Consider the following 100,975-nt stretch of genomic DNA (forward strand, 5'->3'; position numbering starts at 1 on the left):
TGGTGACTCATTTCTCACATGACACCAAGCGTGCAGAATCAGTTTGTTTTCAGGAGCAGAGAAACCTATGCAAACATGACACGGAGCTGCCTTATGTCTCTGAGAGCCTCTCCCATCGGGCAGCTGAAATCCCGGCTCCTGAGGCAGGCGTCGGGCCCACGCGTGGACTTTCACAGGGGCTCCTGGAATCGGACGCAGATCTGGGCACTGTTTGTGAATGTGCATTTTCTAGGAAAAAGAGTCTATGCGAGAGAAGACAGCTGGGTGCTGGATTGGTAGCTGGGCTTGGTGACCGTAGGAGTTGACCTGGTATTCAGAGTCAGGCTATCCTGTTGTCTGTGTCTGATGTCACAGAACACAAACATCACACAAAATGGATCAACATGGGAAAAAAGAAAAAAAAAAAAAAAAAGCCTAAACTTTGCCATAATCACGTTAGAGCAGAAAATAGGAACAGTATCCAAACCACAAAAATAAGCAAACACCTCCCCCTTTCCTGGCTAATGTGAGTGACTGCTACTTCTTTTCCTTCCACTTAGATAAGAAATCTGAGTGCTCCCATTTTTCAGATGTGAAGACAGAGGCTTGTGGAAGTAAAGCAGATTACTCCTGCTTCCTGACAGCGTCCAATCCGGAGCAAAGCCTTCCTTCCTTAAACCCTCCCTAAAATAATTCACCACAAGCCCAAATCCTGTAATAAGTCCTATCTAACATCCTTTTCTGAGAAGCTCTATGGTTCCCGTGCTGTGTGTTCTCTTTCATTGCAGAGTCAATGACCTCTGCCTCGTTCGATTGGTTGACGCAACATCTCTTGTCTGTTTTACAACAGTGGCCTCCTGCTGCACGCCTCTGCTCAAAACCTCGCAACGGCTCCCCTTTCCCTCTGAGTAAAGCGGAAAGCAAATACCCTGTCCGTGACAGGCCTGATCTGGTCTCTATGCAGTCTCTGGCCTCATCGCCACCCACCTCCCCTATGCCTCGCTCTCCTTCTATTACACCAGCCTCTTTGCTCTTCCTGTAAGACACCAGGCCTGCTCCTGCTTTGGGCCTGGGTACTCAGTGCTCCCTCTGCCCGGAACACTCTTCCCCTAGGTGGCCACCTGGCTCCCTCTCTCGTCACCTCCAAGCCTCTGCTCACATCTCACTTTGAAGCCCACTCTGACCAGACCACTCTATTGATAATGGACACCCCTCCTCAGCTACTCCTCAGCTCCCTTACTCTGTTCTCCTTTTCTTTTCCTCATAGTTCTTATCCCCTTCAGACAGGGCCAGGTGCCCAGGTATTGTCTTTACTGTTCATGATGTGTCTCTCCGTCCGGGATCGAAGTTCCATCAGGGTGGGGATCTGGGTACCAAGCGCCTAGAGTTGGGCTTAGACTACAATTACCAATCAGGGCATGTTTGTTGGATGTTGCTGAATAAATTAGCATCATCGGGGCTGGAAGGTAAGACTGGACATGACTTTGGCTCAGGATTCCTCACTGAGGAAAATGGAGTGAGGCTGCCTGTCTCAAGCTTGGCACACTGTCAATTCCACATATTTTCTTTCTTTTTTTTTTTTTTAATTTTTTTTTCAACGTTTATTTATTTTTGGGACAGAGAGAGACAGAGCATGAGTGGGGGAGGGGCAGAGAGAGAGGGAGACACAGAATCGGAAACAGGCTCCAGGCTCTGAGCCATCGGCCCAGAGCCCGACGCGGGGCTCGAACTCACGGACCGCGAGATCGTGACCTGGCTGAAGTTGGACACTTAACCGACTGCGCCACCCAGGCGCCCCTCCACATATTTTCTTAAGACAGAGTTTCCTAAACATCAATCTTGTGCATGCCAACCTCATGATTTTCCCAAGAACAACCTATACTTTTGTTTACTTAAAACTTTTCCTTAAATAGACTTATTTTTTGACAGATACATTTATTTTTGAAAAAAATTGTATATCGTGGTTTTGAGGTGCTAGTTGTATTTTTTCTAATATATGTTAACACAAACATATAGCTGAATCACTATATCACCTACCCAAAACTAATATAACCCTGTATGCTAACTAACTGGAAATAAAGTAAAAACTTAAAAAAAACAACAACATCTAGCCATTAAAACGAATAGCGTTCGTTTGTAGCATCTAAATCTTCTTACTGCCTCCAGGGGAAACCTGCCTTATGCTTTTCCCTTCAACCAGAAAGATCCTTCTGCCTCCCTCTCCCTACCCAAATCCCGCCCCGTCTTTAGGAGGTCCACGGAAAGCCTTCTAGCTCACACACTCACTCACTTCTCTGAGCTCCCTTCCTACTTTCAGAAAGAAATACATGCCTTGCTTACATGCCATGTGGTTTTGTTTTCTGTTTCCCAACATAAGATTATGAGATACCTTCTTAGAGCTGTAGAAAGGCGTTTGAATGTTCCACTCCCTTGTTTACAGACCACCAAAGAGATGAGAAGGTTTGTCCCAAGTCCCTGCAGGGGCAAAGCCAAGACTAGAATTTGGGCTTTCTGATGCCCCATACTCAGCAGGAATCCGCAGACACTTAATGAGTCCCTGTGACACGTCCAGCATTGTGCCAGGCACCAGAGACAGGGGTGAACAGAACAGATCCAGACTTGCCCACACAGAGCTGACGGTGGAGCTAGGAAGCTGCACGCTGAATAAACAATATACCTGCTTGGAGACATAGTTGCAAGTGCCTTGGAAGAGCTGCTCAGGGTGGAGCAGGGACCCCAGCCTGTTTGGGGGGGGGTTGTGAAAGCCTCACTAAAGAAGTATGCTGGTGGATTTCTAAAGGGTGCGGGGCTAACTCAGAAAGTTTTGATTTGATGTTTGAAAGCTCTGAGGTATCGTGGGTTAATTAGGCCACTGTGGCCCAACCTATTTGCCACAGTGCTTGGGGAAGAGAGAGACCCGTGCCTCCCAGCACTGCAGCCGTCGGCTCCATACATCCTGCATTCAGCAGGAGGGGGACAGGAGACGCTTCAGGTCAGCTCCGGAGGGGGGCCTCATCCCTTGCTGGCAGAGAGTCGGGGCATGGTTGTTTTTGCCAAGGGAGTGCCCACAATGTGAGCCTTGACATTAACGAAAATAAATTCTCAGCTCCTGGAAGTGGAAAATCTTAGTATTACTTACAAGGCACACTGCAAGCCTCGTGTAGTTCTGCCTAACTGGTAAAATGCAGATTTTACAAAAAGGGAATGTGTTACAGTCACTGTTACTGTTACAGCCAGAGTTTATCTTCCTGTTTCCTGGTGAGATTTCAATGGAGTTCGTTAAACTATACCTAAGAAACTCCAACTGCATCCTACCTTGGTCTTAGAAAATTAAACCTGACAAGCAATGTGATGGTCATGATGTGGAAGAGGGATGTGTCTGGACAGAGGGAAAGCCTTGGGGCTTGGTCTCCACTGCTGCCCCTTACCAGGCTGGGAAAATCGCTTCACTTTTCTGAGCTTCCATTTCCTCCTCCATAAATTGGGGATAATAATAATCCCTGTACCTTGTGAGATTATTGAGACATTAAATGGGAATCTATTGGGAAAATTCTTTCCTAAGATCTAAAGGTCACTTAGGGGCACCTGGGTGGCTCAGTCGGTTAAGCGGGCCACTTTGGCTCAGGTCATGATCTCTCAGATCGTGGGTTCGAGCCCCATGTCGGGCTCTGTGCTGACAGCTCGGAATCTGGAGCCTGCTTCGGATTCTGTGTCTCCCTCCGTCTCTACCCCTCCCCTGCTTGTGCTCTCTCTCTTTCTCTCTCAAAAAATAGACATTAAAAAAGAAAAAAAAGAAATGAACATCCTGTTATAGACCCTCTTTTAGAAAACCTCAAACACGGCTCCAAGACCTGGTTAGGGCCCAGCAGGAAGGTCTCCTGATCACCACTTGGCTTCTCCTCACCAGGTGCTGCACTGCGGGCTGCCTCCCAGGGTGATTATTGCTGAGGGAGACCCTGGGGGAAACGGACAGGTGCTGGGAGGGAGCGGAGGGAGTCGTGGGACCCCCATGGGGGGAAGGGGAGCCACAGGGGCAAATGCTCCCACCTTCTCAGTTTGCTGAGGACTCTGAGGCTGGGCCTTCTCAGGTCTCTGCCTCTCAACTTGCCCATCTGTGTGGGTCCAGCTGGCCTCACATAAAATAATAGGCCTCTTCGCTTTTTCCCACATTTTGAAAGCAAAGTCAGGTTTTAATGACCAGCTCTCTGCCCCTCGGTATTTTCTTTCAAGCAAAGGCCATGTTATTGTAAGATACTCCATTTCAATGGGGGCTATTCTTTGGTCCCCGGCAGACATTCCTGAGCGGTAGGTTTTAGGAGGCGGTCCAATTTTTATTGCTTCTGGTGTCCGATAACCTTGGAACGGGTGTCTGTCTCCATGCCCCCTAAGGCCGTGTTATTTCAGAAAGTTACAGCTCTTAAAATCATCCTCTACTAAAAGCAAAGTGCCACTAATTCTAAGTAAAGTGAGCTTTCCAAATAAGACCAGCTGTGAATGTTAAGAAGAAGAAGAAGAAACAAAAGAAAAGGAAGACACTTCCACAACAGGAGTCCACAGCGAAAACCCTACATGGTTGAACTTCCTCAGGGGTTTTCGCAGCCATTTAGAAAAATGTCTTCAGCAAACTCATCTAAATTAGCCAAGAACGCCTGGCATGATGGGCACATTGCGTTTGTAGGCCAATATTCAATCCAGGTGGACGAATCCAAAGGGTAGAGGTACCTGCCGAGAAAAAAGGAAAATGAATAGCGAAGAGCCCAATTCAAAGGCACTCAGGCTGCTCACCCCATGTGTCAGCCGGACTCTGCTGGGCCGGCCTCCCCCTGGGAAGGGCCACAAACCCTCAAATCTCGTGAAGCTGCTTGGGGCCCCACGATTAAAGGCGGCAATGGCATCTGTTTCAAGATCTATTTTTTTTAAGAAGAGACCATAAGATGCATATTTAAACATCTCCCTCTTTACAAACAGAACAGTCTAAGAACTTACTGAGGGGGCAGATGTGGCAGAGAGGGGGTCGGAGGGGCGCCTTCAGAAACACCTACACACCCAGGTGCTCAGTCGGTTTATCCATCAGTGAGTTCCCAGCTACCCTGATGGTTATAAGTAGTTCTTTGTTTCCAATTCTCATTGTTTCATTGCTTCTTGGCCTTTTGGCTAAGGTCAAGTGTAAATTCACATTATTTTATTTATGCTCCTAATGGTTTGTTGGTTAACAGCAGGACACATGAGAAACATATAGTGTATTTAAGAATAAATTACACCTAGTTTTGAAGGAAAGATCAGAGGGATTCCAAAATGACTTACTTGAAACTGAAATTGTATTTTATCTGGAGGGCTTCTTTACCCATAATCAAATATTGTCTTCCTTTTTCCAGATCAGCGTTAGCACATGTTGCCTTTTTAATGAAGGTGACGTCAGAGTCTTTCTGGGCAACAGCTTCTCCTGAGAGGCACAAACATGTAAGGTTATCACATTCATGTTATAATGTCATGATTATAAACTCTCACAATTCTAGTACCTCGTGGCTATTTACTCAAGAGTATATGTTTATCTCGAGTGGCAATTGGAAAGTGACAATGTCTATATGGTTAAGACTCTGGAATCTGGAATCAGGCTCTCTGGGACAAACCTCAGCTCTGCTACTTGCTGGCTGTGTGGACCCGGACAAATGAGGCTCAGATCCCTCATCTGAAAGATGGGAGTGACGATAAAACCCACCTTGGGAAACTGATGTGAGATTAAATGGGTTAACATATATATGAAAAGTGATTAGAACACAACAAGTGCTATATAAGTGCTTGTTATTGTAACTCCTGTAGAAACAGGAATTAAAAGAACGTCTCGGGGCGCCTGGGTGGCGCAGTCGGTTAAGCGTCCGACTTCAGCCAGGTCACGATCTCGCGGTCCGTGAGTTCGAGCCCCGCGTCGGGCCCTGGGCTGATGGCTCAGAGCCTGGAGCCTGCTTCAGATTCTGTGTCTCCCTCTCTCTCTGCCCCTCCCCCGTTCATGCTCTGTCTCTCTCTGTCCCAAAAATAAATAAACGTTAAAAAAAAAAAATTGAAAAAAAAAAAGAACGTCTCTATAGTTAAACAATATTAATCCCCAAAATACCAAAAAAGTATTTGGTAGCTGGCAATGGACAACTTTGTAGAAAAATGTAAGACGTGTGAAGGACTTGGAAAATTTTAAGGAGGATAACTTGGGATTCCCAAAGAACTCAGAGACTGGCAAGAAGCTATCTCTCCTACCTGGAATGCATTCCTCCCCATGTTGTCCTGTTAAATTTCTACCCATCCTCAAACACATCATCAATTCTCAAGGTTTCCAGTAAACACTCCCAGAGGCTCTTTCTCATAAATATCTCTCTATCTCTCCCTTACTCCCATTATACTTGAGCTTCTATCACAGTATTTCACCCCACATGTATCTTCAGCGAGCCTGGAAGCTTCTTGAAGCAGGGACTGGGCCCGATTCATTGCTATAGATTCAGGACTGATGATGAGTTATTAAACTCTGACAGAGTTATCCTGTACATAATAGTACATACATCATAATACATAATGTACATAATAGTAACTACATCAATAGCAAACTTTAATTAGTGTTCTTTAACTAGTGTGCACACATCAGCTCTCCTGATGACCATTAAAACATACATGACTTCCCCTGGCAGCAATATCTAAACAATATTCCCAGCACTGTTTACCAACTCAGCCCCTGTCACGGCCTTATCATTATTTTTAAAAGCCTCTGGTTATGGAAAATTTCAAGCATATTCAGAAAGAGGGAATAATTAACCTTGGCTCAACAATCACTGATCTTTTTTTTTTTTCCATTTATATCTTCATTCCAAGCACCCTGTGTTTTAGGGGAAACACCAACTTGTCATTATCCTTGAACTGTATAATTGCTCTCTGTTTTAAATAGTTTAGGTTTTAGTTTGGCTTATTGTTAGTGTGCAGCAATTCTTGGGTAAGTAGTAAATGTGTGATGTTTTGATATTTATAGAAATTTAAAATTTATATATATTAAAAAATAAACACCCAGAAAGAAGAGATAATAAATTATGCAAAATTTTCTTAACATTTCCTTTTAAGTGTCATAAATGTGAATCTTCTGAATGGACAGGAGAACAGAAAAGAAATGATATTAAAAAGAACTACAGCTTGGGGGGCACCTGGGTGGCTCAGTTAGTTAAGTGCCCGACTTTGGCTCAGGTTATGGTCTCATCAGGCTCTGTGCTGACAGCTTAGAGCCTAGAGCTGCTTCGGATTCTGTGTCTCCCTCTCTCTCTCATTGCTCTCTGCCTTTCAAAAATAAACATTAGGGGCACCTGGGTGGCTCAGTTGGTAAAGTGTCTGACTTCGGCTCAGGTCATGGTCTTGTGGTCCGTGAGTTTGAGCCCTGCATTGGGCTCTGCTCTGTGCTGACAGCTCAGAGCCTGGAGCCTACTTTGGATTCTGTGTCTCCCTCTTTCTCTGCCTCTCCCCGCTTATGCTCTGTCTCTGTCTCTGTCTCTCTCAAAAATAAATGTAAAAAACAAAAAAAAATTTTTAAATAAATAAGAATAAATAAACATTAAAAAAGTTTAAAAGAACTATAGCTTGGGAATCATCTGATACTGCACAAAATTGAGAACAGTCTGGAATGTCTTTTGATTCTGTGCAAGAATCGGTGCAAAATAAAACAAATAACTTGCATTTCTGGAATGAAAAGCACTTGATTATTTCAGTAAAAATAGGAATGGCTTATTATTGCTTATAATGTGAAAGCTGGATGCAATTGGTGCTCAAAAGTTGGGCTGTGAAACGATCAAAGTGCTAAACACCTGTTTTGTCAGAATGACGATCATGGTTCAAATAAACAAACTTTGTGATCATCAATGAGAAAAAAACAGAATAACATGCTAAATCAATTTCATACAGTGAAACATTTGAAACAATAAAAACCAGAAAAGCATTTTATCAGAGTACTGATCCACCAAATAAATATTTGGAAAGTATTATTAGAATCCAACTCTAGTCTATGGCTAACAATGATCAAGCATTTTCAGACTCAAAACTCTTGATAGAATATCAAAAGAGAAAGAAAATCAATATAAACATATTGCAATTTAGATTTATGGTCCTACTTATTGTAAAATTTATATCTACTGAAATGAGAGCACAGCTTTTTGGAAAATCTAAATAAGGTGATAAAATTAAATTCCAATATTTTTTTATTAAACTCTTTTTTAAAATGTTACTTGTTTATTAATTAATTAATTAATTAATTTAGAGAGCACATGAGAGTGGGGGAGGGGCAGAGAGAGAGGGAGACTCCCAAGCAGACTTTGCACTGTCAGCACAGAGCCCGATGTGGGGCTTGATCCCATGAAACATGAGATCATGACCTGAGCTGAAATCAAGAGTCAGACGCTTAACTGACTGAGCCACCCAGGCGCCCCTTAAATTTCAATAATTATTGAGAAAATTAAGTACTTAACATCAAAAGTGTTTAAAATAATGTAAAAAAAAACCTGTCGACTTCGAAGACTGCTTAATGGGTTTTATTGATATCAAGGTGGTACTGGAAGGAATAACTGAACAACTGTTTGAGAGAATGGAGTCATGAGGAATATTCATGTGAACTCCTTACTGGTGCAGATGCAATGCCAAAGAGGAGTCTGGGCTTCAGCAAAAATTTGGAAGTTCCCAGCTGTTCAATTTGGCTTTGACTGAATTATGTATCAAGTAGATATCAAGTGTCTCTGGACAATATAAAGATACGAGCCAAGCAAAAGATCACTTTAAATATTGTCTCAATAAATTTAGTGTTTACTACCACATATCTAATACACACTAGACAGAAGTAAGTAATAAGAAAGCTTTAAAAATTGTAATAATGAAAACAATTGCAATAATCAAAATTGGAAAAATATTCGGATTTTGATGGGCAGCTGGTAGTGCTAGAAACATGAGGGCAGTTTGGAAATTATAAGTTTGATAGATTCACTTTGATACATAATCATGTACACAATTGTGTTATAGGAGCAAATATTTAGAAAGTGGATAGATATACTTTTTGGTGATTTGCTTATGATAGTCTAGCAATTTTGTCAATACCATCTTTAGCTGTTCAAGAAAAGATATTTCAGTTTTGATAAGCTCACAGATTACAGAATGATAAAACCATATAAAAATAAGTAAAGGAAACTACAAAAGTGGAACAAGAGCTGTTATAAAATCAAGAATGATCATAAATTTGATATAAAACAAAATAAAGTCAACTTAAGGGAAAAGCTAATTTATGAAAATATTTTTGTTTTAGTGACAAGAGTTAAAAATATGACAAACTTTTCAGTTTTTTAAAAAATTTATGAAGTCTACATTTTTTGCCTTTGACATTTGGAAAACTGAGGGTTGAGGGGAATAAAAATTAAGAAAATTGGGAAAGCTAAATATGGCATTTCAATAAATTGTTTTTATGATTTAGCTGATAATAGAGATATGTTGAATATGTAAAAATGTCAGACAGTATCCAAAGGACTAGAAACACTTTGAATGTAATTACTACCAATTTAGCTTGAGCTGAGAGAGACTTCATTACCATGAACAATACTGTCACCATAGGAGAAATTACTTATTGAGATTATAGGTTGTGTAAAGACTATCAATGCAATAAAGATGTAATTGGAAATGTTTGAGGTGGTTCCTCATTGTCAAATCAAAGCTCAGATGGGCAATTCTGTAGTGAGGCAAGCAAAATAAAACTGACAATTTCTAAAAATAAAAAACGTATTTGGAATTATTAGAATGATTTAATGGGGGCGCCTGTGTGGCTCAGTTAGTTAAGCGTCCAACTCTTGATTTCGGCTCAGGTCATGATCTCACGGTCCTGAGGTTGAGCCCCACATCAGGTTCTGAGCTGATAGCACAGAGCCTGCTTGGGATTCTCTCTCTCCCTCTCTCTGCTCCTCCTCAGCTTGTGCGTGTGCACATACTCTCACTTTCTCTCTCAAAATAAATAAATAAACATTTAAAAAAGAATGATTTAATGAATCATTTGTGTGGTAATTTATGTAATCTGACAAGCAGCATTATAACATTTATAGCTTAGTTTAATTAGAGAATAAAAGGGAACATATTTTTAAATGTTTTATGTGTTATTTTACATACAAGTTCATTTTATTCTATTGGTTATTGAAACTCTCATTTATCTTCACTGAGCCTCTAACCCAAGCCTTTGCACTTCACAGATGTCCTTAACTGGTTTCCCTCTTTCTATTTGTGTTCCCTCCAACAGAAGAAAGCCAGAGTTATCTTTTCTTTTCTTTTTTTTTTTTTCAATTTTTTAAATGTTTATTTATTTTTGAGAGAGAGAGAGAGCCAGAAACAGAGTATAAGCAGGGGAGGGGCAGAGAGAACCAGAGACGCAGAATCTGAAACAGGCTCCAGGCTCTGAATTGTCAGCACAGAGCCTGACACAGGCTTGAACTCACAAACAGTGAGATCATGACCTGAGCCGAAGTCGGATGCTCAACCGACTGACCCACCCAGGCACCCCCAGAGTGATCTTTTAAAATCATAACTCAGATCATACTCTTTGCCTACCTCAAACCTTTTATTAGCTTCCCTTTGGAATTCTAGAATAAAATCCAAATTTCTTGCCATGCCTTATAAATCCCTGTATGACCCAGCTCCTGTCTATCTCTCAGCCTCTTCTTACGCTAGGCTCTCCCTGTCTCATTATAGCCCAGTCACCCCCTGGGGTTCATCAGTTCCCTGATGGTGCCTAGTTGCTTGCTGTCTCAGGCCTTTGCATATTTGGTTCCCTCTCTGCCCCGTCCCTTTAATGGCTACACCCCTAAACGATGCCATCTGTTATCACAATACAGAAGCTTCCCACACTAATTCCATATCTCAAATATAGTGCTGGCTATGATTAATAATTGTTTAATTTGTTTTTTTCATTTCCTTTTTAAAAACACGTGTTTCCGGGGCGCCTGGGTGGCGCCGTCGGTTAAGTGTCCGACTTCAGCCAGGTCACGATCTCGCGGTCCGTGAGTTCGAGCCCCGCGTCAGGCTCTGAGTTGATGGCTCAGAGCCTGGAACCTGTTTCCGATTCTGTGTCTCCCTCTCTCTCTGCCCCTCCCCGTTCATGCTCTGTCTCTCTCTGTCCCAAAAATAAATAAAAAATAAATAAATAAAAAAAATAAAAAATAAAAAAAAATAAATAAATAAAAACACGTGTTTCCTTATATTATGGAATATAAGGTTTATGAAGGCAGGAACTCTGGTTGTGTTATTCAAGTTGTTTTCTCTGTGTCTAATAAAATGGCCCACAGTAAGTACTAAATATTGGTGGAGTGAAAGAATAAATGAATGAATTCTCACCAGCTTTGTAGATATCCAGGAGGGTTGCCGTGTACTTAACAAAGACATTTTCTTTGGTGATGGATGTGATACGAACTTTATAAGCTGGTAGAAGAAACAACACAAGAATTCGTGCTTAATATCACTAATGCCGTGTCCAGTAGAAGCCAGAGTTTGTCAAACAAATGAGAAAGGAAGCATAGCAAGCTTTTACGGGCACCCTGAGGTAATCTCATTTCTTCCAAAAGGCCTTCCTAGATTCTGATAATGACTCATGGTTCCATTCTACTTAGAACCATTTGCCTTCACCACTGTTACAGAACGGGCTGATTGGGATAAGAGCAATATTAAATTAAAAGACAGAAGCACACTAAACAGACAAAAATATGCCTTTGTTAGATGGAGTGTTCAGATTCTGATCCTTTAAGATTAGTGGGGTCACGCCCATGGGGAACGTGGAGGAGATCCTTCTCCATAGGCCCACAGAGGGTTTATCTACCATTCAGGCCTGCCCTGTGGGCCTCCTGTCTCCTTGCCTTGATCCCTTGCCTACCTCCACTGGCGTTGATCTTTGGGTTTTGACGGGATTCCTTTTTCTGACTCATCTTTGCTTGGATTGACAGCTATCTGACACGAGACATTCTCTATCCTGGTTTCTCTTCCTTCAGGCGTTACCTTTTAATCCATGGTATTTGATCTCACTTTTGGAATGGGAAGCTTAAAGAGATCTATCCCATCTATGTGGCCTAAGAAAAGATCTCATTTTTGCTTTGGGTGGGGTTGAAGTGAATGATCTGAAAGGTTTGCCCATTTTGGGGATTCTAGCTAGCGAGCTAGATGAATGAACTCATTGTGCCAAAACAAAAGCTGAATGAATTAGTAGTTTAAAACAGATTTTAAAATGTCCCGAATTTCAGATTTATGTCTCTATGGTGCATATGGGCAACGTACCTGCTCTGGACATAGGTGGAGAGAGGGAAATATTTTATTTTGTTTTTATTTTATTATTCTAATATCAACCCATAGTCTTCAAAAAAGCCAGATAAGCCTTTTATTGAGAATAATAAACTACATCCAGATTGCATTTATTCTATGTGTTAAAACAGGTTTTTGATATTCAAGAGTTAAAATAGTTCTAAAATGGAGGGAAGAAATAATTTGGTGAAATTTTTATTTATTAAACAATACAGTATTCAAATCTTAATGTGTTTTAAAACCTGCAGTGGGTCTTGGCAGAGTTAGGCAGCTTTTTTAGCTTTTTTAAAAAATCAAGATGAATTCTAAAAAAAGAAAGACTATAAACCATACCCAATTCATCCTGAGATGGCTGCATTTCCACTAAGAGAGGTCAGTATAATATAACAGAAATGATACTGGAGACCAGGATGCATCCTCATTTTCCTACCGACTTCTTGCATAAATTTGAACAAATTACTGAGTCTCCCTGAGCCTCAGTTTCTTCACTGGCAAAATACAGATAATTCTCTGTTACCTCAAAGAAGTCTTAGGGGGCCCCACTGAGGAGCCATATATGAAAACAGTTGGTAAACACCAAGTGCTGAATTAGATATACTTATCTTCATTTATAAATAACACCCTACTTACACACACACATGGTTTGAGATAGTGTACAAAATGCTCTCTTTCTCTCTCAAAACACACACACACACACACACACACACACACACACACACACCAGAAATAAACATTAGAAACTATGGATAGAAAACAAGACTACAACCATACTGGGCATCAGATTTAGCTCTGTGCTCCGGGTTGCCAGAAGGAGATGCTCCTTTTGAAGTGAAAGATTGCAGTTCTGCATACATTTAAAATGATTTAGTACCGATATTTTTACCTTGTCTTTAAAGGGAGTTTGAAAAAACTCCAAGCCCCCGAACCACCTTTGTCTCTCCCTCTGCTCTATTGACTGGAAGAATATGCTAGTGAAATCTTACATCTTCCTGGCTTCTCAAAAGTTTTCTTTAACTATATTTTAGTTCAGTTTAATTCAATATGTTTAATTCAATGTGATCTATCGGAGTAAAGTGTCTTGGCCGGGAGTGTACATCACTCCAATCATTTTAAATGAAAGTTACATTTCTTTCCTGAAGGATGAATGATTTTGCATGTTAATGCCAAAAATCAATGGCATTTTCCTTCAAGGGAACACATGGAGTACAGTATTCACAGATATAATCATTGTGAAAGGTTGTTGATCTTTCTAACTGATCACATATTCATAACATCTCATGTTGAATGGAACTCTACATTGAACCTTTGAACTTACCATAGGCAATGTCTGGTTTACATGCTGTTTCTTTTCTAGTATCTGCAGAGATTGTCAGATCCAATTCTGTCTGCATCTGCCCGCAGTCAGCTGGATTTTGCGAAAAGTTCTAAAAGTTAGGTTAACGTAAAGAAGCAGCCACTCCCTTTGCATTAAACACAGTTCTCATGAGTCCTGAGACAATCCAGTATAACCTTACAAATACCAGACACCTACAACCTGTCCACTTTCTCCTCTTCCACAAAGTAAAACATTATGCAAAGCAAAAACAAAACAGACACAAGCACAAACAAAATCTTGAACATGAAGGCTTAGAATGGGCAGTCACTCCACATTCAGTTCTTTAGAAATGTATATGTTTTCGCGGAAGAAAGGAGGAAAATTTTCCCATTCCCTTCCTGCCTTGAAGGAACCAAGATGATACCTGGACTGATTTATGGTTATAAAATGGTATAGTAGGTACCTAAGAAATGTATAGATGTTAAGGTTTCTGAAAAACAAAATAAACCTCAAACCAGCTCAGACCCACATGGAATCGGTTGTTGACTGTTGTTGGGTTCTGGGTCTTTTTCTTGACCAAGAAGACTGTCTTAGGTTTACAGAAGACTGAAGGTAACCGAACAATAAACAGAGATGTCACAAAGTGGGAAGGACAAGGGAAAAAAAAAAAGAAAGAGGAGCTAGTGGCTCAGTCTTGAGCCTCTGTTCTCTTAGGTTGTGGTCCTATTACATTAAAAAGACCATGTGAAAAGTAAAAATTTCGCATCATGCTATCCCTCTGATACCCAACAATTGTCTAGATGGTGTTTCTCCCGCTCTGTATAGTAGAAGCTATCAGGATGTTCACGAGTTGTTGAGAAGTAGTTTTATCACATTAAAGGAATCAGCTTTCAATCAGCTGAGATTATATGTCTACTTCTGAGGAATGAGTTTGTCAAATAGCTTCCCCCAGATTAGCCCTGGATTATGAGTGGCTGCTTTAAACAAGCATGCAGCCTAAACATGTTAAATGAAGTTTACCTTCTATGCATTTGCATGTTACTCCTTCACAGAATTTCTGCAGTCTGGCATCGAATGGGTTATAGAACATGGTGCACTGCTTATCTGTGGCAATGAAAACATAGTTAGGAGAAGTGGCTTGATTAACTCTCAATACATTCATGGATCCGTGAGTCTCCCATGGGAACTTGGAGATCACGTATCCCAAACCTTTCGATTTTGTAACTTAGGTGCAGGGAGGTTAAATTGTGAATTGCCTCTCCTGGCATGGGCCCCTTCCACCCTCCCTCAAACACTTCCCTTTCTATGCTTGAAACTTACTGTTCCATATTTATTTCTTAGAATTAAAATATTTGGTGCTTCCATAAATGAGAGGAAATAAATTGTGTTACACGAGAGTCAATCGAAAGAGCTGTAATTGTTTAGGCTGGAGAAGAACAGGGGAAGTGGGGCTTGGTATGTTCCATGTGATTCCAGAAGATACAACTAGAATGAATGGATATGAGAGTTTGGTTCATTTTAAGAATTTTTTTTTTTTTTGGAATAAGTAGAACTGCTTAATGTGGACTTGTCTGCCCTGTGACCCAAAGAGCTCTCCAATCACTTAGTATTAGAGGCTGAGTGATCAAAAGTGGGGGTCATTCACTCAACATTTATCAATACGTGTTATGTACTGAACACTGAGTTAGACGCTGGGGGCACAAGGACGAAAGCCTTCCATCTGGGTTTGGTGAGAAAGACATGCAAACAGATGACAACAAAGCAATGTGACAACTGCTACAACGGAGCCCTTGGCAAAATGTGATGAGAATATCAGTGGACAAGGTGATTCTTGGAGGATGAAAGAAATAGGGGGGCGGGGGAAATGGGCTTCTCCAAAAATGAGAGATGCGGTGAGTAGTGTAATGAAGGCAAAGTCATCCTCTGCAGCAATCTTCGAGTCAAGCTGATTACCTGGTCTGTGGTATTCATACACTGTGAAAGTAGCAGGATTCAGAAACCCAACTTGAAACAGCTCAAATATCCGGAACCGAACACAAAGGAACTCATCAGAAGGAATCTGTCCGACAAATTCAAGGTTTGAGGAAATTAATGGGAGAGAAGAGACTCAGCATTTTTAGCCTGTAGATTTTGGATAGTGATTGGAAACGGAGAACGGTGGGAGGTGGAACTTACCGAATTCAGTTGCAGAATAATATGTCCATCTTTGATTTGGTAATCAGCTAATAGTTGGTCTACCCTTTCCACAAGCTAAGAGAGGAAAGAGAAGGCTTGAATTTAATTTCATGACCTTTAAAAAATTTTTTTTCTCAAAGTTGATCTTTTTGTTTAAATGCTTTCATCCAATATTGGGATGTTAGACATGGGGATGTGATCCACTATTCAAAAAAGCTGAAAAGCAGCTCCTCTTCTTGAAGAAGTCTGGACATGTTATCATATGCACTCACGTTTTGTTCAGACCATGCACACACATGTCCCCACTTTACTTCGGAAAATCAAAGCTTAGGTAGATTGTTGGTTTGGAAAGAATATTCTAGGTGGTTCCATGAAAGTGATATATTAAAAGGAAAGAAAACAGCTTTATCTGTAAAATAATGCAGTAAAGAAAACCAAACATCCATAACCATATGTAAAAGACAACATTTACAGCTTTTAAGTCTTCCTGGTTTGCACCGATTCCAGTAGGCAAAGAGATATCCATCACTGCATGGGAAGATCCCGATGATGATTCTTCTTTGCTGGGCTTGTAGCTAAAACAAATTAGAGATTAGGAAATGCAATAGATATGTGGACAAGATTCTTCAAGAAAAGGTCTTAATTCTTACTAGGCTTTACTTTTTAATTTGGGCCTCCACTTCCTTGCCTCTCTATAATACATGCATTGCAATCTCTAAAGTTTAGAGTTGCAAGAGACTTTTGAGTCATCTATTCTAACTTTTGCTCACTTGGCAAATACTTTAAATGGACCACCATTCTGGAGCTGGAAAACATCATAGAAGTCATTCAGTCCAAGCTCTTTAACTAGTTGAGGAAACTGAGGATGAGAGTAAGGTACTTGTTCAAGGTCACATGACTAGTTCACCCCAGAGCTGCATAAACCTCTTGATTTCTATTCTAGTTCTTTTTTTTCTAACAGAGCACATTTGAAAAAGAAAATTAGTTCTATATTGGAAAAAGACTCAATAAGCATGTTTAGGAAAAGACTGGAAGGAAATACCTAAAATGTTAGCAGCTACTTTCTTTGGATGGTGAGATTATAAGTGATGATCTCTTTTTCTTACCCATGCTTTTCTGTGTTTTCTAAATTTTCCACAATAGATAATTTATTCTTTAAAAAAATTTTTAATGTGCATTCATTTTTAAGAGAGAGAGAGAGAGAGAGAGAGAGAGAGAGAGAGAGAGCGCACAAGCATGGGAGGGGCAGAGAGAGGGAGACACAGAATCTGAAGCAGGCTCCAGGCTCTGAGCTGTCAGCATAGAGCCTGATGCGTGGCTCGAACCCATAAACCACGAGATCATGACCTGAGCTGAAGTCAGGTGCTTAACCAACTGAGCCACTCAGGTGCCCCAATAGATAATTTATTTTAAAAAAGTGTTTGAGGATTATCCTTTGCTAGGAATTGTGTTTGGGAGGAAGCTAAGGAAAAAGGCAAAGGGGGTAAAATGGGAAATTTAGTGTTTAAGGTTTTTTTTGTTTTTCTGATAAGAGAGAGAGGAAAAAAAAACACTGAACTGGGGAATCAGGAAACTTGGGATTCACCCAGTTCTGCTGAGACATTTCCACAAATTGTTCTCCCTTTCTAGAGCTCATTTTCTTATTTGCAAAATAAACTGTGAAGAAGAATGAACTTGTGTGTTAGTTTTATCTTTATAATTCCAAGGCTTCGTTTTGAGTGGCAGAGGTTGATGCCACCATTAAGCAGAATTAGAAGATTTAAAAGGGGCAAGCTGGCAGGTCCGGGACTGGGGCCCAGGGACAGGGGCAGAGTGTGGTTCTGCAAAGGTTGAGTTTCAGGTCCCAGCTTCACCTCAAGATCCTTGACAGGTAGCCAGACTTTTGAGAGTGGAGCTTAAAGATCAATCAGGATTAAAGGAAGAAACGGGGGAGACAGTGTCATAGGGGGGCAGATAAATTGATCTCACCTGGAGGAATGAGTTTTAATTAAATGGGAGGTTTTATTTGAGATGGAGGTGGCAAGGGATCCCTTTCCCCCAATTGCACCTAATCAGGGCAGACCCCATTAGATGTCTTGCATGTAATAGTTACCGTAAAAGATATTATAAAATCTCCGGTTACAGAAATTTAACCCCATTCTTCACCAAATTAACAATTAACAACAGACTGTAAGACAACATGGAACTGTAAAATTATATCTGGACATCTCCCCGTAACTGGGCGGGTGAGTATCACCAGAAGCAGAGACCTCTTGCTCACAGATGCAAATACTCTGTCAACAGAATGGAAAAGGGCCTCCTGAATGGCGAATGTCTATGAAAAGTTGCTGGAGCCTTGATGACTGGTTGCCATGGTGACTGTTTCAACCATGGAACAGAAACCTTCCTTTCAAGAAGCCCCTTGCCTGCTGCCAAAGACAGCAATCTCCCCCAAAGGCATTTTGTTCAGAGAGGAGAGAAGAGAAATCCTTTTTTTCTTCTCTTATGGATACAACAGAGAGGTTGTAAGAAGCTAAATACAGGAAAGAGACCCCCTGAATACAGAAACTGTATGCTGGTGTGGTTTTTTTTTGTTTTGTTTTGTTTTTTGTTTTTAATCAGGAGAGAGAATATTGGATGGCAGAGAATTTTTCACATAAATAAGTACTACACAGTTACTTTTGGACTTTATCCAATCTAACTTCAGCTTTACAGAGCCAAAGCATATTCCACCTGGCTTTTTTGAACATTCTGTTCTGAATTTGTAAAAGTCAAAAAATAGAAAATTCAATATTACATCTCCATTTGCCTTCTTTTGTATATTAGCAATCTGGAATTAGGCCTCCTGTCAATGAATTCAAATGAATGAGTTTGTTTTTTTTTAAGTTTAAATTTTTGAAAGTGAGAGAGAAAGCACGAGCAGGGGAGAGGGACAGAGAGAGTCCCAAGCAGGCTCCACGGTATCAGTGCAGAGCCTGATTTGGGACTTGAACCCACAAACTGTGAGATAATGACCTGAGCTGAAATCAAGAGTCGGAAGCTTAACGGATTGAGCCACGCAGGTGCCCCTCTAATGAATGAGGTTTTGATAAGAGCCTTTGTAGGTATTGCACAGCTGTGGAACATAAGAACTGGAAAACACTTGGGGATGAGATAGTTCGGTATCCTTGCCCTACAGAAGAGGCCCAGAGAAGTGAGCTGGTTTGCTACAGGTCACGTGAGGACTTTGCAGCAGAGGCTACCCCCCCAGGTGGCCTCCTCCACTATCAGAGAGCCCTCCTTTGCGCCCACTATAGGGTCCCACGCCGTGACTCTGGCTTTGCCCTGAACAAGTTTGCTCACCTCTCCCTGTGACAAGTATTGTGAATATAAAGACAACTCCCCCAGAAGAGAGGTACCCAAGAGCAGAAATGGCAGTTAGGAGGAAGGGAAAGGGGAACCTTCTTAGCAGAAAGACATGAGGGAATGAGGAAGGATGTTTGAGAAGGAACAGAGGGCAGAGACTGGACAGGGATGGAAGGAGATATCGTGAGCAGACTGGCCAGTGAGGGAATCCTGAAGAGAGAGAGATTGGGCAAGCATTGGCAATGGCTGGGAAGGAGGCAGTGGGAAGCAGTGTGCTGTTCCTTGAGGTCAGTGGGCTCAGGTTATACTGATTGGAGGAGGTGGCTCAGATCCTGGACTGGGTGTCAGGGTCTGCGGCTTGAGGCCCTGGCTTTGCCACCAACTCTGTGACAACTTGGCGGGTTACCTCACCTCTTTGTGTCTCTGTCTCTTTATTTCTAAACTTTTTTTTAAGTTAATTTATTTATTTGGAGAGAAAGAGAGAGAGCATGAGCAGGAGAGGGGCAGAGAGAGAGAGGGAGAGAGGGAGAGGGAGAGAGGGAGAGGGAGAGAGAGAGAGAGAGAGAATCCCAAGCAGGCCCAGCACTGTCAGTGCAGAGCCTGATGCAGGGCTCAAAGTCACAAACCGTGAGATCATGACCTGAGTCGAAACCAAGAGTCGGAGGCTTAACGGACAGAGCCACCCAAGTGCCCCTTTTTATTTCTAAAATAAGGGATTACGATATCATCCCTAAAATCCTTTACATCTCAAATCTATGACACAACTCGATGGAATTTCTGAGTTATCCATACTGAGTGCTTTGACATCACATGTGATGATCAGTAAAATCATCAGAGTACCAACCACAGAAATCAGTTATTGAGAATATGAAGAATAAGGAAACAGAGCCCAACAGGAAGTGCTGAGGGGTAATGAAAGGAAGAAGGCAGAAGCCTGCGCTCTAACATGGCTTTGCCACTGACTGATTCACTCTATGTGAGCACTAAGATACGTACACATATTTTCAAAAGCCTACACTTTTAGAAGTGTTTTAGGATGGTGGATGTGGTGAGCAGAATAATGGCCCCTGAAGATGTCCACGTCCTAATTCCCTGCACCTGTGAATACGTTACCTTATGCAGCAAAAGGGACTTGCAGATGTTATTAATTTAAGGGTCTTGCAATCAAGAGATTATTCTGGATTATCTTCGGGGGCCCAGTGTAATCACTAGGGTCTTTATAAGGGAAAGAAGCAGGGGAGATGGTTGCCTCCAGCATCTGGAAGAGGCAAGGAAGTGGATTCTCCCCTAGAGCCTCTAGGAGGAAGGTAGCCCATTGATTTCAGGCAGGACTTCTGACCTCCAGAATTGTAAGAGAATAAATCTGGGCTTTGTAACCATTAAGTTTCTGGTAAATTGTTACCAAGGAGCAACAGGAAACTGTTACAGTGGCCAGTTCCGGGCTCTGGAGTTAGCCTGTGGGGGGCTGGTGGCTCTTGACGCTGGCTGCCATCAAGATAACCTCTGGGGGTGAGGCTAGAGTTTTGGATAGTTCTTTTTTTTTTTTTTTAATGTTTATTTATTTTTGACACAGAGAGAGACAGAGCATGAACAGGGGAGGGACAGAGAGAGAGGTTAGACACAGAATCTGAAGCAGGCTCCAGGCTCTGAGCCGTCAGCCCAGAGCCCGACGCGGGGCTCGAATTCACAGACCATGAGATCATGACCTGAACCGAAGTCGGACGCTTAACTAACCAAGCCACCCAGGCGCCCCGAGTTTTGGATAGTTCTAAAAGCTCTCCAGCTGACTTCCATGTGCAGCCTGAGTTGAGAACCACTGGCTGATAATGGCTAGGGAATTTTCTGAGGGAATGGGATCTAAGTAAGAGAGTAGAAGCTGCTTATAAGAAAATCTTTTGCTTTTTCTTTTCCTCATCCTTCTATCTCCTCTCTACCTTTCTGGAAGACAGAAAAAATTGATATTATAGTGTTTGAATTAGAAGAAGGCCAAATGTGGGAGGGAAAACTATGAGCAAAAATGAAGCTGTTCTACAAAGTAGCTAAGAATACCCATTATGTTCTGCATTTTAACAAGCGCACAATTTTGCATCTTCCGGCCATCTTAAAACTCCAAAAGATGTAAAGAGATAATACCACGGCACAAGTGAGGCCCTGAGTCTGTGCTCCCCTCTGTGGAAACAGGCTTACCTGGCACATGCTACTATGCGTTTGTAATCTGAGTCGCTGTAGCGTCTGTAGCTGGAAGCTGCGCATACAAAAAACAAGCAAACAAAAAATGAGAGTAAACCATTCTTAGCTGTTTTGTGCCCTGTCGCAACAGAATAATTAACGAAAAGGTCCCTGAACACATTTAAACATGATTTTTGATTTGGAAGCTGGTGCTGCTGGTGATTTTAATGGCAATTCATGGCTGCTGACAATACCAATAGCTGTAACAGTTCCTGCTCTCAAAGAAGTTATGATTTAAGGAAGGAGTTATTGAAGGTAACGTGTTTGCAGAAGGTTGGAGGCAGAAAGGGCCGATGCTTGGATTCACTGGTGGCCAGAAAGTTTCCTGGAGGAACAGGCCTTTGAGCCGCAGATGGAGGCTATCAGGGCAGAGGAGAGCATGTACCCTGACCCCAGAGCCAAGGTTAGAGGGGTACTTCAGGGTGCAAGGGGGCTTGCTTTTGGAGTGGAGGAGAGAACCAACCCACCAGGAGAGGGATGTGAAGGCCACAGGTAGAAAAAAAAAAGGCACACAATTACAGCGTGTATTGTTCTGTTTTACCTTCTATGTCTTGGGCTTCAATTTTCAAATGAAAGCTGCAGATTTCCTCAGAAGTACTGGTTTTGTGAACCACAGTTGTTACCTACGTTGGGACGTGTGAACAACAGTCTATTTAAAACAGGGCAGGGCAGCCACTCTGGAAAACAGTGTAGAGGTTCTTCCAAAAATTAAAACGAGAACTACCCTATGCCCCAGCAATTGCACTACTAGGAATTCATCCAAAGGATACAGGAGTGCTGATTCAAAGGGGCATATGCACCCCAATGTTTACAGAAGCACTATCAACAATAGCCAAAGTACGGAAAGGGCCCAAATGTCTATCAACTGATAAAGAAGATGTGGTATGTATATATATATATACACACACACACAAATATATATAATGGAATACTACTTGGTGACGAAAAAGAATGAAATCTTGCCATTTGCAACAACATGGATGGAACTGGAGGATATTATGCTAAGTGAAATAAGTCAGAGAAAGACATATATCACATGACTTCACTCATATGTGGAATTTGAGAAACTTAACAGATGACCATGGGGGAAAGGGAAGGAAAAATAAGATAAAAACAGAGGGAGGCAAACCATAAGAGAGACTCTTAAATACAGAGAACAAACTGAGGGTTGATGGGGATGGGCTAAACGGGTGATGGGCATTAAGGAGGACACTTGTGTCGTATGTAAGTGAGATCACTGGGTTCTACTCCTGAAGCCAAGACTACACTGTATGTTAACTAACTTAAGAATAAAAAAACAAAAAACAGGACAGTGGGGAAGGCATCATGGCTGTACTGTTGCTGCAGGTGAAATGCCCAAAGTATTGATTCCACAATCCAGTACAAATGGGGTATAGCAAAGACTCATTTCCCAACAGCTGGACTTTCAGCAAACTCTATAATTTGAAACATACCTGAGAAGCCCAAGTAGGCAAAAAAAAAAAAAAAATGACATCTAGCCAGGCAGAATCTTGCCAAATCCCATGTGGTCAAAACTGAGTACTTTACTGTATAGAAAAGTTCCTAAGCCTCTTGTCCTGGAACCTGTTTACTCTAATTTCATGCAAAACACTTCAAGGCCAGGAAGTATGGTTTTCTCCTAACCCCCATGCCACCGTAGTAAATGACAAATTACAGGTGTGCAGGGAAGGACAGAGGTGCTGCCAGAAGTACATATACTGAGAGCAACTAGAAGTGACAGAGAAATGCACAGTCTGTCTCCCCCACCAACCCAACCATGCAATTTCATAAAGTCTTAGACGGAATGGACATGCCAAAGATAAGAGCGTAACTGAAATCATCAGTAGAGTGTTAATTGATGCTTAGAATATGTAGTTCATCTTAGCCATTCGGCAGTCAGTCACACGTTTCTCTAAGCTGTTTGTGTATGTGCATGCAGTCTACAGTTAAAATAATAGAAACTTAAGTCCTTACATATATTCATCAATCTGCAATGATGCTGGAGAATTGCGATGTGACTATGTTACGAACCATAGAAAGCAGGGATATGTATGTGTGTATAATCACACACATGCGTCATACGCACATACAACTACAGAACCATAAAATTATATATATATATATGTATGTATAATTATATATATATATAATTTCCACAAATACAAAGACTATATACGTACAAGGATTAACGTAGCCATCTGCAAAAAGAAATTGTGAGGATTGCTACTGAGACAGCTAAAAAGAATGAGTAAATGAATCCTACTTTAGTCCTGGTTGCCCAAGCCTAGATCTCTGTAACTTTGTGGCAAAGTCCCTAACTTTCTTTCATGTTACTTAGTACAAGCAGACATATGGTTGAAATCGGCTGTCAATGAAATACTTACGTGCACTGTAGCCACGCCATTGCTATACCCAGTACTGACGACGAGGTCATCATTGAGGGGCACCTGGAGAGGTGGATGAGAAACTGTGCTTTGTTTTCTTCTTCAATAGGGAGGGAGGACAGAACAATGAAAAGTAGCCTGACACCTGCCAGCTTCCTCTCTCTGGGCTTCTGTGAGATTCAATGGATAAGACAGTGGAGATCCTGTGCACACAGACGCTAGAAGTGCTGGAAATTCCTTTTCCCTTGTCCGTATGAATACCACGTCTTGAGCTCTCCTGAGCAAGCCCGCAAAACCAACACAGCAGAAGCCACTTTGGGTTATGTTTTCATTTATATATGGTTATGATAGAACTGGATCTTCATCTCCTTTTGCCAATGGAATAAATCCCTTTCAGTGCCTCAGGAGGAGGCTCATCTCTTCCACTTCCGCTGGTCTTTAATTCAAACCCCGTTGCCCCATCCGGCACCTCACTTAAGCCTGCCAGATCCTTAGGTGCTGACACTCTTCTTCCGTCCTTCCAGGAGGAGAGCGAAGGTCAGGACTGGGTTAAGAAAGCCTCCCTTCCAGAGAAGCTCTATTGTACAAATGCCCCCTGATGTGTGGAAGGCGTGGGAAAGGCCATTCTGAGCAAGAGGCCCAAAGACTTGGTTTCTTGCTCACTCCAAGGCTGCGGGCTGCCCCTTCCTTCACTTAGCACACTAGTGCAAAGGGGATTCGGTGTGCATGAAGAGTTGTCAGCCCTTCCTCTAGATTTTAGTAAATGAAGGTAACAAGGCCAATTCTCTTGTTCTCCCTGATGGAAGATAGCAGCATTTACTACTGAAAAGCCAGTGCATCAAGATGCTGCATGAGGAATGGGTTCTATGAACTTGAGTGACAGATAGATTTGGGAAATGAATACTGTTGCCCTGCCCCCGTCCCCATGTCCCTCCATTGCCCATTCTTCCCCAGGGTCACCACAATTACTCATATACATATGAAGGGTGGGGTAGGAATCCTCTATGAACAAACTTGATTAACTTCATTTAAACTAGAGTGTCCCACACTAACTTGACCACCAAACCTTTGTTAGGTAATGCATTTCAGGAAATGCTGGCATAGAGATATTCCAGACTAGATACTCATAGCCTGAGTTTTATACAAAGACAGCGTCATGGGCTGAGTTTTAGTTATTTAAAAATGGCAAGAGGCCCTTACAGCATTAGCCCTGTAGAGAAGAATTAACTGCAGTTACATCTCTGGTGGGCCTATCTTGCCGCTCAGGTCAAGAGCTCCTCGTGAGATCTTAGACCATCGGCTTGGAATGTGAACCTCTGGTGAAGTCTACACGCTCCCAGACAAAGAAGACACATTACCAACCCTGGGGGCCATAAGCACACGTGCCTGCAGAGGCCCATGCACCAAGCAAGGGCACACAAAGGGCGCGCACACACACACACACACACACACACACACACACGTCACGTGACTGCCAGAAACTGGGACCGACTGAAGAGTGCTTGCTGTGGCCAACACCCTATTGCCTGATCGTCCGTTTTTTTAAGAGTTTGGAGGCAGATTTTTATTTGAGGTCTCTGGACTTTCAAGTGTTGGAATATGTCTATATCTCTGTCTATATATCCATATCCATACCTATCTTTTTTTTTATCTGTGGGCCAATTGTTTTTAATTTTCACGTTCAATTTTATTTCTCATGCCTACTTACTTCTCCCAAACATGGATTTGTAGAGCATGTAGACAGTTAAAAACTATTTCCAGTCATCTGTGTATTTAAATATGACCTAAAATAATCTGAAATGTGGTAATTAGAAAAATATATGTTAGCAGCCGTTTACTAGCAGCTACTCTTATTGACACAGAAACTAGTTCTTCCAACGTGTCCTTTACATTGGGAAATTTTCACAGGCCATTGAGGTTTTCATAAAAAAAAATCCAGCAGGGGTACATGGGGTAAGCTGTCAGGGGACCCAAAGGCCAATCCCTCAGTTTGGCCATACTTTGTGTGTATGACAGGCCCACGTGGAACCACTGGTGGATGTCCACATGTGTCTTCCCTCTCACTCCTACCACTGCACCATTGTGCATACTGTTCTCTTTGACTAGAATGTTTTCCCCCTTTTCTTCACCTTGCTTACTCATCCTGATTCTCCCAGATTTAACCTGCGCATCTGGACGCACTTGACAAATTCCTACCTCTCACCTTGGGTCAGGAGACCCTGCTCTGTCCTTCCATGTCCCTACCAAGGCTCTTATTTTTTTTTCTGTCTGTTAAAACAGCAGTATCCCCGAGTACCCAGTTTCTTCATACACTTTGCTTTTGAATTCCCAGTGCCCGGGACATAGCAGGTACTCAATGTATTTTTAAGTGGTAAATAGATACATTTGTAAAGTAAGAGAGGAACACATGACTTCAAAGGGCCCACCCAGTTATAAAATGTTATAAAAAGTCCTTAATTTACCTCTATTGGCCTCCCAAGGAAATTCGTCTCTGTCATCTTATAACGGTGGAGGTCACCTTTATGCTTGTAAGAGACATTGATGTCCATGTTCAAGTGGAGTTGTTTTATCAGGAGTGAATATTCCGTGAGGCCCTCGATGGCATTAATCGTATCCTGTCAGCAATCAGCAAGGCACAAAAACAGGTTTAGCTCATTTACACCTTCCCTGTATTTACAAATCCGCTTTCTTATGAGAGAGTGAGGATGCACTGACCAGTGGGGAAACTCCAGCTGACTGAGTGAAATTGGTGAAGGGCTCCTAGGTGGAGGTCTCTCCCTCCCCAGTAAGGATGCTGCTGTTGGCAGGGAGAGGAAGGAAGTGTGGCCTCAGTTCCAGGCTCTCCAGGTGTCCTGGGTGCATGACCTCAGGCCAGTCACTCTTTGCAGAATGCCTCCTAATCCTTGCATGACTGTCTCCTTTTTATCCTTAAGTCTCACCTTAGATAACTCCACAGTGAGGCCATAAATACGTTCTCCCTCTCTATTATTCCGTTTTCATTTTCTGGTTCTACCACTGTAATGTAAGATTTCTTGGCATCCATTACATTTAGTAGCTACTGAACAAGTATTTGTTGAAGGAATGAATGGGTGAACTTTATTTTTCTAGGTCTCATCTTCCTCATGTGCAAGATTGGGAAATGTGACTGACTAGATCAGAGGCGTCAAACACGTGGCTACCCCGTCTGCCTGTGACATGGCATGATAATCAATGGGACACTCTTCCCTGCTAAGCCTACACTTGTCTCCAAGATGAAATTCATTTGCCTCCTCAGATTAGATAATCACTAAAGTAACCTTAAAGGACCCCTCTAGCTCTAAATTTTATAAACACATAGAAACACATTCTACGATCATCCAAACATTCAAGGAACAGAGAAGATGCTAACGTTTGAGCTCATCTTTGAAAACAGAGCATATTATACAACTACATAATAACTACAAAACATACATACATAAATGAGTTTACACTGGTAGCTAGGCAAACCGTAACAGTCAGTATTTCTCTCACTTTTTACTCATTTTGGGGGGTAGGGAATATCAGTACTTTGGTCCACACGGTGGCCTCTGTTCATTACATAGGATGTGATGGAATCACTGATAACCTTACTAGCCCTTCGTGATCATTAAGAATCATAGAGGAAGTAGTGGATTTAGAGTCAGGAGATGTGAGTTTTGATTTTGGCTGTGCCACTAACTCCATGAACGAACCTCTTGGGGCTGACTTCCTCTGCTGTAGGAGAAGGGTGTCACTGCAGATAATCTCTAAGGGTCTTTTCACTCTAGTCATTTATTCAGATCTTGGCGGGAGGACGAAAGCATGGGCGACAGAATGAATGTGGCACATGTCGTGCAGGAGGAGGGCAAATGTCTTCAGGAGGGTAAAACCAGACAGAGAAATGTTACCTGGGTTGAATAAAAGCCGCCTCCGTACCTCTGCTCTTCAGATAGCCATCTGATGATTGGGTTAACGTAATTTATGTCTTTCAAGCTCAGACTGGTGAGTAAAGCGTAGGCAGTGGTTTCTACCACGTGTGCTGTACTGGGGTTAGGTGTGGATGTGCTTTCCTGTTGAAGATCATCTTTCCAAAAGCGATAAATGACTGGATCGCCTGAACATCAACAAATCACATTCATTAATGTGATTAAAAATGTGAATTTGAGGGGCGCCTGGGTGGCTCAGTTAGTTAAGTGTCTGACTCTTGATTTTAGCTCAGGTCATGATCTCACAGTTTGTGAGATGGAGCCCCACGTCGGGCTCTGTGCTGACAGTGTGGAGCCTGCTTGGGATTCTCTCTCTCCCTCTCTCTCTGCCCCTCCCCTGCTCATGCTTGTGCTCTCTCGCTCTCTCTCCCTCTCTGAAAATAAATAAATAAATAAATTTAAAAAAATACATGTGAATTTGATATACTTCTAGCAGGTTTCCAGACGTTTTTACTGGTAGTGGCCTTCTGATTTCTAGAAGTTTCTTACTCTTTTGTAAGAAGAACTTCTTCAAGGTGACCAGTACATAATAAGATCTCTTAATACAGTGCTCTCTGTCTTTACCCAAAAAGGTCATCATGCAAAGTCCGCATGTACTGGGGAGAAGCAGTACTGTAAAGGGAGAAGTGTGACCAACTGGTAACCAGTACACCCAGGTTCTAGTCTCTGCTCTACCAGGAAATGACCATGTCATTTTGGAAGAATTCTGTTTTGTTCTGTGGGACTCATTTTCTAATACCTTAAAGTGTACGTAGTACTTATTTCCTTGCAGTGAAACTCAGATGAGATATCAAATGTAACTTTTTATCAACCAGAGAGCACCATACACATAGAAAGCTTTATTGTTATTATTGACACGGTGAGATAAATTGGAGAACTTTTCTCCCTGACAGAAAAAAAATCTACAACCTAGAAATTGAGATCACAGCCAAAATCTTAGTTCATTCTTTTTTAATCTCTTCGAATTTAAAGCACTAAAGATAATTTCATATATGTAGCACTTTTCATAAATTAGGTTCTAAATTATATTTGTTATTGCTGTAGTAATTTAAACTGTCACTTTAAGTCCTTTTTTGCGCAAATTATATTTTAAAAAACAGTGAGGCATATTTGGAAATTATTTTTGAAGATTAGTCAAAATTTTGATGTATCTGTTTACAATTCATAATTACATTATTTACATGACTTTGGGTAATGCTTCCCCTCCCTCTCAGAGACTCAGATTTGCTGTATTCAGAATAAAAGATTTGGTTTTTAAAGATACTTGCAGCTCAAACATTATTTGAATTATTAAGATCTCTTCTAGCTCTTCAATTCTATGATTTTATGATCCCTATCTTACAAGACCCAAGACATTTCTTTTGTGTTATTTTAAAAGCACTGTACAAGTGGTTTCGAGGTGTATTTTATGATTCAGTCATTTTTAAACGATGACAGAAATAAAATCTTGTAAATAGTGACACACCTCGTGTTAGATTTATTAAGCTTTCAGAAAACCTCAGCCAGAAGAGGGCTCAGAAGTACCCAACCATATCCATGCTGGTATGGGCACACTGGCCAATGATCACTGCTACCCTCTTTCCATTTCTTTACTCTTGACCTATAGGAAGTAGTATCTTTATGTTTCAAAATGAAATACATATATAGCCAATTCAGTACAATATAAGCCAGAATGGAAAGTGCAATAAACTGGTAATCAGTACACCTCTGATAAAAAATCCTCCAATGCCTTCCCTTTTCACTCAAAGCAGAAGTTAAAGGTTTAGTGCTTCCACTGCCCCCCTCCCCTCCACCCACCCAGTACCTTGATGTGAATGAGACACAGGCACCTTTTGCTCTGGGCAGAAGCAGACCCAAACTAGGATGCATGGCTAGGGGGACGCATGGGCTGGATTTCAGCCTCAGTTCACTGGCTTGGGTGGGGGCTGTCTACATTGCACAACTGTATACAGGGGTTCTTGCAGAGCTCCTGTGATGACCTCCAAAGCTGTATATGACCTTCCTTGTCATTCATGGAGCTCCAGGCACCCTCCTGCCTCAGGCATTTGCACATGCGGCTTCTCCATCAGGAACATTCCTCAAGATATCCACCAGCTTGCTTCCTCACCTCCTTCAGGTCTCTACTCAAGTACCACCTTCTCAGTGAGGCTCAAGCCTGACCACTGTATCTAAAATTACAACCTACCCCTTCTCCTTGTCTCCTTTCCCTGCTTTATTTTGCTTCCTATCAATCATCCAACCTATTCACTGTATGCAGTATTTTACTTACCATGTTTGTCTGTCTCTCCATAACTAGAATGTAAGTTTCACAAGGACCTGGATTTTTTTTTTTTTGCTTTGTTTTGCTTTGTTTTGGTCTGTTGCTTTATCCTCAGAACCTGGAACAGTATCTGGTACATAGGAGGTACTCAGTACATAAGCTGCGTGAATGAATAACAGCACTTAATATATCGTATTGTGACGGTTGGTTTCTCGAGGGCAGACACCGTGCCTTACTCAACTTTGCCTGCCCTAACCTCCTTCACAGAATTAGCACACTCTACATGCTTAAACGCTTGCTGAAAAAATTGTGTGAAATAAGTCATACCTTTAACCAAAGCTTTCTTCTTCAGGGCTGAGACAATTGAACGAAACTGCGGGTGGGTTTTATCTCCCAGGGAAAGAGCGTAAGCAGCAATGGCCAGTGTAAAGGTGCTCTGGGCTGAGAGGGTATTTTCAAGCAGAAAGGTGTCAGCTTTAGTGATAGCCGTGTTGATTTTCTGGAAACAAGAACAGAGGGTACCTAAGTTTGTCAAGCCTCAACCTGTCAACTGATGCGAACCACCCCAGGGGGCACCATCCTGGGGCAGGCAAGGCGAAGGGTGGAAAGAAGACTGTCCTCATAGAAGTGGATGGTGTCTCGCTGGAACAAAACCCTCTGGGAGAAGGAGCAGAGCCTAATCTCAGAAGGGAAAACGTGCTCGTCCAAACCGGGTTAGGCCTTTTGCCCCTGGCAAAGAGCATCTCTGGAGACGTTTTCGCCTTTAGTTTCTGCTTTCTGCAGCAGGTGCAGCCCCTGGGAAGGAGAAGCCAGGCCTAGACTTTCACCACTCCCCCTCGGCAGAGCTGGGACAGACTCACATTTTCAAACAGAGTTTTACTAAAGAAAACCATAAATAGCAGGAAAAGAACCAAAAGCTACCAAAGTGCTTTTTGATCCTAAGAATTCCTGGGAACATCGTCTCTATTACTCGGTCCCGACTTAAGTGCGTGAGGAGGAAGCCGGAGTGATGTCGTGGTCAGCTCTCCTGGCTCCTCCTGTCCCAGTTCCACTGCCCCTCCCTTACGCACCAGTGGGTGTCAGCTTGTCCTCTAGGCCCCTGGGAACTTGTCCTTGTTGACTGTTTTGCCTCGTTAAGTATAAATAACAATTCTCTTGGAAAAAAATACAAACATTATTTTGTTCTGTGGCTGAGACCCTATAACCCTCTTTGGGATTTTCCATGTCTGTTCTCTATGCTGGTTTGAAGGACATGTCTCATTCGCTTCTGATTTGTAAGCAGGCACGTTTGACCTCAGTGTGGGATGGTCTCTCCCCCGATCAGGGAAGCTCCTGCTCCCTTGGAGTCCTTCACATTGATCCACGCAGGCGAATCCTCTCCTCTCTCCCCACAACTTCCAAGCAAATGAAACGGCACAGCCCAAAGAAGCAGACAGGCTATCGTGTGTTCTCAGAGGTTCCACAATACGAGATGCCTTGGGTGTAGGGTAACAGTCACATCCGCATCAGAACATTACCAGAGATGCAGGCAGGAGGCAGAGGAGACACCGCCATTTTCCCATGTCAGCCACAAGTTACTGGTTCTACTGTCAGCTCCACAGTTTGCTGGCCTGTGACACTGGACAACTGAATTCACCTTACCCAGGGTCTCTAATACCTATCATAATTCTGAAATCCTTTGATCCTGAAACTAAATTTATTTTTTTTATATATGAAATTTATTGTCAAATTGGTTTCCATACAACACCCAGTGCTCATCCCAAAAGGTGCCCTCCTCAATACCCATCACCCACCCTCTCCTCCCTCCCACCCCCCATCAACCCTCAGTTTGTTCTCAGTTTTTAACAGTCTCTTATGCTTTGGCTCTCTCCCACTCTAAACTCTTTTTTTTTTTTCCTTCCCCTCCCCCATGGGTTCCTGTTAAGTTTCTCAGGATCCACATAAGAGTGAAACCATATGGTATCTGTCTTTCTCTGTATGGCTTATTTCACTTAGCATCACACTCTCCAGTTCCATCCACGTTGCTACAAAAGGCCATATTTCATTTTTTCTCATTGCCACGTAGTACTCCATTGTGTATATAAACCACAATTTCTTTATCCATTCATCAGTTGATGGACATTTAGGCTCTTTCCATAATTTGGCTATTGTTGAGAGTGCTGCTATAAACATTGGGGTACAAGTGCCCCTATGCATCAGTACTCCTGTATCCCTTGGATAAATTCCTAGCAGTGCTATTGCTGGGTCATAGGGTAGGTCTATTTTTAATTTTCTGAGGAACCTCCACACTGCTTTCCAGAGCGGCTGCACCAGTTTGCATTCCCACCAACAGTGCAAGAGGGTTCCCGTTTCTCCACATCCTCTCCAGCATCTATAGTCTCCTGATTTGTTCATTTTGGCCACTCTGACTGGCGTGAGGTGATACCTGAGTGTGGTTTTGATTTGTATTTCCCTGATAAGGAGCGACGCGGAACATCTTTTCATGTGCCTGTTGGCTATCCGGATGTCTTCTTTAGAGAAGTGTCTATTCATGTTTTCTGCCCATTTCTTCACTGGGTTATTTGTTTTTCGGGTGTGGAGTTTGGTGAGCTCTTTATAGATTTTGGATACTAGCCCTTTGTCCGATATGTCATTTGCAAATATCTTTTCCCATTCCGTTGGTTGCCTTTTAGTTTTGTTGGTTGTTTCCTTTGCTGTGCAGAAGCTTTTGATCTTCATAAGGTCCCAGTAATTCACTTTTGCTTTTAATTCCCTTGCCTTTGGGGATGTGTCGAGTAAGAGATTGCTACGACTGAGGTCAGAGAGGTCTTTTCCTGCTTTCTCCTCTAAGGTTTTGATGGTTTCCTGTCTCACATTCAGGTCCTTTATCCATTTTGAGTTTATTTTTGTGAATGGTGTGAGAAAGTGGTCTAGTTTCAACCTTCTGCATGTTGCTGTCCAGTTCTCCCAGCACCATTTGTTAAAGAGACTGTCTTTTTTCCATTGGATGTTCTTTCCTGCTTTGTCAAAGATGAGTTGGCCATACGTTTGTGGGTCTAGTGCTGGGGTTTCTATTCTATTCCATTGGTCTATGTGTCTGTTTTTGTGCCATAAATTTATTTTCAAGGTGGTCCCTCCCACTAAATGGTTAGGAAACAGAGGATGGGTGTTGGAGAAAGGAAACTCTTACTTACCACCAGGGAGCATATATCAAAAGCCTTTCTAATTCCAATCACAGCAAAGGCTGTCAGATATAAGGTGTTCTCCCGGGCTTCGACAGGCAAGGTACCCTACAAGTAAGCAATGTTTTAAAAACAGAATGAAATGGCATCCTCACAGTAAAATGACCTGGGTCTAATCTCCGTTTTGAGCCTAATCTCGCCCTCTCCCTTCATCATCAGTCCTGCAGGACTGCTTGCCATTTCTCAGCAAGATCTGGGTCTTTCTTACTTGCATATGTTCACGTGATTTTCTCCTCCTCATCTCCCCCCTCTGAAGCTCCAATTCATACCTCTTCACCACAAACTCTCCCCCTCCTTTAAGACTCTGTGAGGGACACCTGGGTGGCTTGGTTGCTTGAGTGACCGACTTGAGCTCAGGTCATGATCTTGCGATTCATGGGTTTGAGCCCAGCCTTGGGCTCTGTGCTGACAGCTCAGAGCCTGGAGCCTGCTTCGGATTCTGTGTCTCTCTCTTTCTGCCCCCTCCCCGCCCCGCTCGCACTCTGTGTGTGTGTCTCTCTCTCTCAAAACAATAAACATTGAAAAAAAGTTAATGGGGCGCCTGCGTAGCTCAGTCGAGTAAGCATTGGCTTCGGCTCAGGTCATGATTTCATGGTTGGTGAGTTCGAGCCCCATGTCTAGCTGTGTGCTGACAGCTCAGAGCCTGGAGCCTGCTTCAGATTCTGTGTCTCCCTCTCTGCCCCTCCCCTGCTTACACTCTGTTTCTCTCTCTCTCTCTCTCTCAAAAATAAATAAACATTAGGAAAATTTTAAAAACTATTTAAAAAAAAAAAGACCCTGTGAAAATGCCACCTCCTCTCTGCAGCACTATCCAACCTCTGTTCTCCCATGCTATTTCCTCTTAGGGCAGTAACATTCCAATGTGATGCTTATAAGACCTTCTAAAGTGCCCTCTATTTACCTCCCCAGGGTTATTTCACGCCACTCACCCCCTAGCTCTCTCGGCCCCAGTTATTTGAGTGAACCTCCCTCCCTCTCCACCTCAAAATGCCAGGCACACTGTTTGCGTCAGATGGAACATTCTTCCTGCCTCCCTCCTACGTATTTCCCAGGGTCCTGGCCAAGTCATTTTCTTCAATTCCCCCACACCGGATTAGATCCCCTGCTTTCAGTGAAACTGTATTTCCCTTTTCTTAACATGCATCGCACACTTGAAATAACTTGCTTGTGTCTGACTTCTCTGCTAGACCATAAGCTTTATGGCCTCAGCGACCACATTAGTTTAGTTCACTGTTGTGTCTCTACCATGCACCCCTTAGTTCCCATTCAGTAAGCGTTTCTCGTATGAATAAATGAACACACACAGTTATATGTAGATTAGTGTTGTGAGTATGTAGAGCCTACTTTCCTTACCAGTGTGTGAGCTTCTCTGTGGCGGGCCATCCTTCCCACACCTCCTCCCAGATTGTGCTCAAAATAGACCCTTGCCTGTATTAGGTGCTCAGTGAATGGTTGTCGCATAAATAAGGATAGATGGATGGATGGATTGGTAGGTGGGCATCTTAAGTAAAACATTGTTGTAGTATTTTACTCTTCAAATAGCACCTGCATGGTGTCAGTTGCCCTCCATTTCTTGTGGGAGTCCTAATCTGCTATTGGTGCAGCAGAGTACCATTATGAGCCCCATGTTAGCCAGGGAGGGATTGGGTTAGGTCAGGCAAAAAAATAAAATAAAATAAAATAAAAAAAAGGCTGTTGAATCTTAAAGGAACATTCTAAGGAGCAGAAGATACTGTAATGGCATTTTGGAGAGATACTATAATTGCTTTGTAATTCAAGTTTATAAGTAGATTCTAACCTTAAACAACACTTTGTTGCAGTTTAACAAACTGACCCCAATCTCTCTTACTAACAGGATGTAAATAGAGTCTCGCCTTTCATGACAACACCTTGCAGCCCTGACCTGTAAGAGGGCTCTGAACTTCACATACAGGTTCTCTACCAAGGGTGTGGGGACATATTAGTATATTTTACCTGTTCTGAGATCTCTAGCACTTACACCCCATGAGCCACCAATGCCTGTTACACAAGATGATGTCAAAGACATCACTCATGTGACTTATAATGAATTTTCTGAACTTTCATATTCTTTGCTTGTACATGACAGGAGTTTCTTAAAGGGTTACGTATGTTTTCTCTTCTTGAAACTCCTAAAATAGGATGAGAACAAAACTCAAACTTGTAAATTAAACTGTTGCTAATCTGTATACTTGGTTTCCTTACCTGTAATTTTATTGGTTGATAGTCCGAATTCTCCTTGAAAGATCCATTTTCTAGTTGACAATTCTCCACCAGCCACAATAAAGTATTACAAATTGAATTTTGGTTCTGTTCTATGTATTTATTTAATTGTCCAAGCACTCTTAAAGCAAAGGCTGTTAACCTTTAAGACAAAATCACATGACGAATATTTAGATGTTCAATCCCTATGGGCTCCCAATTTATAGTGTGTTTTAGTTAATACAATATTTATTCTTTAAAAGAAAATAATATTTTTAATCATACAGTTCTGAAGTAAGTTGTCACCATTGCACAGAGGAAGAGAAGATTTTAGGAAGATCTCCAAAAGCATTCAGTCAACAAATGTGAACAGCACATCTTTTGTGATTGCAGTATTGTTGACCAGCACACAAACTAAAAAGTGGTGCCTGATGATTAAAAACAAAATTACTCTAAAGTTAAAGACAATAGTGGGGAAGCAAATAGTTTTGAGTCAGGGCATGGACACATGAACTTGAGACATTGAGGAGCAAAATCCTAAAACTCTAGATTGTAAAATGGGTAAAGCTGTCTAATCTAAAGTCTTGTCCAAAGCCTGAATTTTCCTCCCCAACATTCATGGGAGCGTTTGCCTCGCTTCTCCTTGAGCCATGCCATTGATGCAGAACTCACCACCTCACAAGGAAGCTTGAGCTATCATGATTACTGAGGTGTTTTGGTTTTTTTGTTTTGTTTTGTTTTTGCTTTTTGAAGCAATGCCAGTCTTTACTAAGATCTCTTCAAAGAATACGTAAGAGTATCTAATTCATAAGCCCACAACGCCTCTACTCCCTCCTCCCGCTCCCGTTCTCTCTCTCCGAGCTGCCAAGAGCTGCCCACTCTTCGGCCCCTCAGGTGCTTTTGAAAGTCAGCCCACTTGACTTTCACCCTCACTTAAGAAATTTATTTTCATTTTTCTTTCTACAAGGAATGATGCATTATTCTACATACTTTTTTTGTATCTTCGTTATATTTCTCAAAAAAATATTTTGAAAGTATTCAAGTACTGACCATTTTCTTCTGTGTATATGTTTCTCTCAAGGAACTTGTAGAGTTGGGTCTGGGAAAGTACCCAGATATTTCTGTGTTTCTGGCTGAACTCAGGCTTGCCTAGAACTCTTGAGAGGTATTTACTGAGAGGTGTCTACTGAGAGGTTATTGTATCTTCTGGGGGGAAAGGGGATTTTCTGTTCTCCAGGCATTTAGTCCCCAGCTGCTGCTGTGCTGGTTTCCAGTCTCACCAACACCAACCCCTTGCATCCTGGTTGGTATCCTCCAGTCGGCATGTTCCAGGGGTCTATGTGTCTTTTAAGATGTGCCACCCACACATGGTTAGACCCACTTCTAAGGTACAATCCATGGGACTTGATGACTGATTGGATATAGAACAAAAAGGAAAGGGAAGATTCAAACTTTAGTATAGAGTATTGCTGCCCACATATTAAGGAAACAAAAACAAAAGAATGAATTTGGCATGGATTATGTTTGAAGGGCTTTGATTCCCAGATCCCTAGAAATATGGATCTGGAGCTTAGGAAAAAAGTTAGGCCTTGAGACATTAATTAGGGAATCACCTGTGTAGAAATTATGGAAACCATGGGTTAGGATGAGATTGCACAATGAGAAACTACAGAAAATAAGAGGGTCAAGAATGAAATCTTGGGGACTGTCAGTAGTTAAAAGGGCATAATATAAAAGTCAGTTATTCCAGATTGTAAAGTTCTTTTTTTTTAATTTTTTAATGTTTATTTATTTTTGAGAGAGAGAGGACAGAGTGTGAGCAGGGGAGGGGCAGAGAGGGAAGGAGACACAGAATTGGAAGCAGGCTCCAGGCTCCAAGCTGTCAGCACAGAACCCATGAACCGTGAGATCATGACCTGAGCAAAAGTTGGACACTCGACAGACTGAGCCACCCAGGCGCCCCGTAGATTGTCAGATCCTTAAAAGTGTTTCACACAGTTGAATCTACAAGGCACCTGGAACACCATGTTTTCATTAAATATCTCGTCAGCACATGATAGCATTTTTTTGAAAGCAGATTGCCTTGTAGCCTTTCAATTAATTCCAATGGTCTTTCCTTCAAATCATCAGAAATAAGGAGGTTATCATGCTTCACTAAATAAGCACTTCGTGAGCACCTGCTATGTGTCAGGTATGTACCAGGCACGAGGAACACTTGGAACTGCCCATGTGGAGAGTACATTCTAGCGGCAAGATAGACTACACGTGAGATAAGTAAGAATGTTAGTGACAAATTTTAAGGAGAAAAGGAAAGCTTGGGATGAAATGTTGGGATGAGAATGAGATTAGAATGATTAGCAGAGGCCTCGCTGAGAGGGTGACTTTTGGTAAAGACCTGAGGGAGGTAAGGGAACTAGGCACTGATGCCTGGGGAGGAGCATCTCAGACAGAGGGAACAGTCAGTGCAAAGGCCCTAAAGTGGAAGCATCCCGCTAGGTTCAAGGAACATCGAAGAGGCCAGTAGGGCTTGCGTGGAATAAAAGAGAGAAGTGAGGGATGCAGTTGGAGAGGTGAGGCGAGGCCAGACCAGGTAGGGTAGTTCACAGTAAGAAGTCTGGTTTTTACCCAGGGTAAGTTGGGAAGCTCCTGAACCGTTTCGAGTGACGTGACCTAACTTATGTTTTAACAGGGTCACTCCAGCGGCTGTGTTCAGCATAGACAAAGAAGGGCAAGGGCTGAAGACAAAAGACAAGGGGAGGCTAGTGCAATAACCCAGGTAAGAAATGATATATTACTTGGTCATCAAAAAGAATGAAATCTTGCCATTTGCAACAACATGGATGGAACTAGAGTGTATCATGCTAAGCAAATTAAGTCAGTCAGAGAAGAGTAAATATTGTATGATTTCACTCATATGTGGAATTTAAGAAACACAACAGATGAACATAGGGGAAGGGAAGGAAAATTCAGATAAAAACAGAGAGGGAGGCAAACCATGAGAGACACTTGAATACAGAGAACAAACTGAGGGTTGTTGGAGGGGAGGTGGGTGAGGGGATGGGCATTAAGGAGGGCACTTGTTGGGATGAGCACTGGGGGTCGTACATAAGTGATGAATCACTAAATTCTACTCCTGAAACCATTATTACACTATATGTTAACTAACTTGGATTTAAATAAAGTTAGAAAAAGAAAGAAAGAAAGAAAGAAAGAAAGAAAGAAAGAAAGAAAGAAAGAAAGAAAGAAACAAGAGTGGCTTGGACCAGGATGGTGTGATGGGGTTGGTGAGAAGCAGCCAACTTCAGGATATGTTTTGAAGGTACAGCCAAAAGTATTTGCTGGATCGGATGTGGCTTGTAAGAGAAGGAGGGCAATGAAAAATTACTAGACTTTTAGCCTGAGCAACTGGATGAATGGACTTTCCATCAAGACCGTTATTCTTTAGTTAGTTAGGCAACCATTTTATGAAAATGCAAATCAAAACCTTTATACTCACCAAGTGCTAGCACTGCCACCCTTCCACATGCTGTAAGAAGAGTCAGCATTTCTGTAGGACATGATGCTCACCATCCCTACGAGGCACCAGAGAAAGAACACAGTGCTTCACTGACCTCTATCTCTACTCACAGAGTGCTTTATTAGCTCCTGGGAATGGTAAACTTCCTTCGGTGTTGGGCAGCACGCATGTGCTCTGTGGCCAACGTTAAATTTCTCAAAAGAAGTATGTGAACTGCTTGAATGGGGAATTATCAAGTAGAACATTCTGAGCTCGTTCAAGAAGTAAGGAAGTGCTCTGTAGAGGTTGGAAGGCAGATGTCTTGTCTCTCGTCCAGGCATTTTGGTAAGTTAAGCCAAAATGCTACAGAAAATAGTGTTTATTTATGTAGTTGCATCTACCTCACGATTCTCTTTTTGTAGAAATGCTTTTACAATTATGTGTTTGTATAATTCATAAAATTATATATTGGTTTAATGGCACCATTGGTTTAAGAACCACAAGATCTTTAGGTATAATGTGTAAAATGGATTTTTTTTTTTACCTTCTTTTAATTTTTTCCTCAGGTTCTGGTTTTGAATAAGTGACTTAGTAGAAAAAATGTTCCAATTTTTTCCTGCTTCCAGGTAGTGAAAAACATAGAATACTGGGACAATGCTCATCAGTTCTGCTTCTGCATTCCCTTTGGGGAGGTGGGTAAGAATGTCAATGCCTTCCTGACTCAGAACTGTAGACATGACCTCTCCTATAAGCAGTCCTGTAAGAGACAAACAAACAAAAACTCAAGGTAGACGAAATCAATTGCTATCAACTTCTGAGTAATGGTATATTTTAAACAGAGAGCAGACTTGGGGTGTCTGGGTGGCTCAGCAGGTTAAACGTCCAACTTCGGCTCAGGTCATGATTTCATGATTCATGAATTTGAGCCCCATGTCGAGCTCTGTGCTGACAGTTCAGAGCCTGAAGCCTGCTTTAGGATCTGTGTCTCCCTCTCTCTTTCTCTCCCCCACCCCCCACACACTCTGTCTTTCTCTCTCTCAAAAATAAACACTAAAATTAAAAAAAATTTTTTTTTTTAATACAGAGAAGAGCAACTCTCTCTGTTCTTTCCTTTTTATCTAAGCAATTGAATTCCTTCTTAGCTGGGGAGAGACAAAAAAGATCTGGTCAGGAATATGGATTTAAAAGAAACACCAAGGAGCACCTGGGTGGCTCAGGTGATTGAGTGTCTGACTCTTGATTTTGTCTCAGGTCATGATCCCAGGGTCATGGGATTGAGCCCCACCTGGGGCTCTGCACTGAACATAGAGCCTGCTTAAGATTCTCTCTCTGCCCCTCCCCTGCTCTCTCTTTAAAATAAAATACATTAAAAAAATTAAAACAAAAAATAAAGAAACATGAAGAATAGCCTTAAAAATAACCACTCAAATATGGTGGTAAGATGGTATAATGTAGTGGGCAGATTACTGCATAGAGGACATGGAAAATTAGTTGTCGTTCAACCTGATAGCTTCAGACATTGTAGACCCTATTAATCAATTGCTCCCACAAAGGAAAGCAAAAGCCTGGACTGTGAGGGCTTTGTCCATAACTCACCATGCAATGTTGGGCAAACCAGTATTTACACATCCAATAGGATCGCACATGATTAGAAAAGTTGTTCCCTGGGGTGCCTGGGTAGCTCAGTCTGTTAAACATCTGACTTTTTTTTTTTTCTTTTAATGTTTATTTATTTTTGAGATAAATAAAGAGAGAGAAAGACAGACATACAGACAGACAGAATCCAAAGCAGGCTCTAGGCTCTGAGCTGTCGGCACAGAGCCCGATGCGGGGCTTGAACTCATGTACTACAAGATCATGACCTGAGCCGAAGTTGGAAGCTTAACTGACTGAGCCACCCATGTGCCCCTAAACATCTGACTCTTGATTTCAGCTCAGGTCATGATCTCAAGTTTTGTGAGATTGAGCCCTGTGTCGGTGCTGATAGCGTGGAGCCTGCTTGGGATTCTCTCTCTCTCTCTCTCTCTCTCTCTCTCTCTCTCTCTCTCTCTGCCCTTCCCACCCTCACACTCACTTGCACGCTCTCTCTCTCTCAAAATAAATAAATAAGCTTAAAAGTTTTCTCCAGTACTAACATTCTGTGAGTCCAGGGCTCTCTCTGAGCTAAAATGTAGTCAGGACATTCTATTATTTTAATGATATGTTATTGACTTATAAAGGCTAGGGACGAGGGAAAGCCCACCAAAGCTTCTCCTTCCGCCAATGTACCAGAAGGAAGAGAACCCCTTTGGGACTGATGTTGTGTTTCAGCAGAGCAGTACACCCCTGGTGAGGCCACGTGTATGTCGAAGAGCCTTGTCTGGTGCAAGAGTGGTCGCTAAGATCATGGAAAGTTTTAGAGAAGTCTTTGGGTCAATGACAGCCCCCCACCCTCCATCATGGGAGCATGAACCTCTATTTAAATCAGGCCAGTGGAAGAAGACGGTTGGAAAAGTGGTTGGAGGTTTGAAGGTGGAAGGGGTAGAGATGGATTTGTATATGCTGCTGAGGAAAGAGGAGGAGAAACAGAATAATCACGAGGATATTTGATGGTAGTGCGAAGCATAAAGTGAAATGAGAAATAAAAATGGCATATGTCAATTTACCTTTTACGCTCACGATCCTTTTGACTTTTGTTTTGGGGACCAAATCTAACGGTATCCTGTATGGGAACTCTTTTCGTCTACTAACGACACCTGAAAATTAAAAAAAAAAAATTAGATTGGGGTGGTTGGGCGGATCAGCTAGTTAAGCATCTGACTCTTGATTTTGGCTTAGTTCGTGATCCCATGGTTCATGACATTGAGTTCTGCATTGGGCTCTCTCTCTGCCCCTCCCTCCCTCTCTCTCTCAAAATAAATAAATAAACATTTAAAAAAATTATTGGATTTACACAGAATTCTTGAGGGAGCACCAGTAGCAGATTATTTATAATATATCAGCTTCCAAGGAATTGTTTTAAAAGACTCTTTTATAATAACATTAAAATCTAAAAAGGAAATTAAAAATAATCAAGGATTTTTATCAAACCCTAGGCTTATATAATCTCTTTAAATAGAGCATTCAATTTAACTGTAAGCTTCCTGGTCAGTACAAGATAGGAAATAAATAGGATATATAAATTTTATCTACCAGAAAAAAGGAGCACGCCGTTTTGTCCAAAGAGAGAAAATTATTCTCAGAACTGAAAGCTAAAAATAACTAAAGTAATTCCTTAGTCAAGGGTACATGAGATTATCTCCTTTGGGAAACATGCCCTGAAATTCTTTCCAATCTCGCTTGATTTAACTTAGACACTTTTGCTCTATGCGCAATAACAGAGTTTTAGCATACCTGTATCAGAGCATTTTTCTACTTTAATCGTTGGTTTATTTCACAAAAATGACATTTATCATTCTATTGGTAGAACAAGCATTTTGCTGAGCTCTTAAATGCATTGTTATACTGGATCTGACAACAATCCTGTATGCCAAGTCTATTGTCATTATTTTTATTTTATAGATGAGGAAACTGAGGTTTGGAAAGCAACTTGCTCAAGGTCACAGAGCTGTGCAGATGGGGCTTGGATCTGAGCTCAGGAAGTTTTACTGCAGAGCCCACAGCAGTCACCACAAAGAGACCCCCACCCCCCGACACACACACACTATTGTCTTTCCAAGAAAGCTCTGAGGGCAGGAACCATCTCTTATTAAATGTTGTAATCCCAGCATTTAGCACAGTCCCTGGCACAGGGCAGATGTTAACAGACAATAGTGACCTTTTGCCATTCAATGGACAAGCCAGAGGACTTTGCAGAAGAGACAGGAATGTTCCTCAGGTAACTTCTTTCTTCACTAACCTTTAATAAATGCCGAGGATATAATATTGAAATAAAACTCAGTGAAGACATTTAAGAGGTTTGCGGTGTGATTGAAAGAGCATGGGGTTCAGAAGGAGCTCACTTTATACGTGACACTGGGCAGGACACTTCAGCTTTCTATGCCTCACTGTGCTCCTCAGTTCAACAGAGGCAATCACATTTTCCTCCAAGGGTTTTTATGAGGGCGAAAGTAATACAGACAAAGAGCCTGGCAAACAGTTCATGCTCAATACATTGTACTTAATGACAGTAGGCTCTCTGAAATTATCTAAATTCGATCCCCCACTATTTTTCCACTGATGCCCACCCTTGACTATCTCAATTCTCATTAGCAACTGTGCTCCCAGATGGGAAAGGTACAGAAGAGAAAACTAAAACTAAGAGAAGTAAATTTTACTCTTTGTCAGAAAGCATGATAGAAGACTCATCAAGACATCACATAAGAAGCTGGATGCCAGAGGTGGGGCCCCTGGGAGGCACAGTCGGTTAAGCGTCCTACTTCAGCTCAGGTAGTGATCACAGTTCCTGAGTTCGAGCCCCGCGTCAGGCTCTGTGCTGACAGCTCAGAGCCTGGAGCTGCTTTGGATTCTGTGTCTCCCTTTCTCTCTGCACCTCCCCCACTTGTGCTCTGTCTCTCTCAAAACTAAATAAACATTAGAAAAATTGTAAAAAAAAAAAAAAAAAGGTAGATGCCAGAGAGATTAAAACATTTACGAGTTAAATCTATAAAACCAATAGGATACAACATTATCTTTGTGGACTAAGGGTGGGGAAAGACTTCTTAAAGATTACCCCCCAAATATATAACAGCCTTAAGGTAAAATTATAATGAATTTGACCGTATCAGAGTAAAGGATTCCTGTTAAAATTATTGCTCAAAAAAGTACACCAGAGACAAAAATCTTAGTATATGTGCTACCAAAGCAAGCACATCAGAGACAAAAATCAATAGACAAGAAAACCCAAATGGCAAATAGGAAATAGGGCAAAAGATAAGAATAGGTAATTCACAGAATAGGAAGCGCAAATGGCCCATAAACATATGGAGAAAGGTTAAAAATCATTTGTAATCAGAAGACTCCACATTAAAGCAACGAGATATTGTATGCCCAAGCGGCACATTTTATAGATGCAGGTAATAATACCAAGTGTTGGTAAGGATATAGGCAGATGACAAGCTCTATGCAATGCTGGTGGATCTGAAAGCAGCACAGTGGTTCTGAAGACCGATATGACAGCTGTAAATAATATTCAGGATATGTATGCCCTTTGACCCAGGGGTCACACTTCTGGATATACAGTCCAGCTAAAGGCTGATGCGGATCTGTAAAGGGAGACGTGTAAGGATGTTCAGCATGGTTTATGGTGCTGGAAAATCTGTCTCTAAGAAAAACTGTGGTGGAATAGACTCTGAGACACTATGTAAGAAGCAGTGGCTATTTCTTTAAGACATAGTATTGAGTTTACAAACTTGCGACACAGAATAGGATGTAGACGAGGATTTGAGTGCATGCCAGGAAGAGAATGGAACTAAGAGTAGGGGTCAGCAATGCAGGGAGAAAGCATGAGAGGGGCCTGCCCTGACCGCCAACGATGTGGTGTGTGCCAGGAAGAGAGGAGGGCGAGACGGGCTCCCTGCAGCCGAGGGAAGAAAGGATTTGGAGGCAAAGGGCTCGTTGGGGAGAGAAAGCAGGAAGTCAAGATGAGGGCTCGTGGGACTGAGTTTCCAAATTTAGTTCTCATTTTAAGCTGATGTCATGCAATTTTAATTACAATTTGCTCTGACACTTCCTTCTCTCTCACTGACATACAGTTTTTCAAATTTTCAGTGATGTTATTGTCCATTTACTTTTCCAAATACGTCTTAGCCTTTTTTTTAAATGGAATTTTAGGGGCATCTGGGTGGCTCAGTCAGTTAAGTGTCAGACTTCGGCCCAGGTCATGATCTCAAGGTTTGTGAGTTGGAGCCCTGCCTCTGTCAGTGCAGAGCCTGCTTGGGATTTTCTTTCTCTTTCTCTCTGCCCCTCCCCAGCTCACACTCTCTCTCTTTCTCTCTCAAAAATAAATAAACAAACAAACAAACACTTAAAAAATGGAATTGTATAAAGTATCATACTGGTATAGAAATTCCAATATATAAATATTGGAAGTATTTAATAAAATCTCCAAACTCAACTGGACAGAATTACTTGTCATCTTTACCCTATTTAGCTCTCCAGAAAGTAACAAAGCTGCTTAAATCTAAATTGTCTCAAACAATAAGGGAAAAAATCAGATGGCAAGATTGGAAAGAGACACAGACATATTATTTATTTGATCAAGATGTTTGATGGAGAGATTTATCTCCAGATAAAAGATGATTCCCATCTTGTGGCCCTGATGTCCACGCCTGGGATGTGTAAGACAGGGCCATTTTGGGTACAGGAGGCATTAAAGGTACAAAGGAAGGAAAGCCAAAGGACACAGTGGCTCTGAGGCTTGATTTAACTGCACAAGGCCCCAAACCTCAGGATTTGTAATATCTCTACCCACAGATCCTTCACAATGGACAGGCTGGAAGAAGGTCTGTGGGAAGATAAAATTAAAGAAAAAAGTTAGCATATGCATGTAGGATGAATTTTTCTTTTTGTTACTCTGTTGAAGTCATCCTTAGAATGCTTATGATTCTCAGATGATTTAAATGTAAACGTCTGAATTCTTTGCTTTCTCAGAGGAAATGGCTTTCTTGATGTGTAAGTAAACTTTTTTTCTCATTGCTATATCACTGCAAGAAAAGGAAAATGATTCGATGCAATAATAAGGTAAAATTTAACCATTTACTAAGGACTATGGAAGGCTGTCTTCTTTGTTGTTGAAAAGAATTGTTAGTTGAACACATTCTAAATTTCATATATATATTATAAATATAAGTATTTATATTTACATATTTATTTCATGTATGTATATACTTAGGCCTTGATTAGATGCTCAAATGTTTGCAAAATTCTGTGAGAAGATTCAGAATATCTTTATTGATGGGTAAAATCAGGGAAGCAGGAACAACGAGGAATGGGTTAGTTAAGTGATTAATCAGCATTTTTGTGTTTTCACATCATGCATGTTAAATTAGCACATAGATGACTTTTTCTTAGGTGTTCTTTGGGTTGATGGCTCTATAAGAAGGTATTGTAAATTATTATTGTGATAGATACAAAATGACTAATATATAAGAGAAATCATGTAATTATTACTATTTCAATGCTTTGCACTAAAACTAATGGAATTATTTTTCTTTGTTCTAAACACGTTCAGATTACAGTATAACACATGCTATCAAGAATGTCAATGAACTAAGAAGTGGTATTTCTGATCCCAGACAATTAACATTAAAAAAATTTTTTTAATGTTTATTTTTGAGAGACAGAGTCAAGCAGGGGAGGGGCAGAGAGAGAGGGAGACACAGAATCTGAAGCAGGATCCAGGCTCCACACTACCAGCACAGAGCCCGACATGGGCCTCGAACTCACAAATTGTGAGATCGTGAGATCGTGACCTGAGCCGAAGTCGGTTGCTCAACCAACTGAGCCACCCAGGCACCCCCAGACAATTAACATTTTAAAAAACAGTGTTTCAGGTTACCTATACACTTGAATTTCTAGGGCAAAAGATAACATATAAAATACAAAATCATTTCGCCTACCGTAAATACCCCTTGGGTCCAGAGTAACACCAGCATAACTTTCCTTTTTGACACCTTCTGGCTAAAAAGGCAGAAAACATTCAGTCAAGAATATAATTAAACTTAACTCCTTCAGTTAACTTGTTCCTCATTTAACTGTAACTTAATTTGTTCACTGGATTTTGGATGCCCCCTTCAAATGACAAAACAACATAATTAAATTTATATGACCTGAATTCTTGGATCAACTTGACCACTTTCTGATTGAAAAATCATTTTTTTAAAGGTCAAATATGCTTAAATATTTACATTCATACATACAAGGATAAGATTTTCTGGCTATTTTCATAATAGAGCAAATATGTAAATAGAAGTTATTATAAGCCAGGTAATTGATCTAAGTGCTTTGTATGTATTAGCTCATTTAACCTCAAAAAATACTCTATGAAGTAGATGATATTATTACTCCCATTTGATAGATGAGGAAAATGACACATAGAGAAATCAAGAAACTTATCCAATGTCACACCGCTTGTAAGCAGTGGAGCCAGGATTCAAACCCACAGAGCCTGTCTTCAGAGTCTGTGCATGGAAACACCATGCAAGGATGCATAGAGCATGCCTTGGACAAAATAGGTCAGTACATGTTTACTGAAGTGATTTCATGGCTTAAAGCAGAAATCAGAGAATGAAGACCCAAGAAGGCCCAGTTCTGTCATTAACTAGCCATGTGACTCTTGGTGAGAATCTTAATCTTAGTAAAATAACATGAAAACACTCAACAGACTATGTGGGTAAATAGTACTTTAATAAATGATAGTTTTCTTTTTTACCCTGTTTACTCAGTTGTAAATGGAAAATTTCTGTAGACTATAAATCCTAAACTGTAAATGCATGGGCTGTATCTTATCTACTGTTATATCTCCAATACCTGGCATGATGTCTGGCACATAGATTTTAAGACCTTCTGAATGTGCTAGGGGGAAAAAGCTTGAAAGGCTATATACCAAATTGTTAAAGCTGTGTATCTCTGGGTGTGGGAGTTATCAGTGATTTAATTTTCTTCTCTGTGGTTTTTCAGTATTCTATATTTTCTACAATAAGCAAGTATCATTGTTTTCTTTAAATTTTAAAACACTATGTCAGACTTAAGGAAAAGGTATGATAATAGTAAAAAGAAAATCTGAGATAACCTCCCCCCCCAGTTTCCCACAAATGTTACCATTTTATTACATTTACATTATTCTTCTCTGTGTTCTTTCTGAACCACTTAGTGACAAGTTGCTGACATTTTTTTTCAGACTGAAAAAAGTTGGGTTTTTTTGTTGTTATTGTTCTTTTCCTTTCTTTTTAAAAAATTTAATTCCAGTGTAATCAACATACATCATTATATTAGTTCCAGGTGTACAATATAGTGATTCAACAATTCTATACATTACTCAGTGCTCATCACGGTTAAGTGTACTCTTAATTCCCTTTCTATGAAAAAAGTGTTTTTAAAAAGAATCAGAAAAAGCGTATTTTTCTTACCACCACTCGTAATGTTTTTACTAAGATTTCTTTTCCAAGTGAAGTCTCCAGTGAAAAGTTGATGTTGTGGAGGCCGATTTCCAGGGGAAGCACGCTGAAGGTCACCAAATGACTGGAGGAACCTTCTACTCTCTGGGACAGACATTTGGAGGGATTTATGCCCTGGTGGCCAATGGCTTGGCTTCCGGATGTACAGATTCCCTCCACGGTAGACATTTTAACACAGAACTGAAATATCACCAGTAAACAGTTACATTAAAACACTTTATGATAAGGAAAGTATGCCTGGACCATGTTTGTCTGGATACAAACTCTCCCTGATATCTTTACAGTGTTAAATAATCCCTTAGATTCTAAGGCAGAGGAGAAATGTGTATCAAAATTCCTTATACAATTTAAACTAAATCCTCAAGCAATTACTTGACACTTGGGGTCTTATAATCATAGAATTTAAATATATTTCAATGTCAGCGGCACCTGGGTGGCTCAGTTGGTTAATCTTGGTATTGGCTTGGGTCTTGATCTCATGGCTCATGAGTTCTAGCCCCCATTGGGCTCCATGCTGACAGTGTGGAGCCTGCTTGGGATTGTCTCTCTCTCCCTCTCTCTGCTCCCCCACAGCTTGTGCTCACTGTCTCTCTTTCTCTGCCTCTGCCCCTACCCTGCTCATGCTCTCTCTCCCTCAAAATAAATAAATAAACTTAAAAAAATATTTTGATTTCAAATATCTACTTTTTTTGCATCATAGTATGAGGGTGATCAATAGAAAACATTCAAGCATAGCATATACAACATTAGGAGAGTGAAATGGAAATATGTGTTCACAAAGAGGAATTGGTATTTAATCTGTTGGTAATTACAGTTTATTTGGGTATATTAAAATGGAATTTTATGGCATTTAGATTCTGCTATATACATTTAGAAATTTGATATAACCATTTCATTAAAATATTAATATTTAAATATTCCAAAAGTTATAGATTAGCATATTTTTTGAACTTATGATAAAAAATTTTAGAAGCTAATTCAAAATATGTCAATGGGGTACATAGCTTTCCCCTCAGCATTTAGAGAGCATGTAAGCAAACTTTTTGGAAACCGCTGAGAATGAAATTAGAGCTTTTTAAAAAATATAGTTATTATGTGGATGGAACTGGAGGGTATCATGCTAAGCAAAATTAGTCAGAGAAAGACAAATATATGACTTCACTCACATGAGGAATTTAAAATACAAAACAGATGAACATAAGAGAAAGGAAACAAAAATGATATAAAAACAGGGAAGGGGACAAAACATAAAAGACTCTTTTTTTTTTTTTAATTTTTTTTTCAACATTTATTTATTTTTTGGGGAGAGAGACAGAGCATGAGCAGGGGAGTGGCAGAGAGAGAGGGAGACACAGAATCGGAAACAGGCTCCAGGCTCCTAGCCATCAGCCCAGAGCCTGAAGCGGGGCTCGAACTCACAGACCGCGAGATCGTGACCTGGCTGAAGTCGGACGCTAAACCGACTGCGCCACCCAGGCGCCCCCATAAAAGACTCTTAAATATAGAGAACAAACAGGGTTACTGGAGGGGTTTGGGGAGGGGGGATGGCCTAAATGGGTAAGGGGCATTCAGGAATCTACTCCTGTAATCACTGTTGCACCATACGCTAACTAACTTGGATGTAAATTAAATAATACATAAATTTAAAAAAATAAATAAAAACTATAGTTAGATTTTTGGACACACTGAGTTCCCATATAAAGTTTTGTGACTGTGATTTTCAAATGAAATCAGTCACCCTATTGCGTAATTCTCTATTTAGCTGTGTGCGGCAGAAAGAAGAGAAATGGTGGGTCCAACCATGGTTGGAATTTTTCAGGGAGTGTACCCAGGAGTGAGAGAGAATTAGGGGAATTAACGTGACTTTAACTAGGGTGGTTTATGATTATAGTGGTAGTTTATGGATTCTAACCTGAACAAGGAGCGAAGTAAAGACAGCAGAGGGCTAATGGATAACAGAGGAGTGACGAAGTCAAGGGATTGGAGGTTTCAGTGATGTGCAGACCTGTAGCTACAAAGTAACGGTGCAATGTCTGAAATAACTTTCAGAGGGGACCCGGACATCTACAAAGCAAAGATGAGCATGACTGGTAAAGACAGAGAGAAGGAAAGGGCTGTTAGATGCAAGACGATGAAGAAACTCAGAATCCAGGGACATAAATGAACTGCCTGTGAAGCCCTTTCTCTGAGCCTCCACAGTATACTGATTATCTTACAGACTTGTATTCTTCTTTAAATTGGAGTTATAAGAATACGTGTCTTAAGTCTGCCTTTCTTCATCCCTTCACTGAGCTGAATTTTTGTGTTTTTGTGTGTGTATGTGATCATTCCATGAATAGAATTCATATAAAATCAGAGAATTCTTCCTTTTTCCATTTATCTGAACATACCATAAATACCTACTCACCCGCATACCAGACATTCTATAGTTGTAAACAGTTCCTTTCAACTGGATCTGCTCCCCTCGTACAACAGAATATGGTATATTCATTTCCAGGAAGACATCTTTGAACACCTGTGCCTTGAGAGTATCAGCAACACATATACCTTTGGTCCAAAGGGAAAGCAAAGTAGAGGCATATTAGGGAATTCCTATTAATGCCTTATTAGTACTACTACGTCTAAGAATTGCTTTCCTTCAAGGAAAAAGGAATACTGTATCATATTTTTCTCTGTACTGTCATGTCCTTGAATTTTCCACTCATTGATCTTTCTTTCTTTTTTTTTTTTTTTTAAATTTTTTTTTTAACGTTTTTATTTATTTTTGGGACAGAGAGAGACAGAGCATGAACGGGGGAGGGGCAGAGAGAGAGGGAGACACAGAATCAGAAACAGGCTCCAGGCTCTGAGCCATCAGCCCAGAGCCTGACGCGGGGCTCGAACTCACGGACCTTGAGATCGTGACCGGCTGAAGTCGGACACTTAACCGACTGCGCCACCCAGGCGCCCCGATCTTTATTTCAATAATTGTTGGTATTAACAGAAAACTTCATTTCTCCAACAAATATTTAATTCTATTTAAGGCATGAGGATGTTTATCAACTCAAGTACCAAATCTCTTTTTGGATATGCATTATTGGCTCTATTTAATGGGTATAAAATTTTGATTGTGGAAACCACGATTTTAAAGAAATAAAAAATACAAACAGGTGAAACCAACCCTGAAGTGATTTATAAAGTACCTCCACTAAATCACCACAAAAGGGAATTAGCCCAAGGGAAAAGTAATACATTTGCTTCTAACTCTATTCAAGCTCCCAGTCACTGAGAAAACAAAGGAAATGGGAAATGGACATTAGCATTTATAAAATGCTCGTCAATATGGTCAGAGATATGGGCATATCCAAGTCTTTTTGTAGTATATTAAAAAGATATTTAACAAATGACACCACTGAAGTGCTGGGTGAGTTTATAAATTATAACAAAAAAACCACATTTTGCTAACAAAATCACTCCTTAAATGAGCATACAACTTAAGTTTGCTTACCACTGTTTGAAATGCCAACACCTTGAATTTCCCAGGTAGTTAGAGAATCAGGTAGCACAAATTGCAATTGGCTTCTGAAAATTAATGTGTATTAACATTATTCAAATACAGTGAAACACTGAGTAGCCCAATTTGCCCCCATTCGCTAAACAGAATGTTTGCTGCCTACTATTTTAGAAGAAAGAAAAAATTCACAATAAAGCAAAATGACATCAGGTGTTAAGGAAAAATCAAACCCGAAAAATAGATTCATTAACTCTCCTACTTGTTGCTTGTTTTTATTTTATTATTATTATTTTTTATTTATTATTATTTTTTTTCAACGTTTATTTATTTTTGGGACAGAGAGAGACAGAGCATGAACGGGGGAGGGGCAGAGAGAGAGGGAGACACAGAATCGGAAACAGGCTCCAGGCTCTGAGCCATCAGCCCAGAGCCCGACGTGGGGCTCGAACTCACGGACCGCAAGATCGTGACCTGAGCTGAAGTCGGACGCTTAACCGACTGCGCCACCCAGGCGCCCCTGGGAGTTGCTTTTTGACAATGCTTTATGCCTAATCATCTTCGGAGAAGATTGCATGTTAAAACTTTTTGATTTTTCCACCAGCTCATTGTCATCAGAGCACCAGCTGTCATTGGAACCCTTGTTGCTTGTTTTTAAATATTTCACTTGTATGAGAATTCAAATTCAGAAAGATGCCTTGGAAACACCGCAAACTCAAAACATACAGAAAAAATATTTATCGTGTGCTATGTTCTAAAATAGGGAAGAAAGGTAATGCATCTTAACGGTGCTCATAACAAAGTCAACATAAGTAAGAATTTCTTTTTTTAATATATATTTAGGGAGAGAGGGCAGGGTGGGGGAGGGAGGTAGAGAGAATCCCAAACAGGCTCTGCTGTGTCAACATGGAGCTCGACTAGGGCCCAATCCTGAACCGTGCATGACCTGAGCTGAACTCAAGAGTCAGATGCCCCACCGACTGAGCCACCCAGGTGCCCCCATAATGAAAAAATTCTGATTAAGATTAAGCTTATACATTTATTTCTTTGATCCAACAAACAGCTGTTGTCCACCAACTTTGAGTCAGGCATAGCACTAAATATTGAATATGCAGCACTTACGAGACAAAAACCTATTCTCAAATAGTTTATAGTCTAGTAGAAGAAACACTTAAGTAAATACATTGTAGTTCATTGTAATAACTGTACCAATAAATCATTTAAAAAGTTCAGAGCCAGTGTGCATTGATTCAACACATTTATTTGAGTGCCTCTAACAAGCTGGACCCTATGCCAGGTCTGGAATATAAAACAGTAATCTGAATTTAGTCTTTGCTCTGAAAGAATCCTTCTCATGTGGGAGACAGCAGGTAAACAGGCCATTATAACACTGTATGATATAGGCAACAGGGTTGATTGGGAGGGGTAATTACCCCAGGCACTGATAGGGTGGGGGAGAGTGGTGGGAAGGCTTACCAGAGGAAGTGCTAGCCCTGGGGGAATGTCAGCTGAAATGGGTGACACTGTGGAGGGAAAATTAGAGAAGACGAGGGTAGAGACGAGGAGACCCATTTTAAGACTGATGCCAGTGTTGGGCCTTGGGGCTTGAAAAGTCGATGCTTTGAGCCCCCAAGGAACAGTGATGCTCAGGGACTCAGCACTGTTCATCACTGTTTCCAATGCCTGGGATAGAGTAGGCATTCCCTAAGAGTGTGTTGAAAAACAAGAAGAGAATCTTTCTTCTTATTAATCAGTATTTATTTCCTAATACAGATATTTCAGGATGAAAATGCCTGCTTAATTCTCTCTCTGCCTCTCCTCTGTTCTCTCTCTCTCTCTCTGTCTCTGTCACAAAAATAAATATAAATAAATAAATAAATAAATAAATAAATAAATAAATAAATAAATAAAATGGGGCATCTGACTCTTGATTTCAGCTCAGGTCATGATCTCAGGGTTTGTGAGTTTGAGCCCCGTGTCGGGCTCTGCACTGTCAGCATGGAGCCTGCTTGGGATTCTCTCTCTCTTTCTCTATCTGTCTCTTCCCTGCTCTCCCCACCCCCCCCCCAAAAAAAAAGAAGAGGGAGAAGAAGAAGAAAAAGAAGAAAGAAAGAACAGAAAAGAAAAGACAAGACAAGATGATGGCTGCTCACTGCAGCATATAGCACACATTTGAGCAAAGGCTTACTGAAGCGGGATGAAATTAAATAGAATAGTACCCTTCCTTACCAAGAGTTAATTTTGTCCTGGAAGTAATGACTAGAGCAAAGCACACAGTTAAAAAAAAAAAAAAGGTAAAGCAAATAAAACAAAATTTAACCAAATGGTAATATTGCCTTAACTCTTAAATAAACTATTGGGAAATGGGCAGTTTCCAGATTTTTGGCCATAATATTTGCATTTTCCCACATTTTTCAGAGGAAAGTCAAAGAAGTATAATACCTTCTGGGGACATGATGAACTTCCCATAACCAGCTTTCTGGAAAATAGCTCCTTATTTCTGGCTTGCTCACTGGTAACAGGGTCTTTATATCTGGGGGGAAAAAGTATATGTGATTATGAAAAAACAACACACATTTTATTTAGAGCCAAATTTTAAAACGTGATCAGACATTAATCTATAACTTAAATACTTTCTGAAAGGTCAATGAAACATTTTGTTTAGTGATTTTCAAATAGAGCTTTATTAATTTTTTTTAATGCTTATTTATTTTTGAGAGAGAGAGAGAGAGAGAGACAGAAAGCAAGCGGGGAAGGGACAGAGAAAGAGGGAGACACAGAATCTGAAGCAGGCCCCAGGCTCTGAGCTGTCAGCCCAGAGCCCAACACAGGGCTTGAACCCACAAACCGTGAGATCATGACCTGAGCCAGTCAGACGCTTAACCAAGTGAGCCACCCAGGTGCCCCCCAAAATAGAACTTTATTTATTTTTTAATAAAGTTCATTCATTTATTTTGAGAAAGAGAGGGTGCAAGCAGGGTAGGCACAGAGAGAGAGAGAGGAGAGAGAGAATCCCAAGCAGGCTCTGCACTGTCAGCACAGAGCCCAATGCAAGGCTTGAACTCATGAACCGTGAGATCGTGACCTGAGCTGAAGTTGGACGTTTAATGGGCTGAGCCATCCGGGCGCCCCACAAAATAGAACTTTAAAGGTCTTGGAATTTCTCCACTAATAGTACTGAGAGAACAAATAAAGCACAAAAATATCTTCAATGATTTGTTTCTTAAATTGCTAAATGTTTAGTGTTCCTGAGATTATAGAAGATACTCATCAATCTATAAAGTTATTTGCATTTTTACTATTACAGTAATTGTGTTTATATTATAAAATAAAGAAGGTTTACCTAAGGGAAATTTATTTCTACTTCCCTTAATAAAATGGACAGAATTTCTGCTTCTGTCCAAGATGCACTGATAAGAGTTACTCTTTTGCCTTAAAAAAAAAAAAAATCAAGAAAGAAAAATCCCCAGGAACTAAAAACACCAGGCACGTTATATAAAACAACAGTTTTCAGACATTAGAGCATAAGTGACCCAGGGCCATGATTCCTGAGAGAAGGGACACTGGTTTGGTGAACCCTGAAATTGTCCAGGTTTACTGTCTGCAGGCAGTTTTCAGGCTGCAGAGCAGGGAAAGAAACCCATGTAGACCTTTACAGAGTTGCAAAACCCATAGGAGTTTTGGGAGGCCAACCTGTCTAGAATGAGGGGCAGAGCGGAGCACCAGAGAGGTGGGGTGGATTGGGGGCAATAGCAGAAACTCAGTTCCATGCAGTGGAAGCCAAACCAGATGATTATAGTTGAAAAACCGGACAATGAAAAATATATGTACTAGGTGGCTTGTGAAAATGCTCCTTGAAATAAGCAAACATCTGAAAACAACCCAAATATCTCTAATAACATGGTTTTTAAGAAATGACCACAAAAATTTACGTTTGCAGAAATATATCCATTCGGGTGGACGCTGTTTAAGACACACTGTTAAGAGAAACAGATTCTGAAAACAGGAGCTGTCATTCTGCTTTTGTTCCTTTTGTTTTGATTAGATATAGATGCAATGAAAGTCCTGAAAGTTCTGGAAACATATCAATGAGAGTTTTCTAAATCCTGAAAATATATTTTATTGAAATGGAAGATTTAATCTTTTGTGTAAGTACACTTAACCTCATGCTAGGTTTAGAAATTGTTTGCTATATTTGGTCAACATAGGCATCAACAAAATTTTTAATGGTTGTAATATCACAGAACCCTAGAATTCTAGAACTCAAAGGCATGTTGGAGATCATCTAAGCCTACACTTCTTGCTTTAAAAATGAGGAGGTTGAGGCTCAGAGGAGATACATAATGATTCAAGTTTATAGAAAGAGCTGGCCTTACACTTGCCCTTGGGTCTTGACTGTGGCCCTGTGCGCTCTGTTCTCTACTACATATGCCTCCTTTGATTCCCCAAAACAATAACTGATTTTCTTCTAATGAGCATTTTTTTTCCTAATTTCAATTAAAAATTTTGTTCTTTTTTTATGTTTATTTATTTTTGAGAGAGAGGGAGAGAGAGAGAGAGAGAGCATGAGCAGGGGAGGGGTTAGAGAGAGAGGGAGACCCAGAATTTGAAACACGCTCCAGGCTCCCAGATGTCAGCACAGCCCAACGTGGGGCTCAAACTCATGAACTGTGAGATAGTGACTTGAGCCAAAGTTGGCCACTTAACTGACTGAGCCACCCAGGAGCCCCAGTCTAATTTCAATTTTAAATAAAACATGAAAACTGTCCTTTTTTAGCAGAACAGGATCATACAAGATTCCCCATACTGAGCAGAATTCTGATAGAAAATGTCAAACTCACGCAGCCTTCCCAGCTGGATGTTTTTAAGAGGATCCTCATCACGGTGCTTCTTTGCGATAAGACAACATTCCTTGAAGATCCTGACGCATCTGGGACCTATTGTAATGCGGGCAGCACGCTGCTCACAGTCCTCATCTTCGTTAAGGTAGGCTCCGTCGTAGCAACATTTCTTCAATACTGTGTGTTTGTATTTAGCAACTGAAATAGTAATGATGCAAATGTCCTTGATTATGCACAGAGTCGTAGCACCCCAGGTTCAGAAGGGATCCTGAGGGGTCCTTGGGTCTACGGCCACATGACCCTGCCCCCACCCCCGGACCCCTAGCAACAGCCAAGGCTAGGTGAGTGACCCCCCACACTCAGCTGGGTACTCCAGGAATGGGGAGAATGTGGTCTCATAAGGCAGATCATTCTCATTCGTATTAAATGTTTAAAGAGCTTCTTGCAATTAAGCTAAATACTGACTTTTGACACTGGCACCTTGGGTTCAGCACCCTTTGAGTGAAATAAGTTAATGGAGAAGCCTTCAAATATTTGAAGATGGCTATCAGCACTGTATAAGTGCTTCCTGCTTTAAGCCACATATCCTGCTTTTTAAAACTTTTCTTATAGGATGTGGTTTGTGGAACTCCACTGGTGGCATCGTAAGAGCTAATATTTAAAAAAATATTTTTAACGAATATAAATTTGAATGTATAAAAATGAATATGAATAAAAATTTTTTAATGTTTATTTATTTTTGAGAGAGAGAGACAGAGCATGAGGTGGGGGGGTGGCGGTGCAGAGGGAGAGGGAGACACAGAATCTGAAGCAGGCTCCAGGCTCTGAGCTGTCAGCACAGAGCTCGCCTAGGGCTTGAACTCACCAACCATGAGATTGTGACCTGAGCCGAAGTTGGACACTTAACCAACTGAGCCACACAGGCGTCCCAATAAGTGCTCATATTTTATCATAAGTGCCCAAACTACTCAGTGTCTTTCATATTGTTAGAACTTAGAACTAGGGTTGGAATTAAAATAACTCCTGTATAGATGGAAGGAATTCTTATCTTACCCTAAGCATGATTATTAGTTGAACTCTGGCCACCGACTTTCAGTTCAACATTCTTCCTCTTTTAATATCACCAGTGATCATATTTCCATTTAAATAATTGTTCAAAAATAATTTCTGTGAGACTGATTTCCCAAAGAATAATCCAAAATACTATCAGCTGTTAAATACACGGCATAGAAGAAATAGGTTTCTAGGTACACTCCAAAGTTAATCAAATCATGATTTTGGTCAGAAGAAAATGGAAGAATATAATTTTAATTGCCAAATGAAGTCTATGCAGAGGAAATATTTGTAACAAGTAAAAAGTTAACCTTTTAACTTTAGAGATAGAAATAATACTTCTTTTCCTCAGACTGAGGTTATGCCAAATGAAGTTGTAGAGTTATTTGGATTCATATTTCTGAGAGAGGTAAGCTAAGACATCTGTACATATCTTTCTTTTCATCCATTCCATTTGGATTAGGAATAATTAGATAATGGTTCGTTCTCTCCAGCTTTTGAATAATAGGATCATAACCTTTTTACAATTGCATCAAACTTTTAGAGTACCTTCCTCCTGTATTTTCTTTTGCAGCATTCTCTTTGGCCTGAGAATTTCTTTGCAGGGCTTATCTGTTAAAGGAAGAAGAAGAAGGAGAAGGAGAAGGAGGAGAAGAAGAAAAAGAAGAAGAAGACAAGAAGAAGAAGAAGAAGAAGAAGAAGAAGAAGAAGAAGAGGAGGAGGAGGAGGAAGAAGAAGGAAAAGGAGAAGGAGGAGGAGGAGAAGGAGGAGGGGAAGAAGAAGAAGGAAAAAAGAGTTAAAATGACAAAAAAGAAAATTCCATGAAATTATTTAAGTACTTAAAACATTCATAAGTCATTCATGTATTCCACAAATTCTGAGAGCCTGTGTTTGACTAGGCACCGTGCACAACACATCTTAACATTTATCTTACCTTAGAGGAGCTCATGATCTAGTGTCCTCTAGTTTGACTTGTTTGATCCAAGTTTGGCTTTGAATCCTGCAACCTCTTTGACCCACTGATTACAGAGAAATATCTAAGCATTTAAAGTGAGCAAAGTTTTTGTTGGGTATGCTACTTTTATTATTTGCTCTTTGTGCTCTGTTATTATGAATAACAGGTCAAATATAATTATGAACAGTTTTATAGCCACAGAAAGAATATGATTAAGATGTGGTCCTTGTCCTTCAAGAGCTCACAGTGCATTGGCTGAGGCAAAATACATAACGAAATGGAAGAATATTCAGTGATGCCCTGCTACTGTGTTACTTATAAATAGAGCTAGTCCCCACAGTATTCTCTCTGTGAAAGGAGGAGGGAATGATCAATTCTGTATGGGGAAGAAACCTTATTGAGGAGGGGATTCTTTTATCAGCTTCTCCAGGCTAATACAAGGGAAAGCAGTCCTGATGGGGAAAGGCCTAAAGGTATAAAATAAAATAGCAGAGGGCCACCCCTAGAACTACACTTGGGTCTGCACAGCTTAAACCTCAGGTAAGATAGAGCAAGACAAAAGATAATTGGAGAGAGCTGGGGAGAAGACCATGGAAGATCCCCGAGGACTACACTAAAGATTTTGTACTTTATCTTGATGGCCAGTAAAACATTTTGTACTGGGGCATTACGTAGTCATGTCTCTCTAAGATCAGTGTAGAGAATTTGTGGAAGACAATTACAAAAATGGTATCAATGTGAATTGATCAATGTAAATTTCAGTAATCATTTTGAAGAATAAACCAAAAAAAAAAGCTGAACATTTTACCATCTTCTCGGGTGTCATCTACATTTGCGTTGGTGAGAAAGAGGAGTCCAGCCAGATGGAATACATCTGCATTGTTGCGGCCACCACCTGCCCCACAGCCCAGGTCGCTCGTCTCTAAGACTTGAAATACCTGTCCAGAGGTGGTTAGCTAATTTAATAATTCTTAGGAATTAACTCAAGGCAAAATGTGGAGTCTACTTAGATGTATAAATTGTTTCCCTGAAGAATTAAAGGTACTGGCTGTCACATGGGTAGAACAAATCAGGCCATCGTTCATCTGTCAAACGGCCAAAGACCAGATTTCCCAACTTCATTATTTTAGTGTGTCCTTTTATATTTATAAATACACACGCATTCAATATTAAAACAAGAACTAAGTTTTACGCTTTGGTGAGAAGATTCTTAGGAACTAACCCATGGTGTGTTGGACATAGAATGAATGCTGTGGTCAATATAAGATCCAAACAAACAAACAAATAAATAAATGCATGAATGACTAAATTAACAGACAAATTAATTTTTAAGTTGCTAAAAAGAAATGAGCACAACCTCTTATGTTTAGAGGAAGAAGGCTCTAGGTTCTAAGTGGGTGAGAACTTGTTTGGGGAAGCTTATTCCAGTTTTAATTTTGATCCCAAATGTTTTTTTTTTCTTTTCTGAATGGTTTTAACTGTATAGTTATCTTTGTTTTTTGTTCAAAGAAATTCAAGCCTACAAAATAGTTAGCAGGGCATAGGGGAGATAAATGGGAACTTAGGGGAAGTGAATAATTCTCACATTCTTTTGTTCCAGATTTTAATGAGAGTAAAAAAGAAAACAAAAAACAGAAAAGTCTCCATAGGCTGCCTATCCAGTCTTCCATTATGCTGCCACTTTATAAAGCCCCCCGCCTCCAGGTTCAATCTCAAAATCGTCCAAATTGATGGCACTTTTGCCCCAGGAATATAATTGCCATTATGGTCATATGCTACACTTGGAAAAACAAAAAAGGATGAATCAATGTTTTAGAGACTAACATGAGGATAGCTTACCTTCCTAAGAGCCATTGTTTTGAGGATATTTACAGAAGAGCAGATCCAGTCTTCCCTAATTCTTCCCCACAACCTACCCTTGGGGCCACACTTTGTGAAGCATTATACAGAGCCACCCCAAGACCCAGTAACCAAGGCCATGCACCACTTAACTCTTTCCAGAGGTTTCTTGGCTCTTCTCTGGACTCCATATATAGCACTGTCCACTGCTGATAAAGCCACCCAGGAATTTGACTCAGTTGCCATATTAAGAGATACATGTTGGCTTGGAGAATACGACGCATCTGTACTTGGAGACAGATGAACCTAAAAGATCATTTGAAAAAGAAAAGACAAGGTTATTTGCATGAGACAAAACTTCACAAGTAGTTATATTTATAGTCTCCTTTATTCAGAAGAAAATTTGATTGTGACTCATAATTTGTGGCTTACCTGGAGCTGATTGCCACACTTTTCTTCGATATTTAACCAGACTGAATCAGACACCAACTCTGCTGTCTGCTCTCCTGTGACGATGTAATAGACCAGGAGACGGGCTGAAGGAACCATGTTTTGTGTCACTGGAATGTTTATGTTTTGATAGGATGAATCTGGAAGTTTCTCTCTTGTGCCAAAGTGGACAATTTTGCCCTTAGATAAAATCTAAAAATAAACAGCAGTAGTGACCATGTTAAAAAACAAAAGTTTTGCTTTCAATATGGAGCTTGGAGATGGAGTAGAAAGTATGTTAAAGAGAAAGAAAGGTTCCTGGTTAACAGGAACCAGGAAAGGTCAGGAACCTTTCCGTTTACTTAATTCTTTTCTTTCTCACAAGTCAGTTGGATAGGAATATTACACCCACTGTGTAGATAGATAAAGGGACTGGGGCTTGGGAATTAACTAAATGTCATACTGATTTTAGCTCAAAATCACATAACTAGGAAATCAGAGAGCTAAGAGTTGACCCCAAATCTATTTAAAGTGATCATGCTGTCACTAAAATCTCTTTTGTTTTATTGATTAAAACAAAATGGATGCATGAATAGAGTGCATCTTATTTGGGAATTAAGGTTTTTTTTTTAATTAAAAATTTTACTTTTAATGTTTATTTATTTTTGAGAAAAAGAGAGAGACAGTGCAAGTAGGGGAGGGGCAAAGGGAGGGAGACAGAATTTGAAACAGGCACCAGGCTCTGAGCTATCAACACAGAGCCTGATGCTGGGCTGGAACTCGGGAACGGTGAGATCATGACCTAGGCCGAAATTGGATGCTTAACCAACTGAGCCACTCAGGCGCCCTTTTTTAAAAATTTTTTAATGTTATTTATTTTTGAGAGAGAGAGACAGAGTGCAAGCAGCGGAGGGGCAGAGAGAGAGGGAAACACAAAATCCCAAGCCGACTCCAAGCTCTGAGCTATCAGCACAGAGCCTGATGCGGGGTCCGAACCCATAAGCCATGAGATCATGACCTGAGCCAAAGTCGAATGCTTAATCAACTGAACCACCCAGGTACCCCTGGAATTAAGTTTTAAAGCCAGAGATTAGGTTCTGTATTGGAGGCATATGGCTAAAAAACAAGTTACAAATCACATGAACCCAAAATGTTCTCAAACTTAAATTGTCCTCAAACTTAAATAGACTGCATATGTGGTTTTGGTACATAGTTCCTAAACAGGTCCCATAATTCTTCATCCATCAATATGATCTGTGTTCCTCATTTATTTTTTTAAACTTCTTTCTCAAAAATGTTGAAAAAGCTATCACCACCTGTTTGGCCTGGCCACTGGAATAATTCATTCCATTTCTTTGGCAATGTCAGGAAGCCCTTAAGATTTCCCCCACCTTCTGTCCTAGGTTTCACCTATAGGCTTGATTGGCCACCTTTGTTTAATATAAGGGATGTAATAGGGATGTTGCTAAAGGGTAGAATTGGGGTAGATATCATATGACTCAACTCTTTTTTTTTTTTTAATTTTTTTTTTTCAATGCTTTATTTTATTTTTGGGACAGAGAGAGACAGAGCATGAATGGGGGAGGGTCAGAGAGAGAGGGAGACACAGAATCGGAAACAGGCTCCAGGCTCCGAGCCATCAGCCCAGAGCCTGACGCGGGGCTCGAACTCACGGACCGTGAGATCGTGACCTGGCTGAAGTCGGACGCTTAACCGACTGCCCCACCCAGGCGCCCCAATGACTCAACTCTTAAGAGCAGGATTTGAGTCTCCCTTTTATGCCAATGAAATGCACATATTTGAAATAGGTTTAGGCCTGTAATCTTTGGCCATGAAATAGAGCAGAGGTAATGTGAAAATTTAATCAGTCTCTGTGGAGTAATCAGGCTCTCTTAGGCGAAGGGCGTATCAGATAAGGAGTCAGAGGTTCCCAGTTCAAATAAAAAAATATTCCTCTTCCAAGCTGAGTGACCATGGTGAGCGTTTTAACCTCTCCGTTCCTCAGTTTCCTCATCTGGGAAATGGTCATGAAAATCATGACCCATCTCAAAGGTTTTTGAAAAAACTGATTATCAAATTGAATTATGTCCTTGAAAGTACCTTGTAAAAACAAATATAAGGGGTCATTCTAATGTTCCTCTGTAAGCAAAGAGAAATGTTCAAGGTGGGGGAATAGATAGTTTTAAATCTATCATTACTGTACTTACCAAGTAATTATAGTGAGTTATTTTGTTAATATATGGACTTCTGGGGGTAACAATAATATTCAGATATTCTCCCACAAGCAAAGGTTTATAGTTTCCAGTCCAGTCAATATAAAGGTAACTTTGGCTGAGAGATGAATATGCTATTGCTTGGTAAACTTTGCCGGCTTGATTTTCTTCTGGAAGATCTGGGTCATCAGTCTTGACCTGAAAAGGGAAATTTCAAAAAAGATATGTGGACTGTGATGAAATATTTTTTATGAAACATACCTTGTAAATTTCTTTCTTTGCTTTATAAATTTCTAACTTTCACAACACCAGATGCTAAAGAGGAAAAAACAAAAACCCTCCACTACTCCAATGTTTGTACAGCTGTGATATCAAGTAACTTTACAAAGACTATGGACAATAATTGGAATAATATGGGGTTATGAGCCATGGTGGGAAAGTCTGGTGAAGGGGAGAGGCAAAGACGCTTCCGGAACAAATATTGGCACCTTTCCTGAAATGTCCTGGCAAGTTGGGGACTCCTCTTCCCATGAGTTGGCAGGGATTGGGGGTAAGAGAAGGGTGGCAAGAGGAGGCCTTGAGGACTGGGGACAGGAGTGAACATCGCACAGACTTTCTGGTCCAGTTTCATTGTAAGGTAGCATCACGGAAGTGTACTTATAAATATGGAATGGGGCAGAAATGATATCATGGCTAATAACCCCTTTGTTATCAAAGGGGTTATTAGCTCACACTCTGGAGTGAGCTATGCATTGGTTTGCATCCCAGAGCCACCATTTATTAACTCTGGATAAGTTAATCACAAGAGAGGTTAGAAGCCTATATTTCCACAGCAGCAAAATGGCAAAAATAATATTCTCTAATTCATAGAGCTGACTAACTGGGTATTAAATGTGTTCAACAGAAAGCTCTTAGCATTTCCTAAGTGCTTAGTAGATGATAGTGAATGTATGCATGTAACTGTCATTAATGTGCATTAACTAATCATTTATGGGGCGGGGGCGGGGGCGGATTGGGAACTTAAACATTAGTTGCTGAGAGAGAAGCCTGTTAACTGAGCTCTAAAGTAGAGTGGCTTATGCAGCTAGGAAAAAGGGAAACTTCCATCTGTGACCCCTTTGTGTCCCTGAAAAAAGATAAGAAGTAGGGGTGAGGGAGAGAATGTTTCTACCGCTGACTTCCACTGCTATACTTATTCTGAAGCTATACCTATTCTAATAAAGTCTTGCTAATGTAAGAGAAAATCATTAATTCCCAAATAGAAAATGATAGATTTATCTTCCTCAAGAACCAGGCAATGGATTAGCATATTGCCTCTGGTGCCTTCCCCAACCCCGTCCCCCCCCCTCCCCCCCGCCTTTGAATGCAAAATTGCGGATCTGTTCTCTGGACTCATGTTTAAAATCTACTGCATCTGTTCTGCACACTAGCCAAAACACACAGTCAAAAAGCACACATTGTCCCAGAAAGTCCAACAGGAGAATTCAGCTCACGTTAAACTCCAACATCCTTGCTCCAGATGGAAGATTAACCATAAACGAAGCTACTCCATCACTGGAACGTGTTACACTTTTCTTCGACTCCAAGTTAGACATCTCTTGGTTTACATCGAACGTTTGTGCGCTCAGGGTCACCGGGACCCCTCCTACCAATTGGTCAAATGAATTCTTAACCTGCACCTGTTTGCCAGAACAGTCCAGATCCATTTCAGCAGCTCATCACTTTTTTTTTTTTTTAAGCGGAACAATTCTGAAATAATTTTTCTTCTTCCCCACCAAAGTATAAATTATTCACATTTAACTCAGTAGAGAGAGGCATGGCCTTAGATTATAGAACGGCCTAATTCTATTTAGATACTTTAAGCACATACAAAACTTGCTTTAGCTTGGTAACTCTTTCTCTCTTAAAAGCCAGTGACCCACAGTGAATATTAAGTAACACATTTTAATTATACTAAAGTTGATTTTTAATAGCAACACATTTTCAAAGAATAAAAAAGTAAAACACTCTGTTCTAGCTTTCTAAGCTAAGAACAGGGAACAAAGATTTTCATCTTAAAAATGATTATATTTTTTATATTACAAATGATAATATGTACTATATATAGTGAAATATAAAACACTAAATAAAATATAATTAGAAAGTCCAATGAACACATTAACGCTATACTACCAATATTTTAAAAAAGAAAAGTAGAGGGAGGAGAGAAAATAGTAAAAAGGAAGGAGGAAGCAAACAGAGAGAGAGAGAGAAAGAGAGAAACAGAGAAGCAAGGACAGAAAGAGCCAAAATGGAAAGGATGGCGAATAACACAGAGAGAGGTGGAGACAGGTGTATACAAAGACCACGGGGCAGACTGAAAAGCACAGAAATGCAAACTCAGATAAGACACATGGGAAGTAGAAAATGGGGAGAGAAAGGGGTTTTATTTTCAAGGAGTGATATTTCTAAGGCTTTTGAAGAACATGCCACCAAATAATTTTAAATGTTAGCATTATTTTTACTTTTTTAAAATTTTTACTTTTTATTTATTTTTGAGAGAGAGAGAGAGAGAGAGAGAGAGAGAGGGAGAGGACATGAGCAGGGGAGGAGCAGAGAGAGGAAGACACAGAATGTCAAGGAGGCTCCAGGTTCCAGGCTCTGAGCTGTCAGTACAGAGCCTGACGTGGGTTTTGAACTCACGGACTCTGAGATCATGACCTGAGCTAAAGTCAGACACTTAACCTACTGAGTCACCCAGGCGCCCCAAATGTTGGCATTTTTTTTTAACTATAAACTTACGGTGTTTTATTTACATATAACTTAATGCAATGCTTTTTAAGGGAATGCCTAGCACAGGCTACCTGACTACTTGCTAAATACCGGCACTTGCCCTACAGGCTGAAATCACTCTGAGGCTGAAGCTGGCCAGCAGTTTCCCACCTCCTTCTGCATCTTAAGGAGCGGGTTTTACAAATGAATTCCCTCTGTGATTCCCTTCTCCAGCTTCCCTCCCCTGTTTGCCATCCCCATGCTCTCTGTAAACAGAAAAAGAGAACCATATTCAGCAACCTTCCCTCCTTCATCTACCTTGATAGAATATGGAATCCCGGGCTTCATGAAAAGAGGAGTAGCAACCAAATTCAGTTTGTAGGGAGAGAGGACATATTTGATGCCAGGAATTTCTGCCTCTTCAGAAAATCCACCTAAAGAAATGACATGCATCACGTTGACCTTTTTTAAGAATATGCCAATCCCTACGGGGATCTGTTTGACCTGTGTATGTCTCCACAGATTATTCACTTACTTGCTCCATTCCTGCACTCATTCATTTATCAGTAGTCTTGGTTCAAAGGGGGCAGTGCAGAGAAAAGTTTAGACCTCGGGTGTTTTCCAAAGCCTTATATCCAAGGCTTGTGCAAGGAGAGCTACAGGGTTGGACTGGGGAGGAAGGTGAGGAAGGGCCACCACTTTTTGTCAGTGGCCTGAGTTTCAGTTGAATATGTACAAGGGATTATGGAGAGAGGGAAAGGACTAGGCACTAAGCTTTGCAGGGATTCACCTGTAGAGCACAGGGATATGGAGAGATATGGAGAGGAAAACAGAAAAAGAGTGCCTGAGGTAGACAGAGTCCTGAGAGTCCACTGGCAGGGGCCCAATAACATACAAAGCTCCAGTATCCCCAAAGTCCTTTCCAATATTACATCCGTTACATCCATATGTATATCCTATACGTCGGCCAACTGGGCAATCAGCTAGATAATCTCAAAGATCAAGTCTTGCCTGCTACCTGTGGTATGTCCTCTCTATGGATGGTGTCCTACTTCTCCCCATCTACCATCCCTGCCTCAAAACCCTACTTATCCTTCAAGACTGATTACATTCAGGGTGCTATACTTGGTTGCTCAGCAATCATCTAGGAGCTCACCTACCTCTGAAGGTCAGTAGCATTCAGAACTTTGCCTAGAGGGCAAATAGAATTCCTGCTTATAACAGAATTCTTCGTTTCCCTGTCTTACAGCCGATGCTAGTTTGTAAGCCACTTGAATGCTGGGATTACACGCATTCATATTTGTAAGCCTCTATGTTTAGCAACACTCTTTGAATATCTCATAAATGTAGCTTAAACTGAATTTATTTGAAATAAATTGAGAAAAAATAAAAGTAAAAAACAAACATTAAAATAATGTCAAAAGTAATATCCTGGGCAAGGAGTATCATTCTCCAACATCTATCAACCATTTGATAAATACAAGGTACTCAATAACTGGATAAGTATTGCCATTCTTCATTCTACTACCCTTCAAGGACAAATACAAAGAGGCGGAAGGGGCCTTAGGGATCATGAGGTCTAACTCTCATTTCACCACAAAAAGGAGGGGCTAGTGCTGTTACATAACTTGTTCAAGTTAGTTTGGGGGTTTAATACAAACCTGAAAATATAAAGAACATCAGTAATCAAGACACCAGAAGTAAGACAAATTGACCGAATTTGGAGTAATAATTAATGACTATTACAAACCACTGGAGTCGGGGTTGAGAGCACTAAGATAGTTTTAAGGATGCTAAGAAAGTAATAAGTGGAAAGAAGGAGGAGGAGGGGGAAAAGGAGAAGAGGGAGCAGGAGAGGAAGAAGGAGGGAGGGAGGAGAAAAGAAGATAGAGGGGAAGGGGGAGGAGGGGGGCTAACACCTTATATGGTATTCACTAGCTGACAGGTATTATTTTAAGTGCTTTGCATATATTGACTCTCTGATCCTCACCACAACCCTATATGTATGCTATTATTGTACCCATTTTAAAACCATTATCTCTGATTTTAGATAGAATTCCTGAATATTACAGCTGAGAGGGGCTTTAGGTTGTATATAGTTCAACACCATCGTTGTACGGATAAGGAGACTAAATGATAATGCAGTATCTTCCATTTGCATAGCATTTTATCAAACATTTGTACATACCTAATGTCATTTAGATTTTTATTCTTACCAGGTGAGAACATTGGGGTGCTACATGTTCAAGTCACATAGCCTGCTAGGCTACTCAAGATGTCAACTGGGCAGTGCTATCCCATTTTTGCACATGGGGTGATAGAGACCCAATGATAGAGTGGCAGAGCTCTACTCTAGTCTGTTTTTAATGATATGAAAAGGAATATTTAGCTATGGAAGAAAATATAATACGAAAGAATTTTAGAAATTATTTATACTTTTAATATGCTGTCTAAATATTATTCAAGGAAAAAGAAAACTTACCTGTAGACTCTATGACTGTGACACCAATATAAAGGTACTTGTCGTTTAAATCTTCCAGACTTTCATAGGACAATTCCTTAGTTGCCATTTCAGAGTTAAATGTGACTTGAGCAATTCCATTGATCAACTTTTTGAAAAGGGAAAATGAAAGAGGTATTTCAGAGAAAATGAAAGAGGTATTTTCAGAAAGAGGTATTTCAGTTTGGTGGGGCACCTGGGTGGCTCAGTCAGTTAAGCGTCTGACATCAGAGAAGGGAAAAATTAACAAAATCTGCCTTTATTAGCTTCTAAATAGAAGGCAACTATCAGAGGAGTAGTTTATTGTCACCAGTAGAGTGAATGATTGAGTCTACAGTTGAGCCCAGAATACTATTTTCTAACTTAATTTGGGTAGACGTATAGGAAGAGTCATAAACACTATATGGTTCAACAAGGTTGGTTGTTGTTGGTTTTTTGTTCTTTGTACTAGCTGACACAGATTCCTTCTTCTAATCTTTGAGTTGTCACCCATGTTTCTGGGCCTGATTTTAGTTCACTTTTGCTCCTGAGAGTTTGTTGGGTTCTATGATATTTAATTTGGACTTCACTGCGTACACATGGAAACACTAACTTAAAAACACCCAATGGGTAAAGGGACATAGAGTTAAGTCATATCATATTATTTAATTATTAACCACAACAGTGAAATAGATGTTGCCTTATTTTTCTTCTAAAATCCAGTAGCTTGAGGCCAGGGACTGTTGTCTTATTTACCTTCAAATCTCAGTGTCCAGCATAAAATCTTACATTAAAAAGAGGTGTCTGATTTATAACTTGAATAAATAGAACTCTTTGGAAAAACATAGGCTAAATACAAACCACAAGATGATACAAACCACAAGAATATACAAGAATCAGTAGAATGTATACAAGAATATACAAGAATCAGTAGAATGACATGAGCCCTTATCATCTGAGGTATAGTGTCAAGAACACTGAAAAAGGGATAAGGGGACCAGGGCTCTAATCTGAGCTCCGGCAACCACTAGCCCTTGACCATGAACAAATAACTTCCCAATGAGTTCATTCACTCAGAAATATTCATAGAGCACCTGCCATTTGCCAGGAACCAGGTTGGCTTTGGGCATATAATGGGAACAATTCAGACCCACAAAGGGTTCAGTGTAGAGGATGAGAGAGAAGCAACTAAACCATTGCAGTAAAGAAGGGCTTCTCAATCTCAGCCCTGTTGACATTTTGGACAGGATAACTTGTTGTTAGGGCTGCTCTGCACATTGCGGGAATTTGGCAACATGCTGGCCTCTATTCACTAAATGCCAGTAGTACCCCCCTCCTTCCCAGCTGTGACAACCACAAATGTTTTCTGGACATTGCCAAATGTGCCCTTGGGGGTAAACAACGTCTCTGGTTGAGAACACTGTAATAAAGTACAAAACATACTCCAGTAAGGGAGGCTCGAGAGCTGGCAGGGGCAGCCAACCTAATTGACGGGAGTCAGGGAAGACTTCCCAGAGAAAGGGTGTTAACACTGAGATTTAAAGAGTAGGAAGGGATTAGCCAGGCCACAAAGAGGCAGAAGCCACAAAGGGACAGAGCATTCCCGGGCAGGAGCGGCACTGCAAACACCTGGAGGCAAGAGAGACTAGTGAGAGTTCCAGGAACTAGTGACCAGAACAGGAGAGAGGGAAAGGGGAAAGAGCAGGAGACAGGCTGGTGAGGGAGGCTGATGTCACACAAAGTGGACTTCATCCTGAGGCCCAGGAGAAGCCAAGAGAGCATTTTAGCTTCGACTTGCACACCTGTGTAAAATGGGGGGTTGGACTAGATGATTTGGAAGTGACTTTTCTCCAGCCTTTGTGATGCATCTTTAGGTACGAGTGAACGCACGTGTCTTAACGTCTTACCATTGTGTTTTGCAAGGCTTTTTGCATCATTTCTTTTTGATCATCTTTTAAGTCGTCTCTTATTCCGAAAGTGATATAAACTTCAGCCTCAGTGACAACTTTATTATAAAAATATCTGCCAAACAATAATGCCATAAAATTGTTTTGCTAACATGGTTACAATAATAAAATTCAGATCAAATGTAACAACTCGAAATTACATAAAGCACTCGATACACTTTAAAGTGTCTTCCATCCCCTATTATATCTTATCCTCATAAAGCTATAATAATAAAGTCGAAGTGCGGATTTTTATGACTCTGTGCTAGATGAAAAAAAAAATAAACGGATCTTGCTTGAGGAGATCAAAAGACCTCAGGTCCGGGATCAGGAAACACTGCTTCCTTGATGATTTTGGTATCAGTGAAGCACCGTGCCCTACCTTCTTTTACACCTTTAGAAGCAGCATGCTCAATCTCATTGTTAGAGGAGATAAGTTCTTTTTTAACATTCTAACGTTGTATTTCTTTTTTTTAGTTTAGAACTAAAGAGAGGCTAAAGGAAACTTGCTGCATAGAAAACAATACTATAGCTAGAGCTAACCTCCCTTATCCGTGGTCTGCACACATAAAGTAAGTTCCTCCATTAAAAGAAGTCAGTTTGTTGGGGCGCCTGGGTGGCTGAGTCAGTTAAGCGTCCAACATCAGCTCAGGTCATGATATCGCAGTTCATGGGTTCAAGCCCCACATAGGGTTCTGTGCTAACAGCTCGGAGCCTGCAGCCTGCTGTGGATTCCACATTTCCCTCTCTCTCTGCCCCTTCCCAGCTCGTACCCTGTCTCTCTGTCCCTCAAAAATAAATAAAACATTAAAAAAATAAACTACAAGAAGTCACTTCGTTAATTCTCTGTCAAATGAGTCTTTATGTTGGTTTAGACTAAGTAACACTCTATTTTAGGAATAAATGCTACCAAGAAAGGCAGTGTAGGATAGTGTTGAAAGGCCTGAACCCTGAAACCAGACAGACCATGGGACTTCCTAGCTGTGAGATCTTGGGCAAATTACTTAACAGTTATGTACCTCTGTTTCTTCATTTGTAATATGGGGACAGAAATAGTAACTATCTCATAGAGATTTCATAAAGATTAAATAAGCTAATATATACAGAGTACTTAGAAAGATGCCCAACACATATAGTTACGCAAATTGGTTAATGATATTATATTGTCATTTTTAAATGAACTGAGCTTTTGTAGGAGATTGCTTGCAAAACTAACTCCAGTTCTCCACTGCCCCATATATCTACCACCTTTGGAGCTCCTCGTGGGTAAAAGGTATAAAAGAAATCTGTTTCCTTTGGGCTGGTCTTGTAACTTGCTTTGGACAGATAATGTGGTAGAAGTGATGGACTTTTATGCTTCTATATTCTTTCTCTGAGCATTGCTGCTACTACAGACAAATCTGCTGGATGATGAAAGATACACATAGTCCAATTATCTTTGTACTTTCAGCCAATCTAAGTCAACTGCCAGGCATGAAAATAAGACCTCCCTAGACCAGCCAGCCCCCAGGTGAGCTGCCAACTGACCCCAGGCACACGGGGGAGCACCGCTTACATTCAGCCTGGCCCAGATCAGCAGAACTGCCCCGCTGTGTTGTAAATGGTTGTGGTTTTAAAGCATTGGGTCTTGAAGAGGTCATGGAGCATTAGCTGGTTGATTAAGCCATTAAAAAATGACGAGAAATAAAGTCTTCACATTCAACCCCAATATCCTTATGTCATGCTGGTTCCTAAACACACACATTGAACTTAAAACTTTAGGAGTTTTTGCTGTTGAGTAACCAGCAAAACTAAAATCAGAATCAGCAAAAAATCAAAACAAATAAACTATAAGCCCGATGTTTCCTCAGTCAATCCCAAAGTCACGAAAAACACTGCCAGTAAATCACAGATCTCTGCAACATATATGCAAATTAGATCAACACATTGTACACCTTAAACTTGCACAATGTTACATGTCAACAATATCTCAATAAAGTGGATGGAGGAATCACACTTCTCACTTCGGGCAACTATCACCAACAAGAGTTAGCACTCAATTTAAGTGGATAATCTGAAAAAAAAAAAAAAAGAAAGAAAAAAGAAAACTTTCTTACCTTGCTTTGATAGTAATTTCAAAATCATTGAAGTCCTTATAGCCAATGAAACTATTTTCTGGTTCTATTGAGACAGAAAAATGTGGCAATACTGAAAATAAAAACAAAGAGGCAATTTTACCGTTTAAATTAGAGTAGCCTTCTTTCCGGTATAGTTAGACAAGCTGTGACATCAATACAACATCCACCTTGCCATTGTCATCCTCCTTCTCATCACTGTCAGCAATATCTCTGGGACACCTCCTACTCTACCCATCAGAGGTTTATCCAGCTCTGTGTACCAGAAGCACTTTGCTTATACTTTGATTACAGCATTTATTCACTAAAGTATAAGCTCCTTGAAAACCAAAAAGGCTATGCTCTATGTATCTTTGTATCTCTCCCCCTCCCACGCTTCTCATGAGTCTTATTTTTTTTTTTTTTTTTTTAAATTTTTTTTTTTTTTTCAACGTTTATTTATTTTTGGGACAGAGAGAGACAGAGCATGAACGGGGGAGGGGCAGAGAGAGAGGGAGACACAGAATCGGAAACAGGCTCCAGGCTCTGAGCCATCAGCCCAGAGCCCGACGCGGGGCTCGAACTCACGGACCGCGAGATCGTGACCTGGCTGAAGTCGGACGCTTAACCGACTGCGCCACCCAGGCGCCCCAACATGAGTCTTAAACATAGTATATGCTCCATGAGTTTTGTTAAGTTTAAAATAGAAGAGGAAAATTCTGGCTGATTTAACAGTTCCCTTTTTTGTCTTATAGATAAACCCATCCAGTCTCCAAATTCCAACATAAAACTTTGACTTTAGTCAAGAAGAGAAAGCTTATAATTAGCTAAAAGAAAGAACATTCATGCAAAATTTAAAATTAGGGTAGACAGGAAGGAGTTCTTTCCCTCTCTCTGTCTCTCTCTGTCTCTCTCTGGTATCTTGATTGCTCAAGAAAAAAGAATTTCACCTGTCAAAAGGGCACTGCCTTCTCTTTATACTAAAGCTGTGTACCAGGGCTTATGGATTCTTTATTAATTTTTTCTTGAGGGAGAGAGAAAGAGAGAGTGCTCAAGTGGGGGAGGGGCAGAGAGAGAGAGAGACAGAGAGAGAGAGAGGGAGGGAGAGAGAGAACCCCAAGTAGGCTCTATGCCCAGTGCAGAGCCCAGTGTGGGGCTTGATCCCATGACCATGAGATAATGACCTGAGCTAAAATCAAGAGTTCAACGCTCAGCCAACTGAGCCACCCATGGGTCCCATAGATTCTAGTTCTATTAACCAGCGAAACTGTTAATAGAAAATTGGGTAATTGGGGCACCTGGGTGGCTCAGTCAGTTAAGTGTTCAACTCTCAGTTTCGGCTCAGATCATGATCTCATGGTTCATGGGATTGAGCCTGACGTTGGGCTCTGTGCTGACAACATGGAAATAAAGAGGAATGCACTTTGTTGCTCTAGGGTGCATTCCCTATTTTACCAAAGATGAAGGCAGGTGTGTTCTCTCTGATATGACATGGAGGAAAACATTTCATCCTTTCATCTAATACCTATTTGCTATGTGGCATGCATGCTCCTATTGACAAGGATAGCCCAGTGAACAGAAAGATACAAACCTTGTCCTTAATGAGCTCATTAGTCAAGCAGTGAAGACAGTGGTAAGCAAATAATTACACCTATACCACAGTTATGAAAACCAATATACATTACAGGGAATCCTTCCCAGGAAAGAGAAGTTAGGAACAGATTTGCTGAATAAATGGCTTTTCAGCTGAGACTTGAAACATGAGTAGGAGTTGGCTAGGTAGTGGGGGAGGGGAAGAGTGTTCTGGGCAGTCACCACTGCTGGAGGGAAATAAGAGGATGAATGGTATAAAATGAGGCTGCAGAGGAGGTAGGCAGGGGCCAGCTCAAAATAAGGATTTTGATTTTGATTAGCAAAGGAACGAGGAGCTATTGGGGACTTTTCAATAGAGAAATAACATGATGAGATTTGCATTTCAAGATTATTTTGGCCAATACCAAGTGAGAATAGCTTGGAAGAAGGGACAGCAATTAGGAGACTTTTGCAGTAGTGGGGGGTGGGGTGGGGGGGAGGAGCCTGGTGATGAATGGAGGAGGATGGCCTCAGATGGTAAGAGGTGGATGAATTCTAGATATACACGAGAAGCAGCAAACATACTCAGAGGGAGTGGGATCAGGTAGGCTTATAGGTCATTGAGAGGCTAGAACCTTTGAAATTGTTTCAGCATAACAAGTTATTTTTTGTCACTGTTTTGTTTGCCAATCGTTAACATCTGTGGATTTATTCTCCATATTATTATGAGTCTCCTGGAGGAATAAAAAATGACTTCAAGCAAAACAAAGTTAAATTTGATATCAAAGCACATAAATACTCTAGTAAACAACTATAAGAATGGAAAGATAAGCTATTTATATGTTAATTATTAGTCCATTAATACGATTGATTCCGAAATAAGAATATCTTAAGTTTTCAGGTAAATATATTAGGGATTAGTGAGCCAGAAGGAAAATAGCACTGAACTTGGGGGATGCAAACCCAATTGCTCTCGTTCTCGCACCAGTTGGTTTTTTTTTTTCTTCTTTTTTTTTTTTTTTCAACGTTTTTTTTAATTTATTTTTGGGACAGAGAGAGACAGAGCATGAACGGGGGAGGGGCAGAGAGAGAGGGAGACACAGAATCGGAAACAGGCTCCAGGCCCTGAGCCATCAGCCCAGAGCCTGACGCGGGGCTCGAACTCACGGACCGCGAGATCGTGACCTGGCTGAAGTCGGACGCTTAACCGACTGCGCCACCCAGGCGCCCCGCGCACCAGTTGGTTTTAATGAGTTGAGTAAATCATTCGTCTTACTGGGTTCTGCTCACTTCATCTCAGCCTACTTAAGTTTCTCCTAAAATCATAATTTTTGACCGTCATTAGTCAAGCTCCCTGGGGGACTAGGTCTCTTCTGGCTCTCTGATGAGGAACACAAGTCCGGAGAGGTTTGTGAGCTTATTGGAGGGTAACAAAGGCATGCTAGAGCCAGAGCCCAGGCCTTCCAACAATGAGCACACACCCCCTCCCTCCCGCCCCCCCTCAGCCACTGCTTACAACCATGCCAGCCGGGCTGCCTCTTCATCTGGGACTGATTCTGCCGTAAGTTCACTAATGGAAAGCATTAGTGCACAAACACTAATTTTTTTACAGGTAAGCTTTTAATTATCACAAATTACCGTATTCTTTAATCTCAAAATATGCGGTTGCAGTCGTTGAAAAGTCCTCTTTATATTTAGCTCGGATTGTCCACACGCCGTATCTGTGGAAGCAAAATATTTAAAATTATGGAAGTCATCAAGTAGTTTTAATTTGCCCAGAGGAAATCCAATCGATTCGTGTTTTAAAGAGGAGAAAATGGGGCGCCTGGGTGGCTCAGTCGGTTAAGCGTCCGACTTCAGCTCGGGTCACGATCTTGCGGTCTGTGAGTTCGAGCCCCGCGTCAGGCTCTGGGCTGATGGCTCAGAGCCTGGAGCCTGTTTCCGATTCTGTGTCTCCCTCTCTCTCTGCCCCTCCCCCGTTCATGCTCTGTCTCTCTCTGTCCCAAAAATAAATAAACGTTGAAAAAAAAAATTTTTTTTTTAAAAAATAAAGAGGAGAAAATGGGGCGCCTGGGTGGCTCAGTCCGTTAAGTGTCCGACTTTGGTTCAGGTCATGATCTCACGGTTTGTGAGTTTGAGCCCTGCGTGGGGCTCTGTGCTGACAGCTCAGAGCATGGAGCCTGCCTCAGATGCTGTGTCTCCCTCTCTCTCTGACCCTCCCCCGCTCATGCTCTGTCTCTCTCTGTCTCAAAAATAAATAAATGAAAAAAAAAATAAAGAGGAGAAAGTAAGTAGAGATGCATTTAGCCTATGTAATGTATTTTATTTGTGTAGAACTTTAAGTAACAAACAAATAATTGAGCATTTTCAGGACAATAGAAATTGTTTGGTAATTAGTTCTTCATATATTGTTATTTTTTTCAGGAATTTTGTCTTAATCTAGTCAATGACTTTGATTTGAAGAGCTTGTGAAACTTGAGGATTAACTTAATTAATCTAAACCATAATTATACTAACATAATACTAAAATCCGCACTATAGTAGGACAATGTTTGTAGAAAGATACAAGTCGAGCTTACCCAGATGATACAGCGCACACCTCACATAAAAGAAGTTATGGTTAGAGACAAAGCATGGTTCATTTAAAGAGGAAAATGACCTGGGTTTAATTAACAACCTCTATTTAAAAATATTTACTGAGCACTGGAGAAACAACTGGAGATAAAAATGAACAAAATGGAAGAATTTGTCTTCATAGAGCTACAGTCCAAGAGATTTGTAATTCCCACTTTTCCATTTACTGGCAAATTGGATTTGGGCAAGTTGCTTAACCTCATTTGTGAAATGAGAAAAATGCGATTTATCTTGCATGTTGGTTATGCAATCAATATACTTAATATTGTGACTATCATCATCATCATCATCGATTCAATGAATATTTGCCAAGTGCCTGTTATGTTGAAGTGCTAACGATGCAACAGTGGGCAAAAACAGACAATAAAGAGGCAAATAAATAAATGTAACATTGAGGTAAGTACCATGAAGTAAATAAATAAGAGAGTAAAAAAAAAAGAGAAAGAGAGAGGGACTACATTAGATGGTGCATCCAGGAATAGCCTCTTTGAAAAGGGAGCATTTACTTTGTGTCCCAAAGAATGAGAGGAAGCCAGCCTTGTGAAGAGCAAGGTGAAGCACATTCTAAGCAGAGGGAACACCATGTGCAAAGGTACTGGGGTAGAAAAGTAGTGATCGTGAGGGGCTACCATGTCTGATATAAACAAAATCTGTTAGGGAGCAAATGGCACAAGATGAAGTTGGAGAAATGATAATAGTTATAATAAGATCAGTTCCGTGTGATAGAGTATGTAATATTTTCAAGGAAGTATGCATTATAAAAATTAAATCCCCAACTTCACTCACATTTCTAGAACATCTTCAGTGAATTAATTGCAAACAGCAAATTAACTGCAAACTCCCTTCCAGAGGTCAGAAAAATGACTATAAGGAGATTTTGCTTTAAAGTTATATTTAGCCATTTATTTTTTTTAACTTTCAAATTGATTTTATTTTTTTTTAATATGAAATTTATTGTCAAATTGGTTTCCATACAACACCCAGTGCTCCTCCCAACAGGTGCCCTCCTCAATGCCCATCACTCACCCTCCCCTCCATCCCTCCCCCCCCATCAACCCTCAGTTTATTCTCAGTTTTTAAGAGTCTCTTATGGTTTGCCTCCCTCCCGCTCTAACTTTTTTTTCCCCCTTCCCCTCCCCCATGGTCTTCTGTCAAGTTTCTCAGGATCCACATAAGAGTGAAAACATAGGGTATCTGTCTTTCTCTGTATGACTTATTTCACTTAGCATCACACTCTCCAGTTCCATCCACATTGCTACAAAAGGCCATATTTCATTCTTTCTCATTGCCAAGTAGTATTCCATTGTATATATAAACCATAACTTATCCATTCATCAGTTGATGGACATTTAGGCTCTTTCCATAATTCGGCTACTGTTGAAAGGGCTGCTATAAACATTGGGGTACAAGTGCCCCTATGCATCAGCACTCCTGTATTCCTTGGGTAAATTCCTAGCAGTGCTATTGCTGGGTCATAGGGTAGATACAAGTACACTTATTTGTCTTACTCTATTATAATTTCCATGAAGACACGGACTGTGGATTATTCATTTCCATTTTGTGTATTCATTCCTTATGTGCTTTGCACATATCAGGAAGATGCTCACTAAATATTTATTACATTGAATTCATTTTATTACACTGAACAGTTTAAACTGTTCTTACATCCATTTTTAAAATGTTTACTTATTCATTTTGAGAGAGAGAAAGAGAGAGGGAGCATGGGAGGGGAAGCAGAGAGAGAGAAGGAGAAACAGAGAATTCCAAGTAGGCTCTGCACATGGGGTTTGAACCCATGAACATGAGATCATGACCTGAGCTGAAATCAAGAGTCAGATGCTTAACCGCCTGAGGCACCTAGGCGCCACCTTAAATCCTTTTCACATGAGGCCTAAATAAATAAAGAAAAGAAAAAAGAAAAGAAATGGCTCTGAGAACACTCTCCCTCTTGAAATCTGTCTTCTGGTAGTCTACACAGACAAAGACTATGGAGGACCAATATTTTTATAACTCTCAGAGCAAGGCAAGGGACCATACCAGCCTTTTAGACTGATAGTCTCTTAGGTTCCTTGAAGGGTAGAGAGTTGATGGTTTTAATGAAAAAAAAAAAAAAAATCCTAGGGACTATTTTTGTCTCTCCCAAGTTTTTCTTTCTATATATAAAGAGGATTGATGAGAAGTGGGAGGTTTTTGTTTGCCAGAAACTGAGCCTCACTTCTCATTAGACTTACATTTTGTTTCAAACTTACGTTGTGCCCTTTTTGTTGAAGAACATTTTTTAGGGTCTTTCTACTTTTTCATTATTTATTTTATTTTAATTCCAGTTAGTTAACACGCAGCGTTATAATAGTTTCAGTGTATAATACAGTGATTCAACACTCCATGCATCACCCGGTGCTCATGACAAAGGCACTGTTTTGCACAGCCTCCTTTCTTTCACGCTTACGCCATTTGTTAGCACTAGGTGGCTCCATTTGACTGGTTATCTGCCTCACAACCAAAAGTTCCAGATGTGCTTTTTAGAGAAAACTTATATTAACAAAAACTTTAAAGTACTTAGGATTGGATGGAATCTTGAAGTCAGGAAAAGAGATGATTCCGGTATAATCATTTTCTTCCATAATGTCCACTTCTGATCCTTCAGGATCCTTTGAATAAAAACAAACAAACTCAAATCACATAAGCCACATTAAACAAGTCAATTGATTTATATTATCTTTGACTTATGGAAATATTTACTAACGAATATCTATGTCTCCAAATTAAATATGAAGGAGGAAGATTACTTAAATGTTGTGAAAGGCAAATATGGTTCATTTAAGCTCCCTCTTTTTAACCTCTCCTCCATGTCCTGCCACAGGGAGAGGGAGGGAGAGAGAGTCAAAGAGAGAGAGGAAAGGAGGGAAAGAAGAGGGAGGGAGGACAGAGAGAGAGAGAGAGAGAGAGAGAGAGAGGTTTATATTGGTGTTCGGCATATCCTAGTCTCAATGATCTGGAAGAGACTCAACTTTCTGTTGTAATAACTAAAAAAAGAAGTGTAACAATAACTGATGTTATAACTAACCAAATGTGAACTTACAGGTTTTATAGGTACTACAACCCAAATTCCATATCTGTTCATGTGAAGTTTTCCAAGGCAAACATGCTATAAAATGCTTTTATTAGCAAGACATTTGTAGAATTGTGCCCTATGGACATTTTGAACTTGATTAAACACCCAAAATGGTTAATCAAACTTGAAAGTTTTCGTAAAGCTTCCCCCATAAATTTCCTCCTATGTGTGGGTTTGAAAATTATTGAAAGGAGGTTTTTTTTTTTATTTTCTTTGGATTACATGTAGAGTTCCATTTTGACCTTAATCCAGAAATTTACCACCATGTGCCATGACTGTGAAATTCACAGCCAGGATTTTAAGGTGTTTTTCCCTCGAGGTACAAAGGCCTATTCTGAACAAGAATCAGGATGGCAGCTAAATATCTTCTTTGCTGTTCTTTATCCCTGGAGTTCGTCCCACCCAGTGCTTCCATGTGATCTCTCTTGAGCACTATTTTCGGGACACTTCCTGTATACAGATTCTCTGTGGCTCTGGGATCAGATTCCTTAATCCTCTCTTCTTGGGGCAGCTCATACATGGGATGACTGGCATCCAGTCTCCCTTGTGCCAGGATTTTTCAGCACTGAAGCTCGACTGAGAGAAATAAAATAAAAAGCATCTGTCCACATTCTCTTGTGTTTTCTGACAGAAAAAGGGCATTTGAGCTGACACTGCCTCTCCTCACTCTGTCCCCTCCCAGACTCCCAATACCACTTGGCCAGTTTATTTGCGATCTCATTTCTTACTCCCTCCTGCTGCCATTGGAAAACTCATCCTGTTCCTTACATAGGAAGTTCTCCACTACTTTTACAAATCTGTGTCTACTCTTTTAATTGAAACCTGTTCTATTCCAGAAAAGGATCGCTTCAGCCCTCCCTCTCACCTCCATTTAGCCTTCCCTCTGATCTCATGTGCCATTGGCCCTACTGTATAATTTGTTTGGTTTATACTCCAGTGTGGTTTTGTCCTATAGTATCTACTCCAGTATGTAGAGCTATTCCTCAACTCAAGTCTTGGTTCCAGAGGAAAAGGCTCATAGTTTTAGGACAAGCCAGCCCACACAGACCCATTATAAACTGGTAAATTCACATCGGCTTCCTAGTGGCTGTCAATGCCACTCTCACTGGCTTCCTCTCCTCACCCTCATTCAGGCAGTCTGAGGGGCCTCTCTCTGCATTTCTTCTGCTGCTGCTACCACACCTCTCCCTGCACCTAGGTTTCTGCAGCAGCCCAGCATGGGATTCCCTTACTGCACATCCCTTCACTTCTACTATAGTGGTGCTCATGACTACACATTTGCCCTCCATTCTTTTCCCTGGTCTCTTCAGTAAATCCACAGGGGTTCCTCCCTACAACCTGCTACATCAACCCTCAACTTCCAGGTCTGGTTATTCAAGCCTCTGGTGCCCTGTTCTAACTTTCAGATCTTATTGACCCCTCTCTTCCCAGGGATGCCTCTGCTCTGGAATCAGATTGCTTTCTTCCTGTCCAATTCCTTTCACCTCTGATTCTGTTCTCGGTTGTTCCTTTATAGCAACCTGCCCATGTCTTCTCCACCACTCTCAATTTGGCTCAATTGTTACAGGCCTAGTCCAAATCTCACTTCTTCCTTGACCCATCCCTTGGCCATCCTAAACTCTTTTCTGGACTGCTGGAGTTTACAGTCTATATCAATAGTTATCAGCCACAGTCTTGGCACACTCTGATGTTTCACAAGTAAATCATTATAACATAGTCAGAGGTTAAAGTTTGTTAAAGGTTTATGATTTTTGTAAGCTATACAGCATTCCAAGTTATCCCTGTAGTTCACTCCTTCTTGTGTTCTGGTAAGGTTTTCATCTTACAGGGTTTTTTAGTAGGAGAAAAGGGGCTGCAGCCTATTGTGAAAGATCATGACTAATATACCTGCTGTTAATGGGTGAGTGTTACTTCCTCACAAAAGTTTTATAGGGCTGTGACACAAACTGGTAAGACCACAGGAGGCATGTCTTCTATTATGCATGTTATGGCTGATAAAGGGTTGATAACTACTGATCCTTACTTATTTCATGTTTTAACACTATTTTTCGCATGTGTTAGTATGTTACTAAACTCTAACGTGTTGTTTTTTTTTTAGTGTTTATCTATTTTGAGAGAGGGAGAGCAAGTTGTGGAGAGGCAGAGAGAGAGTGAGAGGGAGAATCCCAAGCAGTCTCCCCACTACCAGCACAGAGCCTGACGCGGGGCTCGATCTCACGAACCACGAGAGATCATGACCTGAGCTGAAATCCAGAGTTGAATGCTGAACTGACTGAGCCACCCACGCACCCCTAAACTCTAAGTTTCTTAAGTGTAAGTGGCCTAGATTATAATTCTTTATCTTGAATGGTACAAATAAAAAATCTCAGATGTAATATTCAATTAATAGTCAACCAACTCTCGGTGGTTGATTGATGCTTTTTAAGAAAGGAATCATGAAGGATATATTTAAAGCATTTAGCTCAAAGTCATAACTGCTGAAAGTTAATTTTCATGAGTTTTTTTTTACATATATCTATTGTTGAGGTATAGACTTACAATGTTATACTTACGGAAGATGTTCAATAACCGTTTACCAAACATTGAATGAGTTAGTGTGGGGTTAGGGCAGAGTTATGGAACCACATACCTAATCCTGAAGATGAGCTAAATTATTATTTAAATAAATAACATACTTACGATGTAAGTTAAGACAGTTTCTCTTTTGGCTGGTTTCAGGTCATCATTCAGTGAATAAACTCTAACCTTTACTGTAAGAATAATTGATATTATCAAAACCTCCATTAAGCACAAGAGTATTTTGATTTTTTTACAATAATCATCCTTAAAAGAGATGAGTATAATTAAAAAAAAACTCAATCACAAAAATCTACACAGAAAAAATCCATATTTAGAAGAAAGAAAAAGTTAGTTTACAGACATATACATTACTGAAGATTATTTTCTTTTAAAGAGAATTCTCTTGGATGTCTTTAAAGAGCTACTTTTCCTAGTGAAAGTACAGTACAGGTCATTTTGTTAAAATGTATATCCATACAACTTTTTGGGGAACACACATCAGGCCACTGTTTATCAAGAATTTAATGGTAAATAAAAAAAGAATTTCATAGTGATCTCTACCATATGGTTATATGGGAATATAATGTCTCGTATAAGAGTTGGAGATTTCAGTGGAAAATTAGGTAGTTTGATTTCAACATTATACACTTTTGCACTTATAAAAACCAGCAAGGCCCCCAAAGTATCCCTTATTGTTGCTAATGGCAGCTTTGAATTGTGTGGTATCATTAGATTCATTGAGCCAGATCCTACCATTGTTCTGTCATTGTTGAATGTGTAATGGCAAGGGCTCAGGAACAATTAGTTCTCTTCATTTGTTTCCGCCAGCTAATAGATCCCTCCCTGCCTTTTAAGCAAATGCATCTGCTTAGAATTGAACTCTTAACTGCTTGAGACCTGCTGATCTAGTTCCTTCCCATACGACATATTGTAATTTCCCCGATGTTCATTTACTGATGCTCAAATCATTTCATGGCCAAAACTTTAGCCACAAAATAAAATTGAAGTGGAACCATAATCCTTTTAAAGGGTTAGTATTATGCAAAGCTCTACATAAAGAAGCCACATTAAGCTCTCTAAAATTGGTTTCAATAAGGTCAAAGCAAAATGTTCAGTGAATCTGCCCACCCCCTCCAACCCCCCTCCCCCGCCATGCACACTCTGCTGTCCCCCTTGCCCTCATCCGCCTTCTGCCTCGTGTCCTCCCTTCTGCATTAGGGACATACCCAGTTCAGACTGAGTGTCACTGGGATGCTGCCAGATGCAGTATGTCACACAAAGTTAAGAGCTCAGGTCCTGGAGACTCTGGAGGCCAAAACTTTGGTTTCATTCCTGGGAAGGTCGCTTCCTAGCATGCCCCGGAGTGAGAGACTTAATCCCTCTAAATCTTAGTTCCCTCATCTGTAAAACAGAACGGCTGGTATCCATTCTGTAGCATTGTGAGGGCCAAATGAGACAAAGCTGTTACACAGCCTGGCGCATCATAACTACTCAACGAGTGCTTATTACTTTTATTTTAGTATTGTTATTTCTACAACTGCTACATATCTACTTTTTACCCAGTTGGAGTCTAGATTAGAAAATTAATCTTGTCTTCACGGCAACAGTGTATTTGGAGGCAAGATCAATATAATTCTTTAGTACCAAAGATAATGGCTTCTTAGGTTTTGAAAAAAGCGTATTGAATGCCTTCTATGTGTCGACACGATGCTAGACTTGGAGATAGGGCGGTAAGAAAATCAGACACGGAGTGGAGGAGAGAGCGAACCCGTGATATCACAAGTGTATGTGCAATCCAGGGTGAGAAGCATACAAAGACACTGCCTGGCTTTCTCAAAGCATAGAAGAGGGAGATCTGAAGCAGTCATAGAGGTCAGAGAAGGCTGTGCTCTATGGATAACATGTGGGAATCGAGTGGGTGTTAATAAGGCAGGCGGGGGCGAGGGGCATGCATGTACCAGGCAGAGATATACAGGCTTTAATATGGGCAGGAACGTAGTGTGAGAAAGCAGCTAGAAAGAGGTCAGTTTGACTGGTTTCCACAGATGAGGGGGAGCATGGTGGGTGATAAAGCTGGAGGGGAAGGCAGGACACAGGTTGTATGGAATTGAAGGATTTTGGCTAATATTCTGAAGTCCTTAACCTACAAAGCCTTGAAGACTTAAGCCTTTAGCCTTAAAGATGGTTCCACTAAATCCCTCAAGGATCTTCAGATTAAATGTGTGGATCAAGACATGAGAGCTAGAAATAACAAGATTTAATCAGTTCTAAGAGAATGACTTTTAAGTAATTTTTTTCTTCTGTGTAAATGAGGCTTTGTGCTATTCCACAGATCAAATAGTAATGGAAAACACTTCCCTAGTGCTTACTCTGAGCTAGGCATTGTCTTAAGTGCTTTATCCATATGAATTCACTTATCTCTTACAACGATTCTGTGAGGTAAGTTCTAGTATTATCTCTATTCTACAGAAGAGGAAAGTGGGGCTCAGAGAGGCTGAGTAACACGTGCAGGGTCATAGAGCTCACAACAGCCCAAGCTGGGGTTTGAACCCAGACAATCTGGCTCCAGAGTGTCTAATCTCCTAAATTAGTCCTTTGATATAAGAGGAGGACAAGGGCAAAGATATGTCTGTTTCTAGGTATGATTATGTTTTAATGTTTGTTTTTGAGAGAGAGAGAGAAAGAGAGACAGAGTGTGAGTGGGTGAGGGGCAGAGAGAGAGGGAGACACAGAATTCGAAGCAGGCTCCAGGCTCCGAGCTTCTAGCCAGATGTGGGGCTCGAACTCACGGACTTCAAGATCATGACCTGAGCTGAAGTCGGTCGCTTAACCGACTGAGCCACCCAGGCACCCCAAGGTATGATTATGTTTTAAAGGGCCTAAGCTTTATGGGCTCTATGTACATACTAAGTCCTCTTTCTGGAGTCATGAGATGCTATCACTCTGCCAATGACAATCTGTCCAAGCTGACAGCAATATCCCACCCTTTCTAGGCCTTTCCTTTCTGAGCTTGTCTGAACAGGAACTCCTGCTGCAGTGGCCATGGTTAGGCCTGTTCCTTCCTACTACTGTCATCACCAACATCAACCAACATTTAGCAAGTATGCACTGTGCGAAAAGCGTTTCCACAAAGCTGGCTGGTCCCTCTACCCTTCCCCCTGTCCTTCACCAACAATAGCATTATTGAAAGTCCATAAACTCCCCTCCCACATGTAGCTCTCTTATAATGCTATCTTCGATGTACTCAAAAGTTAAGATTGGTGAGAAGAAGATACAGAGGAGTCAACTGACTGCAGACATGTGACCTTTATTCAGTTTTGAGAGACAGAGCGCAAGCAGGGGTGGGGCAGAGAGAGAGGGAGACACAGAATCCGAAGCAGGCTCCAGGCTCCGAGCTGTCAGCACAGAGCCTGACACGGGGCTTGAACTCACGAGCTGTGAGATCATGACCTGAGCCAAAGTCAGACACCCAACCAACTGAGCCACTCAGGCACCCCTACACTTTTTTGAGTTTTACTTTTGGTTCACTGGGAATAAATCCAGTTATCCATCAGTCATAGAATGTCGCCTGCTATCCTGCCCTTTCTCCCACTAACAGAGGAACCACGAATATGAAGCAATATTCTATTAGAAACTTTCTTAAGTAGAGTCCCTCAGAAAATTAATATCCATATATCTGTTATCTAATTTATTCTTTGCTGAATCATCTGATTCCCTAGGGTTGGATTTGTTTTCTGAATTTGAGGAATAGCTCCAAAGTCAAAGGAACTTTTTAAAAAATGAACATGGCTCCATAATAAATTATTTTCTCATTTCCAAAATTATATTTGCGATTACATCTTCTACTTGTTTAATAAATAAAATATAACCCAATATTTCGCAATTTTTAAAAAAGCTTTTTTTCTCCATGGAAACAACTAATGGGGCAGATTATATAATGGTTCATTTTGTACTTTCCATACGAATTTAAAATTTATACTTAAATGGCGTATTTAGTAATTTCTATATAAATTTTAGATTAAAATGCTATTTATAAATATAGAAGTCATTGGGAATTGAGACTCTTTTGATCAAGTGGGAAACTTGTGTCCATTTAATTTCAAGTGTAAAAAAAACCTCTACAGTATAATGTTAATCCCCCCCTCTCCACCACAGAGGAAGAGGCATCTTATACCCTACCTGACTGTTGTGGAGTGTAAACAGGCTTGTCTGTATGAATGAAGAGAAATCCATTGTCATAGGTTATTGGCACTTTTTTTGATCTTGAAAAATGCTTCGATACAACTTCCAAATACACATGTGAAACTGGGTTCTGTCCTCCAGACAACTGTTTGGGTTGTACCTGTTAAAGAAAATGTTGATGGACTATAGTTTTTAGGTTATAAAAACTGTTGATTTTCTGAGTCCTACTGTCATTTCAATAGAACAAAAAAATGGGTATGAGTATTAAACCATTTAAAAGTCGTAGAGGAGCCAGAATACTGAATAAATTTTACCCAAAATGTGTCACTGTCAAATATCATAGTCAGGATTTAGCCTTAAGCAATTAAAAGTCTTTTGGTTTCCATGTTTCCTAAATTTTATATACCCTTAATAAAGCTGCTACTATAGAAGCTTCTTAACAAACGTTCATTTCATCAGCTCACTGGATTAGCCCATGCTCTCCACTCCCTCAGTCCCACATCCTGCCTGATGTTCAGAACACTCTGTACTCTCTCTATCCTTCTGCCCCCACGGGTTGACCTGCCTGCTTTCTCATTTGGTGTATGTAATTGTAATTACTTTACATACGTTTGCATGATATGCAAATATAATACATAAAGAGTAATAAAAGAAAGAAAAGTGTTTCTATGAAAACTCGGTCTTTGGAAACATGGGGTAAAAGTTAATCCCTAAAACCAACAGCCGTGGAATTAAATCTGTGAGATCACTGTCAAAGTTTGGAAGACAGTAAAAACCTATAAAGACTCTGCACTCAGTTGCTTTACAAGTGTCTTTACATTCTTTCTCCGCTTTAAAGAAACAGAAACTATAAACAAAGATGATTTGTTAAAGGTGCAATGCATAATAAATAAGATTTGACACTCCAACCAGGGTGCCCATGCTTAAAGAAAAGACCTTGGCACAACATCAAACAATTGGCAACAAAGATACATTACAATGTAAAATTAAATGCCGAAGATATGCATCAAATTTTATGATTGCCTACTTAATCTACTCTTTCAATTAACTATCTAAGTCTGGTCAAGTCATGAGCACTTTCTGTGATGATGGAAATGTTCAATATCTACATTGTCCGATATGGTAGCCGCCAGTCACGTGTCTATTTGAGCACTTGGAATGTGGTTATTGTGACTGATGAACTGAATTTTTTATTGCAGTTAAATTTGATTGATTTAAATTTAAAGGTAACAGCCACACATGTGTGGCCAGTGACATCAGACATAAGAGTGTCTACTGAAATTAATTGGGAAATTAATTTTAATTCTTAATAAACCTAGTAACTGGAAGTATTTAAGAGATTAGAGGATTTGCAATCAAGAACATTAATGAAAAACTTCCTACATTTGGTTACAATTTATTTAGATCAGTGTTTCTCAAACTTGAATAATATACAGACTCCATTTAAAGGATAAAATGTGGGGTGCCTGGGTGGCTCAGTCAGTTAAGCATCCAACTCTGTTTTGGCTCAGGTCATTATCTCATGGTTTGTGAGTTCAAGCCCCACATTGAGTTCCGTGCTGACAGTGCGGAGCCTGCTTGAGATTCTCTCTTTCCCTCTCTCTCTGTCCCTCCCCCTCGCACTCTCTCTGTCTCTCTGTCTCTCAAAAATAAATAAATAAACTTAAAAAATTTTATAATGGATAAAATGTTCTGGAGGACTCTCAGTGCTGACTTCTTATTGTTTATAATATAATAAAAATTTATTTTTATTACAATGTTACTTAAATATGTAAAACCTCAGACCAGCGTAATCTTCTTATGCTTCTGAGTTTTATGTAATTATAAAACCAAAACAGATTTATGAAATAAATTCAAAATACTGAAAATCAATATAATTCTCATCTTAAGCTCTTTTGTTTTTTATTTTTATTAAAAAAAATTTTTTTTCAACGTTTATTTATTTTTGGGACAGAGAGAGACAGAGCATGAACAGGGGAGGGGCAGAGAGAGAGGGAGACACAGAATCGGAAACAGGCTCCAGGCTCTGAGCCATCAGCCCAGAGCCTGACGTGGGGCTTGAACTCACGGACCGCGAGATCGTGACCTGGCTGAAGTCAGACGCTTAACCGACTGCGCCACTCAGGCGCCCCTATTTTTATTTTTTTTTAATTTTATTATTTTTAAGTAATCTCCACACCCAGTGTGGGGCTTGAACTCATAACCCCGAGATCACAAGTGCACAATCTACCGACCGAGCCAGCCAGGCACCCCTCTAATCTTAAGCTCTTTTAAAATTTCAAATATAAATTATTTTTTAAGGAGGTCATTTTAAAGAAACACTGGTCTAAATGAGCTTCAGATCCCCTTCCACGTCTAGTTGTCTTTGATTTTCTGGTTGTTTACTTTGAATCTATATCAGAATTTAAAACAGCATTTTGAGCAGGAAGTAATTTTTAGTGAGAATTTTAAATAAGAAATGGCTGCAAACACTACTCTAACCAAGGTACACTACAATATCTTCATAGAAGGAAAAGTTATTTGATCCAGAATGATACAGTTTGTCAATGGGAGCTGTTCACTCAGGTAACCAATAATTTTATTAGTTTGGGAAGCTATAATTGCAGAATATTGGAGTTCAAGCTAACAAATGTTCTATAGCATCGTTGGGGTTTTGTAGGCGGTGCATTACAGATCAAGATGCATATTCATATTTTTCAATTTGTTTGTAATGGTAATTTTCACAGTTAGCTAGTATTTTCACTTCATTTCCAAATATTTTTGCATTAGTACAATTTTACTTTTCAATACGATCATTACTATTTACATACATTGCTCAAAAAGCAGATACAACTCTTCTATTTAGAGTTTTCTGTTTCATCCGTATTATCAGGGGTGACTGACATCATTTAATAATTACACAGTGGTGAGTGATAATAAATGGCCAAATCTCTACAACATTCAAAGTTGGTACACATTTTGTTGAGAATATTCTGTATGTATAAAGAAAATGAAGAATAAATACATACTGTTAAGACTGCAGAGTTTTGGAATTTGTTCTCCATGGATAAAGTAACATAGCCTGAAGAGTAACTAAATTTTTTATCAGGATAACTTTTAAGAGAGATTGTTGCATCAAATGCTTCGGTGTATCCATAAACTTGAATTACAATATTTTCAGATGCTCCAACACGGAATATTTTTGGCGCTGAAATGACATACCTGTTGAAACAGGACAAAAAAAGGGCCGTTATCTTTAGGTGATTGCATTTCGTCGTGTTTCTTATTTTTTCATCTCACTTGAGAAATTCAAATAGGCACATTTTCTCAAAAGTGGTATTTTTAAATCAAAGTTTATTAGTGATCTATGATAATTTCGGCCTGGCTTCCAAGAAGAAGAAGCTTGGAATTAAGACTTGAGAAACAGAGCTGGAGATTTAGTTAGCATTTAGAAAGTTACTAATAACACTTTCCCTGAGCCGCCGCAGCAAAGAGAGACTCTGAATGCTGTTGACTGGAATATGTACCTAGGGTCAATATATTTACTGAATGAAGAAGAAGGCGACAAAGGCACCAGGGATTGAATTCCAGTCTGTCATCTACTGGTTGAGTGACCATGGTAAAGTCACAAACCCTTTCTAAGACCAAAATAATTTACCTGTGAAAATATCACCTTCTTTACCAGCTTGCAGTAAGGACTAAATGAGAATATGTATATGAAAACACCTAGCGTGCTTAGTACTTGATAAATGTTAAGTTTCCTTAATTTGACTAAAATGAGTTAAAAGCTATTCCCAGTATTGTTTTTCACATGGTTTATACAAGAATGCAAATGATTCTATATAGGTTTTTGAAATAAATTTTTTAAATGTGTGTATTTTCATTGGTTTATTATAAGAACACTTACAAATATAAACTCTTAGTTATATTTCATGAAAGTGGCTAATTTGGATAGTGAGAGCCATATGTGTGATTACACAGGAAAAGAAAAGTGTGCTCCAACCCAAAAGGTCACAGTGACGGACTAATTCAAGTGGCCGAACAGGCCTGGAGGCCACCTGCCACGGCACCTGGCAGAATTATTGCGGGCCCCTGTCAACAATATGACGTTTAAAAAGTCAGGAAGTCTTTGGTAACAAATGAAATTAATTTGGAAACAATTAAGTCCTTTTAAAGCATCTGGCAGCAAATTGTAAACGAGGGAAAAGATCTCCAGATTTCCAACCGTCATCTGAATTCCTCAAATGCTTACCCAGGAAGAGGAGGAAATGAGAAAAGTTTAGTTTTGCTGATAATAAGATACATTTCCTGAAATCTGTGTTAGGTACTGTTTTAACAACTAGATAGATAGATAGGTAGATAGATATACTCACTTGGTGCTACAACCACTCTGTGAGGAAGATCTTATTATTACTCCCATTTTACAGATGAAGAAACTGATAATTTACTTGCCGAAGGTCACACAGTTAAGTTACAGAATTAGGAATTGAACCCAAGCAGCCCGTTTCCTGGGTTAACAATTTCAATTGCTATACTAAACTAGATAGCAAGAGTCATGCAATCTGAAAAATCTAGAAAAATACGCTATTTTAATTTCAGCATTCTCGTAAGTTTTATCTTTTTCAGTTTAATATTGTTTTAATTTTGAATTGTCCATGTGGTGGTGATAAAACATAAAGTATTCAGTATTTAGAAGTCCCTAAAAGATGGCTTTGGAATCACCCTTCATACAGATTCTGGTCTTTATTGGCTTATCAGTACCACAATCTATTTACATAAAAAAATCATTCTTAAAAAAATATATCCTACTTTTCTTATTTTCTTTCAACAGTTTAAGAGGGTCAGGCCAGGGACGCCTGGGTGGCTCAATTGGTTAAGTGTCTGGCTCTTGGTTTTGGCCCAGGTCATGATCTCATGGTTTGTGAGTTTGAGCACCACATTGGACTCTCCACTGACAGTGGAGAGCCTGCTTGGGATTCTCTCTTCCCCTGCCGCTATCCCACTTGCTCTCTCTGTCTCTCTCAAAATAAATAAATCAATTAAAAATATTTTAAAAAGAAAAGAAGATCAGGCCACTGAGCTTGCAGAGAGGCAAAAATATGACTTTGGCCTCTACCTGGAATACTCTTTCCCCAGATATTTGCATAATTTGCTTCCTCTCACTTTCTACAACTTTGGGGTAAGGCCCCATCATTTCTTTATCCTCTGACTCTATTTTTTCTTCCTTGTACTGATAGCCACCTAATATTATTCATTCATTCATTGGTTCATTCATCCACCCATCATTTGCTTCTCCCACTAGAATGCAAGCTTTATACCACCTATTACATCCCCAGTGCCTATCACATGGTAGGTGCTCAATAAATTTTGTTGAATCAAGCAGTCAAATTAATTATATTGTTCGCTATGCTGTAAACAGCACACTGTCATTTTTTCAGAGAAAGAAAGGAGATGCTTATTAAGGGCCAGTACGATGTAGTAGAAAGAATTCAGAATCATGAGACCCAGGTTCTAGTCCTAATTCTACTACTAATTTGAAGTCACTTAATCTCAATCTTCCTGAACTTTTGCCACTTGCCTCTCAAAAGCGAGTATATAAAAACTACTGAGGGAAGGGGGTAAGACTGTGGCCATGTGAGAAAATCAGATAGGGGTGGGAGAGTGTTGTAAATTTATGACATCCTGAGTATACATTTATATTTATATTTTCTTTTCTTTTTTTTTTAAACTTTTTTAACGTTTATTTATTTTGGGGACAGAGAGAGACAGAGCATGAACGGGGGAGGGGCAGAGAGAGAGGGAGACACAGAATCGGAAACAGGCTCCAGGCTCTGAGCCATCAGCCCAGAGCCCGACGCGGGGCTCGAACTCACGGACTGCGAGATCGTGACCTGGCTGAAGTCGGACGCTTAACCGACTGCGCCACCCAGGCGCCCCTATATTTATATTTTCAGTATTTATGTATACATTTACGACAAAATGAAAAAAAGGAAAAAGCAAACCAAAGTGGAAAAAAAAAAAGAATCCTTAATACAAGCCCTGCTTTTGTCTCCCTCAAGCAGCATGATCTTTGGCAAGTCACTTTCCCCTCTGTCTGGGTTTAGCCTTATATGTGAAATAAGTAGGTTCAATTAGATACTTTCCAGTTCCTTTTCGGTACTAAAATGCTATTTCTAGATACAAAATCATTTATTTATTTATTTAGAGGGAGTGAGAGTGAGCACGAGCGGGAGAGGGACAGAGAGGGAGACAGAATCCCAAGCAGGTTCCACGCTGTCAGTGCAGAGCCTGACCCATAACCTGAGTTGAAATCAAGAGTTGGATGCTTCACTGAGCCACCCAGGTGCCCCCAAAATCAGTATTTTTTTTAACATTTATTTATTTTTGAGTGGCAGAGTGAGACAGAGCATGAGCAGGGGAGGGGAAAAAAGAGAGGGGGACACAGAATCTGAGGCAGGCTCCAGGCTCTGAGCTGTCAGCACAGAGCCCGACGTGGGGCTTGAACGCATGAACCTCGAGATCGTGACCTGAGCCGAAGTCAGATGCTTTACTGAATGAGTCCCCCAGGCGCCCCCAAGCCAGTATTTTTTAAGAAATACTTTAAAATGCACAATATTTCTATAACACCAAAATTTGTGAAGAATTAATTCATAAATTTAGAAACAGTTACAATAGGTTTTCAAATCACAGCATTAGAATTGACCTCAAAGTAACATGTGCTTTACTATGTACAATAAGTACATGGAATATACAAAGAAAATTATGAACCAAATAGAAATAAGCAATCAATGGCAAGAAAGTTTATTATCTTGAGTTTATTTTCTGCTCTTCTGAAGAGGAATTCAAACAATCACTTATGTAGATTTTTATAAATAAGAATCCCATAAAGCTGCTGTGTTGTAAGCCACTCCTCAAATCAAAATGCTTCCATGACTTTCTCATTCAGAGGTGAGACTATTCACCAGGTGCTCTAGGAAGTAGAAAGTTATTTTCAAATTAGCACCATCTACTGAATTTATTTTTCACTCATCACAACTAAGATGCATTGATAAATGAAGATGGGTTCTTTTACTTACGTTTGTTCCTGTCCCCAACTTTTACCCAGGAAGATTAAAAAAACAAGTATGCCCCAAAGGCCCATGGCTGGAGGTATCAGTAAACCATGGATATAACCTTTTTGAAGCTACTCTCCTTTTAAATAAACTGAGATTGAAGAATTTGGGTACATTAGTTTACTGGTTAATTATTAATGTCAGAAAGAGGGACTTTTAAGTCGGAAAACTAAAATCAGAACTGAAAAACACCCTTTAATGCCCAGATGCCGAGGTAGGAGATCTTTTAGAAAGGGATTTACACCTAGAGATTTATTTTGATTAATACAAATAAGGAGATTCTAACATGGGAATTTGACAGTAGAATGAATGGCTCAAAGCTAGAAGCCAGTAGATCTCTTTGCCTTTGGCCTTATCCCTTTTAACCAGGACACCTGCTCTGAAGTTGTATCAATCTGTGAGCATGCCTCTGATAAATCTATATGCTCTGATACTGACAGAGACCCACCAGGATTCAATTTCAAAATGAGAAGATTTTAGGATAGGTCTGGTTTAGACAAGGCTCATGAAGTAATCTTTCTAGAGAAATCCTGAGTGGTCGTGTCATTGGCACTGGAAATGGCCTAAGGATAAGACAGATCTTCAGAGAAGCTCTATGGAATTGTTCCTTGGTCTGTCCCAGTCTACAGAAGACGCTGAACATTAGGTAGAGGAAAGATTGTGATAGGCAATGAAAATGCCATGCTGAGGACACTGGCAATGTTTTCTAGGAAATAACCCATCAAATACTTTTCTATTTAGCAGGGAATGGATATCCTCCAATATCTATTAATTCATATGACACAAATTCCAAATTTGCATTCATTCAGATGCAGAATATCTTTTTTAAAAATAAACTCATGTTTATACCTTTCAATGAAGATTTTAATAATTTTAATAGAAGACCTGAAGAAAAAAAAAGCTTCCTATAACAAACAAGTCTATTAACTTAGAATGAAATAAAATTTTATCTTTGAGATTTGTATGTTTTATGTTTGCTAGAAAAAAATTTATGTACAATCTTCCTTATATTTGTACTCATCTACCTTAGTACCTAATAGGTACTTTATTCTAAAGTAACAGAACCAATTTCTCTAGACATTTTTTAATTATTCAGATGTTTTAGGGTCACATTGGCATTCATTGCTTTGAATAAATAAGGTTTTAACCTTACCAACATTTTAGTACTAAACTCATTAGAAAAATGTCACACAAAAGAGAATTTGATATACAAATTTCACTAAAGATATTTCTTGCATGTTATTGAGGTGATAAAAAAAATCTTCCATGATTGTCTGACAATCTAGTACATTTATTTCAAAAGGGAATCTGTGAAATGATTAAACTGGGTTACGAAAGATGGGTCAAGTTAAAACAAACAAAGTCCTTTTGCCATCATTTTCGGGAAAAGATACTTAGGAGAAAGCAAGAATACTCAAATCATCGTAGATATCTGTGTTTTAAGCCCAAGGAAGTTTGCTTGTATTATAGAATCAATAGTGATAAATGATATTTGCAAACATTTGCAAGCATTTCCAAACATATTGGCATATTTCTGTGAAAGAAAACACTTTTTATTTTTTTTTTAATTTAAAAAAAAATTTTTTTTAACCTTTATTTTTGAGACAGAGAGAGACAGAGCACGAACGGGGGAGGGTCAGAGAGAGGGAGACACAGAATCCGAAGCAGGCTCCAGGCTCTGAGCTGTCAGCACAGAGCCCGACGCGGGGCTCGAGCCCACAGACCGCAAGATCATGACCTGAGCTGAAGTCAGACGCTTAACTGACTGAGCCACCCAGGCACCCCGAAAACACTTTTTAAAATAATGGATCTCAGAGGTCCCCACTAAAACCAAAATTCAATTCATAGATTTTCAAGTGTGTTTGAAACTTTTTAACTGCCTTTTAAACATGGCTCAGAGGTGGATTCTTCTTCACAATGTTGACTTTCAGGGGTAGTTTTTAGCTTTTATACAAATATGCAACTCTAAAAGAGGAGAATCCAAGTCTGGCAGAAACTTTGCTGGTCATCTGGCCTTCCTGCTAATGCCATGTTGATTCTACCCTCAGGACAGAGCCCACATGACTTCACTTAGTTCACAAGGCCCCTCCTGATCTGGATTCTACTTGATTCTTCAGCCTCAATGTTGCCCTTCTTCACTCCAGTCAAATAGCGTAATTCCTTATTATTATTCTCGGAAGTCACCATGATATGAAGGTGTTCCTACCACCTAAATAGTCAGCCCAATACTATCACCATTATTCTTAACTTATTTATATCCTCAAGTTGGTGTGTCATCAGAAATATGGGATATATATGGGTTAGTGCTACCAGCACTGAAGAATGCAGCCCACTCAGTCTATTTATAACAGCCGCGTGAGAGGGAATATTGGGGTACAAACTACAACTAATTGGGAACCTCATATATAAATATCCCTCCCTTAGTCACTTGTCTTCCTATATATTTAAATGGATTTTTAAAAGTTTATTTATTTATTTTGAGAAAGAGAGAGAGTGAGCATGAGTGGGGAAGGGGCAGAGAGGAAGAGAGGGAGAATTCCAAGCAGATGTGGGGCTCGAACTCACAAGCCCTGAGATCGTGACCTGAGCTGAAACCAAGAGCTGGGCACTTAACTGACTGAGCCATCCAGGTGCTCCTATTTAAATGGATTAAAAAAAACACTTAGCTACAATAGTTTACTGAAACAAAGTCTTGACAAAAATTCCAATGTGTAAAACAGTTGGAGTAGAGGTGCTTTGAGAGAAGCACAGTGGGGTGCAGGCTGTCTGCCTGTCTCCCCCAGGTGCACCCCCAGGTGGCCCTTGAGGAGGCTTAATGGGAACTCTGGGGTCCCTGGGCGCATGGTTTAAAAATTGTTGACTTGAAGTACCAACAACCTCTTCCAAGCGTTCTTGCTTCACTTGGTCCTTTCCTGTTACTTCTACTAACATCTCCAAGTCCAGCTTGAAATTAGTTTTTCAGTTGATCAGGCCAAAGGAGAAACTAATCTCTTTTTCATCTCGTGCCCAAGAGCCACTGCTTTAGCTGCAAATTAAAATTCCTCTCCCAAGTGACTTGGGCTGTCAACACCAAGTCCTCTATAAGTCCCTTGTTCCTTCACAATCCTGTGCTTGTATCCTACAGCCAAGACCCCAGTACCCCAACATTGCTCAGCAATTCACCACAAGCTCCAAGAGGCCTGGTAGAGGATAATGGAAAGGTCGAAACTCTAGGTATATACCCCAGAAAATGTGCACACATTTGCCTAAAGAGACTAGCACGGGAATGCTCTTTGTAGCATTATTTGTCATAGCAAAATTTGGCAGCAACCTAGAACAATAGAAAAACGGTAAATACATGACTGTATTTTCATGCAATGGAAAGCAATGTTGGCTGATAAAACCAACCTGCAAAATGACACAAAGACCATAATAACACGAACATAAATTTAAAAAAAATGCAAAGCAATGTTATGGCCTATAGACATTTACATCAGTAGTAATAACATAAACATGATTGTGAAAGATAAATACTGCATCAGGATAAACAGTAATGTCTGGGAAGGGAAGGAGAATGGGGGAAGGTATAGGAAAAAGGTACACAGACTGTATCCCTTATGTTTTGTTTTAAAGGAAGTTCTGAAGTCAGTATGGCAATATTTTACAAATAATTCAGGGGAGTTTCGCAGTAGTTATACTGGTGTTTGATACATCACTCACTGTACTTTTCTAAAAGTTTGAAATATTTCATTGAAAAAAAAGAAAGGATGGTTTGAAGTGAGGCAGGCTCGAACTCAAATCCTGACTGCCTATCTAGGGATGGGATCTTGGCCAAATTAAGATCCACTTTCATTGTCTATAAAATCAAATGATAATTCTTCATAGAGCTGATGGGAGAATGATATGAAACATGTATGTAGTTCTTGACACATAGCATGAATCTGAGAATGGTCACTGTTCTTCTTATTGGCTAGGACAGACTTATGACCTTCTACTCTTTTTTTTTGGAAATATGTGCACAGCATCATGGCAATCTGTATTTGATACAGTTTTATTTTCCTGGCCGCTGCCGGGCAGACCACAACACCAACGGTAGCATGACTCTCAGGATGAAAGGTTATCTTTATCATCGAACCCAGCAGATTTTGCTTCCCACTTCTTTTGTTTGTCAACTGTCAATTAAAGGTCTGGGATTAGATGACTAACATCTTAAGGATCTATCTAATTGCTACATCCTGAGAGTCTGATAGCCTAACTTAGTGAGCAAAGGAGCACAAAAAGGTTTCCATGGACCAGAACCTTTTTAGAAGGCATTTAAAGAAAATTTTCTTTTGTTTATGACATTGATTTCCATTAGCAGATTATGTGTACCCTACTATTTTCCTTATAAACCATAAGAAGTCTTTGCTCAAAAAGGTCCTCCTCACTGTGACCCTTATGAAAGATACTGTTTGAAGCATTTTCTTATTTCGCAGGAGGAGGTTTAGTAATTAAGAAGGAAAGCAATAGGGGCACCTGGGTGGCTCAGTTGGTTAAGTGTCCAACTCTTGATTTCGTCAGCTCAGGTCATGATCTAACAGGTTCATGAGATCGAGCTTCATGTCTCTCTCTCCCTCTCTCTCTGCGCTTCCTCCACCTGTGAGCATGCACACACACTCTCTCTCTCTCTCAAAATAAGTGAATATTTTTTTTAAAAGGAAGGAAGGGCATAAATGTTAATTCACCATCTCAACAAGACCTATTGAACTCCAGTGAATTTTAATAGGTGCTTTGTGAGAGCCAGACATAGAGGACATGTTCTCAACTTTTAAAGAACTTACCCAAATAATGACAACGTAATAGCCACCGATTACTAGCTCCTAACATGTATCCATTATTGCGATAATGAAGTTACACAAATGGTCTCTGATCTGCACAACCATTCTGAAGGGTGCTATAACCTTCAGGTCACCAATGAAGAAACTGAGGCTCAGAAAAATATAGTGGTTTGCCTCAGGGAACACATCTAATAACTAGCAGAGATGGGGATTTGATTGTGGTAGGGTCAGTAGGAAAAAGACATACCAAACCAGGCTGCAGTCTTAGCTTCTCTTTGACCCCTCCTCCAGCTATTTGTAATTGATTCTCCATTTTATAAACTCTGTAATACTTTATACAGCCTGATCCACACATTCTGATTTTTATTTACACACCATTGTAAATTCTAGACAAAGGCTCAAAGGTACTACATGGGAACAGGTATGACATTAAGTGAAGGACTAATCTGACTTCTGTCCGGTTCTCTCTTCCTCACGGGGTGCTGAGGTAAGACTAGCTGATCAGACAACCAGGCAGATGGTAGACTGGGGAGATGACCTGACAAGGCTAGAGGTAGGCACAGCCAGAGAACAACCAGGTAAGCCACACCCTAGGGAACACGGCGATTCAAATAGAAGGATGGATGATCTTGTATTTAGGTCCTTGGGAGAACCCAAGTCAAAATGACCCAGCTAAGGCATTCCTGAATCCCTGCCATTACCTAGCAACACTAAACTTGTACACTAGAATAGCTGTTTCTCTAAAGATACAATGCTGGGGAAAGCTCCTTGTGCTCAGTACCACCACTAATGGGCACTTGCTTACCAGTCAATAATTCCCAAGCATCCTCTTGGGGTGCCTAGGTGGCTCAGTCGGTTAAGCGTTCGACTTCGGCTCAGGTCTTGATCTCGCGGTCTGTGAGTTCGAGCCCCGCATCGGGCTCTGTGCTGACAGCCTGGAGCCTGCTTTGGATTCTGTGTCTCCCTCTCTCTCTGACCCTACCCCGTTCATGCTCTGTCTCTGTCTCAAAAATAAATAAAAATTAAAAAATAAAAATTCTCAAGCATACTTTAAGTTCTTAAAGAGCAGCAGGTTCAGACAGCTCCTTGAAAGCGCCACCTGCTGGTAGTAACTTAACCGCATCCCAAAGCAGACTGGAATAATTTGTGCTGTGCTGATGGCCAGTGCTAACACATAACACCTTCTCCAAGATAGACTCAGACTTCCCTTTTCTCGTCCCTTCTGAGAACTAGTTTCTTCAGTTCCTGGAGAGAGCAATGCCTACCTTGCCTTCTTATAGGAATGCTGAAATGTGATATCCCTGAGCATTGGAAATCATACAAACATGTAAGGAGTTCTTATGATTATTTTTTAAAGCATCTTATCTCTCCTGCTTTATCAACTTCTTTCTTTCTGCCTCCAAACATGCAGAAGTCTCCATTAATTGGACAAAAAAAAAAAGCCAAATATCACAGAACTTTTCAATGGATTTTTCTCCAAAAATCACTGCTAAACCTCTCAAAGGCTTAGTCTGCTCCCTTTTTAGAATTTTCTTTTCCTCCATTTATCCATGGACTCCCCCTCACCAGACTGCTGCACAGATATCTTCATGGAACTTATTTAGAAAGAAAATAAGGAATGAATAAAATGATTGCTCAGCAGCAGAGGCCACTTGATGTTGGTTGGCATGATTTGGCATTGTTCTCATTTTACACACAAAGACCCTGATGATCAGAAAGGGCTCAAAGGAAGGAAGGGGGCCTAGAATCACACAGAAAGAAGTAGCCAAGGCCACCTGTACAATTTGAGGGTCCCAGTGTAAGATGAAAATGTAGACCTGCTTATTCAAAAAGTAAGAAAAGGTGCGGTATTAAAACATAAAAACCTTTTCATTTCTTCTGTGGTCTCTTCCTCAACTTGCAACGGTGTTTTTTACTTGCAATTTTTAATGTTATTCTAAGTCAAGGAAAATCAAAGGTTTAAATTAATGGCGTGAATTTTACCATTCATCTTCATTTAGTGCGATGCTGGTTTTAAATGCTAATACAAGGGCACTTAATTCATATGTAGAATCACCAAGACCACGCAGTTTGTTTTTCAGATCTCATACATGCATGTATACTTTGTTCTTATCAGAACATTGGAAATGCAGTGCAAAACAAACTCAATTGTTATTTTACTTTTTGACATGTGTGTATTCTACCAACACTCTCTACCTTTGCTTACTGAAGAGTAAGAAAAGCCTGAATGGAAAAGGAGCTATGGGTTATCCTGCATTTCCCCTTCCTTCTGTGTCATCATATTTAGTTTAAGTCATTGGCTAATAACATGAACAAGAAAGAATATGATGAGTTTCCTGTGTCATTTGTGTTTCTTAGAATGCCATTGTGGTTGTTGTTTGTTTTTGCATTCAAACCAAGTTCTGGCTCCAAAGGAATATATGGCCTCTAAAGGCTGTCAGCACCCTGCTTGTTGAGTCATAGACATGACATGCTTACTTTGTATTCACTTTGAGTCTCCCTAAACTGCATTGTGGGTCCACTGGTATTCTGTGTTCATGGGGTATCGTGAATGCTGTGAATGGGGTGAAAAGGAATGGTGGGCACATGTGTTTGCACATATCTCCTCTGTTCACCTACATGCTCCATTTCCCCATCACACTTATAAGACACAGGTTCAAAGATATAACTATTAATAAATTCAGAAGTGTGGGCCCTTCTGAGTGCTGGGCCCTCTGTGACTGCACAAGCTGCATGTCCACGAAGCCAGCTCTGGAGTAGCGAAGCCAGGAGCAGAGCCATATATGACTCCAAAGTCTCTTAACATCACATGGAGTCTCTTCAAATAACACAGGGCAAGTAGCAAAGGGACTGCAATCTGGGAGGAGAATGATAAGGAGGGAGAAGTGTT

At 40.4% G+C, this 100,975-nt stretch overlaps 1 protein-coding gene across 1 annotated transcript; it reads right to left on the minus strand.

The window, feature by feature from the left end:
* Positions 1 to 4,529: 4,529 nt before the first annotated feature.
* On the minus strand, positions 4,530 to 93,358 carry C5 (complement C5). Its single transcript, XM_043565226.1, has 41 exons — positions 93,254 to 93,358; positions 89,207 to 89,399; positions 86,196 to 86,358; positions 82,137 to 82,207; positions 78,902 to 78,993; positions 75,350 to 75,432; positions 72,143 to 72,233; positions 70,008 to 70,122; positions 68,104 to 68,230; positions 65,940 to 66,055; positions 64,364 to 64,549; positions 62,865 to 63,068; positions 60,661 to 60,870; positions 60,382 to 60,534; positions 59,198 to 59,327; positions 57,984 to 58,046; positions 56,382 to 56,579; positions 53,983 to 54,073; positions 51,538 to 51,611; positions 50,458 to 50,597; positions 48,003 to 48,230; positions 46,494 to 46,554; positions 41,562 to 41,651; positions 39,461 to 39,673; positions 38,917 to 38,992; positions 35,424 to 35,583; positions 33,153 to 33,248; positions 30,307 to 30,478; positions 27,642 to 27,847; positions 26,199 to 26,351; positions 23,737 to 23,799; positions 21,894 to 21,975; positions 21,311 to 21,368; positions 16,272 to 16,374; positions 15,800 to 15,874; positions 15,578 to 15,683; positions 14,645 to 14,728; positions 13,625 to 13,714; positions 11,356 to 11,439; positions 5,284 to 5,422; positions 4,530 to 4,701 (listed from the first exon to the last, which is right to left on the minus strand). Exons 1-41 carry the CDS (start codon positions 93,316 to 93,318, stop codon positions 4,563 to 4,565), a joined length of 5,043 nt encoding a protein of 1,680 aa, XP_043421161.1. The 5' UTR covers positions 93,319 to 93,358; the 3' UTR covers positions 4,530 to 4,562.
* Positions 93,359 to 100,975: the final 7,617 nt, after the last annotated feature.

Source organism: Prionailurus bengalensis, chromosome D4 (genome assembly GCF_016509475.1).
Source record: "Prionailurus bengalensis isolate Pbe53 chromosome D4, Fcat_Pben_1.1_paternal_pri, whole genome shotgun sequence".
NCBI classification, from domain to species: Eukaryota; Metazoa; Chordata; class Mammalia; order Carnivora; family Felidae; genus Prionailurus; species Prionailurus bengalensis.

Coding starts and splice junctions, on each gene's coding strand:
- C5 (XM_043565226.1), bottom strand. CDS start 93,318: ATGGGCCTTTGGGGCATACTTGTTTTTTTAATCTTCCTGGGTAAAAGT. Junction 78,994..82,136: donor AAACTGTCTTAACTTACATC/GTAAGTATGTTA, acceptor TTTTATTCAAAG/GATCCTGAAGGATCAGAAGT. Junction 16,375..21,310: donor CGCATAGTAGCATGTGCCAG/GTAAGCCTGTTT, acceptor AATTTGTTTTAG/CTACAAGCCCAGCAAAGAAG.